This window comes from Vanacampus margaritifer, chromosome 1 (genome assembly GCF_051991255.1).
Source record: "Vanacampus margaritifer isolate UIUO_Vmar chromosome 1, RoL_Vmar_1.0, whole genome shotgun sequence".
NCBI lineage: Eukaryota > Metazoa > Chordata > Actinopteri > Syngnathiformes > Syngnathidae > Vanacampus > Vanacampus margaritifer.
The window spans coordinates 5,056,584-5,200,762 of NC_135432.1; the positions used below are offsets into that span (position 1 = coordinate 5,056,584).

Here is a 144,179-nt window from a genome sequence, read left to right on the forward strand (position 1 = left end):
GAGGACCCTTTCTTGTCTCACACCAAACTTTATCTCCCCCCTGCCCCCCAACACTTGCATGTTCCTTACCAAAACAGTCATTCTCTTCACATTAAGCCTCCAAGCAAAATAAAACAGGGCAACGAAAGGGAGAAAGAGAGGGGAGAGTTTAGGACTCAGGGGCCCCTCCCACTTCCTAGAGATGCTCCAGCCCATCCCTAAATTATGGGCCAATAAGAGGAGCTCATTCGCCACTCATGCTCTCCTACAATAGGTAAGGAGTGGGAGGCAGAAAGCGTGAGATATATTTACAAGAGAGAAAAGGGAAGACGGTGTGCATTTGTTTTGGGGGGGATACATGATGAGAAACTAGAGGGGCAAATTGGAAGGAAATAAAGTAGGGACGGCAAGAGAGGATGGACGAGATGAAGAGGTTGTGACAGCAACAAGTGCATAGCTCCTGAAGAAACATTTTTGTTTCAATCTTTTATCAGGATTCATTATTTTAAAAACACAGAGACTATTTTCCCCTCAACTGCCACAACAGACAAGACAGACCAAAAGAAAGTGCGCACGCCAGGAGAGTCATTGCAGGTGTAGAGGCAGACAGGTGGACGCTCCAACATGCTACCCGTGTTGCTTCTTCTATGCGTGGTCGGCAGAATAGGCGCGTCTACGCCCGGAGTCTGGACTTATGACCGTACGCATGACAGGCAAGGAGCAGCAGCACCGCTGTGCCCGTTGCCATGCCAGTGTGAACAAGACAATATCTTCATCATGGTAGACTGCTCGGAGTTGGGGCTGTCTTCGGTGCCAACCAACCTCAGCCCGCTCACCACTTACCTGTGAGTAACATAAGCTAGCAAAGAATGCACTGCTCTGTTATCTTCTCCTCCTGACTCATGTTTTCATTGCCTAGGTCTGTTTATTGGCTGAGCCTGAATATTTTCACGTTTTAATGAAACATATTTGTCTGTTTTAAAACTGGGGGAAATGTCGGTGTGAAAGGCTTAACTCTAGGCTGCATGTGTGACCACAATAGCAATATTGGCAGCTTGTTGATAAAAAACGTTGAGTCTGTTTGTGTTGACTGCTAAGAAAGAATGAATGGACCACTTCTTTCAGTGTCAGGTTTCAGAGCACCAACTCGGAACCAGTTGAGGCAAAGTGTGTATGATGATTAATAACATCGCTGGCGTCGGGCCAAAATCATAATAATAACCTCTAAAATCGTCACTTTCCAGGAGACCCCAAAAACATGTTTTTTCAACCATTAACATTGCATCATCAAAGAGAACAAGCCATTTTCAACACTTTTGATTGGTCAATAATTCCTAAAAATGACACCCATGTGCGGACTGACCAAAAGTATAGATTTTTTTTTTTTTTTAAATATAAAATTTTCCAAATTGTGACTTACGAGGTTTCGCCCCGATGCCAGCGATACATAATGATTACTCTGTCTAATTTATATCGTATTGCATAGGAGTTTAAACCACAGGCTCAGTTGGCTAAATGTGTTTGACATTTGATTAGCGCGTTGATGTTGTTGATGAATGAGCTGCTATGTTTTCATGAATACAATACTGTGTTCTTTTTGGTGAAGAGATTAATGACTCGTTAGGCAAACGTGGAAAAGCTCATTCATTCATTCATTTCAAAAAATCTGACATCATGCTTAATGTAAATAGAACTGAACATTATGACTATGAGCAGGCAAAGTAGCCGCTTCCCTCAAGGAGTGTCAAAGTGAGAGCAGAGACAATATACAGAATGTGAAAGACTTTCTTACAAAGCTGCCAGACCTTTCAAATTGCTTTTTCTACACAGGCCTCTGAGGACCGATTACAGGCATGTCTTGATAACTGATATCGAGGTGACTGAAGTAAAATCCAGGAAACTGCGATGGAGCAGTTACTCACACGGGGATGTGCAAGTTTTACAGTGGTGGGGGGGAGATGGAATTCCAACGGCTGAGGAAAGATCAAAAGTTGGTGTCATAAAAAAAGGCAGGATACAATGGATAACTCTGAATGAATGATGCTCCAGTCCACATCTGTGATGGTTGCATCCAATTTCCACATTTCTTATGTTCGCTGGAAATCCACAGGGTCAGATCTATCCAAGAATCGCTCAGTAAGGCACACCCACAAGCGATGACCTGAGACTCCTTCTGTGTAGTACTCGTTCCTCAATGCCTGTAACTGCACACGCATACGCAGATACACCCCTAAACGCAGATCATTCGCTACAAACATGAGAGTAATTGTTCATTTCCCTTCATTACCTAACATTGGAACTGGACCAATTAGTGAGTTTGAAGGGTGATTTAGAACAAGATAAATAAACTCTGCGACCAACCGCAAACGCCCACACACAGTCACACCAAAACACATGCTTACTACAGGAGGAGCACAGTAAAGCATGGCGATCGGCAGCGTGGGGACAGTGGGAGCATGACACGCTACTAAGTGATCATGTACACAAGATTCACAGATTGCAATTTCGCTTTGGCAATTAACATCAAACCGCGCAAGCAAAACATACTCTCCACCTTAACTCCATGCAAGCACACACACTCGCTCGCTCTCACACATAGTAGACTGAGCACAGTATAGTTTTTCATTTTGCCCTGAACTATGAAAAATTACAGGAGTGACAAGTGAGCTCTGTCTAACTCTGTGGAGTTTGGATCAGCCTCCCGGCACAGAGTGCAAATTTGCAGGTCACAAAGATTTGCTTGGGAACAGTCCACATTGCAAACCTGATCCACATGAGGTTGTGAAATTGTATGACATCATCCAGCCATGTCATCAGAGAGCGCTTCAAAGTGCGCGCAAATGTATATCCTGGAGGCCAATCAAGCTACGAATGCCTCGTCTTATTTCCTGGTGTTTATTTGCACACTTGGCCGAGCCCTCGGTAAACAGGTAGATGCGCGATTTAATTATAATCAGCTCAGTATCCTATTATGGTATCTGAATAGCGCTGTGTGCAAATCTGAGCAGAGGGTGCAGAGATCTCTGAGGAAATTTCGTTTCTGGGGGCGTTGGATGAAATGAGCTGTCATGTGAGACGCGAAAAGGTTCTTTGATATTAGATGAGAGGAGCGAGCCTCGGGGTGTGCGTCTACTTGCGTGTGCTCTATAATGTGTGTGACGCTTCAAGATGTGTACACGACACACATCAGACAATAAATAGCTTTATGCTAAGATGAAAAAGAAATAAGAGGACTTCTCTAAGGATTGTCTGCAGAAAGTAGAATGTGTTCCCCATGAATTGAGTGCATTTGTAACTATGTCGGAGGCTGTCTGCGACTGAAAATGAGCAATGATTAGGTGATTTTTTTTTTTTTTTTGCCAGTGGCGAACTTCTAATGGAAACTGCAGCTAGTACAGTACCAGACAGATGAAAAACATAGTGTGTGTGCGAGCGTACATGCAAGCGAATGTGAAGACCACCCAGACTGCTGAGGGAATTATGTTTTCCAGCCAGTTGAAATGAAGCAGGACTATAAAATGAACAGGAGGATGAAGAGGAAAAACCTGAGCAGAAGAGAGGTGAAAATTACTGTAGACCATTTGGAATCTCCCAAAGAGTCACTTATTCGCACATTCACTCCTGTACATAGACAACATCCTCCCTCTGTGTTGTGGCGGTAAATGAAACTGTCATGTGCGTGTCATTTAGCTATTATCTTGATGGAATGATTCCTATCATGAGTGGCCGGGGTCACACTGTAAACATTATGTCTGAGACAGGCAGAAAAACATAAGAGAGCAAGCAACAGACAGACACAGAGGTGAATGGGGGTGAATTGTTTGAGGTAGAAGACTAAAAAAAAAAAAAAAAAAAAAAAAGAATTGACGAAAACAAAAAAAAGGAAGAAAGAAGCATCTTTGTCTGTGTTTTTTTGTAAACTGTCAGCAGAGGACCATCTGTCTTGCTATCAGCCCCAGCATCAGTATCCCTGGCTCCAGACAACTGCGTATAGTAGCCTCTTTCCTCACTCATAAGCCTCCTTCGCGCTCACCCAAACACCGTCTTTTCTTCGTTTACCACTTTTATTTACAAAACATACGGCTAGCCTTTATAGATACAGTACTTGAAGCAGGTGCTGTTTTGACCGTAAAAACACATAAACACAATCTAAATACAGTACAGTCAAAAGGCGTAACAATTTTAGCGCTGTACAGAGGGGTTAACATTGACAGCAAGCCTACGATCAGATAGGAAAGGATAATGCGCCTCTGATTTCAAAAAGGCTAGACGGTAACACATGCCGTCACAAAGAAGGCTTAGCAATGTTATCTTTCTCTGTATTTCTTTTGTTTCCTCCTTCCTGTAAAAGCAGAAGAATCTGCCTGATGTGTTACGAGTCATTCCTCATCTGTCTTCTATAGATTCCCACAGAGAACATGACGGCCACTTCCGTCGGATAGAAAATTGATATTTGCGCCTGAGGGGTGTTGGAAAGGAGTTGGCAGTTAGTGTTCCGGCTTGTGGTTTCCTGACATCAACCTGGGAAGCTCTTAAATGTCTCTCGGGGACAGACGGCAGGTAGACACACAATGGACACAATAACATTTCTCCGGGGGAGTGGTAAGCAGAGAAGAGACAGTAGCCCCAGTGTGCTCTGTGGAAAAAAATGATCTCAATCGCAAAACATGGCATCTTGAAGGGGAACTTGAGTGAGGATGTGGATCAGGGAGGTCAATTACGTGATCTGATTGCGTATGCACCTGAGCCTTGGAGGACCTATGAAAAAAATTGAAACAGTTCTCTTTTGGACTCTGACTCACTTTTGTATATCATATGTCAATAAGATTTCCGATGACATCACATGAAAAAGGAAGTGGTGGATGGATGTAAATTTTGTTAGATGACATCCTAAACAGTAAATGTCTATGTTGAGAGGCACAGTAGCGTGACGCATGTATGATAAGGGGGTTTTGGAATGTGCCGCCTGTGACGTGAGGGTGAGGGGTGCCTCCAACCGAGAGAATTCAAAAGGCCTACATGGCCCAGATTCCAATTTTTGCCCCTTTCTAGGCCTGGGAATTCATGGGAATGTTTGCGCGTGTGAGTGCTTGCATGAACTGTAGTTCTCACTTTCCTACTACAGAGATGCCATTGTGTTCTCCAGCAATGCAATAAACTGTCCTACATACATGGATATACAACAAATACACCTGTAAGGTGTACAACTGCCTATTTTAACTCTAGTATATGGTTTTTAGGTTGGATAGCATATCGAATGGATTTTACGGACATTTTATCTGTAGAACTGTAACGAACAAGAGGGAAACTATAACCACAAACTTGTACGCTCCTACAAATCCCCAAGTTGTTTAGCTTACTCCTGCAAAAGATTTATATAGACACCTTTAACAAGAAACACAATATATTGAATATGTCTCCCACAAACCACACTAACCACATATAGGACGTCTTACATACGCTGTCGTACATACGCTGTCGTACATACGCTAGGTTTCATCTTTTCGTTGTTATAACACATTGTTACTTTGAAAACTGAATGTAGTACGCATACAAATTGATAACAAGTGAGGCATGGTACATACAAAATAAAAGGTTGATGAAACTCTTCATAATGGGATAAAATTATTATATTCTAGAGTAAAATTTGGACGCTAAGGGTGAAAAATATAGGAGTACCTATGCAATAAGATCACAGTGGCAACGCAAAGCTTACGCCACATTTGTGTTTTCCATCAGCTGGGAATTCTGCCACTGTGAAGCGATTTAAATGTCAAACAAGGAGGAAGAAAAAATAAAATTGGTGCTTTTTCATGCATGGCACAGGGCCAAACTAAATATATTTAAAATGACAGCAGCCACATGTCTTCATTAGTATGGGTTAAGAATTCATTTAATTCTAGATGTTATCTGTGGCCACTGTTACATACTCTAAATGGAACAGACAAGCCGATCTGTGAAGGCAGCATTAATGCAGCAGTAAGACAGAAGTGGATTTCAAACGAGATCCAGTGTCCTCCTGTTTCTGCCATTCAACCAAAGGAAACCATAAAAACCCAACACCAACACATAATCAGGTTTCATCGCACAAATCACCCCTGGGAATCTGCATCATGCGCCGGACAAAAACACCTATCAGGGATAACCTTCTGGGATCTTTGCACAAGTAGCGGAATTGTAATTGTAGAATACTAGCCTTGAAGGCAACATATTCTCGGAAGCATGGGCTAATGAGCTTTACGAGGCATAGCTTTGATTTACAAAGACAGAAAAAAGAGATGAATGGTATATAGTATGTGTCACGTAAATACCATGAAAATATTAATGAACTATGAAGGCTCTATTTGTCGACCCACAACAGCTGCCTATCAGTCCTGTCCACAAGTCGGAGGCAGTTGTATGTCATGTCGCTCACACTGTTCCAACACTTCCTGTTCCATTACTGAAGTGCTTGACCTTTCACCCCCTCTCCCCTCTGTCTTATGTGTGGGAGGACAAGACGCGGACATAAAAGTGTGTATGTGCCCTGTGCGCAGTATACCAGTCTATGAAGACTTCCCACAGGGCATGAACGGGTTTCCCATGACATGACCCCAGACTAAACAGCCGCTTTCTCCACCCGGACATCCGGCTGTCACTCTCCCCAATACTACAATCTCCCCTTTCTGCGTTATCTCTTTTTCTTTCTTCCTCCCTATCTGTTTCCTGTGCTCTTTTGTATCCAAGTCGTCCCTGTGGACATTCTTGTCCAGGTGAATGACTTCCTCACCCTCTCCCCTGCCTCTTTGTGGCCCATGAATGAGAGACAGAAGAGAATAAGAGAAGGCCTGATAAAGAGTTCCTTCTGACACAAAGGGCAACGTACCCCTCCCAGGAAGTGTAGAGGAGAAAGAAAACGGGAGAAAGAAAACATCATTAGAGCATTGTAGCCTTCTTCCTGCACTCTTTATGAATGGTTGTGCGTGCGTGCAAAGTTGTGCGACCATGAGAAGAACGAAAAGCTAAAGTAGGTCTAATCAAAAAGTAGCTAAAGGTAAACACCCAGACTTCACCATCACACATACGAACCATTTATGCCCCATTAAAGGCAGCGCCCTAGCATCGACTAGCAGCCACATTACGTGGGATAAAAGATCCTCTTTCATTGTGGCTTTGCCTGTGTTAAAGAGGTAAGCAGAGAGGATCAGACAGGCTGAATGCAACAGAAGACCTGACTGTCATAGTGGCAGTAAAAGACAGCCAAGGTGCGGCTCAAAGTAGTGCAAATACACAACTCAGGCCCTGTAGGCAGGGATCTAGTTGTTGCTTTTGACCAGACTTCTATACGGCCCATGCAGATAAGCTGCCTTGAAAGAAACAAATCTCACAGCCATTATTAGCTGTTTGTTGGCTGAGGGACTACGCCTGAACAAGGGGGTAATTGATTTGCTGGGATGTTAAGTGAAATAAAGAAGATCAAGACTTAAGGGGATGGCTTTTGGAATTGTATTAGGTAATTTTGTAAGAGTGTGAGTCATGAAAAAAGATCCTTCCCAAGGGCAACATGCATATTTGTGTGAATGCCAAGAGCATTGTCACAATTGATATTGCATGTAAAAAAAAAAGAAAAAAAGAGGAAGCCATTTTGACTATTTTAAATTTTAATCCGTTATACATTTTGTTGGCATGTTGTTTTCAATTCATTTACATGCAAGCAAGTGAAAGGCTTGGTGGATCTGTACCTTGTTCAAGGGCACATCAACAGTTCAAAGGAAACATTTCTCCACCAACCACTCTCACTATCTGTAAGCCATACCTGTGATCCTAAAATCAAGTCCTTGTGAACTAAACTATTAGAATTATGACGTGTGTTGGTTTTAATTGTAGCATATCAACAGAGACAAATCCCTTTTTTCGCTTAGCAATTCACATCAAAGGCAACAGAAAAACCAACACATTTGCAATAATGACCGAAGATTGCCTCGGAGCACTTACTAAAATCCCCAAATGAGATAATGCTGCCATTCTTAAGATGAACAACTGATTGTATGTGCAAATAGGTATGCAAAGATGCATGCTCAACCTGATCTAGCCAATTTATTTCCTTGATTTTTAAGATTATATGGTAATATCATCTATTCAACAATTGATTGCATACATTTGACCATATTATCTAAACCGTCCATGTTTATTCTTTGGGAAAATGTATTCTTTAAAGAACGTGTCTGACACATTTCAAGACTGATGCAAGACACAAACACCTGCCTGCTAAACCAATCTGGGAACATATTCACCCACCAGGGTGGTCTGTCCTGCACCCTACAAGACGCCAACGTGGCTCCTGATTGTATTGCTGGTGGATGCAGTTCACGTGAACCTGAGCATGAGTGTGGCTGTGTTTCATATGGCGCGGCCAGCTGTTTTGTTGCGCTAAATCATCACGCTTGTTAAGGAATGCCACCGGCTTGATATTGTCCACAAAGGAGCTATGGGCACATTCACACCCGCACACAGAGGGGCCTTTGATCGCAGGGTTGATAACATACTTCAGTGGTTCTGCTGACGGCTAAAAGGAAATATGATGAATCACACTATTGTAACAACAGGTCTATGTAACGCCGTGCTCTGTCTGAAATTTGAAGCACAGATCAGGAGCGAGGGTGCTAGAGTGGCAGAAGATAAAGAGACAGAGAGCCCAGGGGGATGAATGGAAATGTTGCCATGGTTACCCAATAAATCACTTCATAAAGTCTTTAAATATCCACCGCTTTTCTTGCCTCTTACGTACTCTTGAACACACATGTACATACAGACCGAACCATATTGTATATCAGATGACACGGTTTATCTGAACATCAGAACAGATGGAGTGCATCATGTGCCCTCATTTACTGTACTATTGGACTCAGCCATTACATAAACAGGGAGACAAAAAATAGATTTTTGCCAGTCATTCAACAGTTTTTGACGGGATGAGCATTTATCTCCTTGTCTTTAGGGCATCATTCAGCATTAAGCAGAGATCTGAGGGGCTGAAATACCCGTGTGCCTCTGCTCTATGAAAGATGTATTATCCTATAGGAATAAATACTTTTTTTGTATGATGCTCTGTGCAGGAAAAGGCAGCGAATGTGTGAGAATTCTGAAGAAAAATGAGGAAACCACAAAACAATCCTTTTGTCCACGGTGAACTAAGCCCTGTTGATTTATTTGCAAAAATACGTAGTATGTTCCAGCGCTACTCAAAACACAGCACTCTAATTAATATTGCATTCTTGGATGGAATAAGAATTAAACGGAATGATTCATCAGCGTAAGGGGGCCATCAGGTTCGGTGCATAGCCGTCTGCTACAGATCAGAAGTGGTGATGAAGTGCAAGTAGCCTGTTAATACAGCACGCGACTGAACTGTATCAGCTGACAGATTTGGAATGATGGATCTAATCATTTGTGTGCACATCATGGCATGCTGATGGAAACCATGCAGTGGCCATCAGAGGAAGTGGAGCAAAGAGTAAAAGCCTTGCCCATCAAAGACTTCCTGTGAAAGAGAGCTACAAAAAGAGATCCAGATCGGTTCACAACTCCATAAGTAGATGAAGACATTACGATCATGGTTTATTATTTTGCTTTTCTACATGTAATGAAATCAAATACATGTATGTAGCTTGTCACTAGTAAATAGGAATTGGTAAACATGCATCACATTCTCACAAATTTGCACCCTTGTGAAGGTAAAAACACCTTCAAATGGTAGCCCGGCCCCATGAGTTAGTCGATGCAATTTTTTAAGAAATATGTAAGTAAAAGCAGTTGACAAAGAAGATATGCACACATAGGATACTGTTTAACAGAAAGTTTTGACATCCTGTGTGTTTAAAACACACACAGACCCACATAGCAATATTTTTCCATGTATTATGTGGTGGACTTTAACCGTAAATTATACCCACCGCTTCTGCAAGCTTAGTGGAAAACAATAAGGGGTGTGAAAATGGCTAACAAACATCTCACCACGCACACCCCAGCCACCAACAAGACACAAGATGCTGACATACACACCAAGTCACACACGAGGATCTCATCAAATTGGAATAGAGAAACCTCAGTTCTAATTGTAAAACTTCACATATACACTGCCGAGGCTGCAAAATATAAAAAAAAGCTCTCACTTTCTCATTTTCTGTTGCAGCCGTTTACGCGCGCTGAAAATATCTGCACGTCACAGCGCCAGCCGACACAATGCACATGTGGTAGTCATCAATCATAATTATCATGGTTTAAAAAAGCCACAGCTGTTATTTGATTTTAAAAACAAGCCATAGCACAGCGCCTTCCAACGATACGTCAAGTTGTCAGCAGAGGCCTTGGCCTGCAGAGGCGAAATGTCTCTCTGTCTCTCTCCGGCTTCCCAGCGAGTTCGTTGGAGAGCAGAACCAAACTGAGCCACACTCAACCTTTCCCCATGACTCACCGTTTGTCTTTATCTTAAAACATTTTCTCTATTGCAGCTTGTTTATTCTGTCTGAGCAAAGTCGCTGCTAGGGACTTTGTTTATGGTTTCTTTAATCAGGACCAGATATGGAAAGTTGTCTTCATCTGTAGGCGCATCATCAGAAGACGAGTGAAGTCGATACATGTTGTACGTGTATTGCTTTACTCAAACAACGCCTTTTAAACATTGTAGCAAATATATTGATAGATGTTAGGATTAACGTGTGTTGGTGTACGGAGGGAACGTCTGCTTTCTATGCCATTTATAATATCAACCAGTCATGTTGTTACTGCTTGTCATTGCCACGAGAACTCTGTTATCACTTCAGTTAACCATGTCTTAAATGAAGAACATGTTTACTTTGTTGCAATCATCTTCAAATCACTGAGTAGAGCTTTACAGGAAAAAAAAAGCCCACAGGACAAAAATGTAGCATATTAAAAGCATTACATTATCAGTGCGTTGTTATTGCAAGGGGAGTCCCAACGTTGCCTGTCTGGCAAGCTTGTAAAGAACTAAATTAGAAAGCAGTAGAAGTCATTCGCAATGCTACTTTAAACAAGTCAATTGCGGATAAAACCGACTACAGAGGAGAAGAAACACTTGTGGCCTGAGATTTTGGACCTGATGGAGCGAAGCCTCCAGATGGGAGAGATTGAAACAAGATTTAAACTTATTACACATATATTACAATTGAATTTGATCAAATTTTCTATACGCCCCATTACACTTTTAACTGTTTTTATAAGCAGTGAGTTTTAGAGCATGTTGTTGCCATCTGAAAGATGAAAAGCACTTCTAATGTAATTTGTAATCCTGTCGTTTGCAGAGGCTAGCAGCCTTCCACTTCTTTCTTTTTTTTTTTCTAAATAGGCCCTTTGCTACCTTTTATGGTATATTGCCCCAGCATGTCAATATGCATTTGCACTCTGAGCTGTCAGCACAAGCCTATGATGCCATTCCAGGATATTCACACAATTCAGAGACTCATTAGAACATAAGTAACAGCTAAATTGAGTGTCGTAATGGTATTGTAATTATTGCAATTGGAAGATGAATGGCCGAACTTGCAGTGTGCCGCAATGTCATTAATGAAACAGCTACTTTTCCTCTTAACACTGTCTGAAGGCACCCAATACAAGTGTCCTTGACTGACACATTGAACCCCTCTGAGCCCTATTCTGCACTTAGACCCTTGGGGGTTCAAAAGGAACATATTAAATGTCAGTGGAGCTATAAAGAGGCTACTTAATTACAAATATAACACATCCCTTGGCAAAAGGATATGCAAAATGTTGCAAGCTCATCATATGGAAAGAAAAAAAAGTGACAGTGCGGCGCGTGGAACAGACTGCTTCATATTAGCTTTTATCCTTGAGAAGGTGTCAGAACAGTTAAATATATAAGTCAGGAAAAAAAATATTGCCATGCAGTGTTTTTTTCCACACTGGAGTCATCTGAAGCTGAATAACGTAGATCATACCAGTGCATCAATCAATTCAAGCCAAGTTTGGCTCACTTGACATTTGACAACGAAACAGCTAGTCAAAACTCACAACTTTGAGGCGCTTTCATGAGCACAGTTTACACTTGCTTGCCTGGTGGTCCGGCTTCATGAGCAAAGAAACACACATAGTACGGGTCTCCGTCTTGAAGACACAAGCATGTGGACTATGAAGGCAAAGAATAGGGGTGACGTAAGCCCATTTTTGTATGGTGTTTGTCAAAAGACTGAGGCACAAGGTTAGATGTGCTTTCATCCACAGGCTGACATAGAAGTTGTCACTGTATCATTTCAAACTGTTGCACTGAAGTATCTGAGCACCCTTCCTCCTTAACTCTTTGACTGCCAGACGTTTTCAGAAAAGGGATGCCGTGGGTGCCAGCCGATTTTAAGCATTTTGACTGATCTTTCAAGGTCCATAGAAAATTATGTGTTTGGACTATGGAAACACACATACTGCCAAAACAAGATTGGACTCTCATCTTCCATCAGAAAAAAAAAGTTTGTTTCTACCTTATTCCGTTTTTGAGTAATCAACAATAGAAAATGGTTAGTTTCACCTGTTTTGAAAAAAAACGTCTTTTAACGTCTTTGGCACTCCTCCATAGGATTTTACGAAACGTTATTTAACGTTTTTGGCAGTCAAAGAGTTAACCTCTGTGACCTTACCTGCGTCAACAGTCACCCCCAACAAACGCTCAATGTGTCAAAGATCCCGAGAGATGGAGAGTGTCTACCTTATTGCAATGAGCAGAAAGGTGGAATGATAAAGGAGGGGGAAAGGGACGACGAAGCTAGGTATGAAACGAGACCGAGGGGTCAGATCACAGGAAAGTTAGTGTGAGACATCTGGAAAAGAGAAAGAGTCATTGGGAAGAGGAGGAAATTAGCTGCCCAACAAAAATTCACTGGGGAAATGTTACTACATTTTCCTCTCCTCCTCCTCTTTTAACCTCTACCGACCCTCTCATCCTCTCTGTGTTCTTCTCCCTACTATGGATGATTGATGACCGTATGAAATACAGCACCTCAACATATAATTTACAAGGCTTGACATTCTTCAAAGCCCATCGATAAGGTAGCCTGTACATTGATTGATACTTTCATTCTGTTGTTTCTCTCTCCTCTCTTCAGGGATCTAAGTATGAATAACATCAGCGAGATCCAGCCAAGAGCGTTCCACCGACTGCACCTGTTAACAGAACTGTGAGTATGGAATCCTTCAGCTCATATTCAGTTAATAACCTATGGTCACAACTCATACATGACAAGGCAGTCATAACCTGAGAGGCTGATCTGAGCTACCCTCAGTGACAGCGATTGATGACTCTGGCCTGCCTCTCATCTCTCCTACTGAGAAACTGCCTGAAGCGAAAACCCCGTGCACCCTGGAATGACTGCTCAAAGGAACCCGATATTCACTTAGAGTGACTATTTTGTGCTTATAGCGTTATGCAGGTTCTGTGCTTTAAATCTCATGCTGTGTTTCTGTCTTGCCAGCTGCCAAAAACAAGCAGATAGATGTTAAGGTGAAATGGCACCAATACTGGTTGCACCCCAAAAAGCAGGGAACCTATATTTAGATAAACAAATGAGAAAAAAATACATTTAAAAAAATATTTTTGGGAAAAACACTTTTTCTAGTCCTGGTATAGAGGGATAAGCAAGGAAGAAAAACATTTTGCATTATCAATATATACACAAAAGAAAAATAAGCAAACCTGGACAAGGTGCGAGAGAGCAGCTGATGTGCGTGCATAGTTTTTCTGGTAATGCCAGAAGACGGCAGGACAAGACATGTTGTGACTGGTAGAGTGATTAATTGTTTGATGTTTGGCTTTACATCTTTGCATTCCCACCATCTCTCCACACACACGCACGCACGCACGCACACACACACACACACACACACCATTCCAATTCATGTTAAAGCACTTCACTACTATTCACTACTATTGCAAGTCAATGTTACTTCTTGAGATACCTTTCCCACAGTCTGATGTTTTCTCCACATACTTGAAACCTTAAAGACATCCGTTTTGCGTTTTGAGTGCAAATACAGTACAATCTTTCAATACACATGCAGCAGTTTCTTCATGTGCTTATTAAAAGTTGGTTGTGTTATACTGCATTTTATCTCTGTTGACATTCTTACCTCTTTGGTGTCAGTGTGTATGCAGATTATTCTTATATTTAATGACATTTCTATCATGATTTACTGGTGTTTTAAGCATTTAAAAAAGCATGTTGCAAATCTTTTTGATTCTCTGTAGTTTTAATGTTAAGTGTTTGCTGGCCTACAGCGTATTCTCTACAATGTTAGGGCTGACTGATCTCACATTCCTCTCATTAGGACATCATTCTGAGTGGTTTTAAGAAATGAATGAAATACCCTTTTACTTCAAACACCTGCAAGGAGCTGTCAGTCAAATAGAGCATTAACTCTTTGACTGCCAGACGTTTTCAGAAAAGGGATGCCGTGGGTGCCAGCCGATTTTAAGCATTTTGACTGATCTTTCAAGGTCCATAGAAAATTATGTGTTTGGACTATGGAAACACACATACTACCAAATGAAAGATTGGACTCTCATCTTTCATCAGAAAAAAAAGTTTGTTTCTACCTTATTCCGTTTTTCAGTAATCAACAATAGAAAATGGTTAGTTTCGCCTCTGTTTTGAAACAAACGTCTTTTAACGTCTTTGGTACTCCTCCATAGGATTTTACTAAACGTTATTTAACGTTTTTGGCAGTCAAAGAGTTAAAGGAGCCATTTGCATGTCTGCAAATTAATGAGATTGAAGCACAACCTCGGGACATGGGGATCTACAATATTTGAATTATCCTCTGTCATTAAATGCTGTACCCTAATTTAAACATTGAGTTGTTTTCCAATAATATCACATTGCCAAAAAGTTGGGTGTGCTTTAAAGTAGAAATTGCTAAAGAGCCTTTATCGTAGGTTCTTTACACCAAAGATTTAACAAAAGATCACATATCATTCTCCTTTTAATTTGTATCTTTCAAAGAGTTTTCGGAATTTAATTTCTTTTCCAGTCACTCATCTCTCAATTACCTTAATTTAATTGTAAAAGTTGACAGGAAGAAACCTGCTTAACGAGAGCAGCGTACAAATGTTAAAACACAGATTTTTTTTTGTTTTTTTTTAAACAGCTCTGTGACAGGACAACAGGAAGGCCAGGATATTGTCATATTGGCCATTTTTAGTCTTCCAGGTATACACAAAGACAAATGCAGCATCTAGATGCAGTTCTATTTTTTCCATTTAGTGTGCCAATGCAGTTTTTACCCCAAAGACTCCTGCTTGCATTTGTTGTCCCATAAACATCTCCCTGACAGTCTTCCAAGTTTTAATTTTAACAACAATAATTCCAGAGGCTAATGCCAGGTTAAGTGGTTGACCCTGAGACTAGACCTCTAAACAGAAGGAGAGGTCAAATTTCTGTTGATGGATGAAGGTAGGGGTGTAGCAATGAACCGGTTTTACGATTAACCGTGTTTTTTTTTTGTTTTTTTTTCGGGGAGAGCTCAGTATTGATCATTTGACATGTCATCATCATTGTTCTCCCCCTTTTTTTTTCTTTTTTGTATGTGTGTGTGTGTGTGTGTGTGTGTGTGTGTGTGTGCGTGCGTGCGTGTAAAAAAAAAAAAAAAAGAATTCCCATACCGTTCACCTAAACCGAACACTTCAAAATCCAGCCAGAGTCGTGGGGCCGCCAGGAGAGCCGAAGAGGGACCAAAGAAAAGAAAGAAAAGCGAAGCCCAGCACCGACCAGACACCACCCACCAGGCCACCAACCAGAGTCCTTCGCCAACCCCAGAGACATCTAAATTCCAACAAATCAGGGAGACCTCAAGGGCCCAAAGGAGAAACTGAGGAAAGGTAGAAAGGACAGACGAAGCAGAGTGAGATCCACAGACACCCGCCTCCACCGAATCAATGACCTGAGGGAGAAACAAATTGTGTCTGAGTTTCGATAGATGCTGGTGTGGTGGATCTGGCATGCATGAAAATCTCCACCAAAGAGGGGAGCCGTCGACCCCCGCCAGGACAGAGCAAGCGCAACACCTCAGGGCCCCTCAGGCCGCGGCAGCGCCAAAGGACGACCCCGGGCCCCGCAGGGGCCACCGGCCGGAGAGCAAACCCAGGAGCAGGAGCGCTCCCCGTGTTTTTTTAACGTCAGGATTAAATAACCGCAGCCTTTCAACAACACCGGTTATTTCCGCTCACGTGCGGCGCAAAAATAGCTATGCGGCCTGGACTAGGTTGAGTGGACGTGGGGAAAGGGGAGGCCGAAACGAGGCGGCGGCGAGTGTGGCGGAGCCGAGGCCATGTGGGGCGCGATAGTCAGGGCGCGACGGTCGAGCCTGCCATCGTTGGGAACCACCGGCACACCGCTTGCTGCGCCGCCTCTCCGTCGGCACCGACCGATGGCCGGCCTCTCCCACCCTGGGGCCCCGATCCGCGGCAGGGCGGGGAGTTCCCGCGAGCCCCGCCATCCACGGCCGCCCGCTGGAGAGGCCATAGGTCGAGACTTTTGAAGCCGCGGGGCCGCCATCTTGGGACTCCCAAGTAATGTAACTCAGCATACGCATTATGGCTGCAAAATGCCTACATGTGTAGCGGTAAACTGCGGTAAACATTTCACCTGTAAGTATGGTTGAAATGGAAAGAAATTGAAAGATGAAAGAAAAAGAGGGTACATACATTCCACTTGTTATACATAGTGCCCAGGTCCTATTTTAAGAGTCTGTCTAATCTGCTGTATTTGTTTTAAAAGGCAGCATTTTTTTTTAAATTTATTTTCAGATATTTATTGTTGTTAAAAATAAACCTTTTCAAAGAATGTTGATGTGTGTTTTTTTTATGTCTACAATAATAACCGTAAAAAACGTAAAGACGTGTTTTTTTTCTCAGACAGTAATCAGACACAAAAATCTGAAACCGCTGCACCCCTAAATGAAGGGTGCGAAAACGTCTTACATGCTTGTACAGACACTACAAACCACAATCTTTTAACAAGAAAACCTATTCAACGCAAACTGAAACACAGAGTAGAGGTTGTCTTTGGTAATATTTATCAAGGTGAAGTAGCTGGGTGTGATAATACTTATACTTAGTTAATGGCAGGGTGCTTTCATTGGTTAACTAACAGTTTAATCAGTATATCAAAATCACTGTGGTCTCTTTTGTTTTGCCCAAAAAAATCACTTTACTGGGTGGGTTGAAGTAGAGTTGAGTTTTTATCTATGCAGCTCAAGGGCTAATACAAGCCCAAACCATCCTGAAATCAAATTAAAAGAAAAGAAAAAAAAAGCTGGGGCAATGCTTCGGCAAGAGCAAGGCACTTTTCATTAGAATGAGATTGATTTGGAATGATTATGAAAGCCAAAGTGCGGAACGTTCACCCATATGTACATATGCGCATATATACACAGACTGATGTCATGGAAACTCTGTGTCAAACAGAGCTACGGGTGTTTTGGTGATGTCGATCAAGACCATCAAAACATATTTCCACTATCCGTCTTTACTTTTGATATAATAATCCATTTAACAAACAAAGTATCCAATGAGCGCTCAACTCCACTCTGATGCAATGTTGGCACCGGCTAATGTGGAAAGGCTGCTTGGCTGGGATACTTACACATCATGCCTATCATGGCTGTTACTTGGGTGCTTCCAAAATCTGTAAAAGGTCTTACTCAAACCAGCACTCAACCTCCACTACAGAGACTGTTCTTAATTTTCTCTTTAGTGCAACCTACTGTATATTTGCAGTGCATCTGTTGCTGATCCTTTAGTTTCAGCAAGAAGATGCCTGAGGACGTATATAGAGAGAGGCTTAGATCTAGTTTATTGGGCCTCAAGAAGGTCTATAGAAACAGTTAAACCTATAAAAGTGCCTATTGAAATGGTCCCTTGTGGCCATCTTGAGCAATAGCAATACATAAAAGGGCAAAAGGGCTTTAGACTCAATCAGGAATAAATCATTTACTGAAAAGGCTGCAACCAATTTTATATTTTTTATGCAAAATCACATTGTGCATTCAATGTCCCTTTGAGGCTTTTACTGCGCTTCTATCGGCATGACTAAATGGCACCAAAATAGCATGGAAACAATCCATTTTGAACTCTATAATCAACATGTGAGCTTGTGTCTCTCTTTGTGTTGATAAACACACACTTAAAGAGTGCGAGAATTGGCAGGTCCATGTGGGGCTGAGTGGTCCGCCAGCGCAGTTAGTCTGCCTGACACATATTTGACAGGAGTATCAGATGTCAGAGAGAGTTTGCTCACAGCCCTCGTCTGTTACCATCTGGGTGATAGTGGTGATGGTGGTTTGGAAGGACCTCCAGTATTCAATCAGTATGTGATTTGCACCAAGACATAAGGCTGTCTGACTGAAGAGCAAGAGTGTGAGGAAGAGGATGTCGGTGCGTAACGTGTAACGTGTGGTTGTGTGTTTAACAAAAGTGGGTGGTCTCAAGCTGTGAAGCACAAATCTGTGTTTAAACTGTGCTTGCAGCTTCTGACCTTGAGAGTTACACTGCTGGACTCGATGCTATTTATTTGGACATCTTATACACATTCACAAATGACCATTAGGTGCTGTGTTTGATAAACAAGCTGATTGGATTGCTTGTATGAATGTGTGTGGTTTTTCTCCCTTGCTATCCTCAAGGCTCCTTAGAATGAGCCCAATTTAAATCAAGGACATGGAAAATAGCACATGCTGTCACACTGCACAAAAGTGCACAAAAAAGGATACACTTTATTACACGCACACACACTTATGTAAATATATGCACAGGAAGACAAGCAAATATTTAGTTTCATATTCAAATCAGACTATACTCACTCTTTTCTGGACTAAAGTCTTAGAAAAACTTTCCGCTATTTTGGACTGTAGGATACCTTTATCTCCAAACTTGTGTTTGCTAGGTGACCTAACAACAACTGACTTACCACATAAACAATTTCAATCTACACTTGTAGCCTTTACTATCGCTAAAAAAACAATTCTTGTTAACTGGAAAAATAAACAAACTCTGAATATCGACCAATGGTCTAACCTCCTCATAAATCACATTTTAATGGAAAAAATATCTGCCTCAAATAAAAACCAAATATCAAAATTTATAGAAACATGGTCTACGTATATAGAATTTTTTAACCTAATTCCGGTTACTTAATTCTGTCTGTTAGCGAGAGCCACTACATCGTGATAACTTACATTGATGTTTCTGCATCTGGCAATTTATTATTATATTATATTATTAGTATGGGATTTTTTTTTAATGGGCTTTAGGTGAACTGATGAATACACGCACGCACGCACGCACGCACACACACACACACGCACATACACATACTCACCCACATACAAAAAAAAGGGTATATATATATATATATGTGTGTGTATATGTGTATATATATATGTATATGTATTAAAAAAAAAAAAAAAGACTATACTCACTCATCAGAGCTTCCATTGATTTTTTAAGGTTTCAGCATGTGCTTGGGGACAATAGCAGCCACACTGAAGGGAATATTATTTGCATAGTGCCCCAACACTCACCCCAAAGCATTGATGATGAAGTCATGACCGCGCTTGATCCCTTCAGCCAAAAGTAGAGAATGAGACAAAAAGCAACATTTTCTTATGAGACTCGTAAACTTTTATGTACTGTATATGCCTGTACCTCATTTTGTCGCACTTTCTGATCTCTATTTTGGCCTCTAGGCGAATCTCTGGGAATCAACTGAGGTATATTTCAGGCCATGCTCTCCAGGGTCTTCGCAACCTTAAAGTTTTGTGAGTAATTTCTTTCTCATTTCCACATTAACTTTATGGCTTCAGTTGTCTTGCCATGCTGCTTTCTTGTTCAAGGGTAGAGTTGTTCTCTTGACTACTTTATAAAGGTCAGTGCATCATTAAATGCCCTACCAACATTTTTTTTTGGGGGGGGGGAATCCCACACCTACACAGGTGTACTGGAAAGCGTCACGCCACCCACAGTGATTACAACAAGTGACAAAGAGAAGCCATCGTCCAACTATTTTTATGCATGCCACAAATACCACAAGTAACAAATTAGAAAAACATGCACAGCAGCTATAAAAACATGCAGCTGAAATTTGGAGGGCAAAAGATGATAAAATGTGGCCACATTTTTAGTGGGTGTTAGACAAAGCGAATCTCTGGGAATCAACTGAGGTATATCTTGCACCATGCCCTCCAGGGTATTCACAACCTTAAAAGTTTTACGAGTAATTTCTTCCTCATTTGCAAACTAATGGCTTCAATCTTCTTGCCATGCTAGTCAGTTGGTGAATCATGTATTTTGGGTGGTGGTGATCTCTTGAATAATACGCCTACTGTATGCAGGTCTGTGCATCGTTAACTGCGCCGCCATGATTGAAATTAATTTCTTCCATTCTTATAAATTTCACCAACATACAGTTAAAGTCCTGGTCATGCCACACACCATGATTACAAAAAGTGAGAGAGAAGTCACCGTCAAACTATTTTTATGTATGCTGTTAAGTACACTACAAGTAGTAAATTACAAAAACATGCACAGCAAGTCATAAAACAAATATACAGCTGTGCCTGTGAAAATTCTTATTCATGGACTCTTTACTGGTCAACAGTCCAGGTGCAATCAATGTCCAGAGGGGGGGAAAAGTACCCAGTATAGCTGGGTTCCACAGCCAAAATCCACATTGACTATTTGATTACCGTTTAACCAGTGAGTCCCGACCCAACTGGAATGGTTTACCAATTGTACTTTGGGTGAAAAACACATCCTAGTTCAAAAAATGGAAAATCTAATTTCATCATAATGGTAAATGGAGTGCACTTACATCATATAGCAATTTATCAACATTATGTTGTCCAAATCAAATCAATAGTAAATTGTGTACTCAGACCATAAGAGGAATACAGTATTACAGTTTGTACTAGGCAACGGAGCTAAAGATATTTATTCTGCTGTCCTACTTTACATTGCATTACCGTTCTTATTCTTTGGTCGTCGTCGTAATTTTTCCTTTAGTATCATAAGAATGTCAAAGATATTTTTTAAATTATTTTAGGAATCAATCAATTCAATTACTGTATCACACCCATGCAACTTCAGTACCATGTTGCTTTTCTGGGAAAGTAATAAGACAAGCAATCTGGTCTTTCACGTCTGAAGACTTAAAAGAACCTATACGAAATGGAGAAACAGAGAGCAGGAAGGGAAACAGAGTGTTTAATTGCGTGCCCCCCCCCCCCCCCCCCCATTTCCTCATTGCTCTTTTATTCTGAGAATGACATCAACAGCCCACCCATGGAGTTTTTCCTTTCCTCTACCTTCATTTACCTTTTCCTATTTAGGTCAAGATTCCAATCAGTAAAGAATTATTAGTTGTCTCGTGTGCCCTCACCACTTGTTCATCTTTAGTTAGGTATTCTTTTTGTTCCTTTCAGAATGCTCCAAAACAACCACCTTGAAAGACTTCCTGATGACGCTCCATGGGACCTACCAAACCTTCTTTCATTGTGAGTCCAACATACACACACACATATACAGACGCACAGACTTATTCACATCTCATTCATCAGGGGATAAAAAAAATGCCACAATCCCCACCCCCGCATGTCCCAGCCCATAGTTCCGGTGACACATTTCATACCGTCGTCAAACATCGGCTAATGTCGCTCTGCACTCAGAACAGAGTTGTCTCAGTCTACGGCAACACACTTCATTGTAGCATCTGGAAGCCATGAGGGAAACAGCAGACACTGCAGGTCAGGGAGAACATCTCCAATGAGCTGTGAAACAACCTCATTTTCCATTAATTCCCCACTCTTCCTCTTCCACTCTCCTCGCACCACCCACACTGCTATCCACTTGCTTAATGAGTGTTTGGTGGCTTAATTGTCTCATCCGTGGGGTCGATGTACATGCGCCAGTCAGCATGTGTGCTTGGGTGTGTGCGAGTGGACCTCATCTGTAATTTCCTTAACCTTGTCCGTCATTCTTAATATCATACACACAGCCAAATGCCACCTGCCCGATTTCCACATGAATAATTCATGTGTTCAAACGCATTTAGCCATTTTTTCCCATTGCAGATTGGTAAAGTTGTAGCAAAAGAGAGTTATATGTGCATTACAACTCACTGCCCACCTGCTTACATGCTGTTACACTGTAGGTGTGCTCAAATACACTTTGCTTATCCCCATATCAGTAAACGTGCCTAAAGGCTGGACCTTTTGTTTATCCGTGTCAAAATAAAAAGTGCAATATTAATGAGAAACAAGGTCAAGTGTGTGTGTGGTCTTTGAACAATAACTATAAGAGATGGTTTCAAGTCGAGAAAACACACCTACACATTGAGCCCCTGCGTAGAGACCCAGTACCTTGTCATTATAATAATGATAAGCCCAACATAGAAAGATTAAGGTGAAAAGGCTTTGGAAAGCAAAGCTTCCCGGCGCCTCTCGTTGGCATGAAGCACGTGATTAAGTAAAAAAAAAAAAAAGATGAAGAAAAGAAGAAATAATGGCATCACAGCACAAGATGCCTCATCTGAAACAAGTCTTATCTTGTCTCCATAGAACTAATAACATTGAGAAAAATCAAGTAATCATATATCAAAGTCAGTGAGTAAAGAGGTAAAGTAACATAATTACTAGATTGTGCTCATCAGTAGGCACCAGTGAATACATTTAGTCTGGAGAATTCAGACAGATAAGCCCGAACAACTCCTGGATCGTGTAAGAGAATGTTCTCGTTCACTTTCCCATAATCATACTTCAGACTTTGATGTAATAGACAGGAAATAGCTGCTGCTTTATTGGTTTCTGTGAAACATTCCTGGTTCTGACTAGACCTTTTGGAGACCTGGCAGGTCCACTCCGAGTAACAATTATTTTGCCCTGGAGAGCAGTCCAGAAAGTTGAAGGGTCTTCCACAGCTTTCATCTGGTGAGTTGGGTCAAGGGCAAACACTGTCCACACATGACGCCGAGGGATGATGTTAAGCACAAAAAATAGATATTGAAAAACTTTTCAGAAGTAGACGATGAATATGTCGTGATACATTTGGGAACATCTGCCAGCATATAGGCTACAGTTGCCGCTTTTGATTGAAAATGCCCCTGGGGAGCAAAGCCCATAGTTCAGAGTTCAAGTTCAGATTTGACTTTGAAGTTCCCGTTTGTTTGGTGAAGCCTTGAACGGGTGACGAAGCACAGAAGGAGCTGCAGCACAAGACTCTAGGAATCACAGTGAGAGACTAAACAAAGACGTTTAGAAAATAACCAAGTATTAATCTGTGAGCTGACTGGTTAACAGTGGTTCCAAGTTCTTCAATGTTTAGGCATAAACAGTTTTTAAAAAAAGAGCCGAGGGGGGGGGGGGGGGGGTAGATAAATAATTAAGTGTGAAGGGCCAAAAGAAGAACAGATAGAGGATGTGACCTTGGATTCTCATTGCTACCCTGAAGGGACCATCCATCAGCCTGGACAGTGTGTATGCATTAGTACGTTTCCTTGCGGTTTATATCACACTCATGCCAATGGCTTGAGGACACCAAGAGGAGGACAAAGGTTTGTTGGGTTTAGTCAGCTTGAAGAGATGAAAGAGTGAATGTGTGTGTTCAGTTTAATAAACGAATCATTTGAAAGGATGCCGTGTTTGTGTCTCAGTAATGATTTGCCAGGATGTGAAAGAAAGTCAGAAGGAATATTCTAAGGCTCTTGACACTCCCTACTTGCTAACTTCTCCCAACACTGAGGGATTAATAACCATCATATTATTCAATTACTGTACATGCCTGTACTGGTGAAGCTCTAAATGTTTATTTTTTTGTGCACAGAAACAAACATTAGTGCTTCAGATGAGGGAATTAATAATAAGAAGAATAATTCTCATAATTATATTCCTGTAAATCCCCGTGCTTCATCACAGCAACACACTACCACAAAATCCATTTTGTAACCCCACAGGCGCCTTGATGCTAACCTCCTGTCTGAAGTTCCTGCTGGCACCTTTAGAGGGGTTCGCGCTCTAAGACACCTGTGGCTAGATGACAACTCACTGACAGAAATCCCAGTCATGGCCCTGGATGCTCTACCCTCCCTTCAGGCCATGACCCTGGCCCTCAACCAGATCACGCGTATTCCAGATTACGCATTTGCCAACCTTTCAGCACTTGTTGTACTGTAAGTAAAAGAGTGAATCGGTCGCGTTTGAAGGTGGTGATATATGTAGTTTGTCCAAGAGACCAGAATGTCACATTCTCTAAACAACAGTTGTGGCCTTTACCTAGGCATCTCCATAACAACCGGATCCAGACCATGGGAATGAGATGTTTTGAAGGTTTACATAGTCTGGAGACTCTGTGAGTATCTCACACATCTAGTCAGTCTACAAAGACAAAAAGATGCTTGAACCAAAACAATTAGGTGCAGTAATGATGCATTTTCAATATCTTTTGGCTATTCTGGCTGCTCTCATTTGCAGGTATAATAAAGGGTAAAAGTGGAATAGAAAAGTACTAATCTAATTCAGAGACTAACATGAAATGCTTGCACTGTTCCCTCAAACATTCCCAAGATAATGATATATTAGCAAGTATAATAATCAAATCTTTATGATAGTGTTTACAGCAAACACATTGCTTGAAAATAACCCAAGGACAAATGAACTCTCTGAAATGCATCGTCAAATCCATTTACGGTACTTGCATTGCGGGTCTTACAATAGTTTTCTATTATGAGGTACTTAAAGCAGGCTTGAATATCCTTTTAAAATCCTAGTACTAAGCATGTCAATTAACAGGAATAAATATAATTAAATTAAATTGACAGACAGAATAAAGACTGCTAATGACTGTTGCCACTTTGTTACCTTACAGATTATTGGAGTCTCTTTTTTGGAGGTCATCATCATTAAGGAATGCAGAGCATTCACAACATTCTTTAGAATACAATTGGGAACGCAGAAGCCATTTAGAACAGTATTCCTGGTAGCCTATGCTGCATAACAACCTGCTGAAGTAACAAATTATGTACTCCTATTTATGAGCATGTATTTGGGCACATGCATTCATGCATAAAGGTCCATGAACTCAAAAAGTCCATACCATGCAATTTAAGAAAGCCGCTGAGGATAAGCAGTACAGATAATGGTTGGATGGATGGATGTTAAAGGAATGGAGATAAACGAGAAGCAAAAAAGTGAGAAGAGAATGATGGGAGCTGGTGTAAAGTGTTGCGACTGTTAGGAAAGACAGGTGAAACATAGTGACAGACAGGTGTCACTAAACTGAGGATTGCAATTGTACAAAGGGTTAATCTCTAATTCTGGCAAATGAGAAATTATTCAAGCGGCCATCCGCATCATGTTCAGCCTCCCTGAGCCCATTCTTGTATCATGAAAACCATTACTGCAATGAGCCATTCATGAGACAAAATTGACAGTACAGTATTCCACAGTGGACATTTGAGCACTGACATTCAACACAGCAACATTACTTTAGACAAGTGCATATATAACAAAATACATTTTCTAAAAGAATAAAAGCAAATGTAGTTGAATTTGTATTTTAAGGCACGCTTTTGAGGTTAGTGATGTCATCAGGGTGGGTATTTTTTTTTATATATAGTGAAAGGATAAAAATATGTTCAGAATACAACTGTTTCCCATGGAAAAATGCAGGTTAACAGTGTACACTTTCGCACGTCGTCAAGCAAGCCATACATTAACCCCCTACCCCCTGTTCCCCAACCCAGTCTTCCTGCCACCTCCATGTGAGAAATGTCAGTGATAGCAACAGTTGTTATGGTACAGTGTTTCCTGGGAAACTAATGAGAGCCAGACCCAAATAATAAAGTGCTGCAAAGGTTGAGTGGCAAATACAAACTTCAAACCCTTTAGCCTCACAGAGAGCAAATGGCATGTACTGTAGAGCACACACGTATTAACAGAAACAGATTAGAATATTATACTGTACATGCTTCATTATATATGCAGTTACGTTTAAACCTCTAGTAAGCCATTAGCCTTCAATATTTGATTTAACCATGGCAACTTGATGTTTATCTGTCTTTCATAGGGATTTAAATTACAACGAGCTCCAGGAGTTCCCTGTGGCCATCAGGACACTGAGTAAGCTTCAAGAACTGTGCGTACACACACACACACACACACACACACGCATGCACGCACACACACACACTAAATAACACCTGCCCAACATGACTATCGTGGCTGAGTTATCCCCACTAATCCCGTTAAGTTAATTTAATGTGGCATTCGGATACAATCTCTCTCGCCCTAAGCAGGTGCTGGCTGCACCCCCCACTCACCCGCCTTCCTGCGCACACACAGTATGTCTTTACTCAAATTCAGCAGATGTTCCACAGCACACACATGTGTCACAGATACACACAGCATACGTGTTCATGTTCAAATCTCTTGTATCCAAAAACGTTTTTCAGCTGTGCAACAGCAGGTGCAACACGACTTGCCTCTCTCACACAAACACACTGTCAAACCCCCAAGACAAATCAGACCCTTATTAATAGACTGCCTAACTATATATTGCATACTGACGTTAATTTGCAGGGGCTTCCATAACAACAATATTAAAGCAATTCCCGAGAAGGCCTTGGTGGGAAACCCTCAGCTCCAAACCATGTGAGATCTTAAGGCTATTGCTACATTGAAAACTAAAAAAAAATATTTTAGTCAACAGCTTGAACAATGTCAAACCCATTTTAACTATGTCTTTTTGCAGCCATTTTTACGAGAACCCCATCCAGTTTGTGGGAAAATCCGCTTTCCAGTTCTTACCAAAGTTGCACACACTGTAAGTATGCGGTCAGTAGAAAATAGTTCCAGTGAGTTCACCCAAACACTATTTAAATCATTGCCCGTCCCAAGCAGCAAGAGCGGACATGTGTAATGGCCCACTGAATGATGTTGTGTTAGCATATTGCTGTTCTGTGTCCTGTTGTGGTAAGAGAGAGTTGTTGTAAGAACATGTTAAATGGTGTGATTTATGATGTCTAGTAAGACAGTCAAAACAGCCCATATTGATGTTGGATGAAAATGTTATGGTTGAAATGAGCTGTTAGATACAGTCTGGTGGACAAACATATGTGTGCATGAGTGAAAGTGAGCACTTTTCGGTCACTACGCCTTTTTTTTTTCTCCTGCAGTTCTCTGAATGGAGCCACCCTAATTCAAAACTTTCCTGACCTGAAAGGAACAACCAGCCTGGAAGTTTTGTGAGTTTCTCCCTTTAACAGTTACTGCACTCACAATAACACAGCCGTATCAAATCTAAAATAAAATGGCACATACACCCAGGTTGAATCATTAATAACAGCACTTCCTGGTTAAGAGGATGACATAGGATAAAACAATTAGATCATTTTTTTATTCTGAAGGGGAAGGTACGGTTCCATCCAATGGTTGGTCAGGTAGTTAGCTGGTTGTACTACTGTATACTCACTAAAACAGCAACCTTACTATTCATCCATCCATTTTCTTAACCGCTTTTCCTCACAAGGGTCGCTGGAGCCTATCCCAGCTGGCTTCGGGCAGTAGGCGGGGTACACCCTGAACTGGTTGCCAGCCAATCGCAGGGCACACAGAGACGAATAACCATACTCACAATCACACCTATGGACAATTTGGAGAGTTCAATTATCCTGCCATGCATGTTTTTGGAATGTGGGAGGAAACCGGAGTACCCGGAGAAAACCCACACAAGCACGGGGAGAACATGCAAACTCCACCCAGGAAGGCCGAAGCCCGGACTCGATCTCACGTCCTCTGCACTGGGAGGCGGACATGCTAACTAGTCATCCACCGGGCACGCCCAACCTTACTATTTTATGGTTCAATTGTGACTCTGGCCAATTGGGGCGGCAGTAGCTCAGTCTGAAAGGATTTGGACTTTGGAATCGGAGAACATGTGTTCAAGTCCTACAGACATATTTGTGAAAATAGCAACTAGATGTTGGGGGGATGCTAAATTTGCTACTGTTAAGCCACACGTGAGCAAGCCATTGCCCCCACCACCGGCTCAAATGGTGTTGCAAGGGCCGAAGAACCAAAGAATGAAATGCAAGAGAGAGTTAACCCCCAGATTTGTCAATCGTAGAAGTGCTCTGATCAATTGGCCACCAATCATGATTGTCTGATTTCCATAGAAAAACACGATTGGTATACGGGTATGTTGGTCAATGCTTTTCATTGTTGATCACAAAAATAGATCACCCTGTATGTAGACCAACCTCTCCTTCCCCCACACTGCAAAAGTGCATGGTAGCGGCAAACCCAAACAAATGTCTGCCGTGTGGATGTTTCCTGCAAATTAATAAGTCTATTAAAGAACAAATACTTGGAAGAACATGGGCTAACAATATTTGAACTCATCGGATAAATTGATTAGCCTTTCTAAGTGGTGAAAGACACCGGGTTCTGCCACCTGCTGTCTCACTTGGAGCCCTGCTACCTGGTTGCAAATAGTTCACAAACGCATCTCTGCCAGGACTCCACCAAACTGTACTCTCACATGGAAAGTCTCCTTAAAGAAGGTGTCTCATCCTCTAAGTTTGCTCCTTTTTATTAGAAAGGTTACATACCTCTCAACACTAAATATTGTTTCATTTTGCATCCCTCCATGGAAGCAAACAACACATTTACAACCATCTGCTTTTATCTACTACATTTTTGCCTATTTCCTTATGTTACCGACTAAAACAGTAACTGAATCATAATTTATTTGTGCATTTTCCTTCTCTTGTCAATTTCAAATAATGTTCTGTTTTTTAATAAAAGTATGAAAGTATAGTATTTTTTTGGGCTGATTCATGGGGTAAATGGAAAAAAATGACAGATTAACAGATTATTAAGAAATAATCGTTCAATGCAGCTCTAAAATAAAATTTAAAAATGTACAGCTAATCCATATGATCGGTGCCGGCAGTAATCTGCAAATCTTAACTCATAGATGAGATCATTATTGGCGGCATAAAAACCTGATCGGAGCAACCCTAGTCAACATGACGTGGGGCGGCGTTGCTCAGTGGTAGAGTGGTCGTCTCCTAACACAAAGGTTGTGGGTTCAATCCCATGCCATTGTAACCATGTCAAAGTAGCCTTGAGCAAGATACTGAACCCCCAGTTGCTCCTGATGCTACGTCGTCAGTAGGTGAATGAGTAGTCGAATGTAAAGCGCTTTGAGGGGCTTGTAAAGGTGGAAACACGCTATATAAATGAAATACCATTTACCATGACACAAAATTGGCACCAGGCAAGAATGAAACACGCATAGATAGTGATATTGGCATGAACATGCAGGTTTCAAGGGGAAAAGACTCAAAAAAATCAATGGCTGGTTGAGCAAAATTTCCTGTCTGACTACATTAGGCTCATTAGAAAGTGCTGTCACTTGTTTGAGAGGATTGTCTTTCTCACTCTAGGACACTGACTCAGGCGGGTCTCTCGACTCTCCCTCTAGATCTTTGCGAACAGCTGCCTCGCCTCAGAGTGTTGTAAGTATACATAATGTAAACACAAACAAAGAGAAAAGTCAAATGATGAGCATTATACCCTAAAATCAATAGTGTTTTTGTGTGGTGTTAGGGAGCTGTCATACAACCAAATCCAGCATCTGCCAAGCTTTTACCACTGTTCTGCATTAGAAGAAATGTGAGTGATCACCACCCGCAACCCACAAAATGATATTCACAAAATCACACTTCACTTAAGATGGCTTGCATTTCTCTCAACAGTGGGCTTCAGCATAACCAAATCACAAGGCTAGAGTCCAGTACCTTCGAGCAGCTCGCCTCTCTAAAAACATTGTAAGTATGAGAAAAACCTTATTTATTTATTTATTTATTTCATGGCGGTTTGATATATCACACAGGCTATGTTTAATTTGGAACTGCATAATGCAGGGCAGAACTCCATTAAACTGTTTAACAGTTTAATCTCTACAGGCCTTTCAAATAAAATACATTATTTTACACAACTAAACAAATTGATTATGTTTGACAGGCAGACAACTAGATAAATACTGTAGTCCAATAAGGGAATTTAAGGCTTAAAAGGGTTTCAATGGCAATGGGGATTAATGTGCATCTTTACTGACATCTATTGGCCAGAGACGCACTGTATTCAAAATATAATTCCTGTTTTATTTTGTTTACTTTTTGTCAGAGATTTGAGCTGGAACAAGATAGAGTGGATCCATGAAGATGCCTTTGCCTCTTTGAAATCTTTGGTCAAATTGTAAGTAACACATGAGGATACATGTCAGTTAATTATGTGTCCTCCTGTTATGCGTGATCCTTGTGTAAGATCTTTGCTATCATGGAATTCCAACACGCGGTTTATAAACATTTCAGAGCCCACAGGGAACATACTATACATCTTTGTGCACTTAAAATTGACCTGGATTGCTCAGACATCCAGCCATATGTTTCTTGTTTGTTTTTTTTTCATCGCAGGGACCTGACTGAAAACAGGCTTAGCTCAGTGCCATCTACAGGACTGGCAGGTCTCACCCATCTCAAGCTCAGGGGAAACATTGAATTATACGATGGCTTCAACCCTGATCACTTTCCTCGTATGAGGTAATTTGAAATTTGAATCACAGGTGAATTGCGTAACAATTTCGCAGATGTATTGAACAATCAAACATGCTTAATTAGATTTCTGGGTATCAAGCGACAAGCCGCGGCAAGTACAGGTATATATGCAGTGGACCCTGGCTTTTCATGGGGGACAGAACTGACACCCATTCAAATGCTTTGAAGAGAGAGAGAAAGAGAAAAAGAAAGAGAGCGAGAGGGATAGAGAGTCCCCCCGAAATTCTTGAATAATCGGGGATATACTACCAATAAGTTTTTTCAATGAAAAACGGGGATTGACTCCCCCTACAAAAAATAAAATTATATATTTTTTATATTGTTAAAAAAAAGAAAGGTGAATCTGTGTAAGTAACTGCAATACTTGCCTCCATGTACAATTTCATGTGTTTCTGTGGCTAAGCATTAAGTGTCGGTCCCCAAAATGCATGAACTTTCACACACGCACACACCAGGGGTCACAGTTTTTTCATTGCAGCACGTTGGTATATGTGAAAGAGTTAATCACGTGATATGCGGGTGTGAATCAATGATATTTTTTTTTTACGCAATTTTCCGGGTCAGCCATGTTTAGGCCATGTCGCTCTGTGTGAGGCAGACCTTGCTTATGGCTATGTAGCAGTCATGAGACTTCATCCCATTTTTTGTAAACTTGTCTTTTTAACTCTATGTAGCATTATTGCTGATTCCGAATCATTTAGCTTTGCTGTCTGTTACAGGGTTATTGAGATGCCATATGCCTACCAGTGCTGTGTGTATGGTTCTTGTGATAGCTACAAGTCAATCAACCAGTGGGACACTGATCAAAGCAACGCTGATGATGACCTTCACAAGAGAACTGTTTCCATTTACCCACATCAAGCGGACACACAATGTAAGTACATGTTAAGCCGTCTGAAAATAATTTCAAAAATTTAATAATACACATTTCACGAAACAGCAGTGCCATTTTTCACTGTGTATACGGTAAATATTTACAATCAATCTGGTTATGTAAATTTGTACGTATGATTTGGAAACCAGGCTATGGAATTCTAAATGTTGATTCCCATGATTGCAGATGACCCCGACCTGGAGGAATTCCAGCTTGAAATAGAGGAGTCAAAACTTCAGTCCAGTGTCCACTGCACTCCCACACCAGGTCTGAATTTGCATCAATGAAATCATAGTTTGAGAACACAGTTTTATTTCGTTGAACTCTGCTAGGAGACAGTTTAGCTGTGATCGACTGATAGATTTGGTTGTAATACTAATGGATTGGATATTTTTGGTGTCACAGGTCCTTTCCGTCCCTGTGACTCTCTGATGGGAAGCTGGTTGGTTCGTGTCGGCCTATGGACCATCTCCCTGGTGTCTCTTCTGGGAAACTCACTATTGCTGCTTTCTCTATTCAGCTCCCTCTGCTCCCTGTCGCCACTAAGATTCACAGTGGCCTGCATGGGTGCCTCTAATCTGCTGACAGGTGTTTGTACAAGTACACTGGCCCTTGTGGACGCTTTAACAATGGGAGACTTTAGCCAACATGGTGCCCCCTGGCAAGGAGGCCCCGGATGTCAGGTGACAGGATGGGTATGGGTGCTTGCTTCTGAGGCAAGCGTGTTGTTGCTGACGCTGGCAGCTGTGCAATGTGGAGCAAGTGTGACATGTGCCCGCAGCTACGGAAAACCACCCTCACTGAGAAGTGTGCGTATATTTGCACTTTTATGTCTGACTCTCTCACTCATCCTAGCTTGTTTTCCTTTGATTGGAATTGGGGAGTATGGATCCTCACCTTTCTGTCTACCGACACCATTACCACCTTCAACCTCTCAGCTACCAACTTCCTTGGCCTTTCCCTTAGTGCTGATTATGATGAACACCCTGTGCCTACTCATAGTAACATGTTCATACATCCGACTATACTGGGAATTACTTAGAGGGGAATGTGAGGGCCTGTGGGACTGTGCTATGATCAAACATGTTGCCTGGCTAATATTCACAAATGGCCTCCTATATGTGCCAGTAGCTTTCTTTTCCATCTGCTCACTCCTGGGACTCTTATCTCTCGGCGAGGAGGTGCTCAAATCAATCATTTTGCTTCTTCAGCCTCTACCTGCTTGCCTGAATCCCCTACTCTTCCTCCTTTTCACACGACACCACTCCCAGTATTTTTTCTGGTATCGCCCAAAAGCGCCTCTTCAGCTTCGCCGTGACCGCACCATAGACTCTTTGGTTTCTGTGGAGACAGAGAAGAGCTCCTGCTCTGAAACATCTACACAGTTGTCTCTCGCTGATGACGACAACCTGTACAGTAGAAGGGCTTCTTCTGTCCACTCTCAACTGGACCCAGTTCGATTGTCCCAGTGCTCATCTACTTCCTCAGTTCCTCTAATCTCTTGCCAGACACCCATTGTCAGAGGTAAAGAACGACTAAGAAAACAAGGGAGCTTTGACAACAAAGGATGTCCTATGACTTTGCATCAAGATATTCACAACTGCCCGATGCATCGCTCAACCATGACCGACTATGTTGCTCCAAATCCATAAAGGACCAAGCTAACCGCCTGAAAAACTGGGCCTCATGTAGAGTGGCAGGAAAACCAGTCCTGGGCCCAAGTCGACAAAGAACCTACTGAGACCACATGGAAGAGATTAGTACTCTTGAGAAGCAACGAGTGGTAGAGTGTCTCCAAAAAGGGAAAGTGCAACAAGAAGTTCCCGCTACAATAAGGAATTAAAATACCATTATGCAAATACAAAGGACAATTGTAGCACCTATCCAGTGGACTGTATCAGTCTCAGACGTTCTTATCTTCAAAACAGATCCAGTAAAAGCTGGAATACATCCATTAAAGTTAGGACACCTTGGAGAACTTGCAGCAATGTGGACTTTAAATATATCTAGAAGAGAGTTATATGTTATAAATGTTATGTCGAAATGTGACTGATCACAGGCATGCAGGTTCAAAGTTACACATTTGGCTGGTTATAATTAACTGTATTTGTGTCTATTCCTACTTTCAATTTCTTTGACAATGAAGGGATTAATTATCAAGCATTGTCAGGATTAACCGGAGTAAGATAACAAATTTAAATGTGTGTAACAAATTATTATAAATGTAATTAATTTTGTTCCATCTTAAACATCAAATAGCAACTCCACAAAATGTGGGGAAAAAAATCATGTCTGATTGAGATTTAGTGATTTATCTGGATACTTAAGGGTAGACAAACAATGTGTACAGTATATGAAATGTAACTACCTCCAAACTAGCATGGTATTGACTAGAGATGCACAGATACCAGTATTGGGTGATGTTGGGGACGGTGCAACACATCATTGGGTGTTAATAGTCACCCTCCTGCCGTGAATGGCGCCATCAGTAGGGTCAAACTAACCTGTCTCACGACTGTCTAAACTCTAAACCCAGCTCACGTTTCCAATTAGTGGCGACCCATCTCCGCCCAACAGGCTGCCTGGTTGAACCCACTAGTAACATATCTACGGTATATAATCTGACATTAATCCAATCAAGTCTAAGTGCAAATGGACCTATGCCGTGAAACTGAATGGATCACTAACTCAGTGGTTCCTTTGATCATCCTCTCTGCCATTACTTGGATAACATTGGCAATTCTAGAGCCAACACATAACACCCGTCATAAAATAATAATAATAAATTTAAAAACTTAATCCTTCCTCTTTTTTTTTTAAAACAGAGTACAGCATAAAGATAGAGAAGAAATTGTGTAATTAACACGTCACTTGAGTTGTCTTGCCAGTTTTGAGAACTGAACTGCATTGTGTTGCGCTCTAAGTGAAACGTGCGGCAGCCGCAAGAGTCAGACAAACTTTAGAAAAACATGCAGTTGGATGTTAGAGTTGCTTTTAAAATGGTTATATTTGAGTGAAACATGTCGGGTCAAGAAAAGTTTATGTTTCTATTTCTAACCATTTGATGAAAACATGTTCACAATTGCAAGACAATGGCATTAACATCTACTGTATGTACAAGTAGTGCTCAAACAATTAGGCTATTTTTTGTACTTGGTCTAGAAAAAAAAAAAGTGTGGTATTGGTGCATCCCTAGTATTGACTTACTAAAGCTTTTAAATGTTTCTCTTTTCCTATGATAAAACACCAAATATATTATTCTGTATTTTAAGATATAAAACCATAGTGTGTTTCAAACAAAACATTTGTATTTTAAAATATAAATTTATAGTTTGTTTCAAACTAAACATTTGTTGCTAAGTTGCTATGTAGGTTGTACATACTATTGTATACAAGTGAAAAGCATATGTCTGAATAAAGTCATCCTTATATTGTGTACAGCAATCACTTTTTACTATTTAAAACACATCACCACAGTGAAATATACTCTTTATTAAAACACAAGCAGACATAAATATGTATATACATCTTAAATGAACAATTGAATAATTAAAACCATGCAAATAAACTGAAAAGTGTCACAAAAGCATGTGGGTGAAACTATACAGCTCTTCTCTTTGCCAGCTCGTACCGCTCCTGCTCTGCACCAGAAGACACTCTTTTGCGTGGTGGTGCATTCTGATTTGGCACATTGTCTGTGTGGCTGCTCTCCAAGATCCCCTAACACAGACAGATGTACGCTAATTTGTAATCTGATCACCAACTAAATGTTCAAAGTGTAATGTAAACGTCCAATAAATAAACAGTTGCTCAAGAGATGTCTTGTGTTACCGTCATTAATAGTAGTTGTAGCAATCAATATTAACAGGTGCTCATTATTGCATAAACACGGTGATCCTTCCCTACTTCTTATGAGAAGTGGCTTAAGAAAATGTTTCGATTTAGCATTAAACAAATCAAATTTAACTCGACTGAATTAACAACCTTACCATCGTCTTCTGAACAGCGTGTTCCTCTGTCCATTTCTTGGCCTTCTGTGTAAACAGCTGTTTGTTGTATCTGAACTCTGATGCCTGCATTCCAACAACACATGTAAAGCTGTGCTACACTGTGCACTTGTTCTATTACACAACTCTAAAGTGTCACATGTTCTCTATAATGCAAGGCTACAAAAAATATATATATTTTTTTAAATCTTGAGAATCATAAGGTTGTCACAGACTCTGTGATACCACTTTTAACCAAGAGACAATTAAACTGCGTATTTGAAAGTAGAACTAAAGATAACAGACCAAAAATTATATGTCAACAAAATATGTAAATGGAAGCAGAATTATTGTTATTGAAACTACACTACATTAAACACAACTCACTATATCAGCCATAAGAGGGTCATCTGGATTTGGTTCAGCCATCAAAAGTTGGATGGAGGTAAGAAGCGTGGAAAGGTTTAAGGAGGGCCTCCAGGCTCCCTGATGAAACATAGACAAGAAATATTGCAATCCACCTAAACAAGAACACGAACACACAACTGTTTTTTTCCCCTCCAGTTTGTTATAACCTTTGGGGGTAGTTTAAGAGCCTCATAACAGATACGCCCTGCAGTGTCAATGTTTGGGTGGTAGATGGGAGTCAAGAATCGCATTTTGGGGGGCTCAAACGGGTACCTACAAAAAAAAAAAATGCGGCCGTTATTTATGTCTCAATTGGGTGACAGTGATTTGTAATGTTTAAATCTCACAAATGTTACCTCTCTGGGATTTTGATCTCCAGGGAAAAGACTCCACCTTCATAAGGAGTTCCCGAACCACCTACTATCTCTGTAAACAACAGAAAAGTGGAAAAGGCAAGCACATTAAAACCTGAGGGATAAAAGGACCCAATTGATGTTAAATGTTTGAAAATTTGGCTGAAATCTAGTGGTGTGTCAAAAGATGCATGCTGGATCCTAACAGATAATGCACTTTATATTTGGAGACAAATCTCAAGGTGCAAATCAATAAACAAACAACAGATAAAACGCGATAAAATCAGCCAGAAAAAGCTTTTTGAAAAAGTAAGGTTTTCAGTCCTTTTATTAAAAGCATCCACCGTCTGTGGAGCCCTGAGGTGGTGAGGGAGGGTGTCTCGAAGGCCCGGTCGCTCATGGTCTTGAACTGCGTCTTAGGCGGTCGCAGATGGTGCAATTGGCCGGACCAGGTTCTGGCTAAGGTATGTGGGTTGAGCAGATTGATGAGGTAGGTGGGGGCTAAACCATACAGACAGTGATGAAGAAGGATTTAGAATATGATGCGGAGGTGAATGGAGAGCCAGTGCAGACTGCAATGGATGGGGGTGATGTGCTCATTTTTACGCACTCTCATCAGGACCCAAGTAGCGCTGTTTTGGACATATTGGAGCCTTTGCAGGCTCTTGCCAAGGATCTTGATGAGTGGTATGTAATTGCAGTCCAACCTGGAGGTGTCAAAGGCATGGACGAGCCTCTCTACAGCAGGGCACGGGAGGGATACTCGGAGTTTGGCGATATTAGGGTGGTCAAAGAAAGAAGTTTTGCAAATATGGCTGATATAATTGTCAATGGGGGTCAAACCTGACTCCCAAATTAGTCCGAGAAGGTGAGAGGAAAAGTTATGGCCAGAATTTTTTTTAATTAAGATACATTGTGTACATATTTTTTAAATTATATATATTGGTCCCATTTTTTTCTATATCACAAAATCTTGGCATTTGAACAGGTCTGTGTAAACTTTTTGTGTTTACTTCACATAGCACTTTTCGCAATGGACTCTTAAAAGTTAAAATACAGAATCACAAACATTACACTGTTCATACAAGAAAAATAGGCAAAACAATCTAATCTTGCTGGAATAACTGTCAAAACAAATACTGTGCTTTGTTGAACTGTTGACCTATTTTTTCTGTTATTGCTAAAATAAAAACGAATTTATTTTCACTGAGACTGACTTTGTTACTACTTTAGTTTTCTGTGCCTTTTACTGTTTTATTATTTTATCGTTTGCATTATTTTTAATGTTGCCTATTTTGTGCTATTTTCTTGTATTTGTGTACATCACTTTGGCCGACTGTTTATAGTGCTTTACAAATAAAGTTAGATTGGATATTCCATAATTTGGGGGCAACTAACTGCACATCTCTAACACTTTTATTTTGTCATCTTGTGTGATGAGGGACAAATAGGTCAGCAGACCACGGTGACCTAACAGGACAAGAGATCCAGCAAGTGAGGTTAAAATGTGCTGAAACCTCACATGAATATGGAGCCAGTGCAAGGACACCAGAACCGGAATTATGTCGATGGATCGGTTTAGACTGGCGCAGAATTTTCACGTGTAATTCTGACGTAACTGACGGCAAAAAAAAAAAAAAAAGCTCGGTGGCGAGTTGCCGGTCAAGGCAAAATTATCCAATAATATTGATTGGTGAACTTGAAAAAAGTGCACCCTTTGTAAAAGTATTACATCTATTAATAAAGTACTTACGGGCCTGCAAGTCGTCAATGCGTTCTTCTATCTGCCAGCATGTGATCCCGGGAGGTGGTTCGGTTGTCAACATGACAAGTTCTCTCTTCAAACGGGAGGCTCTCTGCATTCTGTTCAACAAATTGAATGTCAATTAACTTTAAATATGTATCTTGTGTACGTGTTCTTGGGTGTTTAGACTACTACGCGGTATTTTCATCGACATACGTAGTTACTCACAGGCTGCAAAACACTAGGTAGCTAGGTTTTGTTTGCTAATGAGTGAGCGAAGTCTAACAAATATGTCATTGCGCCATCGATAACCAGGTTGATGATGGAAAAAAAGTACACACGCAGCTTACTTGATGCGACAATACTACGCGTATTTCCCCTCTTGTCCGCTTTTGTCACTTTTTGACTATCAGCAGCGCTGCTTCGTTTATGTTTCCCTCTCAAAACGTCATCAGATGCACTTCTTCGGTTTAATAATGGGGTAAATGTTTACCCGAATTGTGAACATAAGCGCCATCTACTGTCTAAAGCCGAACGTACTCTCTTTAAGGTCGTGAAAAAAGCTAACTGTTTACCTGGAGACTGCACTTCTTCTTGTAGTCATTCAACTTACCGTTAAAATTCACCATTAAAAAAAAATCCTGTGTTTTGTGAAGTGTTGTGTAAAAATGCGCTGAGATGAATGGATTGTTTCGTCCAATCAGGATGTTCTGCGCACACGCAGTTGACTCAAGGATTGTCTTTCTTTCGTTTTTCATTTCCCGGAAGAGTTGAACACGAAAATAGTAGAGCTACTTACTGTTCTCTGAAAACAAATTAGTTGTGTCCAGTTGTTTCAGTTGTGTACTTGTTCGCTTATTTCTTTCTTTGGGGGCAGCCGCAAACGGATATTTCCATCCTTAACATGTCCATGTCACTGTTGGTGAAGGTGAGTAAGTTTTTTCAGGGGACACCCGTTGGGAATGTGTTGGTTTGAAGAGGTTACCTGTCACAGTTTTTGCAATTATGGACAGATATTATTATTATTATTATTATTATTATTATTATTATTATTATTATTATTATTATTATTATATTTTAATATGGAATATTTTGTTTTAGGAGGAGCAAAGAAAAAGAAGTTCACCCACTTTAATGCATGAAACAAAAATCAGTGGGCATCACTCCCCAGTCTCACCAGACAAGATTCCAAACATCAGCCCTCCTACACAGGATGACCTGTGGCATCTTCCCGGACAGCTACGTAAGTCCAGTTATTTAACTTACATGGCATATTCCAGGATTGGTAGAAAATTTTCTGTCCTTCCAAGTTCAAGACCCTCATAATGCATAAACAAAATACACAAACAGTAAAAGTGTACTGAGACAATATGCAACTGTAGATGTAACAAAAGTTATTCCTAAATTTCAAATACCAAATACCTCCTGAGCATCATCTAAAAACATTTTTTCCTTCTTCTTCTTCTCTCTTGTCCTTCTTTCTTGATGACAAACTTACATATCAACTATAACATTTAAAATAAATTTTAAATAAATTATATTGTTGGTATGATTTTGTTAATATATGTCTTCCTTGTAATTTTTAAAACATTTTGCTTTAGCAGCACACTTATTTTAAATAGTAGCGTGCGCTTAAGTTGTGTCTCTCAACATACATACAACCCTGCGAGTAAGATCTTATTATAGCCATACAAGAAAAAAAAATGAGCTAGCTACATTACGTAGTTAACCCGTTCAAGGTTTCAAATTTCAGCCATAATAGTATGGGCCACTCAAATCAATGCATCCGTTTTAGTTATTTTGTCAGAAAAAGAAAAGCCAATATAATATCAAAGTGTTTTCTAACCAAAATTAATAGCACTAACACTGCTAGCATGCATTTAGAAAAACTCTGAACATTAGCAGTGATTTGCAGTGATTAGATTTTCTGTAATTAAAATAATACTAAAAATAGAATCATATTCAAAATAAATCAAACGTTTATTACAGGATTTATTCATTATTATTATTATTATTATAATTTTTAAAGGCCTATATGTTTTTCTAATTTCTATGTCAGGCTGTGGCAAATATAGCAAAATACAGGATACAAAATTAAATATTCCCTTAAAAGTGAACCATTGACATGGACAAATTAAATTATATGATGGCTTCTTACATGTTTTACTTCACAACAGAAAATGTAAAAAAAATAAATGGTAATTTTTCAAAAAGCCTAATGCATGAATTGTCCTCCAATTCTGGATTGGCCCAGACGCAACAAGTCAGGGCACTTTTTTTTTCAATTTTTTAAATTGACTCTTATGTGCATCTTCTCCCAGCAGGAATAAATCCATATTTGTGGAATAGGGATGATGTTTCCCTCTGGCTTCACTGGGCTCACAAGGAGTACTCACTACGGCGACCCGAGAAGGCACGCTTTGAAATGAATGGCCGAGCCCTGTGCCTTCTCACTAAGGAGGACTTTAAACACCGCTGCCCAAGCTCAGGTATTGCTGAAGATAGATCTTCTGCACGCATGACTGACTTTTTTCACACCAGCATATTTACCACGTTTGTCTGCAGGTGATGTTCTGTATGAGATCCTGCAGTATGTGATAAAGCAACGGAGGAGTGTTGTACCCCAAAATAGGTCTCACATCCAAAGAACAGTCAGGCCCCAGATGGCTGTACCAAAAACTGAAGAGTCCCTGAAGCCCTCCTCAGACAACACGCAAGGTCAGACATGCATTGTGTGTTGCCTTCAAATACACGCTAATATGGCTATGATCAGTTGCATTAAAATGTACTGCATGGCTTGATTTAAAAAACAAACAAAAAAAAAAAACTGCCCCTAGAGATCACTTGAAAGAAAGGTTTGTTCAATACTTCTTGTGCAAACATAAAACAAACAATCAGATTTTTTTTTTTATAGTTTGATGTTGTGCGCTTCTCATAAAACTTTAACGCTACATAATACTGTAGCTGTTTGATTACTAACATGACAAGTAAAACTGTCAAAACTGTCACATACAGGCCCCTCTAAATTGTGTGCTGTTCTGAATTTATAACTCGCCATAAACCTGTGTGAAAGTAAATCAGTCTACACTCTACACATTCACTATCAATTCCCAGTAAAAAAAAAAAAAGAAGGTGGTTGGTTTCCACTGTAGGAGGAGGGATACATGCCAGCATGGTTGCGAAACCAGTAATGTCACAACTTCTAGCCACAAATAGCTTTACAGTTAATAGTACTGCACACATTCGCTAAAAAAACAACAACATTCGGTTGTTCTAAAGACTTTTGCTTTCAGTTTTACTCTCCACAGCTGCTCAGATTTCCAAAGCGCTTAAAAGTTTTACTGTTTCAATTTCAGCAACGGTTGTGACGTATTTGTGACTTTTGCCCCTCTTCTGCCTGCTTCTCTGTTTCTTTCTCTCCACAAAAAACAAGATGAAATTGTAACGCTCAAAGAGGAACCTCTCAATTTGACATACAGAGAGAAACCTCAACGACAAATCCACAGACCCGATGGTCGCTTGCCAGGTAAGGCCAAAGTTTCTTCATAATAAAACACGCATCAAATATTCAAACTCAAATAAAAAGTTGTGTGTGAACGCCAAAGTGACTCCAACTTTATAGATTGTCAACATGATTATGATGATTATTTCGCATACCAACGCGGGGCTCCCCTTGGTGTTATGCGGAATAATCATTGAATTTAAAAAAAAATACAGCAATTGGGAAGCACTGCCTTAAAAGCAACCCACCAAGTCTGATTTGCGATTGGCTGGGGAAGTCGAGGGGCGAGGACAGAGGAGCAGACAGAGAGCGCGCTTGTGTATGTTCTAATTCGCCAGGTCATTTTATGCTCGAGGCATCGAATCGGGTCGTAACTGGACTGGTTCTGGTTTCATCCAAGAAACCTTCATCAAGTCATGCAAACAAGGCTTGGCTAGGACTGCACCATAACCGAGTATCACTGTATATATAGAATAAAACCCCTGCTGCACTTTATTTATTTATTTATTTATTTTATTTATTTATTTTTAACAAGTAGGTCTACTATGCTACTTTATTTTAATTTTGGTCATCAGGGTGGCGTGGTGACTTGGAGCGCTTAATATATTTTGGGGTGGTACTGAGTGTAATAAGTTTTGCTAGTACAGAAAATGAAAATACATTGGTGCAGATGAATGACAATCAACCAATTTAGACAGGGGGGACACACATCACAAATCATAATAACCTACTTATAAATAGGCTAGAACGCGATTGAATCCACACGCAGTACACCAAAAAATAGCCCCGCTGATCTCAATGCGGGGTTTGTCAGTTTCAGTTTGTCATGCTATTTGCAGAATGTTGTAAGTTGTAAGCTGTTTCACAACCATTTGGCAGCACAGTTGTTTTGGTAAACACACCTTGGCTTCCGACTTTAATTATTATTTTTTTTTAATGTTTGCTTTTTCCTCCTTTTTCATGGAAAACCCATATTAAATGTAATATCAGTATTTTTTTTATATGCTATTGTTGTGGCAGACTGCGTTCATATTATGTATTTGTGTTTTTGACGTCATACTTCTTTTTAAATGGCTGTGTTATCTTTTATGTTACTCAGCTAACAGGCCAGTCGTGTTCTTAGTGTTATTTTTAGTCTTGACATGTACTGTATGTCACTTAGCCATCGGACTAATAGTTGACGTGAGCATTAGGCTTTCAGTGAAGTTGTACAGTACACGATACGTCTTTACATGGGACACTAATGGTTGAGATTAGGAAAAGGCAACACTAAAACAATCACTGGCCAAACAGCTCAGTCAGATAAACACTCATCTTCCGACCAGACGGACTGGGTTTGAGTTTCACTTCACTAAAATATGTAACACTTGGTCGTAATTTGGCACCTTTTCGTATTTATTTGAGGGCTGTCTCTGTAATGATGATACTTGCATGTGTTGCATTGACTTTTTTTTTATTTGTATTATTTAATTGGAGCAGAGTGCCGGCGACTGTGGGAGTACGTCTATAAGATGCTGTGTGATGACCAATATCAAGAATACATTAGATGGGAAGACCGTGACAGCCGGGTGTTCAGGGTTGTGGATCCCAACGGGCTTGCAGGTCTGTGGGGACACCACAAGGTGAGCAATCACAAGTTGTGCGCTCTTCAAATTTGAAAAGTTGCACCCTGCCGCATTAACTATGACTCATGTCCTCTATAGAACCGAGACAATATGACCTATGAGAAAATGTCTCGAGCTCTAAGGCACTATTACAAACTCAACATCATCAAAAAGGAGCGAGGACACAAATTCCTCTTCAGGTCTCTTTTTCCTTCCATTTGTCACTCTTTGTCATTTTCCCTCTTATTCGGATCACATCGTTAACTGTAAAAATGTTATTTTTGTCTCTCCTTAGGTTTCTGAAAACACCACAAGATATTGGGAAAGAGCTGCATGACTCCTTTGAGTGTCCGGTACACTCTCCTCTTCAGGACGGGAACTTTCCAGACAGCAGTCCTTCATCTGAATTGAGCGAGGAACGTTTTGAGGTTTCACCTTATCGTACCTCTCCAGAGTGTTCTCCAACTGAACAACCCCCCCCGGTGAGATAAAAGAAGTGCTGTGTAACACAAGTCAAGCACTGTAATCTTTTATTCCCCCTGTGAATCAATACTTTAATTACAGCAAACACTATTTCGGAGAAAAAGAATACAGTAATTCTGTACATTTTTGAAGAGTCATGTGTTAAAATTCTCTTGCAGGTATGGGCAGGAAATTGTAATATGTTGCGGATGAGAAGTATGTAGAATGTTTGTTGTGGTATACATATGCAGTACATTATAACTCCTGTCCATCAATAATACTAACTTTAATCGCTGTTGTTTAAATAAATATTCAAATTTGAACAGGATCAAAAGTGTGTATACATTTTTTTTATTTTGGTGTGACTCTCAAGCTTGTCATGATGGCTAAGTAATTTTGCTATCATCCATCCATCCATCCATTTTCTTAGCCGCTTTTCCTCACAAGGGTCGCGGGGGGTGCTGGAGCCTATCCCAGCTGGCTTCGGGCAGTAGGCGGGGTACACCCTGAACTGGTTGCCAGCCAATCGCAGGGCACACAGAGACGAACAACCACTCTCACAATCACACCTCGGGACAATTTTGGAGTGTTCAATTAACCTGCCATGCATGTCTTTGGAATGTGGGAGGAAACCGGAGTACCCGGTGAAAACCCACGCAAGCACGGGGAGAACATGCAAACTCCACCCAGGAAGGCCGAAGCCTTTGCAGAAAAATCCAACCAGTCTCCACTATTTTAGAAGGGACAGCTAGCCATAACAATACAGTAAATACAGTCAACATACTGCGTTTTACAATTATACTCTACTGTACTATATTTCAAATTTCATATGTATGTGTGGATGAAAAAGCAAAAAAAGTTGAGAGGTTATTATGTGGAGCCTCAAAACCTTGTTTCGCGATAAGAACTCGAGAGGCTGCAGTTTTTAAATTGCAGAGAGTTGATTAATATGCATGAAAGTCACCTGGTGCACAGGAGTTGCTTTTTTTCATGATTGTTGTCCAGTTCAGTCACTTTCTGCTGTGCAGAATTCCTATTCTTCATTTATTTTAATTCTACTGCTCTACTTTTTTTGTCCTAGATATACGCCCATAATACTTCAACATGTTTTTTAAAAAAAATCATGCCAACCGAGCTACTATTTTTCTTAATCCAAATACTTACAGTTTCCCCACAATATACATATTTTTTTTTCATAAAAAATAATATTTATTTTCAATGGACAGACGTTCAATCACTCAACATCATTTCCTGTTTTTTGATGAGACTGCAGTGGCTCAATTAGTAAAGGGGATTGTTGAATGATCAAAGGGTCAATGGTTTAAGTCCCAGCAGAGCAGTGCAGAGAATGTACTGTATACCTAAATAAGTTCATAAAACTAATTATCACATCACACTATTTCAATATCATTCCATTTTATTCAATATCATGCCACATCATTTCATGTCTTTCAGCAGATTACCCGTGGCTCAGTACACAAGAAGTCGAGATTCACAGCCTGGCTCATAATGATTCCAGTCCGTCATTCCATTATTTTTATGTTTTAAAAGAATAAAATAAAAAAATATATATATCTTTTAGTATCATTCTTAAGCATTTCACATCATTCCACATGCTGTCATTTTTTTTCTTCCATTCAACATTTCAGCACTGAAACGCTATTTTTGTCCAGAATTCGCAAATGTCCTGTTACAGTAATTTGTAGCTATAATTAATACAGTAGTCAAGATTTTTGAAATGCAAATTTTTCATTTGTGTAATGTGTGCAACTACTAACTAGAACACGAGGCACATTAACAGTTTCTGTTGAATAATCACGCATCCTAGGTGTCATCTGCTTTGGCAGAGCAATAAAAAAAGTTTTGTACACTTGAGGATTTACATGCAATCTTTTGACTTAAATTCAGACCGTTCCTCTAATGTTTTCACATGGGAAGTGGTTTTGTTGAACTGAATCAACCAGGAACAGATAGACAGTAAGGGTGTTGTATGCTCGTAAGTATCACATGTGCCTGACTAACATGCTATGGCTAATTGAGACCTTTTTAAAAGGCGTCATTATAAAGCCTTCTTTTACTTATCCCTGGATAAAAGCCCTGAGTGAGACACAATTTTTTCCCCAGCCACTCCAAGACCACTAATCAACACCGAAATAGATATTAAGTTTTTAAACTTACAGCCTTAAAATGGTTCTTGAGGAATCCAGCGTGAATTTTCGCGAGGCACCTTCATCAATTTCTTTCTCTGGATCCGGCTTCTTGGCCACCTACCAGTGCGGGGTTGCCGAGTGCTTTCGACGAAACGCACCGTGGCTACTGCGCAAGGCACCGTGTATTCTCGGTGCGTCAGCGGGGTCTTTGGTAGCTGCTGCTGTTGTCTGTGAAATAAACCCGAGTAAGTGGTTCTATTTTTTTTCATATGAATGTGCTTTATATGGTTAGAAATGATTGTATCATTTATTTTTTCTTAATCTCATGCCCAGTTACGATGAGAAATGAGATGCTTCACTTCGCCAAAGCGACGAAGGCCTTCACACTTGGAGCATTTAACCCTTCGGTTGATATTCTACACTGGTTAAAATATGTCTTACATAAATATCTTCCCCATGATGCGCATCTCCTTGCAAATGGCCGTCTCGCCGTGGCTGCGACCCGTCTGGAGGATGGCAAGTACACTGTTATAACAGAGTACCAGTCCAAAGAAGATGTCATACAGGTGAGTCGTACAGTTTGTCCTTATATGTTGATTCTTAGTAATTAACATATTTCATTCCAATTCACAACCACAGACTCTGCTTTGTAGCTGCTTTGTTCCGGGATATTCCGGCATGCAGCCTCCCTCCCTCAAAGGAGTAGTAAGTATTTTAAAGCACTTCGAAAAACAGGTCAAGCGTCTCCTGTAATGTGCCAATGTTGTCCTATCTTACAGTACTACATGGATGGAGGTTTCAGTCAGATACAGCCGGTTATGGCGCTACCGAGCCGTACTCTAACTGTGTCTCCATTCTCTGGAGAGACAGACATCTGTCCCCAAGACGAAGCCTATATGTTGGACATGGTGGTGACTGGACTCAACTTGAAGGGCAATTTGGCCAATGCCCTAAGGTTCTGGAATGCACTCTACCCCATCAATACAGAGGTGAGTGTTAACTGAATGATTCTTTTCTGTGCTCCAAGCAGAATGGCGGCTGCCTGTGTGAATGATTAACACGATGGTTTCCTTGACTTTGAAACCCTGATTCAACTGCGGGCTGTAGTTAAATTTAAATTGATCAATAATTTCATACAACAACAAAAAATGATCTGTTCTTTATTCAGATCTTGGAGCAAGCCTACCACAGTGGCTACAAAGATGCCTTTCATTTTCTTCTGAACAATGGTCGGTCAACTACGTTGTGAAGGAAAGAGCACGCAAACAGAAGCTTTTCTTATACTGTCTTTTTTCCTTGTATGCAGAGCTTGTCCCAAGCATGAACATGATCACAACTCCCCAAGAACTAAACAGCTCTAGTTACTGTCGCACTAAACCACCGACATTCCCAGAGACAACTCTTGAGGAAGAAGAGGATGATGAAATGGAGACAAATGTGATGTCATTGTTCCAAGGCAGCCAAAGCATGCAGATGAACACCTCTGCAGAACTTCAGTCCACAACTGGGAAATTGACACTTCCTCTCACTTTTGACACATTTCAGAATGGTGTGCATTGCGCTCATACCTTTACACTTACCTGAACTACATTCAAGAAGAACACTTCAGTCAAATGTGAGTATTTGTGTTGCAGTTCTGATGGGCAATCTGACGATGTATGGCAGCATGCTAGGACCTTCTGGATTCTTAGCCTACTTGGTGCTACGTATGACGCTGTTTTTGCAGACTCTGGTTGAGACCAAGGAAATGTAAGAATCTGACCACCATAACCATCACTTTTGCTATTACTATCAAGTTTACACAGCCACTGGATTTGTGAGAATATTAAAAAAAATAAATCAAATTGAAACTGCGATTGGCTGGCAACCAGTTCAGGGTGTACCCTGCCTACTGCCCGAAGCCAGCTGGGATAGGCTCCAGCGGCCCCCCGCGACCCTTGTGTGGACAAGCGGTTAAGAAAATGGACATTTAAATCACGGTTGATTTGAGGACGTTGTACACGCACTGACTATGTGAAGTCTGTCTGTACGTCGGGCTTCGTTCAGAGGCAGCGCGTTTCCGATGGAGTTGTGTTGTTGATGTTGTTTACATTCAAATTTTCTATGTGTTTTGTATACCGTTTTGTTCAAATTAACTAAATAGTTACTCTATTTGTTAATTTGTTTAAAAATAAATGCTTAAAAAAAATGCTCAAAGTCACGTAGAAGTCACGTGTTTCCGGTGGAGCTCCACTCGCCCAACGTCTGCAGCTAGACCCGTATAAGACCTGCTGCCCAAGTATGTAAACTTACAAGCACAACTGTAAGTGACTCAGTCAGATAAGATCATAACTTGTTTGGGATTGGTTGTTCATTATGCTTCTCTTTCCAAAGACTCGCATATTGTCACATCAAGAAAAGAGACAAGATTGTGAATAGAATTTCATGAAAAAAAAAAAAAAGAGTTCATACCCGAGGGCAGATGTGTGAATGCTATCTTGAGTTTGTTCTTGTACCTTGTGGTGCCTTAACCACAAAATGTCTTTTGCAAGTATCAACAACGTCTTTCAGCATTGGCACAACTTGATCCGCTTCAATTAACCACCGATTTGCCCATGTTGTCCCACACAGAGTGGAGTTTCTGTCTCAGAAGACTCCAGAATTGGCTTTCTGGACCTGGTGTTGCTTCAGGCAGTATTCAATCTTCTTTTTTAGTATACTGTTCTGTACCTTCATGAAGATCCTAAAGGACAGGTTTGACTCATTATTGATTGAACGATTACAAAGGACAGCCGTTATTGTTTATGCTTTTCAAATGATGTCCACTCTGGTCTACCATACAGGCTGTTTCCCATCATGCTGAAGCTGCCGTTGTTGAACGAAGCTGAAAATGAGGTTCCGCTAAAGCACAGTTGCCCTCCACGTCACAAGGAGTTGCCTCGTCCTGCTCTCTCGGAGAGCGTCAGGTTTGGAAGTTCTAGGTCCATACCTCCTTTACGAGGGTTGTAAAGTGAAAGAATTAAACCGTTTTTTTTTTTTAACAAAGCACAGGCAGAAAGTATATTCAAAAATCCGTGCTTAACTTGTCACATGTATAAAGTGTAAACGCAGGTCTTCTAGGTGGTGCTATATTCTCACTGAGCATCTGAAAGGTTGAGTTTATTCTTTTTGTGAAGGAAGGCTTCATTTAACCAAATTGTGTGGACAATGTTTTTATTCCATTGTACTTTGCGGTATTAAATGTCCAACATTTTATCTGCACATGCTCGCCAAAAGCCTTCCTCCATTGTAGCCAATCACTTCTTATCACTGTACCATCTAGATTATCAAACTAAATCATCTCAGTCTATTTGTATTTTTAAAAACTGTATAAAAGCAGAATTACTGGAAAAAATTTTTTCATTCTATTGAATTATTTTGTTTAATTGTTACTTTGAAAGTGTCTTGGCTATTTGCTGTCATTTATTTTGTGTTGATCATATTTTTGTTAATTAGGAGCAGATATATATATATAGTTTTACTTCCTGCTGTCTTCTTTCTCAAGCCATCATCATTATGTGAATATGACTGAATGTACTCAATAAAGTATTTGTCATGCTTTGAATGATGAAAGTTTGCATAGTAAATATGCAACCATATAATTCATAATTCAGCACCAACCTGATGAGTACAAGCATCGGAACACGCAAAATTTCTTTCAGAAAGGCATTCGTAAATTTATGGTGTAATATTCTATTGAACTTCTAGCTTAGGTTTAAAACTTTGTGAAAACAGAACATCTTTGCTCCCTGCTTGAGTGCCCCTTTACAATGAAGGATGCCTCAGTTGTTTCAATTCAGTAGGATAGCTGTGTCTAGATAAATAAGATTTCAATGATTGACGTGCGCTGTATGTCGCTGGATTGTTCGTTGCCTGGGGTCAACTCTCATGCAACGATATGGATGCAACGTGCATCGAACGGCGAAATATTGGCTCTATAGCTGAATCGCTTTCTCCTTATAAAGACTTGTTATCCTCTCAGGAGGCAGCTCCGACGCGGAAGCGCTTCCTTTCCTCCGTGACCGGGCGGGGGTCGCATGACTACATCTGGCTTCGGGCAGTAGGCGGGGTACACCCTGAACTGGTTGCCAGCCAATCCAGGGCACAGAGAGACAAACAACCATCCACACTCACAATCACACTTAGGGACAATTTAGAGTGTTCAATTAACCTGACATGCATTTTTTTGAAATGTGGGAGGACGGGGAGAACATGCAAACTCCACCCAGGAAGGCCGAAGCCCGGACTCGATCTCACGTCCTCTGCACTGGGAGACGGACGTGCTAACCAGTCATCCACTGTGCTGCCCTCTTTATATATATATATATATATATATATATATATATATATATATTAAAAAAATTATATTAAAATATTAAATAAATAAAAAATATATCCATCCATCCATTTTCTTAACCGCTTGTCCTCACAAGGGTTGCGGGGTTGCTGGAGCCTTTTTTTTTTTTTTTTTTTTTTTTTGGGGTTGCTGGAGCCTATCCCAGCTGGCTTCAGGTAGTAGGCGGGGTACACCCTGAACTGGTTGCCAGACAATCGCAGGGCACACAGTGACGAACAACCATCCACAATCACAATCACACCTAGGGACAATTCAGAGTGTTCAATTAACCTGACATGCATGTTTTTGGAATGTGGGAGGAAACCGGAGTACCCGGAGGAAACCCACGCAAGCACGTGGAGAACATGCAAACTCCACCCAGGAAGGCCGAAGCCCGGACTCGATCTCACGTCCTCTGCACTGGGAGGCAGACGTGCTAACCAGCGGGCCACCGTGCTGCCCATATATATATATATATATATAAATAAATTAATATAATAAATAAAATAAATAAATATATATAAAAAATATATGTATTTATATAAATATATATAATATAAAAAAAATAATATATATATATTAAAAAAAAAATATATATATATATATATATATATATATATATATATATATATATAAAGCATTGTACACTTAAAGCAGACAATGTAAAAATGACCATTCAATTTCCCTTTTGTTTTCATGACCAACTCTTTTTTGCTAAGAAGTACATCCCTACCGACCCGAGCACATACAGAAGTACTGCGAGATCAGTGACCTCCAGAACCTCCGTAAGGATATCCTGTCCCACCACTTACCTTTTCAACCCATGGATGAATGAATGGAGTGGCAATGCTTTACAACACACTGTTTGATATGTGTTCCCGTGTCACACAGATGGCCTATTACCTGCTGCCACATCCTCTTATATAATGAGTGTGAATGGATGATACGGATAACACACACATCTGCTGCTTTTCCATGCAAGCCATTGATCCAGCCAGTCAGCCGGAAAGCAGCTGCTTTTGCAAAAGCAGACCAGAGAGAGAGAGAGAGAGAGAGAGTATCTTTACTTCTCAATCATATAGGTATGCACAAAACGTCAAGGAAAAAATGACAAATTATAAATAACAGCTACGTTTAACCTCCCTTCGTATATCCCGCCAACTTCTGTTGCAAATGATTGGTCTGGCGATAAAGAATCGTAACAATTTACTGGGTTTTGGTGACACAGTGGCGATCAGAAAGTCAATGCCTGATTTCTCCCAACCTCGTTTGAAACCCCAACTCTGGTATAAAGCTTTACTTTAAAAGCCAATAGTTTAAAATACTGCTTTCAAACCCAAACTCTTCTTTGAAATCCTATTTTGAAACCCTACCGCTGGCTTAAAAATCGACTTTAAAATCCTAACCCTTCTTTGCAATCCTAGCCCTAATTTAAAACCATACTTTGAAACGTTAATTCTAGTTTAGTTTAAAATGATGATGACATGTCAAATCGGTAAAATTTCCGAATGAACAATACTGAGCTCTCCAGAAAAAAAAAAAAGAAAGAAAAAAAGAAGAAAAAAAATTCTAGTTTAAAACCTTACTTCAAAACCCTAAGACTCTTTTGAAACCCTAACTAGTTATAAACCCTATTTTTGAAACCTTAATCTAATTTTGAAACAGTAATTCAAAACCCGAAACCGCATTGTAAACTCTACTTTGGAACCCTAACCCTCGTTTAAAACCGTACTTTGAAACTCCAATCCAAGGTTAAAACCCTACCCCTAGTTTAAAACTTCTTAACCGCTTTTCAAAAAAATTCTGGCTAACATTTGTTAGATACTGTATATAATAGGTGGTATAGGTATAATTTACCCTTTTTTTTATAATTAATTTACTGCCTAAAATAATCAAGGACATTTTATATGATTTCATGAGTTATGCAGTATTTACCACACTACAAAATAAAAAACAATTCAGTGTGGCAAGGTTTTTTTTGCAAGTGCTAAAAACACCCACCAATTGAACTCTATTCATTAATCACAGATAAGAATAACCTCTAAAAGGATTATCTCAGAGATAAGGAACCATATTTGATAAGATTAATTTACCGGTAATTAAATTAAAATGCCCTAATTATAGTGATAATGTGATGCTAGGGGTAAGATTTAATAAGTTTGACTTCTTTCTACTCTTTTTCGGACTAGCAGGTTACGTTTTCACTTGGAATATAATATGGATTTTTGTTTTGTTTATGACATTGATTTATATTTTTTGTTCCGTTTGTTTTTAATGACTGTATGTTCAAAATTAACTTCAACTTCAAAATTTAAAATAGACTCTACACTTCGACTAATATTAGGCAGAAAACCATTCAAGACTTGTAACTTGTAAAAGTGTTTCATTGCCATGAATTCACTTTTTTTTAAGTGTAATTTTGTGTAATTTTATAAACACACACAATGAGTAACATGATAGAGCAGAAACATTTTAAGAACTAAATAATAGCGGGGCAGTAGCTATGTTGCTCTGACAATATTGTGATGAAGAGGATACTGAATAAAAGGATTAATAAAAAAATTTTTTTACAATAAAAAGCCTTGCAATATACTATACTACAATAATGTGGGCCTATAATGTTAAGGCAGTCACATTAAAATCAGATGGTTCAATCAGGATTTTAAATATTTCCCCCCTTTTTCAGTCTTGTAGCATCTTGTTATTGCACTTGTCGCCGACGTCACCGAAAACGATATTTATGCTCTCATACATGCAAAGCTTGTGTTTGTGTATACTTGATTTATCCTCCGATTACACTTGAGAGGGAGGGTGAATGCATTAAAGCCATATTATGCGCTTGATGATGTGTAAAGCCTTACTTATGCCATTAGCTCACGTCGTCGTCTATGGCAGGAGAGGAGATGTGCAATAATGTGCATCAAAGTGCTTGCTTGCATTTGAGGATTTGACTGGCTATCTTGGTGAGCACCTAATTGTAACATGACAGAAAATTTGGATGGAATATACCTTTGGTTTAAATTGTTTAATCAATTTAAAGTTTACATTTGATTTTGGTTACATTCATTGTAAACTATGTGACCTAATTAATCAGTGTTCCATTTGACCAAAATTAAAATTAAGTTCTATAATTACTGAGAATCCCACTTCTTTACTTTTACCCCTCTCACGTGCAGCAATATCATGTGGCTAGAAAAATTAAATACTAAATATATGAGAAAAACTTTCGTTCGATCTGAGTAAAACCAAAAAAAAGAGGAAAATGTGGTGGGAGATGTGCTGTTTTAGGAGTCTCAGAATGCATGCGACCTACCGCAACTGTTTGTTTATCTGTCTTCAAGTTGGGTAATCTGTGAGGTCCGATGGGGATAATTCTCATTAATCCTGTTCACGCAATCACCAGAGTGAAACAGATGTCAGATTTTACTAGGGAGCACCATTTACATTTTAATGAATGAGTTATTTATTTATTTTTAAATATATGACTCAGGAGCCTGCGATCCAGCACAATAATAAGAGTTTGATAGTCGTGCTGTTTCTGAGCCTTTCCTTCCTCCTCGTCAGCCAAATTCCTAATAAAAAAAATGATCTGGTTGTTTAGATGATAGAAATTCTAAATCAGCCTGGCAGTATTACTTCTCACATGGCAACTCTTCCTCACCACACCACATTAGCCTAGTCTTTTTTTTTTTTTAGTTCATAGTAGTAGCAGGTCATCGTTTTAACATAGAAGATCATACAATTTGCAAACTCACCTGCCTCACAAGCCACACAAAAACATGGAGCATTTCAGTGAACATCAAACTAATACAGACGCTCCCCTACTTACGAACATTCGAGTTACGAACAACGGTACATGCGAACATTTCTGCGCGTACAGTATGTCGAAAAATGTTCGGAAAGAAATGCTGTAAGTTCGATTTTGTATTGCGCGTAGTGCTTCTTTCCGCCGCTAATACCGACGATTGGCGCTGTGAGAGCTCATTGGAGGCTGAGCAACGTGGCGAGGAGGAGGAGGAAGAAAACGCCGGTCCCCATGAAGCAGGAAATAACTTTTGAAGCCGATTCCAGCGATGACGAAGAATCTCTCATGATATAAAATCCTCCTCTTCCTCCTCCTCCATCATCTCCTTAAGCATCGAGTACATCTTCCAAAAGTAAGTTAAACTTCATTTTATTTATCTTATTACGTACATGTACATACTGTGTGTGTCTCTCGCTCTCTCTCTCTAACATACGTAGTACAGTACAGTACTGTACGTATTCTCTCCATTTTATTAAAAGTTTTTTTCAGTACAAACCAATGCAGGTTACTTGTACAAGCCTTAAACATACTTATATAAACCTTCAATATACTTATATAGGCTTTAAACATAAATTATAATACAAAATATAGCACTGAAGCAACTTACGAACAAATTCACCTTACGAACGATCGTCCGGAACGTAACTCGTTCGTAAGGTGGGGAGCGTCTGTGCAACTAAAAAATTTTAGAAGAATTCACACTGGAGGAGTACAAATAAACAGATTCATACTGTGTAACCACGGAGGGATCCATTGACCTCAGCTACTCTCAAGGCACTTCCGTAGTGGTGACGAAAGAGGGGAAATGTTATTACCGTTGCAAAAGCATGACTATGACTTTCCTTTCAATGAACCAAACTTTTTTTTCTTGAATTTTTATCTAGAACAATTCTTTGATATCTTTTTATTGCTACTGACTGTTTTTTTGGTGCTGGCCTGTGTTTCTCTTAACATTTCATAAGCACAATAGTCGTCAATGTCAAAAGGTAACTTACTTTATCTGTTATTAATATGTTTTTGTTTAGTGGTAAGACAATGTGGTCTCAATATCTGCTACTGTAAGCAGGCCACAGACAAAGAATTGCGCTAGTGCAATGTAGCCATATCATTTAAAAAGCAACATCTTCAACTTTTTGTGCATTCAGATTACACAACATATTTTACATTGTGAATATCTGTAGAAAGGGTGCTGCTAGGTTTAAATTTTTGGTGATATTTAATGAAATATTTACATGGAGACGTGCTAATATTTGAATACAGATAGCATTAAGTCAATTGCACAAAATGCATCCAAACATACAAGTGCAACATATTTCACACCCCTGGGTTGCCTTACTTACTAAAGCTTCTGTGAACAGTCGTCTGCATACAGTATATATGTGCCCTGTGATTGACTGAAGTGAAGACCACTGCAAGTTCTTGTCTGGTTTTCCACCAAACTTAGCTAGGATAAACTCCAGAAGCCACAATTACGAACAGAATACGTAGTACAGAAAGTGAATGGGTGGATATCAAAGGACTCACTGCAGCGACTGACCAACCTTGCTTTAATAAGCAATTCGGGGTTAAAATGTTGTAATTGAAGAACATTGTGACGAGAAGCGATCGTTTGGGGAAAATAACCTTCATTTATATAAATGTGCTTGATTTGTATTTAGAACAAATAACGTGTTGGCAGTAAAGCACTCCCCCCCCCCCCCCTCTTTAGACAAGGCTATGGCCTGCTAACTTGTTTGGTACCAAAAGATGGTACAAAAGCAATATTTTTATATTAGACATGCCCCCCCAAAAAAAAATATAGGACTGTTGACCTGAAAGAGATACAAGACAGAAAATGGATGGATATACCAGACACAGATGGTATTTAGTTCATTGCAATTTTAAATGTATACACGGTAATAATATTGAGGTAAGAACAATTTACAGAATGCAGACGCTAAAGGAATGCTTCACTTATGAATTATTATCATTCGTTTATTGTCTTTTTTGCGAAGTGGAAGTGGTGCGAACTTTATAGTAATTAACTGCTGGAAATAATGTGTATGTGTATCAATGGGTAAAATTAAACAACATTTCACATGAAAGAGTGAAAAAAGGTTTCATTTATAAAAATAAATAAATGATGAGGATCACTGAATTGCAATGCAAGAAATCTTGTAGTTCAATAGTGGATGGGAAACTGCTGCTTTGTAGTTAATTTGGGGCTGGAAATACCATTAGCATTGGTTCAACATTCAATCTGATACCATGATGCATCTCTTTTGGTCAACCTTTAAAAGTAGAAGTTACAAGGCTTGCCCTCGTGAAGGGTGAAAGTAAATAACCAGAACTGTATAAATTAAAACAAAGACGGTCTCCAAACATAAGGACTCAAGGATCCTAGAACTACAAAATCGGTTAGCTTTGGAAAAACTCCAACATCATTTGCTGAGTAATCTACCATAAAGAATAGGTAAGACGCTTCAGTTCATTCCAAAACATTTGCTAATAGGAAAGCATTTAGTCCAATCATTATTTAATTGATATTTGTTTTTACGTGGAAGTAAGTGTGTCAATTCAAGATATTTTTTTTTAAAGATGATGTCAACCTTAAAGGGACAACAATGTGAAAAATCAACTTTTTGGAGCTTTTAGCCATGTTAAAATCCGAAAATGCTAATTCCTCTTCAAATAAAATCACCAAAATTGTGTTTTCCTCCATTCGCCCCTCTATGAATAATTCTAGGTCATTCTGCTCGCCAAGCACCAGCCCCTCCCAACCTGAGAAAACGAGCTGTTGGCACTTTTTGACGTCATTAGGAGTGGATCCACCCCCGTACCGCCTCTGCGGACTAAACGCATGCCCAGTGACAAAAGTAGCCTTTATCAGTAAAAATTCTGTCCAAATGAATTCAAAGCAATCAATTATCCTTCCCATGAAATGACAAGTGGCCGTCTTAAAAATCCCACTTCTGGTTGATACTCGTGCAAACTACAAGTAAAACCTATCTGGACGGAGGGTGCAGTGGTTAGTGTGCTCGCCCTGTAAGAAGCAGGTTGGCAGTTTGCGACCAATTCTGGTGGTGGGGGGTTTCCCCTTCTTCTTTTCTCTCCCTTCTTCCCTCTCCTCCCCCATGATTTATTGCGGCAAGGAGCCATTTTGTTTCAAATGTGTATTGAAGAATTCATGGCTTGCGTTGCGTGGCCATTCAGAGGAGTTTTCAAATGCAGAGCCCCAACAGCAGACTGCAGCCAGATTGCCGGGGGGCGCGGCAAGCACACGGGGAGAGGCGGGGTTCTATTTCGTCCCTCCCGACCGCCAGGTGGCGGTGCTGAAACAGCACGGCAATCCCACACGCATTCTGAACTTTGGCGTTTTACTTTCGCATTAGAGAACTAACCAGCAAAACACATAATATTTCATTAAAAATTACATCTCCATGGTGTCAAAGGTAAGATTTAATCATCATATGCCTTAAGTTAACTGTGGAAGGGCTTAAAATACTGTGGGGTAAACATTTCTTGACAATTATATGTTATATGTGACCTCACTAGTCTAAACATGACATTTTGATTAATATTACATTTTTGGAATATGGGTTATGAATCAAAATCCAGTTTTTATCCATCTCAGGGGCGGCCATTTTGCCACTTGCTGTCGACATGAAGATGACATCACAGTTGCTCAGGGCTCAGACAACCAATCACAGCTCAGCTTCAGAAAAGAGCTGTGATTGGTCGTTACCTGAGACCTCAGCAACTGTGATGTCATTTTCACTCGACAACAAGTGGCAAAATGGCCGCCTTCTGATATTGTTAATAACCGCTGGATTTTACTGCTTAACTCATATTCCACTAATGCAATATTTAACCAGAATACCGTATTTAGACTAGTGGGGCTGCATAGAACACAATATTGTCAAAAAAATTTGGGGGGGGGATTGATTTTTCCTTTAAACAAATGCAAATGATGTCCTTCTGTCAGATACCATTGATCTTATTAAGCGAAGAGCTGCTTCTTTGTTTCATACCCATGTCCGCCTTTATGGCTTGTTCAACAGAATCTGACAAAGACAGCTTGTCCTCTGCTTCATTTTCTCTGTGATAGAAGTAGTTGAAATTGGAGACAATGACAGGAACAGGTAGCGCAATGGTCAGTACACCCGCAATGGCGCACAAGGTCCCGACCATTTTGCCCCCGAGGGTGATGGGACACATGTCCCCATAACCAACAGTAGTCATGGTCACCACTGCCCACCAGAATCCATCAGGTATGCTGACAAACTGCGTGTTCGGCTCATCTACCTCCGCAAAGTAGATGGCGCTGGAAAAAAGGATAACTCCAATAAACAGGAAGAAGATGAGTAGACCAAGTTCTCTCATACTGGCCTTGAGGGTCTGTCCCAAGATTTGCAGCCCCTTGGAGTGGCGTGACAGTTTAAAAATACGAAACACCCTGACCAGACGTATAATGCGAAGAATGGCCAAAGACATATTCTGCCCAGAGCTCTCTTTGTCACGCTTTGTGACCAGTTCCGTCACCACAGTGACAAAATAGGGGATGATGGATATGATATCAATAATGTTCATAAGATTATGGAAAAATTCTCTCTTGCTCGGGCAGACCAAAAATCTTATACATAGCTCAAAGAAGAACCAGGCAATGCAGGCAGTCTCAATCATGAAGAAGGGATCAGAGAAAGCTGGGGACAATACAGCAGGTGAAGCCACAGAGCTGTAAACTCCAGACAGGTTGGCAGGCTTCATCGCCGTGGGCACAACAATGTCAGCGTCATCTCTGAATTCTGGCAGCGTTTCCATGCAGAAAATAATGATGGATATTACGATGACAAGCACGGACACGAGCGCAACACATCGAGCTGCATTGGAGCTCTCTGGGTACTCGAGCAGCAACCAGAATTGTCTGGAGATATCATTAGTAGGTAGCGGTATCTCAACATCCCTTAGGAATCCTTCCTCCTCTCGAAACTGCTCCATGGCTTCAGTTCCAAGCTCGTAAAACATGATTTCATCAGCAAACACATCCAGAGGAACATTTGCCGGACGTCTGACCTTTCCCCCAGACTGGTAATAATACAAAATACCGTCAAAGCTGGGTCGGTTCCGATCAAAGAAGTATTCGTTCCTCATTGGATCAAAGTAGTCCATCCTCTTCTGAGGGTCTCCCAGCAGAGTATCAGGAAACTGGTCTAATGTTTTGAGCTGAGTCTCGAAGCGAAGGCCGGCGATGTTAATAATGACTTTTTGGTCTCCGTCATCCAGCCCTCGTTTATCGACAAAAAGGTCCTCGCAACACTCCTTAGCGAGTTGGCTGAAGATTGCCTCGCTTTCCTTCGTGCCTTCAGTGCTTAAGAGCAGCTTCCAGTTGGTGATCATACTCGAGCGACTGCTTCTGCCCTCAGTTAGTAATGGCGATTGAGGTATTTCCAGCGTCTGTACAAATGGGAGTGGCGTTGATGATGTGGATTCCCACATGTATGAAGGAACCGGACTGTAGTGAGACGGTGTGTAGCCGGCAAACTGTGGCGCTCGCAGTCGGTAGTTGCCACCTGGCGTATCGTGTTCTGCGGGTATGTCCGCAGTAAGACCTGTGGTCTCATCCGCATAAGTGTCCTCATCCTCAGGTATATCATCGAGCTCATCGAGGCTCCCAAAGTCTACCAGGGCCATGTCCATGGCTCCAGTTCAGCCCAAGCAGACCAACAGCGCCCGGGATAAAATAACCATAAATGGCTAGAGGAGTGGCTTAGTCGGCAGATAGCAACTGATAGGCAGTCAGGCAGTCGTCTTTTTTCTTTCTTCCACACCTGCGGAATGAGAGACACAAGAAGTTAGTTTAATATAGTAATGATAGCATAACTATTTGAAAACACTCAGCGAGGCAAGAGATGTTAGAGCCAAAAGATATTGTATATGCAAAAAGAGAGGCGGGAGGGTTGAAAGACAGAAAAAAGACAACAGCTCCCTACTTCTTTGTCTTTCTTCGTGCTGTTATTGAGGAGGCACTGCATGTGACGAGTCATTGTAACTGTCAAAAGAACAGAGGTGAGCATTTCTGTTTCTTCGTTGACGGATGCCCACCTTTTCGGTGAAGTTCCCGGTTTTTCGGCGAGTGATTTATGATGCAAATACACTCAATGTGTTCAGGGTACCAAACCAATGCATGTTTTTTTTGATCAAGGTAATCGTGACTATTTTGGAAAACCCAATAAATGTTGATTTTCCAATATCTGTTGATATGAATCATCAGCATTAGGCATCTGAGCTCATACGAAATATGGTATGTGTTGCAATTAATTTTCAAATGTTTTCTGTTCTTGTGGGCTTACGCCGACTTTTTGCAGAAGGCAGCAAAAACACCATACTGCATTCTGCAAACTTTCTGCTAGTTGAATTGAATCGTCCTAATTGTCATGACAACGAGCTCAATTACCAACAAGGATAAAGGCCATGGCAAACATATAGATCATTTTGAAATCTGCCACAATATGACCAAGTGTTACGTATTTTACTTTAGCAACCCCTATAGGCCATGTAAATAGCAAAATAAAAAGAAGAAGAAAAGAGAAAGTAAACTAAACCATACCAGGAGTTACTGGGACTCGTCAGACGAGCGTCTATCTGACCGAGCTAACGGGCCAGTGATTGTTTTAGTGTTGACTACATGTTTTGTAACATCAACCATACTACAATACAACCTCTGTGTCTCTTCCTAACCTCAACCATTTGTGTCCCAATGTGAAGAGGAAACATGTACAACCTCACTGAAAGACTAATACTAATCCTAAACTGTAATGTCTTGTATTTGTTGTGCAGCATGACGATAGATTGAGGATAAACACAAACACAAAGCAGAACAGCAGGCTTCAGGCTTTACTCAGTTTCTTGCTCTAACATACATTGCTGGTACTAAGCAAGTACAGACGCTCCCCAACTTACGAACGAGTTCCGTTCCGAGCGGTCGTTCGTAAGGTGAATTTGTTCGTAAGTTGCTTCAGCGCTATATTTTGTATTCTAATTTATGTTTAAAGCCTATATAAGTATATTGAAGGTTTATATAAGTATGTTTAAGGCTTGTATACAAATAAACTGCATTGGTTTGTACTGAAAAAACTTTTAATAAAATGGAGAGAATACAGTACAGTACAGTACTGTACGTACAGTACAATGTTAGAGAGAGAGCGAATAGAAGAACACTTAGGAAGAAGTTGAGGGTCGAGGAGACCCGTTTCGTCGACATTGAAGATCTGCTTAGCCGAATAGCCACCCTCGTCAATGATCTCCTTCAACACTTGGGGGAATCGCTCGGCAGCCTCTTTGTCCGCAGATGCTGCCTCTCCGGACACGGACACATGGTGGAGATTAGCCATCTTTTTGAAACGACAAAACCACCTGTGGCTGGCAGAAAATGTTTCCCCAGCCTTAGCCTTGACATCCTCAAAGATAGATTTGGCTTTCTCCTGAATGAGCATAAGGCTCAGAAGAATACGCCGCTGCTGCTGATCCTCGAGCCAAATGGTGAGAAGTTTCTCCATCTCTTCCATGAGTACGTAATGAGAAAAAAAATAGAGGAAGAGGAAGAGGAAGGTCGATGCTGGGTGAGCTCTCACAGCGTGGGTAAACTCTCACAGCGCCAAGCGTCGGTATTAGCGGCGGAAAGAAGCACTACACTCGGAAAAAGGCGCACAATACAAAATCTAACTCTTTCCGGACATTTTCCGACACACGCACAGAAATGTTCGTATGTACCGTTGTTCATAACTCGAATGTTCGTAAGTAGGGGAGCGTCTGTAATTGCATAAATGATAGCGCTCCTATTGGAGACTCTCGGTACTACACATGACACAACCATTAGTATCCCGTCCCAGAAGTGACGACAAATTCCCAAAAGTGCTGATAAATTGACGTCAAGAAGGAGCATGCGCAGAACATACCAACGTCTTGTTCGTCTTGTGACGTGTCGTGGAATATGCTCAATATGGTCGTATTTTCGTGCATGGTAATTCGACCAATATCGTCGTATTTATAGACGTTTTGTCTCTCTAGAGGGAGCTGTCGTGGAATTCGCTCTATTTGGCCGCATTTTCATGCATGGTAAAACGACCAATATGGTTGTATTTGTTGGAGGACTTGTTGATTTGAATTGTGATTGTGACAAATAAAGTCTTCCTTCAATCTTCCATTATTCCAAAGCAGGACTTCTTGGCAACAGTAGGTAGCGCTTATGAATGATCAAATGTCAGATTCCAGGATGGACAAATCCCAGTGGCATACCACTTTGTCCACACACTGTAAAACACTTTGGCATGTAAGGAAGGTGACTCCACTTTGTAACAAGAGCGTGTCCGAACATCCCTGTTTCCTCTGTTTAACCACCGTGTCTTTATCTATTTGTCACCGTCAGGTTAAAATCATCCCCCTGCTTAGATACTTATTTCTGTAATGCACCTCGTTACAGAAAAAATAATGTCAGTGTGATAAGTCGTTAAAATTCACTTGAGGGATGCCACGGTTTGTGAATCACAAGAATAAAAAAATGAAAAACAGAACACAATTGACACAACAATAGTTGTTTAAGTTGTTTGGCCTACAATAAAGCAGATTGCAGCAAGGAGGCAAATTTCAGAAAGAAACCATGCGTGACCTTGAACTTGTGGCGGGACAGCTTAAAACAGAGGTGTCACATGGGGCCCATGTGAACCAACGCCTGGCGCTCTGTCTATTCTTGCCATTCTAATAATACACAACATTGAGGGAGAACGCCACAAGATAATAGTTTGCGCCGCATGCGATGCTAATGTACATGCACAGGAGGAGCGCACGGCGAGTGAGATATTGGCTGTATCATCAGAACTATGGTATGGCAAGCTGCTCTGTGAAAGATCACATTTGAGTGAGCTAACCCCTGTGACTTCACCAGATGTGTGTAAACATGAACAGATGTTCAGCCATATCAAGTTTAGCTTCAAACCAACTCTTCCATAGTAGGGCAGATAATGTGTCCAAAATGTCAACTTGTTAGCTATAGCTATAGTTCATACTGTAATAGTGGATTAGCAGAGATGAATAAACAAGTGTTCATGGTTACAACAAATAACAGATGGCCAACAAAGAAGGCCCTGTCATATATATTCTGATGACGCTAAATATTAAAAAAAAAATGTATACACTTGGTCGAGATTTTTTGCGTTGAAAAAAGGGAATTCCCTTGGGAACTCATTTTGGCGTTTGCATTTTAATGGGCAAAGTAAATTTTGATCATTATCATATCTTCCGTGCCCGAAGAGGTAACGTAATCAATCAGTTGTCAAATGAGTGTGCCTGGTGTGCGGCTGACCTTGTGCGTTGTCCACTCTCTGTTATGATTTGTTGGCAGCGTGTCTTTGGTGCTGGGAGGGCTTAGTTGGTAGAGGTGATATTTTTGGACAAGATTTTTGGGATTAATGCAGGCTGGGCAGCAGTGCCATAAGCCGAGGGATCTCTTGTGTCAGATCAACACAGATGCCAGCTAGCTGTCATAGATAGGCAGACAAGCACAAAAAAGTAGCTCCCACACACACATACAGGAAGGACACACATGCACTAAAAAGCATGTGCAGTGTATGTGGAAAATAAACAGATACATATTGGAATCAGTCAAATACAGTGGTGCTTTGAGGTACCAGTTCAATTAATGAATTCCATAACAATGCTCGTATCTCAAAACACTTATTTCTCATCCCCCATCCACATATAATTGATGCCTATTGAAATGCATTGAATTTTCTTCTTTTTTTTATGTAAACCCAAAAAAAAATCTTCAAGAAATGTTGATCAACCTCCAATATACATTTTCCAGCAGCCCAAAATAAACAAAACATTTGTATTAATATTGGGAAAAAAACACGAATAAGTAAATGTGTAGGTGCCGAACCACGAGTATCCGAAGGTCAGCTAGACATGCTAATAATCACCCTCATTTATTTATTTATTTTTAACAAAGGGGCCACTCAGAGTGTGACTTGCGGGATGCTAGCTACCCGTTCTCGCTGTAGACATAAAATCTTGACATTTCATGGTGAGGTGAAAAATACGATCCTTTTAAAATTTGAGAGAAAATTGAGGAAAAAATGAGGGGAAAAAAACATGGTTGCATCCATATGGTTAGCAAGTCGGCCTTGCCGTGAGAAGTTTCATGTTCAAATCCTGAGTGAAGTTCTTACGTTGCAGGATTTACTGCGAGCTTCTTCTCATATGTGCAGATTTACATGTTGTTGTTTTTCTTTTGTTGGGATATGAATAACCTATTATTGTCTTAATAAGTCAAAATATACGAAGAATAAGGGGTAGGACTAGATACGTTTTCTGGTTCTTCCTACTCCAATTTTGAACTTGTAAACCGTGCCAAATGCTGACAATTTACAAGGTTTCTCCTCTTTTAAAAGAAACCTTGACTGTAATGACAAGTTTGCTCTATATTATTTATTTGGTTGTAACCAACATAACTATGAGATTTCCAGTTTTAATATATGTAGAAACTTATTTGGACGTTCGCCGCCAATGTTATTTGCCTCGCTAGGCATTCAGTGCGCAGTGACGGAGAATGGCGGCTGGCTCTCTGCCGAGCAATGTGAAACGTCAATAAAGAAAGCAAGGTAAGTCTCCGTAGCGTTCCTAAAGGGACGATCAAAACTCTTGAATGTGCCTGGTGAATGACGAGAGCACGGCGTGGGACTCTCCCGAACGCATGTCGTTTCTTTAGGAACGCTACGAGGCTTACCTTGCATTCTTTATAGGCTTATTGAGAGCCAGCCGCCATTCTACGTCACTACGCACTGAATGCGTAGCGAGTCAAATAACATTGGCGGCGAACGTCCAAATACGTTTCTACATGTATTAAAACTGGAAATGTTTTAGAAAAATTGATCACAATTGGGGCACAACCCAACAGAGACACTAACTGTTGGTTGGAACTAGAACAGAAGGATTGTAATAACCTCAGACTTCGAGATTTACTCTTTATTACAACATCAATTAAGCGCCATAATTGTTTTAAAAACCCAATGATTTCCGCCACCGTGACTGCCTGGTGGAAGGCACTAGAATTGACAAAAGCCCAAGTGGAGCCCTGTGGACTTTCTCCCCTATGGCATAACCCCGACTTTCAACTTAACAACCAACCGTTTCATTTAGCTGTGTGGGAGCAGAAAGGAATTACACATCTCCACCATCTCTTCTCAGATAATATGTTTATATCATATACATCCTTGCTCCAAAAATACAATATAGAAAACGGAAATTTTTTACATTATCTACAAGTTAAAAATATGATAAAGAAAAAAATTCCAACACTTCGGGGTACGCTCCAACCGCCTGTTTTAGCTAAAGATATTAACAAGCTTTCTCCGACAACAACAAAAAAACTTTCAAAAATATATAAGTTACTTTCATATACTGATAAAATGTCTTTACCCATCTCGAAATGGGAGACAGACTTGTCTATAGCACCGGAACCTGACTTTTGGATTCAAGTTTGTGAAAACGCATTTAAAATGACAAAACACACAAATTTACAACTTATCCATTATAAAATTATTCACAGAACATACATTACTCAATATATGATGAAGAAAATGGGACTCTCAGACTCCGACATTTGTCTCCAATGCTTACAAAACACTAGAGACACTTATGTTCATGCTTTATGGTTATGTACTCCGGTTATGTATTTCTGGACTAAAGTCTTAGAAAAACTTTCCGCTATTTTGGACTGTAGGATACCTTTATCTCCAAACTTGTGTTTGCTAGGTGACCTAACAACAACTGACTTACCACATAAACAATTTCAATCTACACTTGTAGCCCTTACTATCGCTAAAAAAACAATTCTTGTTAACTGGAAAAATAAACAAACTCTGAATATCGACCAATCAAACCTCCTCATAAATCACATTTTAATGGCAAAAATATCTGCCTCAAATAAAAACCAAATATCAAAATTTATAGAAACATGGTCTACGTATATAGAATTTTTTAACCTAATTCCGGTTACTTAATTCTGTCTGTTAGCGAGAGCCACTACATCGTGATAACTTACATTGATGTTTCTGCATCTGGCAATCTCTTATTATATTATATTATTAGTATGGGATTTTTTTTTAATGGGCTTTAGGTGAACTGATGAATACACACACGCTCGCACGCACGCACGCACACACACACACACACACACATACTCACCCACATACAAAAAAAAAGGGCATATATATATATATATATATATATATATATATATGTGTATATGTGTATATATATATGTATATGTATTTAAAAAAAAAATAAAATAAAATAAAATATTTAATTTTTTTTAATTGATTTGTTGGATTTTTAAAAAAAAAAAAAAAAAAGGAGAGCAATGATGATGTCAAATCGAATGAACAATACTGAGCTCTCCTGTAAAAAAGAAAAAAAAAAGAAAAAAAAAAGAAAAAGAAAAATTGATTTCATAGTTATGTTGGTTACAACCAAATAAATAATATAGAGCGACGTAAACAACAATGTATGTCCAAATAAAGTTTCTACAAAATGTATTAAACTGGTAATGATTTTTGAAAAATGAATCTCATAGTTATGTTAGTAACAACTAAATAAATAATACAATATTACAATATTTTCTGTTAGTTGCACGTTCAACAAACAAACGAACAAACACGCATGTTTTTTCCAATGAGGACTCTAAATTGCCCATAGGTAATGCTTGTTTGTCCTTTGATTGACCGGCAACCAATCTAGCGTACTCCTAACCTCTCACAGGAAAAAAATGATCATAGTGCTCTATTATAACTTTACTGATATACTTTCAGGCTAATTGGAAAAGAGTCAAGTCGGTGTTGCCTTTGTGCAACATAACTGGACAATGTAAAGTCCAGTTCACATGTTGACTGTGGACCGTTCACAACATCCACAATTAAATTAGAACACAACCACACACTTCTATTTATGAAAGATCTTATGTTGGCTTTCACGGATAATACACTCATTCTCTCTGCTTTCTCCTCATTCACATGTGTGGAGCACATGTGTTGCTCATGTGCCGTCCCCGCGAGGCATTTATAAGATGCAAGCTGACAGGGGTGTGTCAGCAGGCTCCAGGCCAAGTTCCTGTGCACAGCAGCTGGGTCCAAAATCCGTCTTTGGCCTATTCACACATGTACGCATACGCACACACGCATGTATGCAAAAACAACAGCCTGAGCATGACGAAATCCCTTCCTAATGAATTAAGAACTTCCCGTAAAAAAAACAAAAAACGTTTAAACAGCCACGGTAGAAAGCCTACTTTGGTTATATCATGTTTTCTGATGACTCCATTGATAATGATTTCTGTGAAAGAGTTGAAAGGAGTCATTGATGGAACTTTCCTGATTTCCGTGAAGGCAGCATGTTTTCAATTTCCACTCAGTGACTGTGTGAATGTGAGGGTGAATTGCCACCTGTCTGTATTGGGATTATAGTAGTTTGGGATTTTTCATTATATTTACTTTTTATTTCATTTAGATAAAAATAATAATTCAGTTCGCTTTAATTTGTTTAGTTAGTTTAGTTTTTTGTTTGTTTTAGTATTAGTTTTAGTAGTTTTTTTTAATGCAACATGTGGAGTATTTGTCGAGTGTAAGATATAATAACAAGTCACTAAGTATTAATTAATGTCAACTACAATTCTCAACCAATTTTTTTCCCTTCCTTCTTCTGCATGGATGTATTGCCGTACCAAAATAAATACATTTGCAAATCTAATGTATATTATTGACGGGGGGGGGGGGGGGGGGGGTATGGACTGATGACATTTATGCTATTATAGTTAGATTTACACATGTATGATGTAGTTCCAGTTAGTTTTTTCGGTTTTATTTTGTTAACCAAACTTCTGTTTTGGTTTTATTTACATGTCGCATTATTTTCCGTTAACTAAAATGACCTTGGTCTCACTTCCTATCATTGACTGACTGGTGATCTAGCCACGGTGTTGTTTGCCTTTTGCCGGAAATCAGCTAAAGTAATCCCCGACTCCCTGCAACCCTTCACAGGATAAGCAACACAGAAAGTGGATGGATGGATAAAACACTACATTGTATTCCTATGTGGAAAATGTGGATAATATCACAATATTAGTGTATCGTGATGTAATTCTATTTTAATGTAAATCCGTGACCTTTATTTGTTACATCACTTCCTTTTAATGTGGATTTTACAGCACAAATCTATAAGAATTGTAATCATTTGTCATCATTTAGAAAGACAACATTTGCACAAGACAAAAGGCATTTTTTTTTATCCTTAACCCACTTCTCTGACCACAAAACACACAACCCCCCACCAAAACAACCCCCCTTCCCCCCACTGACCAACACACAGCTGCCCCCCTGCCCTCTCCCTTTCTCCAAAGCAGATTAAGCCTGTCTCATTTACAGAAATGCTACATTATTTCCAGAAGTCCACTTTTTATGCCAGACAGGGAAAATAAAGCCATCTGGACGGGCTATTACACTAATCCCAGGTGGCCTACAATCATATAAAGTAGCCAGCCATACAAACAAAACACACACACACACACAATAATGCTAACATAGAACTGAATACGACAGCCTTGAACTCCCTATTTCCATCGCCGAAAAAAAATGGGTGCATCTTCATTTTGGTGCCGGCGCAATAGTCTACCGTGTTTGGGACCTTGTTGCATCTGGCTGGACAGACAAAGCTACCTGACCCTTGGCGCATCTCGCAATTTGGTGACAAAAAATAGACTGCGCTCGGCGTAAAAAACGCGAGTATCATATTTTTCGTCGCGGGACAAATCTAGTTTAGCGTGTTTGTGAATTCGGTAGACATACCATGCCTTGCTGGGTGTTCCAGCGGCCGCACCACTGGTGCTTTTTGCATTTTGGTGACAAAAAGTAAACAACATTTTAGACTACCTAAAACCTGGTCTATCCAGTGGCACAGCTGGTGTAATGCAATTTTGGTGGATTTGAACAAGATGCAGGCAGATTCAGCACTCTGCAAAAGTGTGGTGAATGTCATCTGTTTTATTCATAACTATCACAAATGACAACAACATGAGAAACTCTTTCTGAATAGTTGTAGAAGTGAATTCATTGACCTGCATTATTATCATTATCATCTTAAAAATATTGCCCTTGACCGTTAATGTGTGATTCGAGGTCCATTTGTGCTTTTGCAATGTCAATGGATGGTGTGTGCTTTGACCACTCTGATTTTAATGGTAATAAGGGGAGCCGCTTCGATTGGCCAAGAGTTGCCTGCGTTCCATCCCACAATGGAGCATAATAACGCAAACACCCCCTTACACACAATTCTATCTGTAAATTACCAAAAGAAAGCCCTCTAGTCACACGCACAGAAAGACTTGTGCCGGGAAAGTAAATATGTCTGCATTTTCGGCTTGTACTTTCTAACTTTTAACGCAACAAATCAACAATTGGAGTACCCTCTCAGAATAAATTCCAATTAACTTTCAAGGCGCAGTTACTCAACACAATTGGTAACTTAAAAGTTACAGATTTTTTACCCTTCCTACTTGACCTTGACCTTGGCGAAATGGAAATTGTAACTGCATCCTTTAGGCTCTAGAGTAGATCCAAGCAGCCACCCCGGATTCCAATTCCTACGTTACTGAAGACTGTAGATTTATGGACGATGAAGAGTAAAGAACTAGGAGTACAGGAGAAGTCAATTTGTGAAGCTCATGATAAAGTAGAATCTACACTATTCAGTACAGTATCGACTTAGTTGTTGGGCTCCAGTGTGACTATTTGTACCTATAACAAAACCACCAAATGAGATTGTGATAGGCGACATCTTTTGTGAATTAACGCACAAAATGCACAAAAGAGCTGACCAATGAGTAGAGGCCAAGAAAGTAACACTTCATTTAAGTGTAATCTCTTGCTAATTTATACCACTATCGCAAATAAATCATATCAGCTAAATTAAGTGGGGGTTCAAATTGAATTTGAGATAGGCCTAAATAATAATGACAAAACATATGATAATAACAGTCCAATATATAGTGATATACGTTTATGATTAATAAAATACTATTAGTATTTATAAATATATTTATTTAGTAGTTATAGTATATAAACTTGCTAAAAAACAAACACACACAAAAAAGATGAACAAACAAGAATAAGGTAGATAATATTTCTGAAAATCCATTGCAATTAAAATATATCTTGATCATTGTGGTTATTTAATTGGTTGTGCATAAAATTATGACATCATCCACTGTTTTTGATTTGTAATATAAGTTGCTGTTAAAAGTACTGCACATGCAACTCAGTCACACACAGTTGCTTACACTAGATTGCGGGTAAAGGATGAAAATGTCACGGAAGTGCCTTACCTCAATTTCCACAGAGACCTTTAAAACTCCTCAACCTTGCTAGCAAAGGTCCAGCTCTCCCGGCTCTCCGGGCCGAACCGGAGGCATGTTGAGTGCACACTGGACCCAACCCGCACATCCGCAGCTTGCATTGTTGCACCAGCGGCACAACTGCACCCCCCGCGGGCAGGTGGAGGTCACACCGGGGCCAGATGTCGGAGTGATATAACGAGAACATAATGACGTTTTATTTGGCCAATTCCCCACTTGTCTTCGCCCTCGTAAAAAAAAAAAAAACACCCAACAACGGCAACAACTGTGCGGCAGGTCGAGAGCGAGCAAGAGAGCGAGAGAGAGAGAGAGAGAGAGAGAGAGAGAGAGAGAGCAAAGAGGGTCTCCAAAAGGAGTGAGCGACTAAGGAGATTAAAAAAAAGGTTGTTTCCTAACCTCTGTCATAAGCTGCCTCATGCTCTCTTGGCTGCATTCCAACATGATGACTTTTATTCTCATATCTGATTAAGACAAAACATCACTCACAGGCATGACATGAGGGTAAAATATTAAATGGTGCACACAAAATACTCATTTGTACGTTTATTATTATTCTCATGAGCCGGGTGAAAGAACGACTAAATGGACTAAACGAGCATTCTAGTATTCTTTACCACTGTGGTGTGACATGTCAGTCGAAAACGTAAATGTCGCGTGAGGTGAGCTGCTTGGAAGTGAGAATAAACGTCAACTGTAATTTACAGGTAAATTGATTCGGAATTAGACACAGTGAAATTCAGGCATGTACTGTAGAGCTCTATTTTAGTGCCCAGCGTGGTGAGATGTCAAAAGGCCTTTTCACACTGCACTTAAATAACCGCATGCCATTATAAATGGCCATATTTGAGAATCATGCTCGGCCTTGGTCAGAGATTCGAGGGTGCTAGGGTACCCTGGCATGTTTGGGGCACTGTACAATTTCCATCAAAGCTGATTGAAATCTACTCTACCAGTGCAGTTATGCTAACAAACACTTTTTTGAGTCCAAGGGAGCATAAGGGGAAGAAAAGTGATGACAATTCTAAGGGTCCAGCTACTTGAAATGATCATCTCATCATTTTCCCACAGGGTCTTACATCCCTGGCACCAAACCTGCTGGGGTCCATGACATCAACAAATGCAAAGTTTTGTGTTTTTTTCAAAACAGCACAGTAATAATTTCCCCATGGGCAGGGGTAGGCAACCCCGGTCCTAGAGAGCTGGGGTCCATTTCACAAAGCATGTTCAACAAACACCGAGACTAACCCTGAACAGCGAGTTGACATGCCCTGAGATAGGAAACTTTGCGTTTTCGGTTCCAGGGCAGCCGATTTCAGGTCGTTTTATCACCTGGCGTTGCCACTACACTTAAAGGCCACATCAATGGAGCCCCGATTCGTCGAGTCACCATAGCAACGGGGAAGCGCAGAGCGTGGCGCCGCTCTCTGCTTCACCGTTTTTTTTTTTTTTTTTACACCTCTCAATTGAAAATCTTAATGCGATCAAATCGTGAATTTGAACATGTCTTTAGACACCGCACCGGCTCCCCGTAGAGGTAGGCGGCGTGGGAGAACGTTGCTGCTCGGGTGTCGGGTCAATGCGTACATTCAAATGTAGTCCTTTGGAATTACAATAATATTACAGGACAAACTAGTTGAATGGTACCTCAGTAATTAATTTCATTTAGGTGCAATCCTGCGGGGGAGAAGCGCACTTGAGTCAAGATGAAATATGAAAGCGTTATTCAAACGGTTATGGGAAGAAAAAAAAAAACGGAGCGCAACACTATAACAACAATATGAGCGCATGACTACGGCTGGTAACGTTGCAAATGTAAGGACGGATTAAGTTGTGTATATAGATGATGGACTGTGATGTGATGTTATGTACCGCTCAAAAAGATAACCGTCCTTAAATGCCAGCAGATCTCTGATAACAATTTCACGACGAATATTTAATTCCCTGCGCAATATTGCATCAATAGGGTCGTTGTCAAAAGGACGTCATGTTCGTGACAAAAGTGGACTTTTATAGATTTTTGGCGTATTTACGCAAAAACTCGCCGCAGCGGACTTTATGAATGAGGAAATGAATGCCGTGTGTGTGGCTGAAAAGAGGCGGAGACAGAGGAAACCTTGAGGTTCATTGTGAAAAACCGACCAGGTTTGGTTCATGGAACATGTTGCTACGGTAACTGACCAAGCACTTAAATGACCTCTTTTCATGAAACAGGCTAGAGTTACTTCTTTTTCTCTGGTTTCAGTTACCTCCCTTTCTGAAACGGAAAACGCAGAGTTTCCCATGTTTCAGGGTTTCTTGACCCAGAGTTCTAACTAAACCTGCTTTGTGAAATATACCCCTGCAGTCCTGCTTGTTTTGGATGTCTCCCTCCTTCAACACAGGTAAGGATAATCATGCTCTCCATAACTTGCTGACCTTTTGACCCTTTAACCTGGGTTGCCTACCCCTACCCATGGGGATTAAAATTGACTTCAGTACAGGCAGCGTGGTTTTATTTCCCACTCAGTGATGATGTGATGTGTAAATAAACAGTCCTTGAAACAATTAAGTGAAACTAATTAATTTCCCATAGCACACCCAATAATCTTGCTTGGCAATACTACTACTACTACTACTACTACTACTAGTACTACTACTACTACTACCACCACCAATAATAACAATAATAATAATAATACATTTGATTTCAAGTCCCTTTCAGACAACCCAAGGACATTGAACAACTAAAATGGAGCAGGACAGTATTTGGTAAATTGTGATTTCCAGAAAATCTGAAAGGTCAGCAAGAGACAACATTGAACTTAACCCCTTCGGACCCATAGAGGATTGCAGTGGACATGACATATTTGCGTGTCTAAACCACTAAAACGAATAATTTGGAGGATGTCAACACTTCTGGTTCATGACTGGATCCTAGCTAACCAATCGCAAGTTGATTTGTATGATGTTCATGTTAAAAATGTCACATATAAGCGGGATAAATTTACAACACGTTACAGCCGTATTGTCCTGGCGTCCGCTATAACAAATAAAAACATGAAATAACCCCCCCCCCCCCAAAAAAAAAAAAAATAAATAAATAAATACATACTGTAAATACATGTCCATGTGGTTCATATGTGGGGAAAAAAGTCAAAATCAGCAAAAAAATAAATAAAATAAAATACTACTACTACTACTACTACTACTAATAATAATAAACAGCAGAAAAAATGTGGGTCTGAAGAGGTTACGATGTAAAAAAAAAAAAGAAAAAAAAAAGGGGATCCATTCACTCCCTGCGAATTATTATTACAATTGTGTGAAGCCAGGAAATTCCCTGGCCAGCATCACTAGGACTGCACGTAATGTGAGGAGATGCTGCTCTCTGCTGGCGTTTGTTCAACTCAGCGATGACTTGGATGGCTCTGGAAACCAGGGACGTCCAACACCCCCCCCCCCCCCCCTCCCCCAGATGAAGGGATCCCCTTCCAGGATGATCAGGCTGCGATGGATGTCGAGTGGGCAACATTTCATCACGTGATATGATGCTACTCAATGTTAGTTTAAACAGCAATTTTAAGAGTCAATTTAATGACATGAAGCCCCACAAATTGACAAATCGGTGTCCGAATAGAGACTCTTCCATTCATGGATTAGATAATTATTTTCTTCTTCTTCTCATTATTGTGATTATTATTGACATGGGGTAAGGGAGTGCTCTTCAGGATGGAGTGCGTCAGTGAGCACTCGAGTTTGAATTATAAAAGATGCTATGCAATCACCACTCCATTACGTGATGCATACTTGGATCAATACTCTAAGAGGTATTAAAAAGAAATGCGGAAAAGCCATTGTGGGCACAATGTAAACACATAAAACACACCTGCAGACAGGATAGAGGAGGTTCACAAGAATGGATAAACGCTAGAGACCCGAGGGGGATCATTCAACACGGTTTTAGAGCTCATGAATTATTCATATTGCTCAGATATTTAAAGCGCTCTATATCATAGTGTTGAGGCTTAGTCGGCTGGAAAAGAAGAAGTCCGTCTGTCTGTCTGTCTACTCCTCACTGTGATGACTGCCTGAATACGTGGATGAAAAACACTCACACATGCAACCGAACATGTTCAAACTTAATAACAGATTTCGTTTCGTTTATATTAACTGAGAAGAGCAGAAACATGAAAAGCTAGTTTGTCTTAAGGTATAGTGTTGCATTTACAGAACAGTTAAAATCCTTCATTGTATGTCGAATTTCCGATAGAAACACCAATAGCATTTTCCAGAAAAAAAACACAAACGGTCAATACTGCTTTGTGGCCAGCAGAGGTCAGAATAGATTACGGGCAGAAGAAAAAACGATTTAAGACATGATTTATTCCTTTGTTGACCTGTGGAAAGCGAATTACAAGATTCGTGAACCGGGAATATTATTATTATTATTATTTAGTTACTCAGTTATTTTTGCCATTGTGACATTATTGAACTTATTCATATTCATGCATGCTAATGTGTATGCTAACTACAGTATGTTCACGTCTCCCTAATTAGTGCAATTTAATGATAAGACTAATTTTTATTACTGTAGTGTTTAATATTTTAGGCAGAAATGAATACCTCAAAGTCAATAGGTTGAGTTGACACAAAATATACCCACAAATCCATTTTGCCCAAACAAACAACGCCCAGTGTCAACTTTTATGCACTCCTGTGTTGAGCTGTAAGTAAACCTGGATGATGTGAAGCAATCGGAAGAATGTAGGTCAATCCCACTAATCAATTGGGCTCATTACACAAACTGTCAGGTTGGAACTCCCTTGTGGCGTTTCTTTCCTCATATGCCTACCTATTCTTCAAGTCCATCACGGCATCATTGTTGTTATTCTCTCGCTCTTTCATCAGTGCAGCCTTTTTTGTATGAATTTATTTCAGAATAAATATTAGCATGCCGTCCATGTCAGTTGAACAAACTTCAACAAAGAGTAGAGCACGCAGCCTTGAATCTATTTCAAGCAAGGAGGGGGCATTCCCTGTCAACAGAGAGGGAATTAGCATTATGTGCTATAAATAGAACACCACTGCAAGGGGGCTTCCACTGTTGCTACAAGAATGATGACAAACGCCCCCCTCTCCATCGCTCCCTTCCATTCGGGCACTCATAAATGGTCCAGGTTTCCCTCGTGGAAGCAGCTCTGCTATAAAGTAAGGTAATGTTGACAGGTCATTAGAAGGCATGCGTATGATCTTATGAATCAACATTTACTGTGCCGATATAATGTTGCCAACATGTGAGGCATGTATTAGCTATGTGTATGCGCGGGATCCACGGGAGTTAACTTCATGCAACAGACATCCACGGGCATGCTTAAAACCCTGGAGAACCCACGGGGTCAAATTTGGCCCCTATAAATTCTGCTACTCAAATAACAAAGCAGTGATTTTGTCCCTGTGTTCTTGTTTCCATTGGCCAAAGTGTGTTTGTACATTCAAAATCCAGTTCTAAAATGCAACAAATAAAACAAAAAAATTATATTGTTCAATGTAGCTGTGTATTTGATTGATTATTTTCTTAAATTCTAAATAGTTTACTGACAGTTTTTGTTATTTTGATTTTTCGAAATGATTCCCCTAAATCCCAAAAGGGTCAAATTTCGCCCTAATCCTAAATTAGGGAATAAAGGGTTAAAATTGAAAAAAATATATATTTTGGTGTTCAGTGAATGTATAGCAGTCGTTTAATGTATAATTCATAATTTTTCAAAGAAGAAAGGGGTTCTTGGTTTCTCCAGGGTTAATGTTTCCATTATAAAAAATAAAATAAAATAAAAAACAGGAGGGGATATAGAGCATTTTGGATATATTTTGTCAGACCTTGACCGCTGTCATTTATGCTTGCTGATTGTTTTGATTAATTGATTTCTTTGATTTCTTTGAAAGGGGTCAGTGCAATTTGTTAAAACACATAGAAATTCATGAGTTAAAAACAGAGCCAGAATTAGCCAAAAGGCTAATTCCATCTGTAGTATCTTGGCCATGATTTAAAAAAACAAAACAAAAAAAACAACAATAAAATACAAAAATAGAAGTACAGCACAGACACACATCATTTTTGAAGAACAGTAGTAGCTTAGCGTTCTCATTCTTTTGTCTTAAGTGACTTTGCTGAATGATTTATTTTCTGTTCCTCCATTTTACATTTCTATGTATTTCAGCTCGACCTGTCAATCAGCTGCACTTTATGACATCCAATGTTGGCACCGTAGCGGGAGGTGGGTGGTGTGTAGATCCAACTGCATTCAGCTCTATTCAATCCCCCCCCTGAATTTTATTTCATTTATTTAGTGCTACTGCTGGATGCACCTTCCATCATTCCGACAATTCTTAGCGAATGTCAATGGGGCTGTTTAGGGTCCAACGTCTCGCTCAAGGACATTTGAACACAGATGTAGTCAACTTCCAGTGCCTGAGCCTGACTGACTGCTATCCTTAGCTGACTTACTGGAAGCCAGCCAACTGTGATGGACAAAGGGTGCATCACTTCGGATAATGTGTACAGTAGGCCTGCGTCTACTCTTGTTTAGGAAGCCGCCACAAAGAAAGAAACATGAGAGGAAATGTGTGCTTGATGAAATGTGAGAAGGGCGGACAGAGTGGAAGTGGGAACAAACAGAAAAGACACCAGCATCGGCAACAAGAAACGAGCATTTACTGGCACTACAGGATGTAGAGCAGCAGATAACACAGGTTCTGAGGTTGTTTATGCTCGTCCCATTTCCTGTAGAAGCGGGTGACATGAGCGTTCTTTTTTTTCCTCCTCTGTGCCAAAGTCTTTGATTCACTTTCCCCTACACTGCAGTTTATAAATAGAACACTTTGCGTTCGCTGTAAATCACAGACAAGGAACATATAGACTCCTTTAAGAAAAGTGCATGCCAAAGCCAAGGTGAAGTTATTCCATCGACTAAAATGCCCCCTCTAATGGGTAGCGGTGGGTTCATCAATACTGTACTGGAACATTCTTCCATCTGGATGACTATGCTGCTTGTGCAGACAAATGAATCGACTCTGTGATAAATTGTTTGCGGTTTAAATATATCTCGCATTTTGAAAAATCAAACTTATGGACGATAAAAGCAATTTGCTTTGTAATAATGTAATACTAGCACTTCAATTTGGTCACAGAGGAGTGTCAAACTCATTTTTTGTCATGGGCCACATCATAATTGTGGTTTCCTGCAGATGGTCATTATGACTTTGAACTCGTGATGGGAAAATGAAGCTTCATGAAGCACTTGCAATATTATTTTACTCCTCTAGATGGCGCTTTTGGTTTAAGAGATAACAGCTAGCGCAATGGAAATTGATTAAATTTCCCATGCATCTAATAAAAGTGCCATCTAGAGGGGTTAAAAAATATAGCAAGTACTTCATTTGTCCATCACTAATTTGAACCCCCAAAAATGTATTAGCGCCTCATTTAACATACCCAAAACAAATTGTTGAATACATATTTTTGAAATTAGAGGCAAGTGTAAACGTTTGTTCAAATATTATTAGTATTTTATTCTGAAAGGCAGATTGGTAAAAAAAAAAAAAAAAAAATAGAATAAAGTTTTCAAAAGTAAAGGCAATGAGCAATTTTGGTATTTTAGCATGAAATGTGAAGTCGATGCACGTAATTTGCTTTCGCGGGCCTCATGAAATGATGTGATGAGCCGCATGTGGCCCCCGGGCCTTGAGTTTAACACCTGTGGTGAAAAACACCAAAAAAAAGACACAATTGCTTGAGGATATTGTGTTATGGTTTTATCATCAAGACCAATATAAGTCATATTACATTTAAAATGTCCATTCCATTTTGAATGACTAAATATTCTCTAGACATTTTATACTACGTTTGTAGTTGTTCACTGGAAGTCCTTCTGAAGGGCATGGCATATGCTAATTTGTAGATAATGAACAGCTTGCACACACACACACACACACACATGAACTTACACACATGTGCAGACACACACAGGAAAGCTAACAATGACAAATTGTGCAAAACAAGCAGTGCCTCTTGAATATGTTCTCCTTGAAATTATACTTAATGATTTGTTGAAAATGTTCTTTTAACAGAGCATTCCAAACATACAAGATACACTTCAGCCGCATGTACTTGGACCTTGGATACGTTGCAAAAGCACACATTTACTCACTGTATATTCCCTGCTATTCAAGCATGCTTACATGGCAGAAATCAATGCAAATGTGAAGCTTGAGGCTTTTTGACATCATCGAAAGCAGCAATTTGGCTACGTGATTGTTTGACTGCCTTTCAATTTTCAGGTTAGTCTTAACAGCAGATGAGTAAAAGTTTGTGCAGACCAGATATATTGTAAATGTGTAACTGTCCATACATGTGTTTTGTGTACTCTCTGGTTAGCTGATGTGAAATGCAGTAGTGCTTTTCCTGTATTTAGATAATATTCTAATAGTACTGCAGCCTGTGAGCAGAAATTTGATACATGCAGCTTAGACAGACTTCGCAGAGCACTTACTGTAAAGACACAGGTGCCGATGCTATAAAAAATGCCCTTGTGTGGGCAGTTTACAAATTTTCACTTATTTATCTTCATAATAATTCTGGATCTGGCTGATGATGCAGCTTAACAAATCCTCGCCTGATTCCCAGTAAGCAAGCAAGCCATTGTATTCCCTCACTTTATTGTGCTCTGTACATGTGCCAAATATTGACATTCAAGCTGTCAACAGTGTGCTGCAAAGAATTTGAAATAGCAGAGTGGATCGGGGGAATCAGGTGTTGCGCAATGATGCACGCAAGCTGCACGATTTCATAGACTCACTTTGATCGAGACACACCTGACTGAAGAAAAACAATGACATTCACATTTCTGTTTTCTGTCATGGCCTAGTGGACTTTTGTCTTCCTGAAATGGCAAAATGAGCACTTTCGCATGTGTTGAAGCTCTTCTTCTTTTCTTTTTTTTTTTTTAAATATGAAACCAAATGCAAAGGTGCATGACACACTTGAATCTTGAAACAAAACACCCATGTTTTCCACATTCTACATTCTATGCCAGTGTCTTTAGATACATCGGATTATATTTGAGTCAATTTGCTAGTATTATTCATATTGATGCATGCTACAATGATTACTTCCAAAGACATGCAGCACTACAAAAGCAGGTTAGCATGAAAAATGTAAGCTAGGTCGGCAAAAGCTCATGGGCACCGTTGGAATGATTGTTCAAAGTGCACAGATACAAACATTTAAGCATACTTTATAAATGCGGCGCTTGCATCCATTTTACAACCCAAAACGTCAAATCCAGGTGGCAGCATATTTGTCTTTGGTGTCCTGTTAATCTATATATTTTTAGTATATATAAGCATTAGGAAAAAAATTAGAGACCAAAAAGATTTAACACCTTTTTTATTTTGGCCATTTAACATTTTCTATATATAATAATTGAAATGAATTTGGGTAATCGTTAGTTTATAAATTAAAGCAGAACTGTTAATTTGACTCAAACATACAAATAGCAAAATCAGAGAAAGTGACAATTATTGAATTATCGCATAATTCCCCCCCCCCAGAGCTTTATACATGTACAGTTTACGGGCACATGGATTGTTACAGTATATAACAGCACGCACTACTCAAAAATGTTGTTGCTGTTGTACTGAATGCCAAAGCTTACTACGACAAAGCTTGCTAATTTTTGTTCTATTGTTATCATTTGTTACTCGTGCTTTCATGAGGGCCTGTAGGGTTAATACACTGAGCACCTTAATTCGCAGTACATTTAAGCCGACACCTCTGATGTTGCAAGCGTTAATAAAAAATGCAAAAATATCACTACATTTTTGTCGTTAATTCACATTGTGTCCATTTCTACAAAGATGGAATGCTATGAAGTTAAGGACAGCTTTGTTTTTGTTGGGCAGTGGTGTCAAACTATGCAGTATTACTCTTACATTTGGTCTGGGTGGCAGTTATAGAGACACTAGAAGGTAGAACTATGAACCAAAACACCCCACCAAAATAAAAGCAAATAGGCACTAATGTGAAATGTGTTTTAGATACTTTTGTATCCCTCATCTTTCGAATCACACAATCAGGCCAATATTAACGTACCGACTGATAAAATGCGATTAACAGATGAGACATTCACTCTTTTAAGAGACATTTGCATTGAATAAAAACCAAACCAGGCTTGGTAGTGCGTACCGACTGCATACCCACTAATGCATCATTGAGGAAAAGTGGAAAAAGTAATGCGCTGTTGCGGTTCACAGATAACAGCACTTCCCCGCGGCCCATTGTGTTGCTCTCAACAGGGGCAGTCTGAACTATATCTCGCAATGGACTAAGTAGGAATTCTAGTGCACTTACAGACGGAGCATTTTAATGACCATCAAGTAATTAGGTATCAGCATGACTGTCTTTCTCTCTTCAGGTTTCCGCTTGAGAGTAAGGCTGGGGGCTCTGGGCAGTTGGAACAAGCAGTTTTGCTCCCAGTATCTCCTTATTTCGTCACAGGTGATCTCTGATTTATATTTTTTCAAATCAACGCTACGCTGATCTTATTGTGCGTTGTCTTTTTCAAACAGGTGGTCCCATTAAATGGTTTGTTATGATTATTACTGATTAGGCTACTATTTGGCTACTTTTGCTAGCTGGACAACTACTGTCAGGAAAAGTAAGACTATCTCCATGCAGAAGCCGATGGTGTCCCAGTCAGACTGGTTGCAGTTCTATGATGTGCTCCTGGTCCCTTGGATATGGGCGAGCATGAGGTCTTCTCCTGTTGACCTCTGCGCCAAATCGTCCGCTCTGGACTCCCAGACTATTCCCCAAATATTGGTCATCTGGGCCCATAGGTTTTTCTGCAGTCTCTGCAGTTTCCACATGAAGTGAAACATCAGTAATAGCTCCCATTATACATCCGTGCGCATCTTGGTGATGTTTACATAGTTGGTGTTGGCTAGAGTGCAGTTTCCCGTTTTCATGCCCTCCGGTCTAAAGTCCTCGGCGCTATGATTGACAGCCTCCTGAATTTCCACATACTCAGACTTACTGAGTGTTGACCCGCTGCCACTCCGACCGCTCTTCTTCAGGTCATCGACTGAGCTGGCTTTAGGCACACTTGGGATATTGAGATACTGAGCCTGTTCTTCGCCCTCCGTCTCTCTGTGGTAGAAGTAGTTGAAGTTTGACACGATGACCGGCACCGGCAGCGCGATGGTCAAAACGCCAGCGATAGCACAAAGGGACCCCACGATCTTCCCTCCGATGGTTGTCGGGACCATATCTCCGTAGCCCACGGTCGTCATGGAAACCACTGCCCACCAAAAGGCCTCCGGGATGCTGCTGAACTGGGATTGGGGCTCATCTGCTTCAGCAAAGTAAACAGCACTGGAGAAGAGGATGACGCCAATGAAGAGAAAAAAGATGAGGAGTCCCAGCTCGCGCATACTGGCCTTCAAAGTCTGCCCCAAAATCTGGAGCCCCTTGGAGTGGCGGGAGAGTTTGAAAATGCGAAACACTCTGACCAGGCGAATAACACGGAGAATAGCCAAGGACATAGCCTGCTGTCCTGCCTCTCGATCCTCTGGCCTCTCTGCTAGCTCTGTGCCAAGGGTGATGAAGTAGGGAATGATTGCCACGATATCAATGATGTTCATGATGTTGCCAAAAAATCCAGCTTTGCTGGGACAAGCAAAGAACCTGACAAGGAACTCAAATGAGAACCAGATGATACAAAGGGTCTCCACAATGAAGAAAGGATCAGTAAAATAAGATGAGGTCTGATAGCGGATGGTGATGTTGGAATTGGGTTGATAGGTATACTTGTACTCCTCCTCTTCATTTCGGAAAACTGGCAGTGTTTCGAGACAGAAGCTAACAATAGAGATGAGAATCACCATGACAGAGATAATGGCAATGATGCGAGCTGGACCCGAGCTCTCAGGATATTCAAAGAGCAGCCACACCTGTCTCTGAAACTCATTCTCGGGCAAGGGACGTTCCTCTTCCTTTATGAAGCCTTCATCCTCCCTGAAGATTTCCATAGCCTCCTCACCCAGTTCATAGAAGCGAATCTCTTCAGAAAAAATGTCGAGAGTGACATTAACAGGCCGGCGCAGCCTTCCTCCAGATTGGTAATAGTAAAGAATGGCATCAAAACTCGGTCGATTGCGGTCAAAAAAGTATTCGTTCCGAAGAGGATCAAAGTACCTCATCCGTTTCTTAGGATCGCCGAGAAGCGTCTCTGGAAATTGGGACAGCGTCTTGAGCTGCGTCTCAAAGCGTAAGCCCGAGATGTTGATGACGACCCTTTCGCAACACTCGTGATCCGGCTCCGTGTCGTATTGGTCGTGGGGCTGACCGGGATGCGCGGCCGCTTCGTCTGCAGGGTCGCTGGTCGCAACCGTCATGCTGGAAGGCGATGGAACCGGCAGCTTTCAAATGGGGGTGGGGCCACGTTTGCCCACAGGAGATATGCCTATAGAAAGAGCTGGAGGGCAGAAAAGGGACAACTGTAATTACAGTTTGCGTTGACTGTCACAGACTAATATTGACAGTAAGACCCGGAAAGACTGCATTAGTCAAACATTCCTGCAGGCAAGCAAGCCTGCGGGGGCATTTGAAAGACAGAAGCAAGGAGGGGCCCGACCATTTGAGCACATCGGCTCCACTTTGTCTCTGAGTATTGGGTTATGAGTTCTCTCTCGGATGAGCGTGCTGTTGGATCAATATGCCATCCAGTAATATTGTATCAGCTCTCGCAGGGTGCAATTACAACCAATAGATCTGATTATATGATGAGTGCTCCGTACAATCTCTGGGATTATTTTCCTCTCTCTGTTTGTGTGATATGTGTCTAAGATCTTCATTTTTAAAATACTTCTAAGACTTTAGCTGTGATAAAAAAAAAAAAAAAAAGACATGCATTTTGTTAGTTAAAAAAAAAGTCCAGTACCTGTTTAATGTGCTTTTGTCTTACAGATGCTCTGTGCGGTGCTGATACACAACAGGACCAGCAGAAGTGTCCAAAGTCACCCCTCGCCGTCCAGCCAACTCCTTCCCCTTTTCTTCCAGCCATACATCACCCAAAACTTGCGCTCTGCAGCAAGGCAATGTGAATAGGAGAGGGGACGAGGTACGAGGACGCGGGAGTTAACGCCCTCGCCAAACGTCACAGATAAATGCCGAGATGCCGCTATACGGGCTACAGGTCACAGCACGGCTGGTGAAATTAAGATTCAAGCATGAGCAAAGTCACACTGGGAAGTTTATTATTCAGCATGGCCAGGGATGCGGTGCAGAACTCTTCAAGCCTCATGTCGGGAGACTTGAGAAAGGGAGGCTGTGTGGGGGATGCTGATGTCATTATGTATACTTGTGATTGTAATCAAAAGCAAATCCACACACTGTCCACAGAATTTGTGTTTTAGCACGACAGAATATATAGTTGATTCATCTCTGGACAGTTTTTGTTTTCCTTATGGGAAATATGACTACACATATGGTGCACATTATGGAGGCTAAAATATTTAATACCTATTCCCGAGTAGGTTAACTACGTGGCATTTCGGAAAAAGCAGCCAAGTTCATGCACCGGGTCAGTTCCACATCAAATGCCAGTGTGGTTGTGATTGTTGTTGTTGATGATGATGATTATTGGCACACATGCAAGAGGGAGTTAGTTGGAAGTGACAGGTGCCAAACATGCTTAAGCCATTTGCAGCCCCTTTTCTGTTGATCCAGCCACAGTCATGTCCATGCACAATCAAAGCAGAGCTGAGCTTTATTTCTTATCGTTTCAGCTAATTGCATGCAGGAATTCACCGTGATTGTCTTGATGCGCAGATGCACGAGATTGTATCCAGTTTGGCTCCTTTTAAAGTGACGGTGCTGAGTAGTCATCTCTCATTCTTTTCTTATTAGACTCGCACGTCCAGCGGTTGCGCCATCTCGTCACGGCCGTCTGGACTTGCCTGCTCGACCCGCGTCTCTCATCTGTCACTTCCATCCACCACCGTGGAGATGCGTGGGCTGCAGTTGGGCATCGCGGCGCATACTAAGAGCTTCTGCATGGCGCGCCTCGCCCCACACTGCTGCTCTCCCCCCTTTCCCGACACTCGAGTGTATCACGTTAAAGGGGAAGCGCCACTAAATGCAAAGTGGAAATGAGCTCGGACAAAAAAAGACCTCTGTTGTTTTTATTATCCAATCCAATCTACTTTATTTCTATAGCACATTTTGTAAACAAGTGTTTCCAAACAGCTGCACAGAGATCCACACATTACTATAAACTATAAACTAACTATATAAAAAAAAACAGTCAATAAAATGCTGAAAATACAATTAGTAAAAAAAATATGCAGTGTAATATATATATATATATATATATATATATATTTATATATATTTAGATATATATGTATATATATATATATATGTGTGTGTATATATATATATATATATATATATATATATATATATATATATATATATATATATATATATATATATATATATATATATATATATATGTATATATAGGGGTTAGGGTTAGAAATTGTTAATTTCAATGAACAAACTCATACATGTCAACCCTAATTTGGTCCCACCTGTATTACAAACCCATAAAATCCTTATTTTCCCATAAAAATCCTTATGTCAGTTTTATCAATACTAAAGCTGTTTCATGCAATAACATTAATCTTACCTTACTTTCTTTCTTATATGAAGACATTGACAGTATCTTGTTCCAAATGACATTTTATTGCACAAAGAAAAAACAGATTTCTAAATATCACAGGGACGGTTGACTTTTTTGTTGCTTCACATTTCTCTCGTGCAACTTTGATTTCAAATGTTCTTTGACATCGTAAATGCCAGATGCCGCAACCTTAATGTCCCGTGAACAAAGCGAACATGATGCATACTCTTCTCCAAGTTTTGACGGACCAATTACCTTAAAAAAATCCGTCCATTCCGAACGAAAACGTCCGGTGTATCTTGTTTTTTTGGCCGGCCTGTCCCCCATTTTTTCAACCACTGCGAACGACTCGCAATTTTCGCGCTAACACAAATTTCTTAACTGCGCATGTCAGGAAACTGTTAGAAGTCTCGCGCGATAGACGAGATTTTGTGACCGGTTGTTGTTTAAATCGAGCTTATGCACACGTGTAGCACGTAGCCGACAGTAAATACTAAATCAATTTAAAAAGGGTAAGCAATATATACTAATATTATTATTTTCATGAAAACAGTTAAATCCGTATTCATTTCCAAATACGCCCGTATGCTTTTGCAACACTTAAAAATCCGTAAGAAATACGGACAAACCTTATGGGTTGACATGTATGCAAACTCCATAAAATGCAAAGTTCAAAGAGTGAGGTTAATAATAATAAAAATAAGAATAATAATAACTCAAAATAACAAGATGACTTGACTAACATGAACTAACAAGACTAAAAGAAACTAGGGAATTAAATACAACTGAACTGACGATACAACAAGACACACCTGGATGAGACACACGCACACACACACGCACGAGCGACTGGAGGGAGCTGATTGGTTGACACAAGGAACAGGTGGAAATGAAAACCTAATGATTAGCCATGACATGAAAAGAGAGACACATGGAAATCACACAAATTTGAAGTGATTTCGTTCTCAAGAAGCACGACCCGGGTCTCAAAATACGCGCTGCCTCGGACGCATTGCTAGCCAAATGCCAATTCTGGTATTTGACAGAATAAACACCCGATTAATTAAAAACATATTATGAATAAAATAACTTGTTTTTTGGCCCCTTAATGCCCACATAACCGGCTACATTTTTAAAAGAGCTAATATCGGCCACCACCAGTCAACGCTGGGACACACTTTCTCATTCACAAGCACTTTAACTAGTCGTGTATCCAGGTTTTCCAGCGGCTCAATTTCCAAGCAGGGGAGGAAAGATCTAATCGCCGTTCACGCACATGAATTCCAGCAATTGTAGTTCATGATTGCATTAGAGTCTTGGTTGTGTGTATGCCTGCATGTACCGAATAGGTCTGGCCAGTAATCAGTGGACTGCGATACAGTGAGGAGGTCTGTAAATAATCACAACATTGTCAGCAACTCAGCAAATTGTATTGTGCATGGTGTGTAGCCTCTGCATACTGCACTCAAAAGGTTCCTAACGAGTTGAATCAAAGCAAAAAAAAAAAAAAATGGGATACCAAATCCAAACTATATGTCGGTATAAAGTTTGCATTTATAACCCAATGGTTAAAAAATGAGGTTCAAATTAAATAGGATGTTTTTTTGTATACTTTTTTTCCATTCTACTTTAAATAACTGATGAAAGGGGTTTAATAGTTTTTGTTGTTGCTTTTTTGTCCCCCCCCCCCCAAATAAAAATGAAATTCTAATACCAAGTTTGTCTTAATAATGATGCCCTTTTTATCCCGATGTAGAATGATTATTTTATTGTGCTTGGACAAGCATGCCTGTACACAGTGTACTATTATATTGCATTGCACATGTGATGACTTTTATTTATCTAAGTTATTTATCTAGGAGATTCTCTTTTGCAATAGAGAGCTGGCCACAGACAGCTGACTAAAACAAGGCAATGAATAAATGAATGATTGAACGAATAAATGGATGAATAAATAAATAAATAAATATCCAACACTTTTACAATGTAATACACACCAAACAAAATAATAACAATCCAATCAAGCGCTTCTTCGATCAAAATACAACATAACTCCCTTCACATTGGCGTTTTGCCTAGCTGATTCGGCGCCTTCTTAAAATAACCGCCAAAGTCATTTTTTTCTGATTTTTCAGCAAACACGAAAAAATTTAAGCATTTGCATCATGAGGAGATGATTTAGGCACAAAAGTATTTTTTGCAACAATATATATATATATATACTGTATATACAGTTTGTGAAGTGTGACTGACACACTCCATGTATACATTAGACTACTTGGACACAGTTTGTCATTCAATACCCTCAGAAATTGTTTCCAAACTTTTGACTGGTAGTGGTCGCCTTTTGGCAGACAAGGGCAATTGTATTGCACCTGAACAAAAAGGATCGCCTCCCATTCTCTGGGGAGGAATTCCTCATGTGCTAGCCTCATTCCATGCTCTGCCCTTCGGCATAATCCAAACTCAGGTTCTCCTACGAAACGCAATCCTACTCCAATCAAAGTGTCACCATCTTGATTAGGATGATGACATAGGACCAGTGAAATTGTAATATTAGCTCACTGAGCACAGGCCTAGTAATCAGTTTTGCGGTGAGACACTGAGGGTGTCTGTGGAAAGCAGGTGACACTTTATATAAGAGGACTGATTGATGGCCAGAAACTCTTAAAGCACTACAATCCATGAATGTAAATGACGAAAAGCTAATCTTTAAATGGAGGGCCAATGGCGCCTACTCGCCAATGTCAAATTTGTCATCCTTCCACAATGGTCATTGAGATGATCAAGGGTGCACTTTACATGAGAGCTGAGGTGAATAGTATTAAGATTATCGACATGTGAGGGAATTCAGTGAGTGGAAACTTAAAGCAGAGGTGGCAAATCCAGGTCCAGAAAGTAAAAAAAATCTGCCGCAGTTTGGCTTTAGCCCCTGGATCTAGCTAGCTAGCTCCTTAGCAGGTAAATAAGCACCATGGGAGCTAGCTTACTAGCAGCTGAGGCTAAAGCCAAACTGTGGCAGGGTTTTTACTTCCTGGACCTGGATTTCCCACCCCCAAAAAAACAAAAACGCTTTACCTCTAGTGGAAACAGCACTTTGAGATACAGTGTAGCTGCTGTAGATGTGGGACAAAAAGATAAAATAGAATTTTATTTTATCAGGAAATGAGATTGAGAAGTATGGTGTGGTATGAAAGAAATCAAACAGATCATGCTGATTATCTGCATGTTGCCCGTGCCATGTATTTACGCATTTGCACTAGTTGATGAATCGTTTGGAAGGACTTAAATAGATTGATTGATTGATTCTGTTTTGTGTTCATAGCAGACAGGACCTTTTTGAGGGAATATCGACACTGCCGGGTTTCAACGAATCAACGATGGTCATGTGGTTAGCATGTCTGGCTCACAGTGAAAGGTTCTGGGTTTGAACATTCTATTTGGAGTTCATATACTGTACTGTGATTTCTACACACATTCCAAAAACATTAATCTTAGCTTCGTTACAGTCTAAATTCTGAATTTGAGTGTGAACGGTCGTGGCTTAAGTTGAAGTGCCCTGTTATCAACTGGCGACCAATTCTGACTCGGATGGATGACTGTCGCTCGGACCATCCAGTTTTGTCTTTTGACTGCTTGTCTAAATCCTATTTTATGTCCTTAATTGTTGCACAGTTATTTAATGCTGCTGTCTCCGGGCATGTTAGGGTACATTTCACTACACTCCGTAAGAGTAGAGTATAAATAATAAATCATCTTGATTCTGGTTGTGCAGTTGATCTCCGCCCTGATCAACACAGGAGGACATTTGAAGGAGAGGAGGAGGAGGAGGAGGAGGAGGCGATGGAATAAGAGACATGGAAAAGGCGAGAAGAGGGCGCTGGTCCAACTTATGACAGCACACTGCGGGGGAGGAGTCCTGGATGACCTCTACTGCTGCTCTACTGCAGCAGGTGATTGCTCAATATCAACCAACACGTGCACACACGATGCCATATTTTGGATTATTACTACCCTGCAATTCACTTGCAATGATGATGTTTGTATTGGGTGTTCATTTTATATTTCGACTGAATCTGAAATCTGGTCACCTTTCAGTACTCAGTGATCTCATACTCAATATACTGTGTTTAGACATCGTCCTTGGAAGTGCAGTGGTCTATTTATTTACCTGTTGAGGAGGGGCAGGCTGATGGCCATCATTGCTCTCATGGTGAGATACGTCCTTACCATCAGAGCCGAGTACTCTATTGATTCTGGATGTGGTTTCACTGACAGTTGTTAGTCCTCAACTCAGACGGAGCAATCAATGCAGCAACTGCTCTGGAGGTCAAAGAAGAAACTTAGACTATAAAAAAAGAAATAAATACCACTAGTACACATAGAATTGTGCAAAAATCTTTAATAACCTTGTTCACATTAATGAAACAGTAAATCTGATAAATAAATGTGTATAGCATTTAAGGGTTAAAAATTGCAAGTTTATTTTACCGTATTCCCCCCAAATAAGGGCTTGTGTTTTATTTTTGTCTTGAATTTGTTTCCTAGTTCTCATGCTTTGTGTCATTGCTGTCTAAAGAGCTTCCGCTATGTGTTTTGGGAATGCTGCAAGGGAAACAAAAGTTAAAAACAAAACAAAAACGATGGGTTAGGACAGTGGTTGGATTAAAAGTTGTTTGTGTATTTTGTGTCTTCTTTGTCGAATTGCCTGGCGGTTTACACGCCAGATGTCTCACTATTTACAAAGCTCATTCATCTTCTGTGCTGATAAGCCGTTTTATACACATCAGCCTTGGGAAAGCCAACCAAATCAGGGTGTAGCAAACTGTGCCCACGTGAAATGAAGACAACTGTTTGGTGGTAAATTTTGGACCTTGGCCTTCAGTAGAGACTTAAGTGACCTACAGTAATCCACTACTAAATACCTCAACCCAACATCACCTCAAGATAATGTACAAAAACTGTTTAACTATGCATGGCAAATTTGCACATTTGAGGATGAACGCAGCAAAAATTGGAGTGTTAAAATTTCAGGGTTAAATTTTCGAGAGTCGATTTTAACTCCTGAGGTGTCATTTTAACATTTTCAGAGTTAAATGGTGTCCAGAGTAGGTGTTGTTTTACAGAGTTTATCTCCTAGTGTTATAAGTTATATAGTGCAGAGATATAATTAATCTACACCTTCACACTTGCACTTCTCCAGTTTGAGAAAGACGAGTCAATGAGTCATGCCATTTTTCTCCACCTTACTTAACACTGGGAAATACTGTCATTCAAACAAAAAGAGATTTGGCCCATGAGGTCATGTGGGCTGGCTGGGCAATTCTGGTACTTGTATTTGTGTGTGTCTCGGTTAAAAGAAAAAGAAAAATAAGTGTATTATCTAATGTCATTTATGTTTTGAATGGTTTTATTTTTGTGTGAGTCTAAATTAGCATTAGATACAAATCCTCTGATTCTGTGCATTAGAGAGTGTTTTTCATTCATCTTGTGGCATCTGTCCCTATTCAAATAAACAGGAAATGAAATGGGGGGGGAGGGGGAGGTTAAAGTTTGCTCAACTGTGTCAATGTAACACATTCTGATTCAATACTACAGAATAGTGTTGTGTAAAACCAACACTGACCAGTGTTGACTAGTATTAACTTTCAACGACCAACAGAGGTGTTTTAAATCCATCTCAGTCAAAAATGTAGAACTTTCAAAAGTGTTGTTTTAACTTACATTTATACAATATAGACACATTTTTAACTCTGTAGGTGTTGAATTAACACTGCTGATTTTGCTGTGCTGCATTACAAAAGCATTAAACACAGTTACCTTTGTCTTCCAATATAAATCACTTACAAACCAACCAACTATAATGTGTTATAGAGGTTTGAAGTTCACAATTAATATTTATCAGTATAAAAACTTAAGATAAAATACATGGTAATCATCTACAATGTAGCAGACCTCCTGTAAGCTAACTGTCCCAGTGGCCCCCAAAAAATATTTCCAGGTTGAAACAAGCCAGCTAGCAACAGTGTTGGTTGACCTAGCCTCATAAAGTCCAACTCTTGAAAAGGAATTTTTAACCATGTCTGACATCGTCCTCGCCTGTAAATCAATCTTTTGTGCCCATTTTCAGCTCAACCAATCAGAGGGATGAACATACAGAATCAGAAGACGGAAAAATGCCAGAGATTTTGTGTACGCACAGACGGGTGAATTTAAAATCTGATTTGACTCAACCTTCTGAAGTTAACCCACATCAAGGATAACATTTGATTGGACAAAAAATATGTATAGGCTATATTAACGACAAAACAAAGTCATTAGACTTGGAAATAAAATAAAAAATTAATAGCATTTCATGTAAATTGGAAATGTAGTTCGGTGCTTCCAAGTGTTTGAACCAGCCTTGAAGGCCCTGACTGCTTTCCATTGAAGATACAACATGTTATCATGCGCAGCCTTTTGTGTAAGACGATCCTTGCACTGCTCACAGAACAGTAGTCCGACTTATGTGACTGATTCGAGTAAGCAGTGAAGGAATCATTCCCACGGCAAATGTTAGCTTTCCTGCGGGCGGCAGCTAAGTGCTCTCCGTCTGGTCACTTCAATCAAATCAACAGTTAATGCACACTCGCCGAGGTTGGAGAGCTGCACTAATCAGGCACAAATGTTTGTGTTTTAAGCGATGCCACTTTTATTGTAAAATGCGGTATTGAGGCACGAACTGTGGTTTCGGGGAGAGTCGTCGGGCCCAGGAGAATGAAAATGTGGGGAAACGGGGCGTAGAGGTGGAGATTTAAAGGTCACATGAAGTGAGTCATCCTGAAGGGCAAAGCTGCATTCTCGCTTCTTTCAAGTTAATACTCTATTTTCCATCTGTTCTGTTTGGCTGGATTGTATTTGGAATCCATACACTTTACATGTACGTATGGGTGTAATAATGTCTGCTGAGGATTTGCGAGTCTACTGCATTCTGTTCATTTGCCAAGCACATGTTCATAGCAGGAGTCCCGCCCTGTCTACTGTGCCTGTGGCTGAATACTACGCCAGCTCAACCAATCAGCATTCTCATTTATGCACAGCCACTAGCAACAGCATCATCATCCCTGGCAACAATAAATCTCTGCTCTGACTCCAGCATGGCTTTATTGGGCCACATAAAAAACAAAACAATCATGAATCTAATCGAATATAAATCTAGTCACATTTCTGTCACACGTGATGTACAGTCTGATTTCATTATATGGCTTGTAAAACAAGATTCAAGATGTAAACGCATTGAATACTGCTTGTGATTGAAGTATGCTTCAGTCTCATTTCTAAAATGAACACTTATTTTTTTTTATAAGAGTTAATCTGATTGATGTTGTGATATTTTGTCCTACTAATGTTGATTATTTTACTAAATAACAAACATTTTGGCAAACTACAAAATTGCAAACATTCCACAAGCTAATTTGGATTGCAAAAAGCCAACTTTTTTAATTTTCACATAAACTTATATTGAGTGGTGCATTGAATTATGAATTAAAGTCATTACTTGAACACACATAACTATAAAAAAAAAACCTCTCAAATCATCCTCCCCCATTGAAATGAATGGAAATTACACTAATCTGTTCCAGCCTCATCAAATAAAACAGCAACAATTATGTTTTTTTTTTTTTAAATGAGTAAAATAGCTGTAATGAGAAAATGTATTTCAATTAAAACCAATGTAACCGTTTGTGTCACACGTTCTCATTCATTTCAATGCACATTGTACTGCTCATTCTGGTCTGCACGTCTTGGCCACCTAGAGGCAGTATAAGGGCAAATTCATACTTCATACTTTCCTGCCTGGATGCAGCAGACAACCATAAATACATGTAAATGACTGCAAAATAAGATCATCTTTATTAGTCTCACAACAGACAAATGCACCGTTATACTGTAAATTATATCTAATATGTATCTTTGTTTTATGATTAGTGTGACAAACTTGAGACAACAGCTTGAAACCTCCTTTTTAAAGAATGTGCACTCATTTTATGACACTGAGTTTGCACTTGCAAGTCAAAAGCAAAAATTGGCGAAAAAAAACGATTTAATGTTACAAATTCTCTTGTGATGTAAATGTGAGTTTGAATGCTTGCCATTCTATATGTGTCCTGTAATGACTGGCAACCAGTCCAAGGTGTACCCCGCCTCTCATTCCATATCAGCTTGTGATAGGTCACTCAATGGGGATGTGCGGTATGGAAAATGGATGTTGATTTGTTTGCATTGTGCCTTCAAGATACATTATATTTTGTACATTTTATTATATCCAGCCATCATCTATCGCTTATGCGGGGTCGGGTCGCGGGGGGCAGCAGCTTTAGCAGGGAAGCCCATACTTTCCTCTCCCCAGCCACTTCAGTCAGCTCCTCCGACGGGACCCCAAGGCGTTCCCAGGCCAGCCGAGAGACGTAGTCTCTCCAGCGTGTCCTGGGTCGTCCCCGGGGCCTCCCGCCGGTGGGACATGCCCGGAACACCTCTCCAGGGAGGCGTCCAGGGGGCATCCGAACCAGATGCCCGAGCCACCTCAACAGGTTCCTCTCAACGCGGAGGAGTAGCGGCCTTTTACATTTTATTATACAATTAGCTCATTTTCTCACGAGATGAATCGATCTGTCACTATCTAATCACCATCATTATTATTGCTCCATATTTTTACTGACGGCTGAATCCCTGCTGTCTGTTTTTGTGCTGATTCTGGCTCACGAATCGGCTCCTGGTATTGTGTTTAACACCTTCCAAATGGATCCGTGCCTGCTTGCGGGGTCACGCAGTGTTTCTGTGCCAGGAAGTAAACACATACGCAAACAGACACGCAGGAACACACAGGCAACCGTCTTCCTGTCAGAAAGTGTAAACAGGTCACAACGCTATTGAGAATTTTGATGAATTCTCCGTCTGTGTATCTTATATGCTTTTAGCAAGAGCTCGATCTTGTTGCTATGGTGATTTCCTGCTGTATTTCTTTGGCGAGCTGTGCACTTTCACGGTATGGCGCATATTTTTTCAGTGTCAGGTATGGCATATGCCTCTCACAAATGTAAAGTGGCAACAAGAATATAATATGCATTTCCTATGACCAACCATTTTCCAGTTATGCACTTTTTGTACCGGATTCACATATATTCAGCTCTGGCCTTAATTTGATTTGTAACATTTTAAATTAAAATTGCCTGATTCTACAGTCTCCCCTCCGAACATCTCAATCATTCACAAAAGACGCGCCGTTTGAAATAAAGACAGTGCAAGCGATGATCTGGTTATATGGGTCATGTTTAAGACAGCACGGAGTAACACAGAACAAATACTGACAAACGCAGCCTTCCCCTGCCAACATTCTGCAGCAAAGCACTCATGGACAGATGCAAGCTTTGTGTGTTTGCATGTCTGTACTGTGAGCACTTTTTTTTTTTTTTGTCATTCTCCATGAGTAGGACAGGGGAATAGCAGCGACGGTCACATGTAACATACAGTACATGTATTTTAAATGTTAGCAATACAGAGCACACTGAGCTAACAAAGGCATGTGGTTAACAGTCTTTGATTTGTATCACAGTTTCTTATCACTTAATGTTTGGCCTCTTTTTTTTGCAGCTTTCAGTATGAAAAAAAAAACCCCATTGGTTATCAAGTATACTGATGGTGAGATGGAAGGAACATTAATATAGTGTATATATAGAGAAAACGGGATACATTCCAGGAATTGTGTACGTTGTGTCTTAAAACTGCTGGCTGTCTTTTCTCCATCTTTAAAAGCAACGTGGCGAGAGAAGTCTGAAACGCATTGGCATGAATTTTCTCATCGCTTCCACGCAAAACAGAGAGCAGTCATAAAACAGCAGCTTCACAGCTGGAAATGAAGGATGTTGGAAGTTTTTTTTTTTTTTTAATTCTTGAGATTTTCTTGACTTTTGGTCTAAAATGATCAAGTGGCAGGTTGGAGCTGCTATAGGCACCAAGTTAGACAACGCCAGATCGAAGGCAGAGGAAGAAATTCTCCTCCAGAGGGAATTCTTTGTCAATCAAGTTTACCCCATTTTGGTCCACAGATATTCTGTCTTACATCCTGCATAACAACAACAACAACAACAACAACAGATAGAAATGCTTTTTTAGCAAAATATCCTTCAGTCATTTTCTATATATTTTCAGGCTGCATTTGAAATATTACCTACTTGAGAGACAGTCGACGAGGGAACATGAAGACTTCCAGGCGCTCTGGACAGCTTCCACCTGAGAAAGTGACATGGAAGGCAATATTTTGAATGATCTTGTGATAGTGGAAAGTCAACCCTTTTTTTTCCTCTCAAAAAATATGTTCTTTACACCCACTAGTCTACACACGGTATTCTTATTAATATTTCGTTTGTGGAATATGAGCAAAGGAGCAACCACCCGGTTTTCTCCATCTTAGAGGACGGCCATTTTGCCACTTGGTGACCAAAAATGACATCACAGTTGCTTAGGTAATAACAATCACGGGTCAGCTTGCTAACATCCCATGACCAAACTCGGAAAACAGGTTTAGCCTTGACTGGCCGTTACCTGAGCCCTAGCTGAGCAACTGTGATGTCATTTTCAGTCAATGCCCATTGGCAAAATGGCCGCCCCCTGATGCTTAGTTCATGTCTGCAAAGAAATGTAAAGCAACCCAAAAATGTCCCATCATAAAAACCAAGCATGTTGCAGTGTTTTTTCAGACTAGAGAAAACAAAACAAAACAAAACAAAATGTCCAGTTCACTCATCATGTGCTGGACAATTTTTTTTTATTTTTTTAAGGCAAGGGAAACGTTTTGTGAGCTATACTGTACTTTGTCTCCTCGCCAAGCCATCCAGCTGTTTCCCATTTTCCCAGCTTGACCAATCAGATAAAAGGGTAAACAAGTGCAATATCCATTCAGTGTAGCTTTTACGTGACCTGAGTATGTGAGTATGCCATCTTGATTTTGCTGATGAGGTTCCCACTAGAACATTTGAAAACCAAAGTCAGCGCTAACAAAAGAATAATCAATCATGGGCTGGGGGCCACTCTTGTGGGATCTCCTGCTTCACCCTTACATTTGACTCCGTAGTGAAATTGAGTGCAATAAACTAGTCAGGGCCATAAATAGTGGGACATGGACGCAATTCTCATGTTTTTGAATCTAAACATCACCACAATGGAATTGAAATGAAATAATTTGTGGTGGTGTTTAGAGGCAAAAAGCTGAGAACTGGTTCGATGTCCCAATATTTATGGCCCTCACAGGAGGTAGAAAAAAAGAACAAGCTCACATAAAAGCTGATCACGTTTGAAAATGTAAAATACAGTCCATCCATCCATTTTCTTTACCGCTTGTCCTCACAAGGGTCGCGGGGGTTGCTGGAGCCTATCCCAGCTGGCTTCGGGCAGTAGGCGGGGTACACCCTGAACTGGTTGCCAGTCAATTGCAGGGCACACAGAGACGAACAATCATACTCACAATCACACCTATGGACAATTTGGAGTGTCCAATCAACCTGCCATGCATGTTTTTGGAATGTGGGAGGAAACCGGAGTACCCGGAGAAAACCCACGCAAGCACGGGGAGAACATGCAAACTCCACCCAGGAAGGCCGAAGCCCGGACTCGATCTCACGTCCTCAGCACTGGGAGGCGGACGTGCTAACCAGTCAGCCACCGTGCCGCCGTAAAATACAGTAACTATGCCAATTATAATTTATTGAACAATGAAAATGTTGTCTTCATTGAGGAAAACCTGCTCATATGTACCACTTATACAGAGCAGAGAGCTCTCCCTTTTCAGCTAAATATGTCGCGTCTTTGTTTCTCTCACGAAGGGATACCAGCCACCTGTTCTGCTGGCAGGCGATGATGGCCACCAGGGGGCAGAGGCGAGAGAAACAAGGTGAGCATGTTGTTGACACACAAAGTCAAGTGAAGGTGAAAACATTACATGACAAAGAAACAAGACTGTTTACACCAGCAAGCGTTTGGCACACCCGCTTTGGGACCCGTCCAAACAAACAGGATGTCTGCATTGGCAGGTCCATAAAGCAGCAGTAAATCTGCAGACACTTTTAGTGGTGAAAGGAAAATAAATAAATGCTATTAGGACGTGGAAATGAAACGTGCTTGAGACTTACCAGTGCGATCGGTGGGTGAAGAGCACCCCCAGCTGGGCGCCATAAGTGTTGCACCCAGGATAGCCAGACAGTCCATTCAGAATTCCTTGAAGGCTGCCTCTCCATCCGCTTCCTTGGTTTGAGACTGGTTCACTAATGGTGGCAGGATTTGTATTTGGATCATCACAGTCGAATTTTAGATGCACTTGTTGCCGTTTGGCTCCCTGACGTCATCACCAGCAGTCCTTGAAGACGTGCTATTCAGATGCTAATCTTCAATATAGCTTCCAAGCCATCTGGGAGGTTTCTGTGGAAACAGGGGCGCCATGGCAACGGTGGTTGGGGTTGCCGGGGAAACGACCGTCACCATGGTGATTGCATCACAGCGGGCTATATTTGAGGCGTCCAAAGAGAAGCACGCGTGTGTGCGTGGAAGATCCCTGCCTCTCTTTTGCGCTCATTCTCACACGTGTCTTGAGTAGGTGATGAGACACAGCGTGGCGGTCCACTGGTCCCACATGGCACCTCTACAAGCCTCTATTCTATATGGGAGTTGATTTTCAACACATATAGTAGCACTTTGGACTAGACTTTAACGCACGGTAACGGCATAGCACAGTCTAATTGATATCATATAGGTTAACTTTTTTTTTTTTTTTCAGACATTACGTGTGTTTAAAGACACATTGAACACATCGAAACGATCTTGGATATTGCACATTGGCTACGACGGACGAATCACAATTCTGGTAAATACAACGTGAAGGTTATTGGAGTATACATTTGTAGTCTTTCACAGATTCCTCGCCAGCTACATCAGGTTCCCTCTCTATTGCAGGCTTTTAAGGAGCGCCTTTTCTCCAAATGTGTTTTTTTTTTTTTTTAACATTGTGAGCATTGAAACCAATTCTAATTCTCTGAATGTGAGTAGACTGTCTCCTTTTTCTGATCCAGCACTGCTTCCATGCGCAATGACATCTGACCCTTAGCACGTCCATTAATGACACCAGAACCAACTACACGTCGGTGAAGATCTTCTTGTTGATGTTGATGCAGTTCTGTGAGTTGTTTTGAGTACTCGTTGGAAAGTTTGGCTGCTGCTTGAAGGTGCTATTGATGCCGTGCTCCTCTATCACCATGTACTCGCTCTTGCTGAGCGACGAAGACGAGCGCGTCTTCCTCAGCTCCTCGGGCTCCGCCAGAGGCTGACAGCTGCCCACGTGCAGGTACTGGGCCTGCTCCTCGCCGTCGGTCTCCCTGTGGTAGAAGTAGTTGAAATTGGACACGATGACCGGCACGGGAAGTGCGATGGTCAGCACGCCGGCGATGGCGCACAGAGAGCCCACAATCTTGCCCCCTATGGTGACCGGATGCATGTCCCCGTAGCCGACGGTGGTCATGGTGACCACGGCCCACCAGAAGGCGTCCGGGATGCTGTTGAATCCCGAGTCCGGGTCGTCGGCCTCGGCGAAGTAGACGGCGCTGGAGAAGAGGATGACGCCGATGAAGAGGAAGAAGATGAGCAGGCCCAGTTCTCGCATGCTGGCCTTGAGGGTCTGACCCAAGATCTGCAGGCCTTTGGAATGACGCGAGAGTTTGAAGATGCGGAAGACGCGCACAAGGCGGATGACGCGCAGGATGGCCAACGACATGGCCTGCTGTCCGTTCCCTTGCCTCTCCGCCAGCTCCGTTCCCAAGGTGATGAAGTAAGGGATGATGGCCACGATGTCAATAATATTCATGATGTTCTTGGAGAACGTGGCTTTGCTGGGACAGGCGAAGAAGCGCACCAGGAGCTCGAAGGAGAACCAGATGATGCACAACGTCTCCACCACAAAGAAGGGATCTGAGAAGGGACTGACGAAATAGGCATGGGTGCCGTTAATAACGGGCGAGAGAGCGATTACGTCCTGGTTCTCGTCCTTGAATTCAGGCAGCGTCTCCAAGCAGAAGATAACAATGGAGATGAGGATGACCAGGACGGAGACGATGGCGATGCCCCGTGCCGGTCCCGAGCTCTCCGGGTACTCGAAAAGCAGCCACACCTGTCTCTGGAACTCATTCTCCGGCAAGGGCCGCTCCTCCTCCTTAATGAAGCCCTCATCCTCCCGGAACTTCTCCATAGCCTCCTCACCCAGCTCATAGAAGCGAATCTCCTCTGAGAAGATATCAATGGGGACATTGACGGGTCTCCTGATGCGCCCTCCTGACTGGTAGTAGTAGAGAATGGCATCAAAACTTGGTCGGTTCCGATCGAAGAAGTATTCGTTTCTGAGGGGATCAAAGTACCTCATCCTCTTTTTGGGGTCCCCCAGCAGGGTGTCCGGGAACTGCGAAAGCGTCTTGAGCTGCGTCTCGAAGCGCAAGCCTGATATGTTGATGACCACCCTCTCGCAGCACTCGTGGTCCGGCTCGTACCGATCCAGAGAGTGGTGGCCCGGGAGAGCCGCCGACTCCTCCAACATGTTGTCACACGCCGCCACCGTCATGACGTCGGCCTCCGTCTCGGTGTATCCGGGGTTCACCAGGTTGTCGCCCCGTGTTTTGCTCGCGCTCGGCGGGGGTGATTGCAGGAGGCTCAGGTGGTCGTCCATGCGCGGCCCACCACGACGCATCCAGGGACAGCCGCCTCGCCCCCTCCGCGGACCCCGCCGCCGCTACAGCCTGGTGTCTGGCGTCTTCCTCGTCCTCCTCCACTCTCGCTCCCCACCACGCTTGCTGTTCCCGCCCACCACCGGAGACGCGGGGGTTATAAACAAGCCTTCTACCCGCCCACAGCACCGCGCGCCTGGGTGCATGTCCCGGTATTCGGCCAATAGCAGCGCGCAAGGACGCATGCCGAAAGCAACAGTCGGCCGTCATTCAACTCGCACCGGTTTTGGGCGTGCCGGTCTCCCTGTTGCGCTCTCGGCGTTGTTACGCACGCTCGCACGCAAGCAAGCTGGGACGCGCGCGCGCAGCCACACACCAAACTGTCTTTTCAACAAGGTCGTTGCTAACAGATAGGACATTGGGGGGTGGGGTCCATAAATAAAACAGTCGTTCCCAGTTATTAGATGATGATATGAGATGCACGTGTAACGGGAAAAGAGAAAAGGAAGGTGCGAAATAATTAGTGTGCAGAATAGAAAGCAAACCATTTAATTGTTTTCCTCATTAGCTTAAACAGCCAACAAACAATTAGTTTGGTAGAAACCCAACTCCATTTTTCTTCTTCAGAATGTACTGATCCAATTTATACATTAGTTTATTTTTCCATGTCTGTTCTTGTCAGGGTTGCAGAAATGTTTTTAAGCCGCTGCTGTCCAAGGTTCTGAAATGAAAAGAGAAAAGAGAAACTGAAAGTGCCAGAAAAATCAACATTTTATGGAAATATATTTCTTGGCTCAGAGTTCACAAATCAAACTAAGAATTCAACTTTAGTGATTTCTATTACAAGCTCTCATTACATACAAATGATTTCAATGAGTAAAGAAAATCGATGGAATTGATATTTATTGAGTTCGCCTGCAAACTAATCATAGCACGGAGTAAGGGATGTTTGATTTGACTGAAATCAGAGGAAATGCGAATAATCCTCACACATGAGGTTTCACCAGCCGTGGAAAAAAAGTGCAGTAGCAGAAAGTCTTTAAGTATAACTATGCTGGCCACTTATGTGCGCACCCCTGCGTGGGTGTAGCAAGTGGGAGGTAATACATTTGTGAGCTGAGAATAAAAATGCAAAACACTAAAACTTGGCTACATATGCTGAATCTGCCCAACAAAGAAGCACCGAGTATCACGGCTGTCATAAAACCCCTTCATGAGCTCATTTAACGTACCGTTTAATGTGTGATGATCACGTTGTAACCACACGTGTTCACTCTCACGGATTCTACATCAAGTGAAGGTCACACATCATCATCTAATGGAGAAAAGAAGCAAAGACACCTTGACCTTGGTCAGCTTTTACCAGATGAGCATCAAATGACGTCTGGCAACACCTGCCACAACTTCATTCATCTTTTTTTCTACAACTAACTGAACTATTATTCGCTTTGTCATTAATCATAATCATAACAATTGTGTGAATTATGTTTTATGTTATTGCCAATAAATTTAAATGAGATTACCAATGGCAACATTAAAATATTGCTATTTGTTTGAAAACAAGCTCTCATGCGGTGCGGTTCTACACCTCTGCAATACAAAACAATAATAACAAGCCAACTGTTAAATGACTGCCTTCCTCAAAGTGCCAATTAAACTAAGCAATGGCACATTTGCTTAAGCAGCTCTTGCATCGGATCGTATGAGAGTTGGTAGGTAATTGTACCGAGTAGCACTGCGCAGCAATAAATACGTCATTAAAATTACTTATACAATTTGTTGCCTATTAATGAATTTCAAACGAGTGCACTTCAAGTGTCTCCTCAAGCTTCTAAGTGACACTGGGACGAGGACACTGTAACAGACTGTTGCCGATTGAGGCCACACTGAATAACTCTTGCATTAAAGGGCCATTTGCTCCACTGGGACGGAGCTCAGAGACAGCTAAAGGGCCTGGAAATGTGAGTTCTACTCTCCACGCTAAATATAGATCGACTCCAACTCCCTTGCCGGCCTACAAAACTGTGCTATACCCTTGCTCGTTCGACTTGAATGACATAAACGGCTTTGGACCTGGAAACATGCATGGGGGGTGGAAGTGGCTCATTATGTAGGAAGGATAACTCAGCTGGCTGAGGTCACGGACATCTGGTTGCACTTGGGAAAATGGCTGGGTTTGGATCCCTCCTGAGTTCACACAGACAATTCCTGGAAAAGGATGAGGTTTCAAGTTAATTTACAGGATGTTAATAATGTGGATAACAACCTGTCTCAGTGTAGTGGTTCACAGTTGTGAGTGGGCGTCGAAAGTATAAATTTAACCCTGGACAACCCACGGGGTCAAATTTGGCCCCTATAAGTTCTGCGACTCAAATAACAAAGACCTTTTTTAAATTTTTATTTTTTTTTTTACAAATTTAACTTCAAACGTCCAAAGTGCCACTTCTGACCCCTGCATGGGGCCATCTAGCGGATGAATATTGCACTTACATGAGCCAGAGTGGTGGTGACAAGATGGCTGGCAACATGCTGTTTTGTTGAGCTGGAAATCAATCCAAACAAAACCATCTTCTCAGCAAACCATCAGATGGTAAAATTGTGTTTTTTTTGGTTAATCTATTTAATATCATGTTGCAGAATGCCTAGGAGTATGTTTTATATATATATTTTGATAAATTAGCAACTCTGAGCTAGTTCAAAAAACAAGGGTTAAAATTGAAAAAAACATATATTTTGGTGTTCAGTGAACTTATAGCAGTCATTTAAGTTATAATTCATAATATTCCAAAGAAGAAAATGGTTCTTGGGTTCTCCAGGGTTAATTGAATATTATCTCAAAGGTGGAATGTCGTAATCACAACCAGATTGTAATCACACCTCCTTTCAATAACATGCTTTCACCAACCAGCATTCTCCCCATGATGTCATAATGCTAATATTCGCAAATAAAAAGATAGATTTGAATAAAAACACATGTCTGGGTTAGTGGAGTAATTAATCAACTCATTAAATATTCACAGGGCCATAGATAGACCTCGACCGCCGTGCAGCTGCACATGACAGAGGAGGTGAAGAGGAGGAGGAAGAGGAGGATGAGAAGCAGACAGGACAGGGACATCTGTGGAACAAAGCCCGACTGGGCAGGAGCTGCATCACATCCTGCTGTAACCCCGGTAACAGGGATGGGAGGGCAAGAGCAAGGAGGAGGAAGTCGGGCGGGCTGTGACACTACTGTTATTGTTTGGACTTGACATAAACAAAGAGTGGACATGCAAATATGGCAAACTTGCATTTTCTATTTTTTTTTTTTTTGCAAAAGTTTCAGCCTGACTTTGAGTGTAATGAATGTGAACATGTGATGGCAGTTGTAAGGTATGCATAATAAATGAAATCCCACCAGGATATTTCAGCAAGCAGGGCAAGAGAGAGAGGCACGTCCCTATTTGAAACCGCCAGTTCCATTCATACACCAAATGACAGCAGGAAAAAAAAAACACACACACACAATATGGAGGGCACATCGGGATAAGAGAGTGAAGCGGACTTATCAAAAGTCTGATAATATGTCATCCACACTGGCACTGCAGAGACTAGAGGACTTTGATAAATTATAAATCTCTCTTAATTTTCTATTAAATAGATTGTTTGACCCATTTTGTTATGTTGGTAGCGTGGAAGCACATTATGACAAAATGGAGGAGAAGCAGCAATTAATCACATATAATGGACACGTTGACACAAGAAAACCAAACTCAACTTTATTTACAGAGCTTTAAAACAACCATCACTGCATATAAAGTTGTGTAAATGGAGTCAAAATTAGTCATTACTCAAAAGAGGCCTTAATGAGAAAGTGTTCTTTATGCTCAGCGGAACATAGATCTGACTGTCATCCACAGAACAGTGGAAGGATAAAACATGCATATTTTCTTAAGATGGAACCCAGGGGCAGCAAACGCAATGAAAACAGCAGGGGCCCCAGAATTGAACCCTGTGGAACACCATACGACAGTGGGGTAGAGACTAATATATCTGCGTAATAAGGGAGTAAAAAAAAAAAAGATTTAAATATGAAGCGGGGCACAGTGAGCAACTGTTTTTAGCATATCCATCTGACATTTCGGAGGCCATTTTATTCCTGTGTAGAGTTTGCATGCTCTCCCTGAACGTGCTTCTTAGGTCAGTTCAAGACTTCAAAATTACTAGCGTGGTGCCCACAAGCACCAGTTAGCTTCCAAGGACCACAGGTCTGTTCTAAAAATAGTTTACCAGTGATGGGACAAATGATGATGTCATAGATAATTGCACTTTTATTCTTTTTAAACACTACTCAATTGAATGAAATGCGTTTCCAGTGATGTATTATTTTAACAAAGCTTCCACGTCCAACAGTTTATTTTCTATAACGCGAAAACCTCAGGGATGGGGTGAACTGGTGCCTATCCCGGGTGATTATGGGCCAGAGATAGAGAACGCCCTGCAGGCTGGTCAGCAGCCAATCGCATAGCACATATAAGCCTATAAAGATAGACAAATGGGCATTCACACCAAAAGACAATTTAGAGTCTTCAGTGAACCTAACATGCATGTTTTTTTTGGAACGTGAGAGGAAACTGGAGTTCTTGGATAACTCATGTAAGCAATGGCACAGAAAAGCCAGAGCCCGGATTTGAACCCCCAAGCTCAGAACTGACAGCTTGCACAGTAAATAAATGAAATACAACGCTTACCGTTCTTGTATAATTTCCTACTACACAAGCACGCATTATATAAATAAAACTGCCTCTCCTTACAGCACCAGTTCCTCACTATCATGACCTCAGAGGCCATAAATGTGCACATGACAACCAGATGGAATTTCTCCAAAGCATACATTAGCTCAGTTTCATTTCATGAAGGTGTTTGTTTGTGTGGTTTCGTACGTCGACAGAACGATACTGAACGATTAAGAACATATTTGCGACCATCTGTGTTAACGAATTACCTCCATTTCGACATCAGTGTGATTTAGCTCTCCAATTAAAGCCACAATATACACAGTTGCTCCAGATTGTTGATGGTACATGCAACGGCTATTTGCAATTCCAGATCATTTTTTTTCAAGGACCATCATGCAGTAAAGCGGAATCTGCTCAACCATTGAACAACCGACAGTGGTTTACATCAGTGGTTAAAAGTAACAAAGAGCAAATACTTCGAAACAAGTGGATTATTCAGGTACTTACTTTGAGTATTTATGTTACATTTACTGTCTACGGTCTATGCCTTATTTTGTACAAATAGGCTCGTGACGTGCCTTAGGGGGAAGTGCGGATTTACTCTATCGCAGGATATTATGACCATAGCATCATCTATTATGGGATTACCTCGCTATTTCGTGGACTTTTTATTTATTTATTTATTTATTTTTTCTAAGATGGACACCAGTCAAAAATGTTTTGTTGTTGTTGTTGTTTTTTAGGGGAAATTAGTCATTCAAAACTGAGCATTAGAGCTCGCCAGCCCCAATCTCCGTTCCATCTTTGTGGGTGTGTTTGGGAATATGCTCCGAGCGCGCCGCTTCACTCAGACGGTTCAGAAACTCAGAACATTACGTTGAACTTTTTCCTTTTTGGTTTAAAATATCTTACCTTAACCAGGATCACACATTATATTGTATCGAAAGGTTGTGCCTTATCCTGGTGGGTTAATGCGCCTTGTTGTGGAAACCAAAAACTAGTTCCCGTGACTACCGTTATTCTTTTTCGTTTTTCTTCTTCTTCTTCTTCTTTTATTTATGGTTTTAACCTCAAGGGCCAGATCAGGAGAAAAAGCCGGGTTTTAAACTTTGTTTTGAGCCAGGCCAAGATGGGTGTGTGGTTGTCCCGTAAAAGGAAAGTTGACGGTGGGGCAGAAGTCGATCCCACGGTTCTATGTAAAAAGTTGATAAAGTCCAGAATCTATTGATTTTAGTTTTTACAAGAGAGCAGGAGATTTGGAGAGTTTTTGTGAAATGTGCGACGTGACTGAGGATGTTTTAGTGATGTTCTGATGTAAAAGCATTTTATTTATTTTTTATCTATTTATTTAATTGCTCTTGCTGAGCTGTGTGTTATGAATAGAATGTAAATAAGTGCGGTAAATAAATGTCATTTTTTCAAAATCAAAAATCTTTTTCTACTTCATCTTCTTCTTCTTCTTCTTCGACAATTCCACCAGAAGTACAAAGATTTACAGCGCCGGCATTTATTCTTCCTTTTACACTTTAAAAGTTACATTTATGAAGCGTAACAGGGTTCAGAATGGCTCAATAGATGCATAAGTCCGCCCCCCTCCCGGCTCCCGTCAACATCTACTTCTTGGAAATTCAACTATTGCAGGCGCTCATGGAACGGTATCACTTGTGAAAAGTGAGGGAACACCGCACCTGGCAGTATCCACTTTTGCCAATGTAGAAGTGTCAATAATGGTGAGAAGCATTGAGTTGCATTAGCGTGAGAACGAGGATGCATCCTGGACGCTACCAGTCAACTACACCGTTGACACATAGACACAGAAACCGTTTACAGTCCCATTTACACCTCCAGGCCATGCTGCGTGTGTTCAAATAAGTGACCTAACTTTGCTTGTGAGACGGAGTGCCCAAAGAGTACAAGCGGAACATGCAAATTCAGCACAGGAAGACCCCAGCTGACACCCACACATATCTGACGCTACATATATGGCAGGAGCTCCTTGGCGCCCTCTCTGGCCAGCATGTGCGCTCTTTCTCGGGCCATGCGTGGGTCAGCTTGTGTTTACAGACAGCAGAGTGAGATCCCAGTAAGATTGGAGTCCGGGACTTCATGTGTGGGCTCTGGTCTTTTCAGCTAATCAAATTTCATGTAGCATAATAACATCATAGTAAATGATATGCCTTCAAACCATTTGCAATGTTAAATGTCATGCTTTTGCAATGAATCCCCGTATCTCCAAAATCATCACTTTTCAGAAGCCCACCCCCCAAAAAACAAAAAAAACATAATGTTTGTTCATCCAACATTGCATCATAAAAAAGAGCAAGTGGTTTTCACCACTTTAGATAATTTGAAAAATAATAATAATAATAAAAATACACCCACATATATGGACTAAAAACCCACATATATGGACTGATTAATAATATATATTTCTGTAAAAATATTTTATATTTATTATGACATTGGAGTGATTGTGATAAGAGGACAGTGACATAATTTAAAAAAATAAATGGAGAAAAGCAGCAGGCTATTGCTTAAAAAAAATAAATAAAATAATAATCTGATGGATCAATCAATGTAACTTATATAACCGATATGCTGCCTTGAGTATGTAACAAAGGCAAAGTTTGGTGGAGGACCAAGTCGCAGGGAAGCAGGCAAAGGTGATGTACAAAAAATGACTTTAATTACTACAAAACAAAAGCGAACTCCAAATGGCAAGAGAAAACAAAACGCAGGGGAGGACAACAAGGCAAAAAAACTGGTAGCATGACGGGAGGGAAATGACAATGAACCGACACAGACAGAGAGGGGAGACAGGAGACTAAATACACACACGCTAATGACACAACAAGACACACCTGGGGCAAGACACAAGAGGGCACTGATTGGTTGACACGAGGAAGGGCGGGATTACACTTAACAAGACCAAGGGAGACACACAAGGAAAACCAGAACCCAAACATGACAGAGTACAAGCAATAACAAACAATTCCATTTCATTGCAAGCCCACAGCATTACAGTCGAGATGTTTTTGTTTACAAAATGCTGTATGGAGTGATGAGGCAAGTGGAAACTAAGACAGGAGCAGAACAGCTTGGAGCGCACAAACCAATATACAATTTAATTTATGCAGAAAAACATATCAGGGAACAATGAAAGCAACAGACCATGGAAATGATCTGAATTTCAAGAATGACCTTGTTCCAGACAAGCCAAATTGGGTCAGCCTCAATTTTTGCCATTGGGTCATTAATAAAACTGCACACCAAATGACAAACACCCGTACACTGAAATGCAGCCAAAAGCAACACGGCTGTGTAGTGAAGTCAATAAAATAGCTTTACGCAACAGAAATCAAGACTATTCAGGGTGCAGACTTGTGCTCAGGCCTAACATATGTGGCCAGTTTATGGCTGATACGTACGGTGCTAATTAAAAAAAAAAAAATTATAATTTTTTTCCCCAAGAGACCAGCCCACAATTTAGACCATTAATCCATTTACAATACAGAGTAAAATAAACCAATCAACACCAGTGGCAGAGCTACGTGGTATTGTTCATTCCGTAATTTTACCGATTTGACATGTCATCATCATTGCTCTCTTTTTTTCTTGTTGTTGTTGTTTTTGTTTTGTTTTTTTGTACGTGGGTGAGTATGTGTGTGTGCGTACGTACGTGCGAGTGTGTGTGTATTCATTAGTTCACCTAAAACCTATTAAAAAATCCCATATCGTTCGCCTAAACCGGACACTTCCAGCCAGAGTCGTGAGGCCGTCAGGGAGACCCGAGGAAGGACCAAAGAAAAGAAAGGAAAGTGAAATCCAGTACCGACCAGACACCACCCACCAGGCCACCGACATCTAAATTCCAACAAATCAGGGAGACCTCAAGAGACCAAAGGAGAGACTGAGGAAAGGAAGGAAGGACAGACAATTTGTTTCTAAATGAAGCTAACAAACTAGCATAAGAAGAACATAAAATGTAACCTCAGTCTTCGTGCCGTCAAATAGTCGAGACGGGATTGACAGAAACACCCGGCAGGCCGCAAGACTACACTAAACAGCTGTGGCACTATTACATCCAGAACTTTCATACACGGAAACCCAACACAAGCACATGACCCGTGCAAACTTTTGCCACGTAGTAAAACACGCAGTTAGAGGAAGCCGCTCTAAGCACCGCCTCTTGTGTGATGCCGGTAAGCTCACAAATGGCACACACGTCATACAAGGACAGAATTTCAATATTACAAAAAGACACTTGCGTTTAAACACATTTGTACCGTTTTTTTTTTAGTTGCTCTTTTCCCTCCTTGTTAACCCCTTGGAACATCTCACTCCCGTGATGCTCTCCTCGTTAATTAGCTTTTGTGTCCCTGTTGTAAAGGAGGACAATGTGATAAAAGCGCTAACCCAATTTTCTCACAGCATCCCATAAAAGGCTTTCATTTGAGACACACGCTCACACCCGAGCACACGGACAAACTGATGATTATCTCTTTTTTAATAGCTTTGATAGCTTGAGTCATTAGAGAGCAGGACACTTCGGATATAAAACTTTGCAAACTAAGAACTTACTTTAAGATAAAGAGTGGGGAATTCAAATTTTTGTCAGTGGCATGATTTTGAGATCAGTGACATGCGTTGAGGTTAAATATATTAGATAGACTGTTGGACATCAATATTTGAAGTACATGTGTGATAAAATATGTATATTGGTGATACAAAGACAAACAGCAATGTCTCTTGGTTCATATGTGACTGTTTTGGGTTGGGTTAAGGGGTCATTGTGTTGCTATGGTCCTGTATTTGTCACATTTAAATCTTGTATTTATCACTCTTATTTTGTCATATAGGCCTTTTTTTCTGTCATATATAATTGAACATGGTCCTCGCAGGAGATACCGACGTGACACTTTTGCCAACACGTCAAGATTTCTGAGCCCACTCAAGCGTCTTGCTCAAGGTTTCTCTGTCAAGTGTTTTCATCTGAAAATCCAGCCCTACTGTTTGTTGTTACTTTGTAGTTTTGACTATAAAGACTCAAATTCCCTTTCAGTTGTGAGTTCACACACAAAAACATTTGTGAAGTCCGAGACCACTTTCATCATGTTGGACAGACACAATCTCCCTTGTAGCTCATAATAATAATAATAATAATAATAAGGTTAATAATAATAATAATAATAATAATAATAATAATAATAATAATAATAATAATAATAATAATAATGGATTCAATTTATAATGCACTTTACATACAGTATATCAGCATCTCAAAGTGCTACAAAGTGAAAGAAAAGTAGTAGAGTAAAAGTACCAGGGTTATTATAGTTTGGGAATTTTTCATTTTAGTTAGTTTTTATTTCATTTTAAGTTTATATTTATTTTTAAGGTTTTCACCGGGTACTCCGGTTTCCTCCCACATTCCAAAGACATGCATGGCAGGCTAATTGAACACCCCAAATTGTCCATAGGTGTGATTGTGAGAATGGTTGTTTGTCTCTGCGTGCTCTGCGATTGGCTGGCAACCAGTTCAGGGTGTACCCCGCCTACTGCCCGAAGCCAGCCGGGATAGGTTCCAGCACCCCCGCGACCCTTGTGAGGAAAAGCGGTCAATAAAATGGATGGATGGATGGATTTATTTTTAATTTAGTTAGTTTTAATTCGTTTTCAGGGTGGTTCTGTTCATTTTTATTAGTTTTAGTTATTTCATAAATGCTTAGTTTTAGTTTAGTTTTAGTTAGTTTCAGTATTAGTTTCAGTTTTTTTTTTTTTTTTTTTTAGTGTGTATTACTTGTGCGCAATATTTAAAAAACACCATGGGAGCAACGTCATCTGAAGGGGCTTTTCTATTAGCTGCTGCTCGATGATGTCACTTTTGTGTGACACACTTTCAAATGTCCTTATTCCGGTTAATATCAAAATAAATCATCCCCAAAGGCTCATGCATTAAATTGATTACCAAACACTAAAACGAAGGACATTTTTGCTATAATTATAGTTAGTTTTAGTTAGTTTTGTAAACACAAAATGTAGTTTCACTCAGTTTTCGTTTTTTTAAAAAGCATTTTCGTTTTTTATTTTATTTCGTTAACAAAATAGTTTTTTGAATTTTAGTTTTTCCCGTTAATTTCAGTTAACTAAAATAACCTTGGTCACACAGTATCAAAAAAAATAAAACATTAAAGATTAACATTACTTCATGGGCCTTGTTCATTCTGGAGCAGACAAGAACCTAGCGCCTCAAATTATTACCACGTTGGAAGTTGGAAGGATAGAAGTGTCTTGATAAGCTGATAAATAAAGTTTCAGATGAGTGTGACCAACTAATGGGGCTAATGAGTGACGTATGTCAGAATATTTCTGTCCGTATCGTGTTAGTGCTCATTGGGATGCATCCTGTCATCCCTTTGGATTAGGTAGAATGATGAATATTATAACCGCCAAAGAGAGGGAAGGAAACAAAGCGAATAATGACATCACGTCTAACGCACTGGCCGCAGACCTCCGCAGCTACAAACTTTGACAGATGACTTGGGGATGCGATTGAGCATGCACTCGCCTTCACTGCAAATGTAGGTACACGACATATAGAAGCTACAGTACGTCTTTCAACCTTGACCCTTCAGGGAGGAAGCTGCATTTGAAAATCTGTGGCACAGGGTAAGTGAGAATAATTGTTCCGGGGGAAGTTATTTGTGAACCTTGTAGCAGAAATAATTGTAATTCCCAGTGTCATATCGGTGCCTGACCTCATTTATATCATCCGACGGCAGCTAAAGGGCTTGGACAGTGAACATGTGGCGACTTTGGGGTATAAATACACCTGGGAAATTATGAAGCCAGACTCATTCGGAATGAGTACTGCTCCTTTGACCTTAACCGTTTACCATTTACTATATGACACCAAGTTATTCCCCCTTAGTTTTTTTTGTCACATTTTTCAGGAGAAAAAAAAAAATCAAAGTTGGGTGCTTTTCCATCACAGTGGCAGCAATAACAGCTGCTGATTAAAATATTTAACACGTTAGCTGCCAAATGTTGTATTATGTTCCACAGCCAAATTTACTTATTTATCTTTATGCTTGTGTAACCAGGCAGAAGACTAACAGAAATATAATTTAGTATTCTAGTATAAAAAAACAAAAACAAAAAACATTGTAGGTATTTCCTTCATTGGCCTTTAGGAAGATTAGTTTTTTGTGGTCTCGTGGCTAGCATGTCTGCCTCACAGTTATGAGGCTTCAATCTCAGCAGCAGCAAATCTCCACTAGGAGGCTGCTGCATGTTTCCCAACTTTAATAAAGCCAGGGTTATAATAGTTTTGGAATTTTCATTATCAGTAGATTTTATTTTATTTTTTTCATTTTTTTAACCTTACTGTGTGAGTTTTTAGAGTGGGCTTGTTTGTTTTTAAAAGATTCATTGTTCTTTCAAAATGCTTCATTTTGGATGACTTTTTATTGGTTTTCTTTAAAAAAAAAATGATTTCCTGTGTGCAAGATTAAAAACATCCCAGTATTGTTATTGTGTAATACTAATAATAATACTGCTTTTAAAGTTAGAAGATGTTTTAAATAAAGCTGAGATGGTCTCGCTTTCCATCCCTTGTTTACCAATTTCTAAATGAATTGGTGGCTGTTTTAATATAAATAAAAAGGAGAATTGTTACTTAGCGTCGCGTTTCGAGCTGACTGAGTTAGTTAGCTTATATATATTTGTATTTTTTACTGGTTTCTGCTACATGATGTCACTTCTATAGATGACGCACAGTAAAAAAGACCACAACACCCAGATGACTATTCAGCCTTTTTTTTTTTTTACGGCTAAAAGCTGTGCTGTAATACCATTCTTTTTCTTCATTTTATTCCGTTAGTTTTCATCAACGAAATTGACCTTGGCTGAGGCACACATTTCACAACGAAAAAAATCTCACCCCGCACGATTTAGCTAAACAATTCACAAAAAGTGGATACACTGGCTAATTATGTACCTTCTGTTATCTAATAGAATAAACAAAAACAGTTATTTATTTATTTTTTATTTTTTTAAAGAAAAGAATATCCGTTCTGAGGCCTTGTCATGTGTCTTAATATGGACTTAATTTCTTCTTGATCAGTTGACAAATGTTTTAATTCCTTCAGCTGCTTCATGTAGCCATTTCTATTTTCTCTGTAAACTGCATTTGTTTCTTGTTTTATTTCTTTTGACGCAAAACAAGCTGGAGAAGACCAATAGTACTTTCACTATTGGTCCAAATGTCATGCTGACTTGGAGAAAACAAATGTGTTCACACTCTATCAGTGTTACAATGAAGGAATTTAAGAAGCACCCCTGCTTCCTTGTCAGTGTTTCTGCAGGTCCACAAACTGGACGAGACTGACTCGACAGCGCCCCTGTTGGCGGCAGCCAAATAATGCACTTCTTTCCCTCTCAATTCGTTTTTCAACAATCAATAAAAGGTTTACTGTCTACCTATAATTGGGATTTTATAATGATTATGCATTCCTACAAGATCTTCTTGATATGTAAGTGACCTACAGATAAGATGAAAATATTCATGACTTCCATGTCTATTAGGCTGCACACTAAACCCATCTGAAAAGGCCACCTGACTCTCTGTGCGCCACTGACCTTCAGGAGGACTAAATATGGAACGACGCGCGGAATACAGTGAAGGATGGCGGGCCGGAAGGTAGAGGAGAAAATAGGTGTGTGATTAGAGATTGGCCTATCACATGGCTGACTGTCCTCTTGTCTGAAATGGCTTCCACCATTGAAAAGAGGCCTAATAGAAGTGCATTAATAATGAAACATACAAGAGAATAAACCTGCCAATCATAGCGCTCCGGTCGCCACGACACCGAGTGAATTATTCACCACAGGCACTGATTAGAACAGGGAAGGTAGGGCGGAGGAAAGGAATGACAGAACTGTCGAAAGAGCATGCGAGGGAGACAGAAAGAGGCGAGCGCGAGAAAGAAAGGTATTTGCTCGTTATGTAATGCGCAAGAGGAAGGAGGGAGCTGTGGGTTGCAAACACCTCATGACATGACAAAGTAGAAGTGAAAGTGTGTGTGCATGTGTGTGTGTTGGCAAACTCACTCTAAGAAGTGCACTGCAACTGGTTGCTCTGTCATTTCAAAAGCAATCCGAGGTTGACTGCCGTTTTCTAGGGCTGGGTTTAAAAAAAAAAGAATAATCGATATCGAATCGATTTTCCTTTTCGAGCCTGAGATCCATTCATAAAACCATGAATTGATTATTTTAATATATCTTTTTCCCATACATTTATGAAATTCAAATTTAAGAAAATAGAATTTTAAAGGCCAAGTTTTAATTTTTTTTATTTTACTGTTTTCTCATTTAAAGTATTTTCTTACATTTATGAAAGACTTGACTTATTGTACTTTAAGACTCTTCAGAATCTTTTTCATTTTTATTTACAATTAGTGAATTTCAATTATGAAAATATTTATCTCATCCTTGCTGATGCCAATGTTTGCGTAAGTGATTATAACACTAAATCATAAAAAAACAAAAAACAAAACACTAAATCATTTAACCAGTTACTTCCTCCGCAAAAATTAATTTGGAATTTAATGTTTGTGGAGTTTTCATTATGTCCTTGATGTCTAAGAATATTTTATGTTCCACAATTAATCAATATCAGATTGAAGTGAAGTGAATCTAATCCCCCCCCAAAAAATCAAAATCAGACCAAACTGAACCCTTGTGAATCGAAATTAGAATTGATACCCAGCCCTGGCTTGTGTTGACATTATTAACATTTTTATTGGTTTATTTTACTTTTTACCTGTTTTACATTTCATTATAGATGTGTTGATGAAGGTGTAATTATGTTGGCCTGATACTGTATAACCTGTGTGAGTAATGCTTTTGACATTCTTGCTATCTTTTGTACTGTTTTCCCAGAAATGAGAAAGTTAAAATGTTTCTATGTTTATCTAAGAAGTCTAGTTGCTGTTCATTAGAAATCCGGTTGTCAAAAGTTCAAGGACGATCTAGTTTACTGGGAAAATGCAAACTCATTCTGTGCGTCACGGGATGACAGAGGCGTTTCCTCATGTTTTGAATAAAGAGGCTGTGTGGGCAAAAGAAGACACACACATTGGATGACACTGCTTGGGTGATGTCTAACTGTGTGACCAGAGATCTCTGGAATAAACCAACCTTGCAAGGACCCTCTCCACCAGAATCTCATCTTGCAATTATTTGAACACGCAAACGATTACAATTAATGGTAATTCCTTCACTTGCCGCCATCTGCCTGTTGCATGCTTCAAGGCTGAAGGCTTCAATAATTCGAAAAGTGCACTCACAGTGGCAAAACCGCACATGTATCAAACTGTAGAAAACTGCACTGCACAGTAAAACTCAGAGACACCGTCATTTTCCTTGCCACCACTTCCTGCCCTTTCAATTAGCGAAGAAACACGGCCTGTCACTTCCTGGCAAACTGTTAGTCATTAGGATTCACTTGGCGGCTTGCATATGAATGTTGCCTTAATATGGCTGCTTTGTGTCTGTAAATGCGCTGCAGCAATGGAAACCATTCAAAGCCACATCGTTGGCGCGTGCAGGTCGCGTGCGCGCATGAGACTTTTCCACTGTAAGAGGTCAAAAATGTTTCCATTAAACAGAGGGAATGTTGGAAAGGGCCTATGTTCTTTTTTTTTTGTATATACAGCACTGTATATTTTGCGCTTTTGAAAAGAGGACATTGTTCAAATTTAAATGAACACATTTTTCAAGAGGCAAATCCTTTAGTTGGTCGCTGTAGCGAGTGTGAAAACGTAGCAGCCAACATGTGCTGTAAAGCAAGTCTGCAATCTTTCCTTCATGACCAACTTGACTACAATTGTTGGCATCCTTCTGGTTAAAAGCAGGCTTGCAATTGCCCCCCTCGCCCTCCAAAAAAAACAAAAACAAAAAAAACCCACTTGGTATTGGGTAAAAGAGTCAGTGTTGTCATGTGAGGTGCGGAGTTAGGGCCCAAAGGCGAACAAGAAACAGGAGTTGGGGGGAAAAAAGGTATTTCCCTTCAAAAATACAAAGTAACAACAGAGAGCAGGGCTGGTTTTCACTTTCCTTTCTTTTCTTTGGTCCTTCCTCGGGTCTCCTGACGGCCTCACAACTCTGGCTGGAAGTGTTCGGTTGAGGTGAACGGTATGGGATTTTTTAATAGGTTTTAGGTGAACTCATGAATACACACACACACACACACACACACACACACACACACACACACATACAAAATAAAAAATAAAAATAAAATTATAAAAAAAAGATTTAAAAAAAGAGAGAGCAATGATGATGACATGTCAAATTGGTAAAATTACCGAATAAACAATACTGAGCTCTCCAGAAAAAAAAAAAAAAAAAAAAGAGAGCAGGGCTGGATTCAGATGGCCTTGAAAAAACACTAGACGTAGAAACCTCGAACACATGGAAGAACAGCTTGCACGGAAGAGTAGGGACAGGAAACCTCCATGTACTCTACAAAAGGCAAAATTCAATTTGACAGAATAAAGGCCTATATGACAATAAAAACAATGACTAAACAAAATAAGAGTGACTATTGCGGGACCATAGCAACTGCATAGTAACTGACACATCATCATTACGGGCATAGCAAATGCATAGCAACAACAAAATAAGAGTGACAAACACATCCTATGGTCATAAGGGACATTATACAAGACTACAACTCTCAACTTTATTCATAAAGCACTTTAAAACGATCATTGCCGCATATAATAGAAATATGGAAAAGAAATATGTCATGCAGTAGAGATGAGTGAAACAAAATAACAAAATATCAACTCTGCAATGACCCAACCCAAAACACATTCAAAACAAGTATGATCCGTCAGAAGTACGTGAGTAAATATGTGACAAAAAAAAATAAAAAAAAACAAAAATCAGGCCTCACTGGTTCCATTTTGTGCCTCAAATTAAATTCGCAAGAAACCAATCAGAAACAGACGGCCCGATTGACAACGTGACAATCAATATGTTCAACAGAATTGAGATCAAGGCTGTTCAAAAATATTCACCCATCCTTCCATTTTCTACACCGCTTACCCCGTGCAATGCAGATTACACTCCGGTCACATATCGAGACATTTTTGTTGCCCTTCTTGAATGTTTTCAGCTCTTCATCCTGATGAAGGACCCTTGAACGGCAGCTCTGTGACTGTGGGCAGCCACAATGCCTTGGAAGTCGTGAGATTTCATCGTACCCTGCACAGATTCGAGACCATCTGTTCCGGATGTAGCACAGTAGCCCCAAAACATAACACGTTCTTTTCCAACAAGTTTCACAGTTTGTACAGCACTTTTTTTTTTCCTGTCTACACACAATCCAAGGAGACTTAATAGTTGTGTAGTTTAGAATGGCAAGACGTTACGGAACTTTGTTTTTTGCCATGATTACACATGATGGAATTGTGCCTCAGGAAACCAGATGGACTCTCTCTGTAAGAGCTAAACAATTCAATTTGTCCTTACAGTCCACTGTTTATTCATTGGCCACATTAACCCGGACAAGCGTGTGTGTTTTTTCGGCAAAGGGGGCCATCTTAATGACATGGGAACACTTTTCAAATGGATGGAATAAAAGATGGCAGTAAGAACTTCAAAGTACACAAACTCAGTGACTTGACAATGTCAAACCTGAGCATGTTGGCAAATACTGAAAATCTTTGTATTGTTGTTGTTGTTGTTTTTTACCCCCCCCCCCCAAAAAAAAAAAATCATCAATTTCCGTTTTCCACAAAAAAAAAAAAAAAACGTGGGTAAATAGGTGGGAAAAAAATCACCTCTCCCAGAAAGAAATAAAAAATATAAAAAAATATGGCTATACAAATTTGCGGGTGCAATCTATGAATATGCATCGACTGTAGTTTAAATTTGTAATATCACTATTCACCACAAGATGGCAGACATAAATGTCTTAGTTGCAATTAACAATGGGTTTTGCTGCTTTTGGGGCAAATTTGGAGGATATAAGGTTACAGGATAAACATAGTACCTCAATGGTATTAAAATCATGAGTGAGCTGATTTTTGTGGGTGAAAAAAAGTACAAAATGAGTTCTTCCGCTTAACGTTGGTTTGCTGTTCAGCAGTTTTCTTGAACGGTTATTTTTACCCAAGTGAGTGAGACACACTTTTGGACAATTTCTCTTCAATCAGGCTAATGTGCATGTTTTTTGTGTGTGTGTGTGTGTGTGAGAATATGAGAAACAGCAGAAGTACCTGCAGAAAATCAACAGTTGAGACCCAAACGGAAAATAGCCTACAATTAATATGCCACTAGTTCATGTCATGGTCAAATATGAGCATTTTACAATGACAATGAAGATATTTTATTCTACATCCATTCTCCATTACTGCTAATCATGCGGCCACTTTACTTTAGCAATCATTTGAAAGCTCTAAATGTGATGGAGTTTATATAAATATTAATTATTTAACAGCAAGACAGAGATTCAATGGTGCTAAGCGAAGGCGATCAGATGAACTTTTGCCCATTTTTTTTGCAGCTGCCATTTTCCATTCACCTTGATAGACAGCCACTGCTGCTCCCCGGTGGTCTTTAAAGGGAACTGAGCGAGGAGATTTAAATGGGAGACAGGCTTGCAGGTAAGGTGAGTGGATAACGTAAACAGAAAAAAAAGGCAAAAGGCAAAGAGCCGGCCTTTGTGTTTCAGTACAAAAGAGAGTAGAAAGAGCCTTAGATACCTGATCGTTGGGGGGGAGAGAAAGAGCCACGAGGGCATTAAGGGCATGTGCGTGTATCTGCAGGTTTTTATCTGGGGACCGTGGGAGCAATGGCAAGCAGGTCCCCATTGTGCAGCTTTTACTAATGATGGAGCTAATGAGGGTTTAGGTTTCCAGAATGGCCCGTTGCAAGTGTGCCGCGGCCTGGTGCTGACGAGCCTGGGGGCAGCAGTGCCATGGAGGGAGATGAAAGGGAAACCACCATCAATTAATATAAAGAACTTTCATCTGTATTAATTTCAGTGAAGATGAAGATTCCACATAATTCATGTATGATTAAAATTTTTGGAGAGTTTTTAATTGTGCAGTTGTAGTATTGCTATTATCCGCTAGAGGACAGCAAAAAACTGTCCTGCTTCAAAGTTCCTGGTCAAACTGGAGAGCTACGAGGCCTGAACCATGTGTTACTGGCAGCAAGAGGCCCAGGCTGAAAGTGAGTGAAATGAACTCAGAAGGTTTGTAAATGCATATTACTATTTAGGATTTAACTAAAAACCTCATAAACTCATTTTACGTAGAAGAAAAACAGGAATCTGCAAATGTTCTTTACTTTCATATCTCTGTAGAGAGACCCCTGCAGCTTACACTGAGCCCCCCACCCCCACCCTCACACACACACACACTTGTTCCATTACTTACCCATGACTTCCTCTTTCCCACAATAGCACAAAAAACATATGCAAACTGTAGTCTTTCACAGGCTGACTGAAAAAAGTAATGAGAAGGCGATGAAGGGATTTACTGTCCATAACATGCGCACTTGCTTATTAGGTATAATGAATTAGGAAGTTGTCATTGAAATAAAATAAAAAACCCAACAACAACATGTCAGCAGTTGACATTGCCAGCTGGGAAGTGATGAAATACTTCCCAAACAAGCGCTCATCCCATGCAACTTTTATTGCTTGAAAGCAGCACAGCCACGTGGATTCTGTTGTGAATTCATTCCCGGTTTCAAAAGGTTATTTAAGGCCATGCAAAATGTGAACGAACCCAACCGAGACAATGGGGAGGGGGAACATCTGATTCAAGCCAGTGTGTATCTTGGATGTGCCCTTGTAATCCCAACTCTGTGTGACTGTGTCAACTGTGCAATGGAGGAAGAGGCTGACACCAGCACAGCATACGCCAGAAATGGAATGTGAGCGTTTGGGAATTTTGTCCGTGCTTGTTTTGAACCGCTCACAAGATCAGCTTCAGTTACTACAATTTTACAATTCAGTAGAAGTATGAGTAGACACAGAATCCATACAAATTCAATGTTCCAGATTGTGTATTTTTGCTATTTTTAGGAGCAGAATTTCATTGTGACTGTTTATTTAACACCAGGGATTCACAGATAGAATATATACAGTTTGTTGCTCTACCACTTTTGCTTAAAGCATGCCATCAACATTGAATGTATTACAATGAAATGTCATAAAAACACTGTCAATCCCAAGGGAATTGCAGAACACGACTTAAGGGGATTATTTATATTTTGCATTAGATTCAAGATGCAATAAATAAATAAATAAATAAATGCTAAAACCTAAATGTTGAATGATTCACCTCAACGTTTATTTATGTCATGACGTGTCACAGAATTGAACCTGAGACAGTTGGACCTCCAATGGAGAGGCGTGCAAGCCGTAAAGAACAAAAGAAATACTGCAAATTCTCAAAAGATCAAAGTTGAAAAAGGTGAAACCGCAAACACACACTAAGGAGAACAGTTAACACAACTACTGTACTAACATGTAACTGCAAGAAAGCCACAAAACATGAACAAAAACTAGAGACTAAGGTTGTATTCAGACCAAAAAAGTCCTTTAGTCCGCTTGTTTGGTCCGGACCAAGAGCAGACTTTATTTTTTTTCCCGTTTGGTACGGTTCATATTCACACTGTGACTATATTGTGTAATCACGTCGACCACGTGACGATCTGTGCTCCCATTGGACAAAAAAAGACGAGGGCTGAACGCATAATCAAACCCGGAAATAGGAAAACATGAAATTCCGACGTGGTGCATTAGCCTTGCATATTTGTGGCGTTATTTATTACATGCAAGATATTTGCGAACGTCACTTGCAGCTCATTCAACTGAGATTCTAATTGAGATCTCTAAATTTTAATTTTGGAACGCGCCGTCGATTGCGTGCAGTAACCGGAGGAGCAGTTGCGCTCCGCGGGCCCACCACAACATGCTGACAACACCGTGGCTAAACAGAATACGGATGATTATAAATGAATCTAGCACAAAATTCACTACCGGGCAATATTGCCCCCACGATACTTGGCTACGGTGGCTTGTTAAGCCCAAAAAGGCTCATATGTCCTGCAGTTGGAGCGGGTCAGCCGTGGTTTGTATTCAGACTGTGAAGCGGACCGCACCGAGTGCGTTTGGATGCAGACCGAGACCACCTCAAGGAGGAGGTCTCGGTCCGCTTGTTTGGATTTGTTTGTGTGTATTCAGACCTGCACAAAAGGTCCGGATCAGCGTGAGAAACAAACTCTGGTCCGTTTAAAGCGGACTAAACAGTGCAAGTCTGAGTACAACCTTAAGGTCCCGTCCAGACGGAAGCAAAGCCGGCTTCGTTCTTCAAACAAATCTCGTACACACAAAAGCATTCCAAGACTTGCCTGTGTCCAAAAGAAGACACTGAAGACCTTTAACGACTGTAATGTATATGCCAAGCCTGGAGTGGCGCTGTAGTGCAGCCGCAGATAGTTAAAGGAAAGCATAGAAGAAGAATCAGCGAACAAACATGGCTTTGCATGCATCAAAACAACATGAAAAAGACGAACATAGGAGAAGTGACGATGGCGGGTGATTCAAGTACAACATAGCTTGTTGAACGTGGGAATAAAGAAGCAAAATATTGGCGCATACGTCATCGAGCTGCGACCATTACGTCATCACTGGAGGAGTATCCTGCCTATGGTGTCCAAACGGACGCGTACGGGGCGCGTTATGAAATCTTTCCACTCTGGAGCCTGGCTTCAAAAGTGATCGGTTTCAAGCTCCAAAACCGCGCCATCGTGTGGACGAACGGCCTAAACGGTAAGAAAGTTGTGAGGATACATTGAAACTGGCTTTGGTGTGGACGGGTCCTGAATACAGACAGACAAATGACGAGACGTTTAGCTGGGGAAGACGCCAGGGAAAGAAGAAGCTCATTGGCTGACAAAGAAAGAGTAGAGCTGATGTTATGTGTTGGCAATGAGCACACAGGGAAGGCACACATTCTGGAGATGCAAATTAAATATTTAATATCTACTGTATGTAAAAAAACGAATTCATATTTGCTCAGAAGAGCGTTTAAGCCTTCATGATGTTGAAACACGAAATTTGTGAGTTTTTGCAAAACGCTGTTGCCGTGACAACTCAGTACGCCAAGAAAACTACACTGATTTTGAGGGTTTGAACATGCTTGAAAACTCATGAAACTTGTGTCAGACCTGGCAAAATCAGCTAATATTTTATTTTATTTTTGGACAATTTTTTAACCAATAGCTCAGCAGCGCCACCTACAAATTTTTAATAAAGCAACCCCGCTTGTACATTTCGCCAAGAGCTATGAAAAAAAAAAAAACACTGAAAACTGCACCATAATAATACATTTAATTTACTGCAATGTTTTTGCATATTTATGCAAACTGGAGCAAAAACTAGTGTGAAATAAACACAAAATGCGAGTTTCTCATCAAAAAATTGCACATCACCAAAGTCATACTGGTTGTTTACAAAAAAAACATCTCCCCAGTGTCTTCCAGTCAAAGTTTCCTTATGTTAGAATGTAATTGGCCACCATGCGGTCAGATGCTTTTGTGTCTTGGCAAGTGGATAAACATGAGCTTAGCAGGACACAAATCTGATGTATGTGGTTGCATTGGAGTACAAATATCAAAGGAACAATACAAGTGATCAATGCCAAAGAACATGCGGGCATATAAACCACACGAAGAACTGATGTTTAGCAGTATACATGTAGTACAGTTGTGTTCACAATAATAGCAGCGTGTTTAAGAAAGGGATTTTTTTTAATGCGCTGGGGACACTGCACATTCTTTAAAAAAAAATGACAACACATATATCAAATGTGTTATTCCGGAAAGTGAAGGAAAAATAATTTTAGCTTGCATCTGCATTTTTAGAAACTGAAAAAATGTTGGCTCAGATTTTGGAATCTGAAAACAATCAAGGGGACGGCAGAAAGACAAGAAGAAAAAAAACATGCATTTTGCCCAAAACACAAATTCCAATATTTTTTTTTAACTCATTCACTGCCATTGACGGCTATAGACGTCAAAAATTCATTTAAACTATTTCTATTAGTTTAACATTTTTTCTACTTTTGTTAACAAGAGTATGAAAACCTATATTTTTTTATTGTACATTTGGAACAGATATAACATTTGTGTTTAATTGTGAGTTAAGTCATGCGATTAATTACGATTAAAAAATTTAATCGCCTGACGCCCCGAATTTTTAACAATCTTTTTATTTTTTATTCTTATGAATTTATAGCAGTCATTGAGTTAAAAAATGAAAAAAATAAGAGAAATTAATCGTATGACTTCAACAGTTAACTCACGATTAATCACACATTTTATATCTGTATTCCTAAAAAAAAAAATCTAGGTTTTCATACTCTTAACAAAAATAGAAAAAAAAAATAAGAGAAAAAGTTCAAATGAATTCTTGACGCCTATAGCCGTCAATGGCAGTGAATGAGTTAAAAAACATGACTTAAAAGGAACCCCGACTGTCATGACAAGTTTGCTCTATATGATTTATTTGGTTGTTACTAACATAACTATGAGATTCATTTTTCAAAAATCATTTCCAGTTTAATACATTTTGTAGAAACTTTATTTGGACGTACGCCGCCATTGTTATTTACGTCGCAACGCATTCAGTGCGTAGTGACGTAGAATGGCGGAAGGCTCTCTGCCGAGCAATGTGAAATGCCTATAAAGAAAGTAAGTTAAGCCTTGTAGCGTTCCTAAAGAAACAACATACATGCTATTGCACGCCGTGCTTTTGTCATTCATCAGATACATTCAAGAGTTTTGATCATCCCTTTAGGAACGCTACGGAGGCTTACCTTGCTTTCTTCATAGGAAAATAAAGTTTCTACAAAATGTATTAAACTGGAAATGATTTCATGTTAGAAAAAAACTAATAAATAATATAGAGCAAACTTATGTCATCACAGTCGGGGTTTCCTTTTAAGTCTCTTGATGTGTGTGAGAAGACGGCAGCCTCCTTATCAAATGCCAAATAAACACACCATTCAAGCACCACTGTATTTATATATATTCTATTTTCTCCTGGCCCGGGTCCGAGACAGTCTGCTCCTCCCGTTAGGGTCATTACGATTAAAAGCGGCGGTGTGTTGTTTGATGGGCTATTTCAAATGGTGGGACACCGGATCCCCACCTTGGGTGAGGCAGGTGAAGGACAGCGGGCAGTGCAGGGTTTGTCGTGGCGGCCCCTTTCTCTCTTTCTTTTTCTTGGCCCACCTTCCCTCCCCAAGGGATCTTGTTTCTGCATGCAGGTAAGGCAAGGTGCAGCTCATATGTCAAGTTAGCTGTGAGCAGCTGTGGACTAAAAAAATGAAGTCAAACTGAATCAAAGCCAAATTTATTCGGTGTTCTTGTTTGATTTTGTTGGTTGATTAACAGAGCAGAATCGTGCTGCTTTAATATGGTTCGCTTTCACTCTCTGGGAGGGAACACGGCAAACCTCCCAAATGTTTTGTGGCATTCATTTCACAGCTTTGGAATTTAGCACTGCCTCAGAAATGTCTTCTTTTGGCATCATCAGTATTTTTCCTCAAAAATATATTTAATTGGTGAGTCCATTGCTAAACACAACACAAAAACAAAGCGCTAACCCAGATCATCAGTGCCAGAGTTGGATGAGCAGAAATCAAGTGATCTGCCTATTAGGCTTGTATAAATAACACTCCCTCTAAAACTTCGTCACAGGTTTCAAGTTGTTTCCTTCTCTTTATTCTTTGCTTTCCGCTCTACTTTGGCAAATTCCTGTGGCATGTACCAAGCGTTTTAATGAAAGTCTCGAGTCACAATGAGGTCAGCTTGGTCATGTTATAGTCGTGCGCCCCCGAGGCCAAATGTGTTCTGTAGCGATGGGAGGAATTTTTACAGTTTAAACACGGACCCAATTCTCCTTCTGGGCATTTGGAATTCCAGTCAACGGATGCGGCTTTTTAGCACTCCAAGCTTTATGAATTCCAAAGAGCTACCTCGGCTCTGATTGTGGCCACAACGCAGTAATCTCAAGTGCTCGTTCCGTCTGCTCCAGACCGTAAACAGATGATTACAACCTGTTTGCTCAGACACAAACACAAATGCTATGCGTTCAGTACGTTTATCATCTTCTACTAAAATCCTCAAGTCTCTAAGGTTGTGATTACTCTGACGAACACAAGCTCCAGCAGAACCTAAAGCACAAATACAACCATGGTTATGGTTGGTTGGATTACTGGACTCTCTTGAATTGTAAATCTTTTCAAATTCCATTCAAGAATCAAGTGGAAACATATGATGCAAGACTCCTTGTGTGCATATGTGAGAGGGTCAAACTCAAATGTGTCTTTGGTGTTGCGCAACTATTTCACAGCGTCACAGACATTAAGAGCTCTAAGCCCCGCGCGTGCCTAGTGCAAAGATTTGCGTATGGGTGGAGTTTTGGCATTTTCCCAGACTAGCGCAGGTAGAATCTGGATTGGATTGAAATACAATACACTATACACATCAGCAGAGCTCAGAATCTCTCTGCCTGCACCTCGAAACAAATCCACCGAAATCGCATTACAATACCTGCCTTAGATCCGCTTTTATCAGGTCTGAAAGCTTGTTTGCGTTTAGTTACCAAATTGCCAAACACAGAAACAATAGAACATGCCGGAATGCCTATTGAGGCATAGCATGGTCTATAACAAATTCACAAACATGCTAAACTCGACATGCCGTAAAATGAGGATACGTTTTTATGCCGAAAATAGAGCCCCGAATCTACACCTGCGTGTGGAGCTGTCCCTCGAACCAACAATCTATCAAGTCCAAAAAAGAGAGGGACATTATTCAATTTAAACACCACCAATGTCTTTTTATGATATATAATGCACTTAACCCGGGGGCAGTGTTTTATTTTGAAATGGCTTGGTCAGAACCAACAAAAAGCCAAAAATTGGTCACAATAACGCCCTATTATAAGCCAATAATTGGCTCTTTTTATCTTACTGATGAATAAAAAAACAAAAAAACATTAAGCACTCAGACCAGCACGCTTTGAGCAAATTTGGGATTTTTACAAGGTGAACTAATGAATCACACGCCAGCTTCATGTGTCATACAGGCTGTTACAAATAAGTGCAACCATATATGACGCACATCCCCCCCACTTTTTTTTTTTTGTAATCATTTTCATGACATCATCAGAATTTCAAGTAATCATTCATGTTCTACTTTCAAACGTGGACTCGGTAGGCCGTATACTCCACACATCATTGCTTGTTTTACTGTTGCCTTAGCCTGGCATTTCTGCGGCTCAGCAGGCAGACTTGTGACTTTACGAGATCCCCTCCTACTCATTAGCGTTGCTGCATATCACCTGTGGATACCGCACAGTCAGCAGCAACAGGCACCAATAAGTTTCAAGGCTGTGTGGCAATTGGATTGGGGTTGTTTAAGCGATCTGTGATTGGCTGGTGAGCAAGCTAGAGTGTACCCCGCCTCTCACCCGCACGACCCCCGGGTATGCAAAAGAAAATGCATCAAGTCACACAGGCACACATTTGTAAACTAACCATACAGTACAATAGCGATTTTGATCTATCTGATTTCCAGCCACGTCCCTCCAGATGTTTTCCATCTGCGCTCTTGAGTTTTTTCAACTTCAGTGAATCATCTGGCATATCAAAGAACCTGGTTTGAGATGTATGATGCTCACTCTTGGACAAAAAAAAAAAAGCCTCCTGGATGGATGGTACACCTGCTGGTGGAAGTAACGATTCCAGATGATTTGGATTAGTAGGGTGAAATGGGGAATACAAATGGTGTATTACTGTTTCCAAATTGAAACTCAAGCCCTCCGAATGTCATACAGCCATACAATGCAGTACGCTACCCATGCTGTGCTCAGCATATGTGGGCTGGATTAGTTTACCGGTGCAATGTTTTATTTAGCACATGTCAAAGTGTTTGTGTGAGCATTTGGGTGTGTCACAGAAGCACTGACCTGTGTCTTTAAAAGGGTTCAACAATGTACAGTATTCTGAATGGTACTGTTTGCCAAAATCTGATAAGTGCTTACTAATGTGAATGAACATACGGACTACATCAGTGTGTGTGTCTGCATATGCGTGATCTCTTATTTAGTCGATGTCACTGCCCGGGGTCACACTCATCTGAACAGGGATGTAAGCTGAAACCAAAGGGTTGAATGGCCCTCTTGTAATAACCCTGACATCATTAAAAATAAAAAGGCAACATGGCAATTACTACTTATTAGAGTCTGCCGCCCTTAGCCACACGTAGTACGCCTCGAGTGTTTGCTCGGCTTGTTGTCAAGCACAAGACCACAACTGAACACATTTGAATGTTTATTGTACCTCCCAGCAAACACATACGGACAATTCCATATTTTGTAAAGTTGTAAACATGTATGCAGTCTAAGCAACTTGTTGACCTCAATAACCAGAGCAGGAATTTTGCATCAAGCCAAACCGAGAAGTGGGAAGGGCCAAACTTCTCTCTCTCTGGGTTACGTTAACTGTGATCCGTTTATGTCACCATCCACTTCACAACTCTGATGGATGTTTAATACTGATTATAGAGACTCGGTTGGTGGTGCATATTTAGGCATTACTTAGAAAATGTCATGTTTGGATCTGTTTTCCTTGTGTGTCTTCCTTGTCTTGTTAAGTGTGATCCTGCTCTTCCTCGTGTGATCCAATCAGTGCCCTCAGCCACTTGTGTCTTGCCCAGGTGTGTCTTGTTGTGTCGTTAGTGTCTGTGTATTTAGTCTGCTGTCTCCCCTCTGTCTGGGTCAGTTCATTGTTTTTCCCCCCATGTCATGCCGCCCATTTTTTTTGCCTCGTCTTTTCCCCATGTCATGCTGCTCGTTTTGCCTTGTTGTTCCCCCCCATGTTTTGGTTCATGTTTTTGGTTGTAGTTTAGACTTCCTCCCTTTTGGAGCGCCTTTAGTTTAACTTTGAACACCTTTTGTAGTAATTAAAATCCCCTTTTTTGAACCTCTGCCTCCTCGCCCTGTCTTCCCGCATTTGGGTCCTCAAGCTCCCCCATCCCGACAGAAAAAGTTAGGGATATTTGGCATTCAGGTGAAATTTCAGGAAAACCTCAAATTAACTGTGATATTTACATGTGAAGTTTATTCGACCCTCTAAAACTTCTGAATGTACGTGCACATTTCAGTCATTTTTTTGCATGTTTTATACCATGAATCAACCAACAAAATTTCCTGCTTCAATTAGAATATGTATTTAAACAGTCCTCTTCGTCATCCTGTTCAAATTTTGACGGCACAACACCAAAATGACACCAAACACGTGATCAGCAGTACCTTGAATGGCCAGATCAGCGGTTCTTAACCTTGTTGGGGGTATGGAACCCTACCAGTTTTCTATGCACATTCACCGAACCGCTGACTCCCATCACTCAACTTAACTCAGTATTTATAGAGCACTTTAAAACAACCATTGCTGTTTTCTCAAGATGGGACACAGTGAAAACACCAGAGGCCCCAGAATTGAACCCTGTGGAACACCATATGTAAATTTGAATTCATATTGCACATATTTGTCCGACGACTCTTTTTTTTTTTTTTTTTTTTTTACTCAGCGTAGTTAGTTTGAAGGGATAACAATAATAAAGAAATCACACAACATACAAACACTACAGTCACAGGTCGACTACAGAGCACACCAAATTCCCTGCAACACATATAGGTCAATCAATGTAGTAATTAAACCCGGGTTAAGAACCACTGTATTCAATGTTATCAGGGGGCCCCTGAGGTTAGTGTCACAATTCCATCAGCAGTTTGCAACAGAGAGATTGGAAGAGTCAAAGAAAACATCATATGAAATGCATTGGTCGATTGATGGATCAAACACGTTGTAGATTTCGCTATTCAACTCGAGAGAGAATAGAAAGATGAGCAAAAACTACAGAAACATTGAAAGGTTGGACGTGTATTCAAAAGTTTCAACGAGGTCAAAATGAAGTTCACTTGGAATGCTTGTTGTACATTTTAGGTTCATCCTGATATTCAATCTGAAAGCTGAAAATTCCTAAATGTATGTGCGTTGTGTATATAATGTATTTATACTGTAAACACACATATATCTCTTTGACTGCCAAAAACGTTATATAACGTTTAGTAAAATCATATGGAGGAGTGCCAAAGACGTTAAAAGACGTTTTTTTAAAACAGAGGTGAAGCTAACCATTTTCTATTGTTGATTACTGAAAAACGGAATAAGGTAGAAACAAACTTTTTCTTCTGATGAAAGATGAGAGTCCAATCTTTCATTTGGTAGTATGTGTGTTTCCATAGTCCAAACACATAATTTTCTGTGGACCTTGAAAGATCAGTCAAAAATGCTTAAATCGGCTGGCACCCACGGCATCCCTTTTCTGAAAACGTCTGGCTGTCAAAGAGTTAAACAAATACTGTACATGCACATACATTACAGTATATAATTTGTCTCTTTCAGGGCTCTTGGCAATAAAGACATACAGTAGGCTTTATTTAGTTAATCAGCAATGGGAACTTTGTCTGAGTGATTTTCCGTGATCATTGGTAGACTTCCACTTTCGTGTGAGACGCATCTATAAACACGTGCTAATAGCCACGAACACCTGTTAATACTTCACTGTGAGATACACCCACATGCACTCTCTCTCGGAACAGACAATGTCTCCTGCGTTCAGATGGTGATGCTGAGCACCTGGTAACAATCAGTCAAAGCCAGGGGTTAAAATAATTGTCTTCAGTGTGGTTCAAAAAGTCTCATGGAGGGGCTGACAAAGTCGGAAGGAAGGAAGACTTTGACATTAAAAACGTGTCATGTGATGACGGTTACTAAAATGTTGGGATAATATGAGACTAATATTGAAAGAAAAGTTTTAAATGAACATGAGACTGATTGGAAATACAGTGTAGGCATGACTAATGTTGGAAATGACGCCATGTCTTTTGTTGGAAATGACTTTTGTCGGAATGTTTAGACAAGCATAGAATTTCCTTGGTCAGATGGTGCCAAGTCAATAGTACTTAAGGCCCAAATTGATCATTTGGGAAATTTTGTAGTCATAGCAATACAGCTTGAAACTGTTTCCTGTAAAAAATTAGACTAGACTAGATTGGCATCAACATTTGTGGTTTTAATTATAGGCTCAAAACCGCTTGGATAACTTTTTCTTTTGAAACAAGTTAGGTATTTTTCCACACACAAGAGATTTTTAATTAGACATGGTTTGTGTACAATATCTAGGCATACACTTGTACCAGTAAATAAGGCCAACAGTGTAATTCTAACTACTCTTGATACAATTTGTGTAGGTGGTGAGTAAGTATATGGAAATTCCAGAAGAATTCCAACCACTTGAGTGCTATTTGACGCTATAGTGAATCATGACAGAACCGAGAAAATCTTGTAACCAGGAGGCCGTTTAATGCCTTGAAATCAATTCAAGTCAACCTATGGTCAGCATCTTGGCAAGACATCTTACAACTGACCTGGGGAATGTAGTGCTAATGCCACACATTATGTTTTCTACGCACCGCTGATCCCGAGTAATCATCAGCAGCTGTCTGCTTACATGGTAAGACGCAAACATTTGGAATTCTTTCAGACTTTCTTTGTCTACCTAACAGTTTGAAGAGTGAGGCAGCGGACTGACACTGACAGCAGCAGACACTGGAACAAAGATGGCAACTGTGGAGGTTAATCCAAACAACTGGCCCTTTTGCTGAGGGGCAACCTCCATTTAAACACTCCTATAAACACACACAAACATAAACACACATCCGTCACAAATATAACACTAAGGCATTCAAACGCTTGGCAGCATGACCTGCGTCACTCCTGAGCCACATCGATCACTACTAAGCAATTTGGACTTCTGGGTTCACATGATCAGGAATAAAGTTCTAACACTACACCAGGAATGTCCAAACTTTTTCGTCTGAGGGCCACTTTGAAAATTGTCAACTTTAATTTATTAAATGCGCCAAAATCATTTAAGCAATTGTATATTATTTATTTATTACAGTTACTTTCAAAAATTATATTTTGTAAAATGAGAGGAGGCAAATAGTTTTGGATTTTTCAAAATATGAGGGTGGCCTGGTCCTTTAATTAATTAATTAATTCTGTTAGATTAGAGTCTCCCCCGTACTAAACAACAGCTGAATCCCATTTTTATATTCAGAACCAAAACAAGAGCAATCTGTAGTAATCTTACCATTTTTAAAGCAGTTAATTAATTAATGTAATGGGTTCACAAATCAGAGAAACTATTTTTGTTTCTAAAAATGAAATACCAATTATTCACCACAGTGTTCGGAAGATAAATGTTCACATTTTTTCTTGTAAATATTTAAATTGTATCTTTTCATATCTAGAAAAACCCTACTGAATATAAAATGAATTAAATACAAGTAGTGGTAGTCTCCATCAACTGAACAAATATAGTTTTTGTTTTATATCTTGGGCCACTGAAAAATGGTTTGTGGGCCAGAAATGGCCCCCGGGCCACAGTTTGGACACCACTGCAATACACATTCTTTGTGTAGTGTCAAATAGATGACAAGTAAACATTATTGTGAATTTTATCGGGCATTTATAAATTTAGTCTCAGTTTTAGTCCAGTTTTAATCACACTTGTTAGTTTTTATCAAATAGGTCTAGTCAACCTCATCCCGTTTTTATTTAGTCAACTTTTAGTCGATGTTACAGCCACCCCATTAAAGGCCCAGGGCCGTAACAGTCGTTTTTAAATCTAGCATTTTAGTCTTTATTTTAGTCGAAGAAAACATAATTTTATTTATTTAATTTTAGTCAACAAAAACTGAAAACATTTTAGTCTAGTTTTAGTCAGGACAATCATTTTATCCTTTTACATTACAGCAGATAATGTGTGCTGACGAAAATATTTTTATTTAGTTTTCGTTGACGAAATTAACACTACAGTAGTATACATCAGTGTTTTAAGTTTGACCTCTCACATTTTTGTGTTTGAATCGAGGTTATTTGAGTTCATGAAAATGAACAAAGTAGCTTAAGCTAAAATTGAAAAAAAAAAGGACACTTTTTTTTTTAACAAAATAAAATACAAATGAAAATAACTGAAATGACATTTTATGTTTACAAAACTAATGAAAGAAAATAAAAAGGAACTACAATGAAAATTTAACTCTTTGACTGCCAGACGTTTTCAGAAAAGGGATGCCGTGGGTGCCAGCCGATTTTAAGCATTTTGACTGATCTTTCAAGGCCCATAGAAAATTATGTGTTTGGACTATGGAAACACACATACTGCCAAAACAAGATTGGACTCTCATCTTCCATCAGAAAAAAAAAAGTTTGTTTCTACCTTATTCCGTTTTTGAGTAATCAACAATAGAAAATGGTTAGTTTCACCTGTTTTGAAAAAAAACGTCTTTTAACGTCTTTGGCACTCCTCCATAGGATTTTACGAAACGTTATTTAACGTTTTTGGCAGTCAAAGAGTTAAAAACTCACAGCAAACTCATTGGAGTAGAGTGTTTAGTTCCTTTCTTCTACCTAAATATTCCTATTAATGCTTTTTGTGACATTCTTGTTTGATGATGTGCTGTGACATTTTTCTCCTGAAGAAACGGGCCCCTTGGCTCCATAAAGCTTGGAAAACAAACATCATTAAAACATGAGACATGCCCAATATAGACAAAAGCATTGGGGCGTATCTGGAAATGACACCAACAGGAAGTGAAAAGAGATGAAAATGTGGAGTTGTCAACCAACCGCATATTTCTTTGCGCACGTGGCAAATAGAGTCAAACGTGTCCGTTTCAGTTTGCAAGTAAAAGCCGACTTGAGGAGCAGGCTTGAGAATTTGGAAAAACCTAACAGACTTCTAAACAGTTTGACAGCTCAGACCCATTACGTTAGTTTGGTTTGCCCATTCCCTGTCACGAGCAGGATGAGTTTGAGAATTAGTAACACTGGATCCACTCAGTCCCTGTGTTACATCTTTGCCTTCCATTGACCTGCCAGACAGGAAGTCAGCAATATCTGGCTGAAATTAAACAGCATCTTTTTGTTGCCTGATTCCACTGTCTCTCTTTTTAAAGTTCAAAACTGGCCAACTCACAAAAAGAACGATGAGCATTTTTAACATGCTTTTGCTCCCTGAGTCTCGGCCAACATAGTGCAGACCTGAGACGTGGCAACAACAGCGCGTGACATCATTAATGAGCCGCTGGACGTAATGCAAACAGGACATCCGTTATTCAGACACTGTTTTGTCAAGGTTGATATTGGCGGAACTTCCTCCAACATTTTCTTTCCGCTCGTGAGTCTCGATTGCTCCTTTAAAGTGGAGCACGCGCATGCAGCAGATTTCCCTTCAAACTGGACCAGATGTTCCTTTGTACACAAAAAGTGTTTCCGAATCTCATAAAGATGAAAATTCACTCATGTATCTTGTCCATGTTTTGGAGCAACATTTGAGGGCACTCAAACTTGTATCACATCCCAAAAAGTTCTGGCAAACAAAGGTGTGTGCTATATGACTGCTTGACTGTTTGCCCTCAGCTTCTCAATAACACAGATACATAACCGCTCATTTCAGCGTATCCAATAAAAACGGCTACATAAAAAAAAAAACGAGTCCACTGTATAATTTCTGACTCAGACAATTACACTTATTTTCTTCATCTGGACTATGTTTATTGGAGATGTGTCTGGCATCACAGTGGTGACGCAGTAGAGTAGAACTGATGGGACCAGAAGTAGACAGTGACAGAAAACACAACTTTTTGAATATTTTAAAAGTTGACAACAGCTTGAAGCAGAAAAAAATATGTACAATACAGCGTTTTGGTCCACGTCATAGTTTTGGGGATTTTTGTCAAACTCCAGTAATCTGAACCCAAAATATGATACATGAGATAAAATGGGTAATAAAAAAGATTTTAAGGCCACTGCTGTGGACGACGTCACAATGTCATGTTTTATGCGTTTTGGTTTACCGTGATGTCATCCAAGAAGAATCTATGTTGTTGAAGGCGTGCCATGGTTGTGGGCGCGGACACACAGGAAGTTGGTCAGAATCGTAGCCCGTAAGCAGAAAGGCTTGCAGCCAAATCCCATGAACTATGATTCACACAGAAGTCGCCTCTTTAGATTGGGCCTTCACAGGCGGCTCACCGCCATCAAAATGCAATTGATGCATGTGATCAGAGTCAGATAGACTTTTTTTTTTTTTTGACTGATGGTGGAATGGTAAAACTCATGTCACCAGAAGAAGTTAATTTATTTGCAGAACCGTGGAAATGGAATTGAATTTTTATTGTACATGTCACAAGTACAGAGCACCGAAATTCATTTGACAGTTTCAACCGTTGCAGGAACATGAACAGACAATGACACCTAGCAGAGCGAGACAGGAACAGGAGGGCTAAGTGAGGGCTTTCCTTTCTTTTCTTTGGTCCTTCCTCGGGTCTCCTCACGGCCTCACGGCTCTGGCTGGATTCTGAAGTGTTCGGTTTAGGTGAACGGTATGGGATTTTTTAATAGGTTTTAGGTGAACTAATGGATACACACTCACACGCACGCGCACACACACGCACATACACATTCTCACCCACATACAAAATTACCACAAAAAAAAGAGAGAGAGCAATGATGATGACATGTCAAATCGGTAAAATTACCGAATGAACAATACTGAGCTCTCCAGAAAAAAATAAAAGGAACAGGAGGGCTGACGAGTCGTCAGGTGGCTCTCCCATTTCTTTGTGATGAGAAAGGGAGAAAAAAGGGGAATAAAGCAAACTATGCTCCTATTGGGGTGCACAGTCTGGGATCCGGAGTCCAAAATCGTGCTTATTTTGGGAACAGGTCGGCAATAATTTCAGTCAACCTTGGCTCTTTTCCTGTCACACTCAATGGGGCATCTATTGGGCAAATTTGCGATCAATTCTCCAAGACTAGACGCCAACTTCTTGGTAACCAATTGGGGAAGCCACTCAGAAGTCGTATTCAACCTGCGATTGAGTTCACTCGTGTTGATTGGTCGCCGCATTTCACCAAACAATTTTTTTAAGATGATATAGTCATGGGCAGTTAAAATGTCTTTTGAGGCAATCGCCGTGGTGGAAAGACAGAATGCATTTTCGAAAAAAAAAGGCCCTAAGATTTACACACAATGGTACTGAAGCCTACTAAATATTTTTTCTAATACCACAAGTATCACCATTTACTTACTTCTCACTTTTTGCATCTAAATATTAGTTCTGTAATTATAAGTCAGTGCTAATATCATAAAGAAGTGATTGACCAGTATTACGGCGTTTCTCACCAACAGTGTCCAAAGGTACTCCTGTGTGGTCCAATTGAAGTGGCAGCAAGTTAGACCGACCTTTAAGTTTAAAGTGGGAGAGACATCTTTATTACTCTGAGGCCCGCACTCACGCCACAACATAAAACACCAGCAGAATTTGGCCTAGCAGACCACTGGGACCCCCGTCCTGCTCTAATTCCTTACACACAGTTGAACATGTGTGAGTGCCTTCACTACTTTTCAACTCCAAAATTAAATATACAGTAAGAAAAAAAAAAAAAAAGCCGTTAAACTTACATTCTGAAAATAAATCTCAGCGTATATCATAGAGAGAATAAGCAAAGTAGACAACACAGTACCACTTTCACTGCGAGGACTCAGGACATTGTAATCCAGCGGTTGCCCCCGAAAAATTGGGAAAAGTCTCCATCTTTGAGCAAAGTGCTGTGCTGAGCAAAGGACGAAGCCGCCACATCTTTTCTCACTTAGGGAGGCTTACACAGCAGCCATCGAACTCCAGCGGCCTTCACTGATTGAAGAAATGTTTGGCACCGAGGAAGGGTGTGTTTGCCCGGTCCTAATCACCCAACCACACAAGCACATACACGCACACAAACACACACACACACACACACACAAATGTATTTTTGGCTCCCATAGCTACACCCCTAGTTTGAGGAATTCATGACTACGATCTCAACTGGGATCAGACTGACTTGGCAATAATTTTTTGACATTTTACAGTGACATTTCTAGTTTTGCTATTCAATTTTTTTTACATTTTGAGAGACAATTAAAAATGAGACAAACAACTGATGCAGACCTTATGGAGTAATACAACACTGTAGCTATCACATCTTTCTTCTGGGAAGACTTTTTACTAGACTTTTTGTGCGTGGGAATTTTTTTCCACATTCATCCAGCGTAGTCAGGGGACACTGAGAATGGATGAGGGGTTTATTATAGATCATACAAAAAGGTGTCCAATGGGGTCAAGGTCATATTTTTACACCGCAGGTAAGGTTAGGCAGATACTCAACCCTGCAGTAAAATATGGTCCTAAAACTCAAATATGCATTTATGGAGCTTGTTTGGTACACTAGGGTACAGTCAAACTGGAGCCGAAAATGGCCTTCCCATAACTGTTCCCACAAAGTTTAAAGGACATAATTGACACACTTGGCAGCAATTTAAACTCAATCATCTTTAAACTGTCAGTAATTCTTCCTCTTTGGTAGCATGCCCATACATTTTCGATTATGTTTTTGACCCCAAGAGAGGAGAAAAAGAAAACAAAAAACACATGCATTTTTTTGTGTTCTTGCAGCCTTCAGTTTTTCAACATGTTTTTTGTTAAACCCAGAAGCAATGAATGTAAAGTCTATACAACCCTTGGAAAATGCCAGTTTTTTAAATTATTTTATTTATTTTATTTAAAAAATAAACAAATAGGTATAAAAATTAAAAAATTAAAAAATTAAAAAAAAATTAAATTTTTAATTTTTTTAATTTTTTTAATTTTTTTATTTTTTATTTGGAGAAAAAAATGAGACCTAGATATAGTATTTCAAAACTTTTTCCAAAAGTATATATTTTTTTAATTGCATTTTATTAATTAATACTCCCCAAAAAGGCAGGAAAAGCCTAAAAAGACAACATTTTCCATTAAAAATGTTTTATCTTGTTCTCATTTTTTCTTTTAACAAAAACCTAGCATTTAAACAGGGGTGTGTAGTCTGGTGTTGGATAAGGCGAGTCTCAGGCGATGACACATGATCAGTGTTGACAGACTGTATTCAACTTAGAGCCATAAAAGTCTTTATTCATTATCATATTGACAGGTAAGGAATTCCTCAGTCATCCATCAGCCAGCATTTTTTCATAATTTTCTAATTTCCTGCACCTCAGGGAGAAGCACAACAAATTGCCACGAAAAAAAACAGATGGATGGACTGTACGATGTGTGAGGGAAACATCTGTCCACAGCTTACCGGCATGTCAAGTGACGTGCCAGATACAGTGAAATTCAAAGAATTGTTTTCTTACGGGATGGACAAAACCAATTACCCTCTTAAAGTTATCTTTTGACTCTGTGTATGATAAAATGCACATTTTCTGAACTTGTCCAGTAAACTGTTGTAAGATTTGAAGTGGATGATGCATGTGTGTGTATATAAGAATGGCCCCAGCTATCTGAAGGCCAAGAGGTGCCGGGTCTTTGTGGGAGAAGAAACAAATGGTACTTTCAACAACTTTTCAGTGCTCATTTGTAAAACATGACTACTTGGAGAACATCCCAAAAACGAACTGGATGGTTTTGAAGCCGTATCCCTGCGTTTGTATCATTGCTCTAATTTTCAAAGTCAAGAATACTCAAGAATCCTAGTGCATGTAATAGTTCAATGCATGCGTAGAATAGTATTATCAGCATGCACCATCAGGGCCGGGATTCCCCAGGGCTGCATCCTCTCCCCGCTGCTCTTCTCCTTCTACACAAATGACATTCGCTTAGCTGGCTCCACAGCTGGACGGGGGAAAAAAAAATCTTTCACTTTGGGCATTCATTTGACATTTCAGGACATGCAATACTACACTATCTCGCCGTTACATTTTAGCTAACTTTCGGGTTATATAACGTTGCATTAGTCCAAGATCACGGTGGGTCATGATGTTTTAGGCACATGACTTTATTGATGTTATATGCAGTGCTACCTTGACTTACAAGTGGAATTCATTGTGTGACCGAGATCCTAACTAAATTTACTTGTACATCAAATCAATGCTCCTTTTCAAATTAATGGAAATAACCCAGCCACTCAAAAAGCACCACATTATTTTGGTTTTGTGTTTTTGATCAATACAAATAGCAATGCGTTATGTAAAAGATGAACATAGAACATAGAAGACGACAATAAGAAATTAACTTGCTCCTGAAAGAAGAAAAAAAAAAAAGGAAAAAAAAAAAGAAAGAAATGAACTTGTTGATTTGTTCATTTAGGGGCTTGACTTAGTGAGAATTTAAAGAGCTGGAATGGAGTTGGCCTGTTGGCCTCTTATTATATTTTATTTTATATGCTATGTTTGTTTTTAAAGTACTCTATAAATAAAGTTGTTTTGAGTTGTTTGACTGTCTGTCTTATTCAATGAAGTATGTCGGCGACTGTGGCCGTCCTTGCCTACATGCGAGAACCTTAATGGCACATAACTCAAACTTTGAGACCTCCACCAAGCATTGCTCGTAACTCGAAAAAACTCATAAATGTCAAGGCCCTCGTAAGTCAAGTTCCCACTGTATTATACACTTTGGTATAATTTAACTGATCATGTTTGTTGACGAAGACATTCCTTCTAAACCAATGGTTGCCGACTGACGTCGTGTCTGTGGGTGCCAAGTGCTCCCGATTGCATGTGAATACGCTTGTTAAGTAGATGCCATAAAACAGTGAGAAGGGAAAAAGTCATCATGAGCAAATTTCCCTTGTTCCACCTGCATGCTAAACAATATGTACTATAAAATGTAAAGGTTTGATTATTGTCAGAAATGTTACTGGATTACGCCTGTTATGCTATTACAAAATCTTCCATGAAGTGTTTCAAAATACCTTTATATTAGGGCTGTCAAAATTAAAGCGTTAACTCTGGAGGTTAATTTAAATTTATTAAAGCGTAATTTTTTTTTTTAAAAAACTCAGTGTGCAGCCAAATTTGGAGGAGTCACTGATGGGAAGATGAACAAACATGGACTATAGGTAGTTTTACTTTCTTAAATGACCTGATGCGTGTTGGAGAATTTGAAAGCAATTTGCACACTTTGCAGTGCCAAATTCAAATAGCACATTCTGATAATCGTTTCTATGGGGGAAAAAAATATGTCTCGGAAAGCTGATTCCGTTTTGATCGTTTTGTTTACCAGCTGTATTTTACAGAAGTGGGCCAATTCTATTCAATGATCAAGGAAAGCTATTAGAACAGTCTTTGATGATAAATATACTTTAAGATTTGACTAGCTTTGAAGAAAAAAAGTAGAAGCAGAAGTCGAAAAATGTGATTAATCACAATTCATTACAGAAAACGATTGCGATTCATTAGTTTAAAAACATGATCGTTTTACAGCACTACTTTATATGCAAGTTGGCATCGAGAGAAGCTCGTTGTTTGACTATTCCAAAAAGGAGAAACACCTCGGGGCATTTATTTAGCACGTCTGCCTCACAGAAAAGCGGTTCCAGGTTTGAATCTCTGTTCCGGCCTTTCTGTGTGTAGTCTGCATGCTATCCTCGTGCTTGTGCGTGTTTCGTCCGAATGTTTTAGGTCGTCTCTCACAGCCCAAACAGGCCGGCCCTCTCCATGTCAAAACTGCAGGTGATTGGCTGGAAATTGTTTCCCTTTTAATGGAAGTTGTCTGGAAAGCAGTCCAGTGTGTTTCCTGCCTCTCTCCGTTTAACTCCGGCGTGCATGCCACTCCGATCAGGATAAGCAGAAGAATGAAGATTTTTGCCTATGATACAATTCGGCACCAAACGAAAGACATCTGCACTAAATGTGATTACACACTATTGTTTCACTCGGGTTCTCTACTTTTTCTGGTCCTGCTTTCCTTACACTCTTCAGCCTGAATGTAAGGTTTTACACATAATGTGGGGCTAGCAGTCAATGCTAATGCTCTGACTGTGATATAGATGTCATATGATTTTTTTTTCATCAGTCTTAACTCTTTGACTGCCAGACGTTTTCAGAAAAGGGATGCCGTGGGTGCCAGCTGATTTTAAGCATTTTGACTGATCTTTCAAGGTCCATAGAAAATTATGTGTTTGGACTATGGAAACACACATACTACCAAATGAAAGATTGGACTCTCATCTTTCATCAGAAAAAAAAGTTTGTTTCTACCTTATTCCGTTTTTCAGTAATCAACAATAGAAAATGGTTAGTTTCACCTCTGTTTTGAAACAAACGTCTTTTAACGTCTTTGGCACTCCTCCATAGGATTTTACTAAACATTATTTAACGTTTTTGGCAGACAAAGAGTTAACAGTACCTGCTTTTTTTTTTTTTTCTACGCTTCAGTACCATTGTGTGTAAATCTTAGGGCCTTTTTTTTCAAAAATGCATTCTGTCTTTCGCTACCGCGGTGATTGCCTCAAAAGACATTTTAGCTGCCCACGACTATATCATCTTAAAAAATTGAATACGACTTCTGAGTGGCTTCCCCTATTGGTTACCAAGAAGTTGGCGTCTCGTCTTGGAGAATTGATCGCTAATTTGCCCAATAGATGCCCCATTGAGTGTGACAGGAAAAGAGCCAAGGTTGACTGAAACTATTGCCGACCTGTTCCCAAAATAAGCACGATTTTGGACTCTTCTCCAGATCCCAGACTGTGCACCCCAATAGGAGCAATTATTCCCCTTTTTTCTCTCCTTCTCATCACAAAGAAATGGGAGAGCCACCTGACGACTCATCAGCCCTCCTGTTCCATTTTTTTTTTTTTCTGGAGAGCTCAGTATTGTTCATTCGGTAATTTTACCGATTTCACATGTCATCATCATTGCGCTCCCTTTTTTTTTTTTTTTGTATGTGTGTGATTATGTGTATGTGCGTGCGTGCGAGTGTATGTGTATTCATTAGTTCACCTAAAACCTATTAAAAAAAATCCCATACCGTTCACCTAAACCGAACACTTCCAGCCAGAGTCGTGAGGCCGTCAGGAGACCCGAGGAAGGACCAAAGAAAAGAAAGGAAAGATTATACTTTCAAGGATCATTTCTATAGTTCTTAACAGTACCTGCTGAATGTCTGGAGAGTGTCCAGGATCATTCTGAGCACGTTTCTAAAGCAGGGGCCACCACGTGCATCTGCATTGCTGAGTTAATAGAAGTTCTACAGAATATTCTCGAGCTCTCTGTTTATGATTGCAATGCATGAGGAGGCCTTTTCCAGTAAACGCCGTGTTTTGGTTCAGGCCAAACAAATGACAAAAACGGGCTTGCACAAGTTTGGCCATGTTAGATCTCATCTGTCAAAAGTGCACGTGTGAGTGAATTCATTTGCTGCTATTTGCACTTGGGCCTGGTCTCTTGGTGGCAGCAGGAGCAAACGGATGAGCTCATTTCCATTACGTGTTGGATGTGATGCCGCTATTTTCGATCTAATCCCTTGTGCATACTCGCTCTGACGTTGATCTGCTTTAGTCGAAGCACACCAAAGGACAGCTCAGGACAAAAGAACGAGACTAAAAGCCTATAAAAACATGTGATAATGCTTTCTTCTCCGTAAATGTTTGCATGAGTCAATCTTCATTCATTACTTTGCCCTTTCTCAAGCAAGTCATCATTTGAGTCATTAAATCAGGGTTTACCAAACTTTTTCATCTTGAGGTCCAAATTAGAATTTTTTTTCCTAACTCATGGGACCCAAATGACTAAAATGGATTATGTATTGTCATAACATCGACATATGCTATGCTGAACATACTGTATGAACTAATGATAAAGAATATGAGACAGTGATTTGGTATAACAAGGAGAAAGGCTTAATTTTTTGGAGAAAAAAATAAAAAACGGAATTGTATTAAATTGTATTAAAAAATATGTTTTGCACTTTTTTTTTGTTTGTTTTTCTTTTTTCTTTTTTTCTTGTGGTGAAGGACTCTGGTTGATGGCCTGGTGGGTGGTGTCTGGTCGGTGCTGGATTTCACTTTCCTTTCTTTTCTTTGGTCCTTCCTCGGGTCTCCTGACGGCCTCACGACTCTGGCTGGAAGTGTTTGGTTTAGGTGACCGGTATGGGATTTTTTAATAGGTTTTAGGTGAACTAATGAATACACACACACTCGCACACACGCACGCACACGCGCACATACACATTCTCACCCACATACAAAAAAATATATATATAAAAAATAAATAAATAAATAAATAAAAATAAAGGAGACCAATGATGATGACATGTCAAATCAGTAAAATTACCGAATGAACAATACTGAGCTCTCCAAGAAAATTAAAAAAATAAAATGTATTTTATGTTAATTATAACCTTTAAATAACCAAATGTTTTAGTGGGATAAAAACAAAGTAGACCTCGTTCCTATCTCTGTTTCTGTCCATGTGTGTATGTATGACCTTGTAAAAGGACAAATTGGTAGACACTTCTTAGAGCCATCAGGTGTATTTTAGCGTAAGCGTACGAAAATGTGGAACTGCCAAACTTTTTTGACTGGCGCGTACATTCAAACATACTCACAAATATGTCTGAACATGTTCGTATGTTTAAACTTACCGTAGGCTAAATGCTACAAACATAGCATATTTTCCCACTACCTTATGCCAAGCCTAAATCATGCATTGCAGACATAACAATAAATCATATAATTTACAAATAAACAATGTTTTTTGCTTAATTTTTAAGAGTATCAATATAATGTGGGCCAAATGATAAAAAAACAGTATTTTGTTTTGGGGGGTTTTCGCATATTTGTAAGTTGTACCCCTATGGTAAAATATGCTATGTTTGTAGCATTTAGCCTACAAGAACTTTTGAATGTATTTGCGAGTATGTTGGAACATATGCACGAGTATATTCAAGCATACTTGCGAGGATCTTTGAACGTGCGTTTGAACGTACTCGCCAGTCCAAACTGTTTACAGCACATTGGCCGTACCACGCTTCCGTGTATTTGAACAATCTCTTTGTATGCACGTTTTTGTTAAATTAAATTGTGTCTAAAAATGTTTCAAGTCACTTGTATACTAAAGGGTTAACATTTTACCCTTGACCTGAGTCAATCTTCTTTTCTTTTCTTTTTGCTAGATCGTACTTTGAGACGATTATGTATCTTGAATTAATTTTCCGGGCATGTCCTACCGGCGGGAGGCCCCGGGGACGACCCAGGACACGCTGGTCTCGTCTCTCGGCTGGCCTGGGAGCACCTTGGGATCCCGTCGGAGGAGCTGAGTGAAGTGGCTGGGGAGAGGGAAGTCTGGGCTTCCCTGCTAAAGCTGCTGTCCCCGCAACCCGACCCCGGATAAGCGGAATTGAAGACGGAAGGGAACGGAACAAATTGAAACAAAAGAACTTGTGTCTATATGATTATATATTATAGCAAAGTTACTTAGATATCTTTCGGAGGACTTGACGTATTTGAAACATCCTGAACTGGGTGGATTCATGCTGTTTGCCAATATTCAGAATTAGATGAAAAATATTATTTGTTGAGTGGTCATATTGTGATGGTCATTAACTTATTAACCACAGTATTCCCACACTGTTTCATTCTGTTTTACTAGGAAATATTTCGATTTGTAGCATCTGAAGAGATTTTCACACTTCATATAGCGTTGAACTGTAAAAGGTTAATACACGCACAGTTATGCATCCCACTCAGCACTTCACACTGATAACAAAGTGTCTGACTTTTAACATATGCCAGGAGCATTTAACCCTGGAGAACCCACGGGGCCAAATTTGACCCCTATAAATTCTGCTACTCAAATAACAAGGACCTTTTTTTTTTTTTTACAAATTTAACTTCAAAAGTCCAGAGTGCCACTTCTGACCCCTGCATGGGGCCATCTAGTGGATGAATATTGCACTTACATGAGCCAGAGTGGTGGTGACAAGATGGCTAAAATGCAACAAATAAAACAAAAAATATATATTGTTCAATGTAGCTGTGTATTTGATTGATTATTTTCTTAAATTCTAAATAGTTTACTGACAGTTTTTGTTATTCTGATTTTTCGAAATGATACCCCTAAATCCCAAAGGGTCAAATTTCGCCCTAATCCTAAATTAGGGAATACATTGTAAAAAACATTGAAAAAACATATATTTTGATGTTCAGTGAATTTATAGCAGTCATTTAATGTAAAATTCATAATTTCCAAAGAAGAAAAGGGTTCTTGGGTTCTCCAGGGTTAATCTCCTTTTTACTCCATCATAACAAGGCAAGAGTGTACATGTGAATTTCCAGGTGTGATTGCATACGTAAGAGTTCGTCGACTAACACAGTTGAACCCCTGACAAAGACTTAGTTTCGAAAAGTAAAGCCTCACCAGCTGCTGCTTTGTTCAACCCCCAGGTGTCTCTTTTAACTCTCCCCTGGCAAGTGATTCCACCGCTCTCATCTCTCCCTCTCAGCCGTTATATTTCTCCAATAATCCCACGCCTTGCTCAGGCCAAGCAGGAATGTTGAACATTGCAGACAAAGCACACATATAAAAGCTTGATATTTATGGATCTGCCTCAAAAGTTGATGAGCTCTTCTTCCTTGGCCCTTTC

The 144,179-nt window shown here is 40.2% G+C and overlaps 7 protein-coding genes and 1 long non-coding RNA gene across 16 annotated transcripts; 4 read left to right on the top strand and 4 right to left on the bottom strand.

The window, feature by feature from the left end:
• Positions 1-334: 334 nt before the first annotated feature.
• lgr6 (leucine-rich repeat containing G protein-coupled receptor 6) lies at positions 335-34,960 on the top strand. 2 transcript variants are annotated; one of them, XM_077586292.1, is made up of 19 exons: positions 335-824; positions 13,092-13,163; positions 19,726-19,797; positions 21,460-21,531; positions 23,985-24,200; positions 24,308-24,379; positions 26,096-26,164; positions 26,608-26,679; positions 26,780-26,851; positions 27,204-27,272; positions 29,478-29,549; positions 29,641-29,706; positions 29,790-29,861; positions 30,220-30,291; positions 30,510-30,635; positions 31,370-31,524; positions 31,711-31,791; positions 31,930-31,970; positions 32,045-32,226. In XM_077586292.1, exons 1-19 carry the CDS (start codon positions 604-606, stop codon positions 32,099-32,101), a joined length of 1,749 nt encoding a protein of 582 aa, XP_077442418.1. In that variant the 5' UTR covers positions 335-603; the 3' UTR covers positions 32,102-32,226. The 2 variants fall into 2 exon arrangements, with proteins under 2 accessions (XP_077442418.1, XP_077442408.1); XM_077586282.1 differs by having other exon boundaries at positions 31,930-34,960.
• A 36-nt stretch (positions 34,961-34,996) lies between these two features.
• ube2t (ubiquitin-conjugating enzyme E2T (putative)) lies at positions 34,997-38,510 on the bottom strand. Of its 3 annotated transcripts, none has more exons than XM_077586364.1 (7): positions 38,366-38,510; positions 38,025-38,134; positions 36,275-36,344; positions 36,086-36,191; positions 35,898-35,996; positions 35,514-35,597; positions 34,997-35,244 (listed from the first exon to the last, which is right to left on the bottom strand). In XM_077586364.1, the coding sequence occupies exons 2-7, from the start codon at positions 38,131-38,133 to the stop codon at positions 35,125-35,127; spliced, it is 588 nt and encodes a 195-aa protein (XP_077442490.1). In that variant the 5' UTR covers position 38,134; positions 38,366-38,510; the 3' UTR covers positions 34,997-35,124. The 3 variants fall into 3 exon arrangements, with proteins under 3 accessions (XP_077442490.1, XP_077442499.1, XP_077442507.1); XM_077586373.1 differs by having other exon boundaries at positions 38,357-38,470; XM_077586381.1 differs by having other exon boundaries at positions 38,244-38,385.
• A 240-nt stretch (positions 38,511-38,750) lies between these two features.
• etv7 (ETS variant transcription factor 7) lies at positions 38,751-43,917 on the top strand. 3 transcript variants are annotated; one of them, XM_077575146.1, is made up of 8 exons: positions 38,752-38,943; positions 39,117-39,258; positions 40,337-40,504; positions 40,581-40,733; positions 41,449-41,541; positions 42,997-43,139; positions 43,221-43,321; positions 43,417-43,917. In XM_077575146.1, exons 1-8 carry the CDS (start codon positions 38,920-38,922, stop codon positions 43,610-43,612), a joined length of 1,020 nt encoding a protein of 339 aa, XP_077431272.1. In that variant the 5' UTR covers positions 38,752-38,919; the 3' UTR covers positions 43,613-43,917. The 3 variants fall into 3 exon arrangements, with proteins under 3 accessions (XP_077431289.1, XP_077431272.1, XP_077431280.1); XM_077575154.1 differs by having other exon boundaries at positions 38,753-38,943; positions 40,340-40,504; XM_077575163.1 differs by lacking the exon at positions 41,449-41,541 and having other exon boundaries at positions 38,751-38,943.
• A 1,787-nt stretch (positions 43,918-45,704) lies between these two features.
• On the top strand, positions 45,705-46,787 carry pnpla1 (patatin-like phospholipase domain containing 1). Its single transcript, XM_077577266.1, has 5 exons — positions 45,705-45,978; positions 46,067-46,299; positions 46,373-46,438; positions 46,513-46,722; positions 46,764-46,787. The coding sequence occupies exons 1-5, from the start codon at positions 45,771-45,773 to the stop codon at positions 46,785-46,787; spliced, it is 741 nt and encodes a 246-aa protein (XP_077433392.1). The 5' UTR covers positions 45,705-45,770.
• A 589-nt stretch (positions 46,788-47,376) lies between these two features.
• Positions 47,377-49,316, top strand: LOC144037181 (uncharacterized). The gene is made up of 3 exons (XR_013288851.1): positions 47,377-47,482; positions 48,344-48,466; positions 48,556-49,316. It is a non-coding gene; the product is annotated as an uncharacterized LOC144037181 (long non-coding RNA).
• Positions 49,317-57,685: 8,369 nt separating this feature from the next.
• Positions 57,686-70,560, bottom strand: kcna10a (potassium voltage-gated channel, shaker-related subfamily, member 10a). The gene is made up of 2 exons (XM_077570491.1): positions 70,298-70,560; positions 57,686-59,699 (listed from the first exon to the last, which is right to left on the bottom strand). Exon 2 carries the CDS (start codon positions 59,566-59,568, stop codon positions 57,853-57,855), a length of 1,716 nt encoding a protein of 571 aa, XP_077426617.1. The 5' UTR covers positions 59,569-59,699; positions 70,298-70,560; the 3' UTR covers positions 57,686-57,852.
• An 8,444-nt stretch (positions 70,561-79,004) lies between these two features.
• kcna2b (potassium voltage-gated channel, shaker-related subfamily, member 2b) lies at positions 79,005-84,427 on the bottom strand. 3 transcript variants are annotated; one of them, XM_077542967.1, is made up of 3 exons: positions 84,174-84,427; positions 83,305-83,448; positions 79,005-82,839 (listed from the first exon to the last, which is right to left on the bottom strand). In XM_077542967.1, exon 3 carries the CDS (start codon positions 82,757-82,759, stop codon positions 81,260-81,262), a length of 1,500 nt encoding a protein of 499 aa, XP_077399093.1. In that variant the 5' UTR covers positions 82,760-82,839; positions 83,305-83,448; positions 84,174-84,427; the 3' UTR covers positions 79,005-81,259. The 3 variants fall into 3 exon arrangements, with proteins under 3 accessions (XP_077399093.1, XP_077399103.1, XP_077399111.1); XM_077542977.1 differs by having other exon boundaries at positions 83,305-83,571; XM_077542985.1 differs by lacking the exon at positions 83,305-83,448.
• Positions 84,428-94,341: 9,914 nt separating this feature from the next.
• LOC144059401 (potassium voltage-gated channel subfamily A member 3) lies at positions 94,342-100,098 on the bottom strand. Of its 2 annotated transcripts, none has more exons than XM_077578469.1 (3): positions 97,215-100,098; positions 95,262-95,319; positions 94,342-95,152 (listed from the first exon to the last, which is right to left on the bottom strand). In XM_077578469.1, exon 1 carries the CDS (start codon positions 99,806-99,808, stop codon positions 98,210-98,212), a length of 1,599 nt encoding a protein of 532 aa, XP_077434595.1. In that variant the 5' UTR covers positions 99,809-100,098; the 3' UTR covers positions 94,342-95,152; positions 95,262-95,319; positions 97,215-98,209. The 2 variants fall into 2 exon arrangements, with proteins under 2 accessions (XP_077434595.1, XP_077434605.1); XM_077578479.1 differs by having other exon boundaries at positions 95,258-95,319.
• Positions 100,099-144,179: the final 44,081 nt, after the last annotated feature.

Coding starts and splice junctions, on each gene's coding strand:
- lgr6 (XM_077586282.1), top strand. CDS start 604: ATGCTACCCGTGTTGCTTCTTCTATGCGTGGTCGGCAGAATAGGCGCG. Junction 21,532..23,984: donor CTACCAAACCTTCTTTCATT/GTGAGTCCAACA, acceptor GTAACCCCACAG/GCGCCTTGATGCTAACCTCC. Junction 31,525..31,710: donor ACATCAAGCGGACACACAAT/GTAAGTACATGT, acceptor CCATGATTGCAG/ATGACCCCGACCTGGAGGAA.
- kcna2b (XM_077542985.1), bottom strand. CDS start 82,759: ATGACGGTTGCGACCAGCGACCCTGCAGACGAAGCGGCCGCGCATCCC.
- LOC144059401 (XM_077578469.1), bottom strand. CDS start 99,808: ATGCGTCGTGGTGGGCCGCGCATGGACGACCACCTGAGCCTCCTGCAA.
- pnpla1 (XM_077577266.1), top strand. CDS start 45,771: ATGGTTCTTGAGGAATCCAGCGTGAATTTTCGCGAGGCACCTTCATCA. Junction 45,979..46,066: donor TGTCTGTGAAATAAACCCGA/GTAAGTGGTTCT, acceptor TCTCATGCCCAG/TTACGATGAGAAATGAGATG. Junction 46,723..46,763: donor TCTACCCCATCAATACAGAG/GTGAGTGTTAAC, acceptor TGCTCCAAGCAG/AATGGCGGCTGCCTGTGTGA.
- ube2t (XM_077586364.1), bottom strand. CDS start 38,133: ATGCAGAGAGCCTCCCGTTTGAAGAGAGAACTTGTCATGTTGACAACC. Junction 36,192..36,274: donor GAGATCAAAATCCCAGAGAG/GTAACATTTGTG, acceptor TTTTTTTTGTAG/GTACCCGTTTGAGCCCCCCA. Junction 35,598..35,897: donor ACCCTCTTATGGCTGATATA/GTGAGTTGTGTT, acceptor GTTGGAATGCAG/GCATCAGAGTTCAGATACAA.
- kcna10a (XM_077570491.1), bottom strand. CDS start 59,568: ATGGACATGGCCCTGGTAGACTTTGGGAGCCTCGATGAGCTCGATGAT.
- etv7 (XM_077575146.1), top strand. CDS start 38,920: ATGTCCATGTCACTGTTGGTGAAG. Junction 38,944..39,116: donor CCATGTCACTGTTGGTGAAG/GTGAGTAAGTTT, acceptor ATTTTGTTTTAG/GAGGAGCAAAGAAAAAGAAG. Junction 40,734..41,448: donor CTCCTCAGACAACACGCAAG/GTCAGACATGCA, acceptor ACAAAAAACAAG/ATGAAATTGTAACGCTCAAA.